The sequence below is a fragment of the Thermobia domestica genome, chromosome 1 (assembly GCF_964235325.1).
Source record: "Thermobia domestica chromosome 1, izTheDome1.hap1.1, whole genome shotgun sequence".
Classification (NCBI taxonomy): Eukaryota; Metazoa; Arthropoda; class Insecta; order Zygentoma; family Lepismatidae; genus Thermobia; species Thermobia domestica.
Window position 1 is genome coordinate 191,294,039 of NC_137454.1, and position 144,179 is coordinate 191,438,217.

The 144,179-nt window shown below is 39.0% G+C and overlaps 1 protein-coding gene across 3 annotated transcripts; it reads left to right on the plus strand.

The window, feature by feature from the left end:
* Nucleotides 1–2,659: 2,659 nt before the first annotated feature.
* LOC145692278 (palmitoyltransferase ZDHHC16B) lies at nucleotides 2,660–59,896 on the plus strand. Of its 3 annotated transcripts, XM_081767577.1 has the most exons (10): nucleotides 2,662–2,954; nucleotides 16,440–16,605; nucleotides 21,214–21,361; nucleotides 23,258–23,449; nucleotides 27,793–27,910; nucleotides 37,408–37,610; nucleotides 42,526–42,631; nucleotides 45,834–45,955; nucleotides 47,824–47,894; nucleotides 57,893–59,896. In XM_081767577.1, exons 2-10 carry the CDS (start codon nucleotides 16,559–16,561, stop codon nucleotides 58,038–58,040), a joined length of 1,155 nt encoding a protein of 384 aa, XP_081623703.1. In that variant the 5' UTR covers nucleotides 2,662–2,954; nucleotides 16,440–16,558; the 3' UTR covers nucleotides 58,041–59,896. The 3 variants fall into 3 exon arrangements, with proteins under 3 accessions (XP_081623712.1, XP_081623703.1, XP_081623706.1); XM_081767586.1 differs by lacking the exon at nucleotides 37,408–37,610 and having other exon boundaries at nucleotides 2,660–2,954; nucleotides 27,793–27,936; XM_081767580.1 differs by lacking the exon at nucleotides 16,440–16,605.
* The last annotated feature ends 84,283 nt before the right edge of the window (nucleotides 59,897–144,179 follow it).

Below are 144,179 nucleotides of genomic sequence, written 5' to 3' on the forward strand. Positions count from 1 at the left end.
CAGCTAAATTTAATAAAGAATTATTTGAGTTCAACAATATTTCAAGAACGATTAAAAGGACTAGTTTTGATGGCCATTGAAAATGACATAGTCAATGAAATGGATATGGATGGAATAGCAAGAGATTTTGATAAATTGAAAGCCAGAAAAGTGTCTTTATAACATGAATTTTCAGTAACAAAGTAAACAAAAAATTAAGCTAATTACCATAAACGAATCACTTGAAAATACTATATAAATATGCTTATAACGAAGCATAAGAGCATAACTCCTTGTCAAAATCAAATCTGTGTTAATGTTAGACTTGAAACTCATTAGTTCTATTCTGTTTGGACGTATATGTTTCAATTACACTTGTCAGAAAACATCTTAGCTATATATCTTAACTGTGTTTTGTGCTTCTTTAATAAAAGAAAAATGCTGTTAATTATTGAAATTGGAACTTTGTTTAGTATTCATCTACAGTCAATTAGTTATAATTTCGCCACTTTCGTTAGTATTCACGAGGAGACTCCAGATATTGAAGAAATTTGCAATTGTAATAATTATTTGAGGGACTTTTGTCCATTACAACTTTCTACTCTTTTATCACCATTTATATAGGTGGGGCGCCGAAATTTTGTTTGTTTACACTTAAGAACTGTCTAGAACCGGCCCTGATTGATACCTGCATGATCTATTTGCACACAGTCATTCTGTACTTCTTCAAATCTACTCTACCCTCTCTAATGAAAAGTAGTTATAGAGGATACTTCAGTGGGTACACATTACGTGGCAGCAGAGTAACAGTTTTTGTCTAAATGTCAATTCGTTTCTTATTTTGAACAGAGTATAGCTCCTTTAGTGAGGGTAAAATGTGTCCTATACTCCAAATAGGAGTAGATTTGAAGAAGTGCAGAATGACCGTGTGGATATAGATCATGTAGATGTTGATGTCTGATGTGACACCTGCCGCGATGTGTGAATCACCGAGAATGTAACACAAGATTCAGATTTTGGACAGTAATATTCTCTCAAATTTTTGAGACACATTCTGTACCTAAGAGAGGTTGTATCATATGTCTATCATTTAATGGAGCAGGAGACGTAAGACGATGTAAAAATTGTGAATCCTGGCGGGCGAGTGGGGATCTAATGATGCGAGATGGCAACTGTCTATACAATATCTATGAAATGACAGGTATTGATGAGAGTTTCTTGGAGAGAAAGGTGCCTGAAAACTTCGTCTGTACATTCTGGGATGCTATAGGATTATATGATGACGTATAGTCGAGGATGGTTGGGTACGAGCATTGGGCGTGGTCAAAAAAAAAAAAAAAAAAAAAGAAGACATGTGTATTTAATAAGGGGAAATTTATCGTTGCTACTGGTATATCCATATAACTCCAACTATGGTTTATGTAAAGACCAAAACTGATTATGGTGATGTCAAGTGCACTAGGATGTCCATTTATGTTTGGAAGTCGAGTGCAGTGGAATATTTGGTGGTGAGAATATTTGTATTTTTCATCGGAGCGAGGTTTCTGGCAGTTCGTTGGTGTAACGATTGACCCATCGTATACTTTTACAATTTGTATATCCTCCAATAATCCAGGAACCTTGGATATTGACGTACGTAAATCCAGCATATAGCTCCCAGCATTAATATTTTTGATGAACCAGTTTGTGAAAGTGTAGAAAGGACACGAGTTGGTAGTTAAATGCGGATATCTAAGGTAATTTCACCATATTTATCCGAGGGCGGTGATAAATTCTGTATCCAGGAAATCGTAAAGTGTCTTCAAGACAATTTCAATTTTCTTTAATAGTATGTTAGCCGGAGTATAGAAATAGCACAGTTGTGAGAAAAACATTTTGCTAGAAATGCTACTTTGTTAATGAGTTACAAGAAGGAAGAACAGATGCTAAAAAGAAAATGCATACAGTGCAGAGCTGACTAACTACAGGAAACACAATCGACGAACAAAATGAAAGCGATTATGTTGTAAAATTTTCCAATAATAAATATTCCTTATTCTTAGATACCTTATAAACGGCATTTTATTTTAGAGTTGTTTGTTCTTTCAGAAACCGGAAATGACGTCGTCATACGCTAGTTGGCGTAACTATGTATTGGGACGTTCATTTTAAACTTCATTTACGTGTTTTTAGTGCTTGCAAGCATATTCATATTATTTTTCTTATTTAAATGTACAGAAAGAGCTCCTTCGTGGCTAAGCGGTTAGCGTACGTGCCTTTGGCGTGGGAGGCCCGGGTTCGATTCCCGGCGGGAGCTCATGTGGTTCGAATTCCACGTTAATCAGTAGGTCCACGTGTCATATAGCCTCGTTGCTGAACGGAACGTTAAACTCAAAATCAACTCAACTCAAATGTACAGAAATAAAATGAGATCAGTAACGGCCCCCACTATTGGTATGTAATAACGAAAAAATAGCATTGGTACGCGACTGTTAAGAGTTAGTATCAACGTAATGCAAAAGTATATCTTCGCTTGCAATAAGAAACATAGTACTTGTTTATTTCAACTTTTATGTTGCAGTGCGGTCACAAAATTTTACTAAGACTGGTATGAAATGTGGCCCCGGTACAGCACGAGGTCCACGATTTAATTCCGAACAGCAACAAAGAATGTTATAAATAAAAGCCTCTGAGCAGAATGTATGCAATTCTTTTGGAGTTTTGCATGTACTCCTTTTAGCTGTCAATTTCAGATGTTACGTGCAGTTTACGGCAGCGTTTATAATGGTAGCAATTTTAGTGTTGAGGAGACACGTTACTATGTACTAATTACGAAAGTTTAACCTATTATGATGAGTTTATAGTCTTAAACTTTGTTTAAGTGAGACAAGTTAGTATGGATGCAACGAAGACGTTAAGCGATGTTTATAATTTGATATTCAAGATTAGTACTGGGTGATTTCACGCAACATTGGATTTAATGACTGAGAGTGAAGGTTTGTGCATGCAATAAGTTATTTAGAAGAAAAAAAGGCATTTATTCCGAAGTTGGGCGTCCGCTTTCGCCACGTTTTTTCGCTGTTATCTCCTTTCCACACTTACTGCAATTTGTTATTAGGTTAATTAATCCGTGCTCTTCACAAACTTTTAAAATATTTTGCTCGTTATCAACGTATTGCTTCACAAATGTTAAAACTGTTAGTTCATTGCCCTTGTACATTCGCCATGTTGATAACATAAATGTTCGTTTCTTTCCCACAATGCAACTGTTCGGTTACCTTGCGCCAAGTAGTTCCCTCCGCTCGCCGTATAGTCCCATGTTTCTAACCGCTTATATATAACAAATAAACAGATTTTTCGACACTCTTATATATTATCAAACACACAAATGATCAAATTATCCATATCTTTCCTGTAAATTTTAAAAATTTTGCTGAAAACGGACGCCCAAATTTGGAACTTAACCCGAAAAAAAGAGTGCAGTTTTACTATACAGATCCACAGATTGTAAAATGTAAGGGAAAAATTGGGAAAGTCTTTAATTTGGTTACTTGGTGGCTTTTAACCCGTTCCTCCTACAACTATGGATCCGTATAGTAAAAATGTATGGGTAAGAGTGCAGCTGAATAATACATGAGCAAAAATTTGTAAAATTTATACGAGAAAATTATTGTTAATACACATGTGTTCGATACAATTATATGCTAGCAATTTTATTTTCAAGTTGAACTTGAAAATAATAAAATGACGGGATATTTAGCTACCCTGATTAGAAAGGATTTTCGCCGGCCGTGTAAGGACGAAAGACATATTGCAGGAAGTATCAGGTGTGAAAAATGACGGTTATAGCCACTTAGTATACAATACGCTTAAGGAATCCATACGCAAATGTAGAGTGTCAGTGCAATAAAGTAAGTGTTCAGACATCTATAATTTTCGGCTGCAATAAAAGGAAGCATAATTTTTTATGACGATTGAGAGAGATCGTTTCTCGTCATTTATCTTCATTTCTTTCTGTCGATAAAGGCTGAAGCCGGAAATGCATTATTTCCACTACTTCCTTTTCAATAGAAAATTACTTAACGGAGATGGAACTCATTCTTTCGAGACTGGAGCTATGAAAAAAAAAAAAATGCTTCTCAAAATCTATTACTGTGTTGGTCAATAATCACATTGAAAGTTCAAGTATCCTGTAAACTTTTTCCAGCCTTTGTGCCGTAGAGTAGGTCCAGGATTTTCCGGTTGAAAAACGTGAAATTCTATCTCATTACGTTAGAAAGTATGGTGCTGGTCAAGTTTTGCCATACCACATTCTAGAATATTAGGCCTACATGTAAAATTTAATACCTTGCATGAAAAGACCAATTTTTAAGGAACAAATTCGGTTCTGCAGACGTATTATAGGTTTACGAGTGTAGGGTTATTAGTGTGAAATCATTGCAAATATGACAGAAGTGAGTACACATGAAAGATGACTGTTTTAGTCAGGATCCACTATTTTCCACCGGCGGAGTATTTCTGCACAGTGCACAGAAGCTGTAGGCCTATTTTATGTTTACAAGTGGAGCTTTTCCGGTACTAGAATCATACAATGACAAGTGCTGTTCAAACTATTATCATTGCCAAAACACACTTGTTTTCACTACTCTCGCTTACGCATATATCCAGTGTCGCTAACACATCTGCTCCCTTGTGACTAAACCCGCACCATGCTACGGCCACCCCCGCTTCGTCCTGCGCAGACTCTGTTAGATAAGCATGTGTGCTTTTTAGCACAAGTTAGTTTGTGTTTTTGGACTATTTTTTTGTGCCATACATCCGGACGCCATATTTATACGCAAATCAGAAAAGACGTATCTTTCAACGATTACTTCTGGTGGCCCCCTTGAATTTTATCAATGCTAAGTGGGGTAATGTCATGTCTCCCAGCGCAAATCTTACGGAGAACAGTAAGATGGAAATAAGAAAGGACCATACCTATTCAACAGTTATTTCAAATGGTGCAACAAAACTTGACTCGCCGCATATATGGTGCGACGCGTAAAGTTATCGAGTGACGTCATGGCAGAGTGAGGAGCATGAATGACTAACATGCAAAAGGTCTCGGATTCGATTCTCGCTCGAGGCATTTTTTCTTTTCTTCTTTTTTTGCTTCAACCAATAAAGTTGGCATTTGTAACTATAAGTAAAATATTAATTCACCGTATGTTTATAATGAATAAAACAATAGAAATTTTCAAATCACTTGTAAAATCTTTCAGTGTTGCATGTTAACTAGCAAACAGAATTTAACCTATTCCGTAAATATACTGATATCACCAGTTATATTATGGTTACAATCAGTTGCGTGTTTACGATTTTATTTCGGGGAGGCTTTGCCAATTTTAGTCCTGGAAATGCGAAAATTCCCCAAGATATTTAAATTACTTTAATATAGTAAATAACATTTGGTAGGGGGCTTAAGTCCGGAAACGTCCCCCTTAAATACGCCACTGGTTACGACAGTCGTGTGGTAATAAATGTTCTTGACGCTTCGTGTCTACATTTGTTGAGTTTGCGAATTACAGAGGAGTTGGGAGGGAAATCTCCTTTGCTAATACTGGATGTTGCTATAATCAAAGGAGATTTCATCCTCATTCTCCTTGTAATTCGCACACTGTCTACAGATGTAGACACGAAGCGTCAAGAACATTTTTTACACGACTGCGGTAACAATAATATTTACGGAATAGATTAAATTTTGTTTCCACCGTAGTTAACATGGAACATTGAAGGATTTTACAAGTGATTTGAAAATTTGTATTGTTTTATTCATTATAAACATAGTGAATTAATATTTTACTAATATTTACAAATGGCTACTTTATTGAAGCAAAAGAAAAAAGATGTAGAACTCAAACAGGAATTGAACCCGGAACCCTTTGCTCATGAGTCAAAGATTTTCCTCACTTTACCACGCCGACACTTGGTAAATTTGTGCGTCGTACAATATATGCAGCGAGTAGAAAACTTTAAGACTGTTTTTCTCCGTTATTTTTGTCCATTGGGCTCTCCTAGTTTGCAAAATTATTTCTTTAAATGTGCATTACTAACTCGCAAAAAGTTTCCCCGAAGTTCATTTACCAAAGTCTGCTTTCTCCTTGTCAGTGATACTGATTTCTATGACAAAAAAACCCTCCAACGTTTGTCAAATATCCTTAATTCTCCAAAAATATATCTGCATGTAATAAAAATGAAAAAAAGACTGATCTTATCGTAAATTCCAATCAGTGTTGGGCAAATTTCAATTGAATTAACAATTAACAATTAATCTGTAAATTTAATTGTTAATTGCAATTAACAATTGAAGTAAGTAATGGTTAATTGTTAATTGCAGTTGGCCATTAATAATGGAGAATCAATTGATTGAAAGTAATTGCAGTGAAAAGTAATTGCAATTGAATATAATCATTCAATTGCAATTGAAATTAATTGGCTATTAATTCAATTGCAATTGGTTTAAACAGCAATTACTTTCAATTGATTCATCAATTGCAATTTATTTTTACTGATTAATTTTCAACACTGTAGTTCAGAGAGGGCGTGGGACAATGAAAACTATAGCCACGACCAATTGACACCACCCATCGTGACCCACGACCCACCGTGACCCACTCTGAGCCATCACCCACCATGAACCACTCTCACTCACTGTGACCCACCGAAACCCATTGTCATCAACTCTGACCCATGATTCACACCCTCTTCTCTACTGACTAAAGAGTTTAAACTTGTAATAAAACAAGCCTATGAAATTATCACTCATCGGAGTTTGAATTTCTACGATCAATCGCTCAAGCACCGCTCTATTACAACAAGGGCGGATCTGACCTTTCTAATATAAATAAAATAAAGAGTTAGTTTGTGTCTATCTATCTATCTTTGTGCGGCCTATGGACCAGACGAGTCGACGGAAACTGTTCAAAATTTGTTCACGGGTAGCTTGGTCTAGGCCCCAGATCAAGACGAAAAGTTTTTTTTTTTAATTTAGAACTAAGGGAGTCTCAGGGGGACGTTTTCCGGGACCGGGCTGGGGACCAGACAAGTTGACCGAGAGTAACCAAATTTTGGTTACGGGTACCCTGGTCCAGGTCCCATACCAGGGAAAAGCGTCTTTGACAAAATTCGAACCAGAGGGTCTCAGGGGGGCGTTTACCGGGACATGTAAAAGTAGTAGAAAATGACCGATATTAGTGTCGATTTCATAGTTTTCGCGGTCGCTGAGATCAATGGTGAAACTCCGATCGTATTAACTTCCAAATTCACCCTATTCGGCTGAGGGCCGGGGAGTCAACGGGGAGGGGGGAGGGATACCGAAACGTAAAAGTAATCCAAAATGACCGATATTAGTGTCAAATCCATAGTTTTCGCGGTCGCTAAGATCAATGGTGACACTACCATTAGTGATGACTTTCAAATTCATTCACCGTTGTATGCGAGCCTTAGGTCACCAGAGGGGGGAATTCCGAGACATGTGAAATAATCGAAAATGACCGGTATTAATGTCAAATTCATAGTTTTCGGGGTTGCTGAGCTCAATGGTGAAACTCAAGACCGCATTTACTTTCACATTTAGCTCCCATTAGCTATGGAACGGAGGCATTATAAAGGGGATCAAGAGACATGTAAAAATAATCCACAATGACCGATATTAGTGTCAAATCCGTAGTTTTCGCGGTCGCTGAGATCAATGGTGATACTTTCATTAGCGATGATTTTCAAATTTAGCCACCATTGTATGCGGGCCAGGAGTCACCGGGAGTGGAGAATTGCGAGACATGTAAAAAAATGGAAAATGACCGATATTAGTGTCAAATCCATAGTTTTCGCTGTCGCTGAGATGAATGGTGATACTTCAACAGGCGTTCACTTCTAAATGCAGCCCCCATCGGCTGCGGGCCAAATGCGTTGTATTTTGAAAGTTGGAATCAGAGGATCATAGGAGCTTTTACCGGGATATGTATAAAGAAGTAGAAAATGGCAGATGTTAGTGTCACATTCATAGTTTTCGCGGTATCGGCTGGGAGCCAGAGGAGATTTTTTTTCACAATTCGAACCAAGGGGGCCTCAGGGGGCGTTCACCGGGACATGTGAAAATAGTAGAAAATGACCAATATTTGTGTCGAATCCATATTTATCGGGGTTGCTTAGATGTATAGTGACACCTCCGTTAATGTTTACGTTCAAATTCAGCCCCCATCAGCCTTCCCAATGAAAACACATGTACGTTGTTGGATATATATTCACATAAAATATATATCCAATTTTAGAAATGTTTCTTAATTGTTTTCCCGTTGTTCAGTTTGTTTACATTGATATTTTATCTGATCCGTGCGAAGAACGGGCATAACAGCTAGTACGAAATGGTAAAGTGTTTGTCATGGACCAAATTACAATGAATTCAATTATATAGATAATTATTATAATTATCATTGATAATTATTTCCTTGTTGAATTATAGATACTTTTCAGTTGAAAAGGGGCCGCGGTGGCTCAGCGGTAGAGCGTTCACCTCTGGTGCTAGGGGTCCCGGGTTCGATCCCAGCCCCCGCCAAGTGAACTTTGTGGTGGACAAACACCGTGTGCGTGGGTTTTCTCGGGGTTCTCCCGTTTCCTCCCACTTTCTTCATTCCACCATTTCATTCATTACTCATCATCACCGTCTCCTTTAGCCTAACCGGCATAATCGTGGGACGTAAACCTCAAATATTTCATTTCATTTCATTTTCAGTTGAAAAAAGAATAAAATTTGAAAGTCCCAAATCAAAGTAAAGCAGACCAACGTAAAGTAAAAATGTATAAAATTTTTCATATAATTAAGCTTATTTCCACGTTTTGTGCGTCACCGGAAATGGGTCAATGTTATCCTACAAATATGGCGGAACAAGTTAATGCTGTTCCGTCAGGAACGATTTCGATGCCGTTTCCTTCACATCGTCTTGTCGTGTTTTCTACCGTTTTCTAAACCTATTTCCACGTTTTGTGAATCGATGGTACTGGGTCAAAATGGGCATTCAATGTGGGAAGAAAAATGACCCACTCTCCCACCAGTATCGAATTTTGAGGTCGCTTTTTTGGCATTGTTTAGTGCATGTTTTGTACCGTTTCTGCGCATATTTTCACGTTTTGTGCGCCACCGAAAGTTGGTCAAAGAAGACCTACAAATATGGTAGAAAAATACATATTCATCCCACATTCAAGGGGGGCGCGGTGGCTCAGTGGTTGAGCGTTCACCTCCGGTGCTTGGGGTCCCTGGATCGATCCCAGCTCACACCGTGTGGACTTTGTGGTGGACAAACACCGTGCTCGTGGGTTTTCTCGGGGTTCTCCCGTTTCCTCCCACTTTCTTCATTCCACCCTTTCATTCATCTCTCATCATCACCGTCTCCTTTAGCCTAACCGGCATAATCGTGGGACGTAAAACTTAAAGATTTCATTTCATTTTTTTCATCACACATTCAAGGACCATTTTAATCCACTTCCACTGATGCACAAAGCGACACAAATCATGCATAAAAAATGTGAAGGAAACGACATCGACATTCGATGGTGACGGAACAGCATTAAGTTATTCCGCTATACTTGTAGGCCATTTTGACCCATTTTTGTTGTCGCACTAAAGTGGAAATAAGAGCACAAAACGGTACATAACAGGCACTATACGATGCGAAAGAAATGACCTCCAAATTCGATAGTAGCGGAACAATGGCTCTTTTTCCTCACACCTTGATGGACCATTTTGACACATTTCTGGTGATGCTCAAAACGTGGAAGTTGGTGAACAGAACGGTGCAAAATACTAAACGATGTGAAGGAATCGTCCTCCAAATTCGTTGGTGGAGGAACAGCATTAACTTGTTTCGTTATATTCATAGGTCCATTTTGACTCACTTCCGGTATCGCACAAAACGTACAAAACAGACACTAAACGATGCGAAATAAACGACCCCGAAATTCGATAGTGGCGGAACAGTGAGCCATTTAACTCACACTTTAAACGCCCGTTTAACTCACCTTGGGTGATGCAGAAGACGAGAAATAGATGCAGAAAACTTTTTTTTTTTTAATTTACTAAGCGATGCGAAAGAAGCGATCTAGAAATTCGATAGTGGCGGAACTCTTGGTCATTTTCGTCACACTTTGGAGGCCCATTTTGACACACTTCTGGTGACGCACAAAACGTGGAAACAGGGGCACGAAACGGCACGAAACATTCACTAGTCGATGCGAAAAGAAGGACCTCGAAATTCGGTAGTGGCGGAGCAGTGGGCCATTTTCGTCCTACCTTCGATGCCCATTTTGACCCACTTCCGGTGACGCACAAAACGTGGAAGTAGACACACAAAACGACATACAACGATGTGAAGGCAACGACCTCGAAATTCATTGGTGGCGGAACAGAATAACTTGTTCCGCCATATTGGTAGGCCCATTTTGACCCACTTTCGCTGACGCACAAAATGTGGGAATAGGCTCACAAAGCGACACAGAACACGCAGAAAAGATGCAAAACAAAGTACCTCGAAATTCGTTGGTGGCGGACAAAGTTAATGACGCCGTGTGCACCAATATAAGTATATACTGTAGTTCTTACCATCAAGGCTGAGAACTGCACGGTCTAATTTTTTTAGCCGAAGTAGAAGCCCAACCGGGATAGTGATGTCAACCGGCTCGGCTCGGTTCAACTGACCGAACAGCTTGAGCTGTCTTGGTTAGGATGACCCATCGACTGGGCTCAATTGAGCCGATGGCTTGAGTCGGCTCGGTAGGGACGAGTCATCGACTCGGCTCGATTGGAGCCAATGGCTCGAACCTGCTCCGTTGAAACTAGTCCATAGGCTGGGTTCGAGTCAGTTCAACTGAGCCGATGGTTCGAACCGGCACGGTTGGGGTAAGCAATCAGCTCGTGTGAGCCACCGGCTCGAGCTGGCTCGGTTGGATGAGTTATTGGCTCGGCTCGATAAGTTAATGAGCTGTGAGAGAGCCGCTTGAGTTGTTAACCCTAAACCCTGGTCGAGCAGTTTTGAACATGTTTGGCTGGAGTCCTATAACTTTTGACAATTTTTGGCTCGAGCCCGAATACTTGCTCCTCCTCAACTCAAACCTAGAACCTCGTGACCGATATCCTTGCCTCCTGAAGATTTCTTGACGACCGAGATCGACAGTCAACTAATTTCTAGTATTCAGATACAAACCACCTATATTCCATGTTTATACTCGGTGTTATAATAATTATTAGTTATAGTAGTAGTAGTAGTAGTAGTAGTATCATGGATAATTATATTGTCTATGTAGGATACTTGAAGAGAGTAGTACTTGGAACTACACAAAGTATTTAGCTCGAATTGGCTCGTTTTGCCTCGATTCGAATTGAGTCGAGTTGGGGGAAATTTTTCGAGCCGAGCTCTCGAGTCGAGCTCAAAGATGTCTGCTTTGAGTCGAGTCGAGTTTTAAAGAAAACTTGCTCGAACTCGCTCGTGTCCATCCCTATTGTATGATGACGGGCACATAAGAGTTCTTTCGAGGGGGATAGAATCATAAACATAATATATTAAAAAAATTCTTAGTTTCACGGCTTTCTTCCCAGGGGGGCAAAGGGATGGTAGTTATAGGTACCTTTTTTGAAATATGTAAAACAGTAACAAGTGGACAACACAATATACACATATCTCTTATCTTCAGTTTTAATTGCTGATTTCAATTGCAATTAACAATTACAAGTTTCAATTGTCAATTGCAATTAACAATTAAATGTTTCAATTGCATTCTTTGCGATTGACAATTAAAAGTTTCAATTGCCTGGTGACCAATTAACAATTAACAATTGACGAAAAATTAATTAAATTTTACGATTGAATTCAATTGCAATTGAAATTGTCAATTACAAATTGAAATCAATTACAATTGAAATCAATTGTAATTGATTTTCAGAGCAATTACTTTCAATTGATTGATCAATCGCAATTGATTTCAATTGATTTTGCCCAACACTGATTCCAATAATGATTTCAGGAGGTGTCCCGGTGGGAAACTCTCCCAGGATCATCTCTCTCATCGTGCTGGCTGTAGGTTACCAGTATTTTCGCAGTACTACTTTAATCTTTCATGTATTTAAGGATGATCTAAAGGGACAAGTTTTGGCGATAGATGTCACTACAGTCTTCGTATCTCTGTAATGTATTTTTACCTTTCACGAAAATTTACAATTTCTCTTACGAATTTCAACCTAGAGACTTGAAACTTTTAGGGGGCGCGGTGACTCAGTGGTAGAACGTTCACATCCGGTGCTTCTGGTCCCTGGTTCGATACCAGCTCGCGCCGTGTGGACTTTGTGGTGGAGAAACACCGTGCTCGTGGGTTTTCTCGGGGTTCTCCCGTTTCCTCCTACTTTCTTCATTCCACCATTTCACTAATCTCTCATCATCACCGTCTCCTTTGGCAGAACCGTGGGACGTAAAACTTAGATTTCATTTCATTTCATTTCAAATTTTTAGAGAAGGAACTTCATAACCTATCAAATGCAACAATCCGTGCCCATTTTTTTATTTAGAATTTTCTTCATTGTTGAAACTTCCATTGTTAAAAGTTTGGATATCCATTCGAACAATCAAATCATTTCAACAATGATGGAAATTCTAAATAAAAAATCGGCACGGATTGTTGCCTTAAATAGATAATCAAGTTCCTTCTCTAAATATTTGAAGTCTGTAGTGTGAAATTTGTTTAAAAAATCGTGAATTTTCGTGAAAGATAAAGGTAAAAAATACATTAGAGAGATACGAAGACAGTAGTGACATCTGTCTGCAAAACTTGTCCCTTTAAACTAACAAGCTAACCTTAAAGTCTTCCCCAGATGTGGTGAAAACATTTTCCACAAATATGAAAGAAAAAAAAGGGACTTCAGATATCTTTGCGGGAGAAGAGAAAAAGAGATAAAAGCGGAGGTTTCAATTAATCTATTCAAAAAGAATCGATGCCTTCAAATCTTTTTATAGAAGGGCAAGTATTTCTAAGAAGAAAGGTTCCAAATAACCTCGCTGCCAATACCGGCAGATGTGGGCAGAAAATATGGATTAAATATACGTTTACATAACCAATAAAAGCTATATTTTCATGTTCACAAGAGTCAGAAATGTCTTTGCATTCAAGTAGTCATGTAACAAGATGCCAGGATAAAAAATGACATGTAACCGAGCCTTAGCAATTATATTTTTCGTTCGTTCTCTTATATGAAAATAGTATTCCTAAATGATTACAAATATGGTATATCTGTCGCAATATAACATTAATATTAAACTTTTAAGCGGTTTTAAAATTGCTAAAAAATCTGGATTAAATATATTGCCAAAATTAGTGTTGTAGTTTATCGTTAGACATCAATCACTCGTATTTATCAAATCGTATATCTCCAGAGAATGTTCCATCTCATGTTCATGTGATAAACTTTTACCCTCATTTTATGCTGGTGCAGGTGTGTAAGTAGTCATGTTATTTCTTAGGTCGGATGTAGGAAAATAAATAGGAATGAGTTAAAAATATTTGTTCCCACCTCATTACGGACAACAAATGCAACCATATTTAGAGTGTGTATTGCTTCATAGATATAACATACATCTAATGACATATTCATATAGCTGTTAATTTATAATGTGTGTGATTTCTGTTTAAAAAATTTAGCATTTTTAATATCGCTTCCTAGTACCTGGTAGGAAAAGAATGGATTTATATAATAAGACTGCAAAATATGAGCTGGTAGAAGTCTGAATCGAACGTAATATTATAAAGCAAAAATTGGGCTGCTAAAAATTAATTTAAGAAATAACGATTCAGTTACTCAGCAGTCAAAATAAGAATAACTAGCTAAGTTTTCTGAATTTATCGATATATAGCTTAATCACATATATGAACTCGGACAGAACCGGTTTGGTTTTCTCGAAAAAAAAAACTGTTCGGTTTTCACCGAACACACAAAGCTATTGCTGTAGAAATGTAATGGGTTTCCGGAAAACAACGAAACACTATTCTGGACAGAAATAGAACCAGTTAAGGAAAAACTGAAACCGATTTCGATAAAAAAAAACAATCGGTTTTGTAGAAAATCGGAACCGGGTTTGAAAAAACAACCAGTTTCGGTGAAAACCGAACCAGTTTTAGAGAAAACCGAAACCAGTTTCGGCAAAAACCCTATTTTTTTTTGAAAATTTTCAAAAACAATTTTCGGTTTTCCTTTAAAAAAAAAAATGTTTTTATTCCCAACACTAATATGACCGTAACTGAGTTTGAGTTTTTGGATTCTGATTTTTTACGTAATAGCGAAGGTATGAAGACCTGGACCTACTATTAACGTATGCTTGAATCCGGTGAATTTTGCGAGTACACAGACCAACCTTCAAGATAACTCTCACAGTATAGACCGTTCCCTACTTCACGATTTCTCCTCCAAAAGAGTTTGATTACGGGACCAATATGAACATAATATTTTGGACAGTATGAACATCACAAGTTAACATGTTCGGTCTTATTAAATTAATAAAGTGAATATGAAACATTAATGTATTCATTTTTGCTTACATAGTTGTATATTACTATATAAAAGTAAAGCAAAAATACAATATTTACCTTAGTACGTCTTCTATTTCTCGTTAACTATTGACCATTACCTTGAATGAGAGACAAAATTTCGATGAAATAAAAGATTCTACTACGTACATTCCTGTTGTTTTCTTAGTGATATTTCCTAAATTCCTAGATCTAGATTTTTGTTTAGATTTTTTTCCTTTGGTATGCCATCGAATCTTTTCCCGTTATAATATTAGATTGAAATAATGATCAGCTGAATATGATAAACTTCAGCACGAAATACAACTAAGGACTCGGTAGTCTTGCGCTCATAAGGAGTTAGTATAACATGGGTCCGCTATTCGCCATGATAACAACATCGACCATTCTTGGAAGACTTTGGGTAAGTTTGCGATAGACCTTTGCAGGTATTATCCTCCATTTTTCTTGCAAAACGACAAACAGTAAGGTTGTAGTTCTGGGGCGTTGTGGTCGGGCCCTTAACCGGTGCTTCAACTAATCCCAAATGTGTTAAATAGGGTTGAAGTGGGGACTTTGGGCCGAACAATCGAGTACTTTCATTTTGGTCATTAATGTGGAATTGGGGATGTATGTATTGGATATAACAGTAGCAAACAGTATCTTCTTAAGCCAAGAGAATTATTTATTAACAATGATACATCGTCATATTACATAGAATTTCAGAACAAGTTAATGATTTGGTAACGCTTAATGCAGCTTCGACTTACCACTATATCGTTTAATAGTGACAGTTTATCAGATCGTCTTATAAGAAATATCGTTTTTAGACATTATGCAAGAAACAGTAGAAGAAATGCCATGAAAGCAATCGTCAGATATACAAGGGTGAATTATAAGTCTTGGAATATTCTAGTATAAAATTTATTAGAGTACAATGAAAGCATGTTAACATTCATCTTGTTGGACTGTCTGCTACCACATTCCGCTAATTCTTTGATATCACATCTTGTCCTTAGAGGCAAGGAAGTCATTCACTGCTGGTTGGTGAAGCATCGTGATTTCAGGAAGTGCGCCATGGAGCTAAACAGCTAGTAATCCGAAGGGGTAAGGTCAGGACTATATGTCGGTTGTGGCATCAGTTCGATGCCATCAAGTTCCTGAACTGTTTGTTGCACTTTTTGAGCCTAGTGTTGTTTTCGTTATCCTGTTATAACAGGGCGCGCTTTCGGTTCATCGATGCAGGATACTTTAGGCATGGTGCAGCATACACTCACTCTAGCTGTTCGGAATGAAGGTCGGTATTGATGGTACAAACTTTAGGAATGTACTTGAAGTGAACTACCTCCTCGTAGTTCCAACACACAGAGCATGACTTTATGCTCGAAACCGCCTTGTTCGACGACCGGTTTCTTACCCCTTGTTTTTGTCCTTTTTTGTTAATGAACAATCGCAATGAAACTCATACATAATTTACATGTCGTGTCTTCTATCAATGCCATGTTCTAATGTGCCTGCTACCGTAGGAACTGTCGTATCCAGCGATATAAAAGCAACCTCCGAGTACTTCGTTATTTGCCCGTAATAGGGCGCGCTGTCAGAAAGCGACATTTCTTAATCGGATGGCCCGGAGTTTCTTCCTTGCTAAGTTTCAGATTATATTTATATACATTAATAAACTAAATAACCTCAAACTAAACTACTTTTGAAATTCAGATTAGGTGAGTTTATTCTGGTAGTCGCAATTTCGGTGCAACTCAGAATGAAAAGGACTCATTTGGTAAATTACAAAACTAACCATGCATTTTATTACTATAAACTGAAGAAAAATTGTTACCGAACATCTTTGACGCATATTATTGAATTGGTTCTGAATCTAATTTTATCTTTATTTCTTTAAATAGAAAGTATCATGATTGCCATGTTCCCAGTGGAAAGCACTGCTGTGGTTTTAGGAATATTAAGGAGGATATGCTTAGGCAGTATTATTAAGACGTAGAAACAATCAAAAGGACTTATCAGAATGGTTCACATACATTGGAAGATTAGTTCCATCTTTGTGACTATCCGGTAAGTGTTCATTTTAATACCGCTTGTATTTTTTAAATAATGGTTTTGACATTTTCAAAACCATAAGATTCTTTTTTCCAATGAACATAGAGTACCCATTGTGTGCCAGTCAATTTCCGCTCCACTTACTGTTAGCGGTATGTAAGATGTGGATTTACAAACATCTTATAATCGCCCTCATAATGAGAGTTCATCTGAAGGCAGTGGTGCAAAACAATGACTTAAACGTTTTGAAGAGCCTAGCATCTAGTATTTGTTTGTATTCTCTGTCTTAAAGCATGGAACCTATTACTTATTAGCAACACAGGTTCTCTAAACACATAAAAAGACAGGAAACGACATTTGGTCTCAGGGAGAGTCAGAGAAGCATATAAATGGTTAGGGAAATCCACCAAATATATATATCCTACGAGCAAATAAACTGAAAATAGGCTACAGCAGGTTACTAGTGGATAGAAAATGCATATTTAAAACAAATTGAGATGGACTGGCTTGTAGCTCAGTCAGTAGAGAGTTCGACTGTCAATCCAGTGATCTGTATTCGATTCCCGGTGGAGTAGGAGTTTTCACCTAGGTCTTACAACCTAGGTGACTAAACCTCAGAAAACGAGTGCCGTGGTCAACCTTCGGCCAAACTGGTTAAAGAAAAAAAATTTTTTTTTAAGGCGATACCATCAATAAAGAAACCTAGGCCCGTGTAGGGCTACTGTGCTAAAAGATTTTATATATATATATATATATATATATATATATATATATATATATATAGATAGATAGATAGATAGATAGATAACCTGAGTGTGCTTTTTCAAATATTGCTAAGAGGCTGAAAGAGGTGGCGTTTTTTGCCTACTAGAGCTAACTATTACCCTGTGTGTACGATTGTTACATTATGTAGATATGTTTTTGAGTAATTCAGTGTTTTCTTCCAGTTTCTATGTTGATGGATTAGAATGTTTTGATACTGTTATAGATTATTGTAAGTAGTTGATTCAGAACTCTGGCGTTGGTGTGTATGCATATCATTTAATTTTATTATAGTATTGTTTGGGTATGTGTATGACTTAACTTTAAAAAAAAAAAAAAAAAAAAAAGTTCTTGCTTGAAGTTCGATCATCAGTGGTTAAACAATATACTGTATACTTAATTTGCATTATGGTGAAGTGTGAGTTTAAAGGTGATAATTTGAAAAGCATATTACAAAAAGTTTGTCACAAAACATTCAAATTAATTAACGTAAAGAAACAAATAATAATTTCACACACTCGAAGTCCAATCCACATTAGAAACTTGAAAACTCGAGCAAGTCAACATTCACTAACAAGTTTTCGTCAGATCAGTTACAAGTGACCGTTTAGCTTAGCTAGCAGCAGTTGTGAGTGATTTAGAAAAGTCCTAGGCCCCATAGCAGAACATGCCGCGATCTGCTATGTGATCGCAGAAAATTTGCCGTGCCTGTCCAGAAAAATTGCCAGAGGAGAAAAAAATAGCCAACAGAAAGGTATAAAAACATGCCTGCTATGTGTAGATGTCTTAAATGGATGGACTACTCGCATAATATAATTTGAATTGTTTTTTACGTCGCGTAAAGTGTATTTTCAAGAATCACAAGTGTTTCCTGCAGAAAAGTTTTGCAGAATTCCTGCAGAAAACTTTTGATTTACAAAAGCTCATCGCAGAAAGACAAAGAAAGTTCTGCCATCGGGGTCCTAGGAAGAATTTCTCAAGAAGTTCAAATGAATACTGAAGGTAATGTATAAGACAGTGAAGTGTGTGAAAATCTCAGACTTGTGTATTATGAAACATAAAATAACTAAAGCTGTGATCTTTTGATCTTAACTGGTGGTAAACCAGAAATTGTCGAACAATTGTTACAGTAGCATTGGTGACATCTTTAAGTAAATTCATATTTCCAGACAATCAAATAGCCAGTGGATTTTTCTAGGGGAAAGGACAAAGTTGCATATTTCGTTTGTTACTGTTTAGTTTCGTAATTCGAGAAGCAGTTACTCAGTCGTCGGTAATGTTTTGACGAGTTTTTTTAAAAAGTTGTGGAACAAGGACAATGGGTCTCGTTGTAAGGTTGGGGTTGAAAAAAACACGATAGTACCTAGATATTTAAACTGTGCTTCTAAATTACCCTTTTTTATATTTTGCTCGATAAATTTCTGGAAGGGGGATTGGATCGTTGTCTATTGATAAACTATCACAAGGGTCCATTAATGAGCCAAATGTGAACTTCTAAGTAAGTTTCTAAGTAAACTGAAAGAATTTTTGAGTGAATCTAAAGATGAGACGGGCAAGGAATGCTTGATTGATGTAGAAACATGTGGTGTAAACCCTTATCTACAGGTGGGAATCGCACTTTTGTTCCCTGAGTCTAAGGTTATGAGTCACAAGAGGAAGCAAACGTGTGGTGATTTCAAATTTGGGATTCATTAAAAATATAGACAAACTTTAGAGAATATACTAGATGTTCCCATGGTTTATCGTACCCAGTTAAGTAGTAAATAACTGGAAATTCGTGGTAGCTATAATTATTTAGTTATAAAATACTAACCTTGAACTCAAGCACCTTGCTATTGATTTGTTCTTGTATTCTTCAGTGACTACTGGTTGTCATCCTCGGTACATGTCTATTAAGGAATAAAATATCTTATTGCTCGTTGATTACAAAAGTTTATTAGATTAGCGCATACAAAAACTTTTGATTGGCATACAAAAACTTTTTATTAAAAAAATGTTTGATAAAACTAATTTCAGACTTCAGAAAGTGAGGATAGATCACACGGCAAAACACTTCGATTATCAATAGGTTTTAAAAACTTCCGATGGCCCTTCGTTCCTTGACTGTAAACAAGAAAAGGAAATTCTAAGAACATAACGAACTAAGAACTGCTTTGAAAGCAGTGGTTTAGTTTGAATCTTTACTTCCGTTAAAACAGAATGCATAACGTTTCGTAAGAAGAAATGTTTTTCAAAGCTTAACAGTTAATATTGAAATTTGATGTGAGTGCATGTTTGATTTTTAGAAATCAGTTTTACCTTATCTGATAACGAACATTAAAGACAGATAACATACAACATGGAGTAATGTCTAATATTCTGATATTTCGAAAATTCTAGCTCCGGTAACTCAGATTATGGACCCAGATTTAAAATAAGTTGATTCTTCATCCACGAAATCTTGCACGGTTACAACAGTCGTTATGTAAAAAAATGTTCTTGACGCTTCGTGTTTGTATCTGTGGACAGTCTGCGAATTGCAAAGAGAATGAGGGGAAAATCCCATTTGGGAATAGTGGATGTATGCTATAGCCCTCTCATCCCCCTTGCAATTCGCACACTTTCCACAGATATAGACACAAAGCATGAAGAACATTTTTACACAACGACTGTGGTAACAATAATATAACTCGTGATATCACTATATTTACATATTTACGGACTAGGTTACATTCCGTTGCTAGTTAACATGGAACATTGAAAGGTTTTACAACTGATCTGAACATTTCTATTGTTTTATGCATTAATATTTTACTTGTAGTTACAAATGACTACTTTATTGGTAAAAGAAAGAAAAAACTGCCTCGAAGCGGGAATCGAACCCGAGACCTTTTGCATGTTAGTCATTGATGCTCCTCACTCTGCCATGTCGTCACTCGATAACTTTACGCGTCGCATCATATATGCGGCGAAAAATTTAAGACGCTATTTCTGGCTGCTGCGCTCTCCCAGTTTGTAATGTTAAACACTTTAAATGTGCACTACTCCCTCGCGAAAGATGGTCCCAAAGTCTGCTTTCTTCTTGTTAGACACATACCGGGGACTGCGATAAGCAGTCGTTGAAATGTATACAAAATAGTTAGTAGTACGGGTGTTTAGGTGAGTTCAGGATCAGTGTTTTATTATTAAAAATGCATTCTATCAGTCTATTAGAGAAATTCTTTATTTACTTGATTTAATAAAATGCATATTTAATATTCATTAAAAAAAAACTAACCTCTAAAACACCAGAATTATTTATTTGTCAATGTTCGTCACTTCCCATTTTTCACACTTTTTGCGAGCTGTATCTCTAAAACAAAGCGATTTCGACGAAATATGTACTTATTTTTTTTTTTTTCTATGGGAGAATTACCTGCCCAAGCGTTGTAAACTTTATAAATACCTTGTATAAAGATGTGTTAAGATACTTTAAAAGAAGTAGAAAATGTAAAGAACCAGTTGTAAGGAACTTGAGACACAGCATTTCCATTATTAATTATTATTATTATTATTATTATTATTATTATTATTATTATTATTATTATTATTATTATTATTATAATATTTGTATGTATTTTGGCGTAATGTTTATGGAGAAATTGTAGAATATCCTTGAAAAGCGGTGGTACTGTCCTGAAAAAAATATGATTTTGTGTACGAACTTTAATTACATTACACGTTCTTAACGTAGGACTAAAATATACTTACTATATAATATCGAATAATGTGCATATTTACCTGTGTATGTGTGTTTCGAAGTATGCTCTTTTAAATGAAACCTTATTTCTTGAGTAAATCAGATGTGTAGCTTTTTCTAACCTTTCTATATATTTCTTTCAGAGATAGCGTGAGATGGAACTGGAATCTGTTCAAACTTACCATTAATTCCCTTTTTTATAATTACTTTATTGATCAGGGTTATATTATAGACACGTTGCTGGAACCAATGTTTTGGTTCGTGGATAACTTCACAAAATTTTTGGGACCAGTGAGTATGGTTTGTAATGGCTTGCGTTTAAATTGTAGAATATATATTCTGATTTTACGGTATTTGAATTTGAAAATTACATTTTGAATCTTGTTTATAGTAAAACTGATCACATTTGTTAAAGGTGACAATTGAAAAAGATGACAAGTAAGGTTACGTAACAATTGAAAAACAAGAATCTTAGGAATGATCCAAAAATGGATCAAAAGATTGCAATCTCGGCCAATAATTAGTTTTTGGATCAGGAGGCACAAAACTTTTGAACGACTCCTAAATCAAGTTTTCGTTTTTTAATAAGCACATCATACTGAGTTAAGTGATAGTTTGGGTTTGGCTACACTATATGTAGTTCTCCAGATATAATGCATATAAGAAAATTTTTGATTGAATAAATTATATTGGATTTTTTTGGATCAGGGACCACAAAATTTTTGAACGGCCCTCAAATCGAGTTTTCATATTTTTTACGGAATAAGAATATCATATTGAGTTAAGTGATAGTTTGGGTTTGGCTACACTATAGGTAGTTCTCCAGATATGGGGCGTACTAGAAAGTGTTTGATTGGATGTTATAATATTGGATTTCTTGGATCAGAGGACATAAAATTTCTGAACGGACCCGAAATCGAGTTTTTTAATAAGTACATCATATTGAGTTAAGTAATAGTTTGGATTTGGCTACATTATATGTAGTTCTCCATATATATGGGGCATGCAAGAAAATGTTTGATTGAATGAAATATATGGATTTTTTTTTTTTTTTTTTTTTTGGATCAGGGATCACAAAAATTTTGAACGGTCCATAAATCAAGTTTTCGTATTTTTACGGAATAAGCACATCATACTGAGTATAATGATAGTTTGGGTTTAGCTGCACTATATGTAGTTCTCCATATATGGGGCGTACAAGAAAATGTTTGACTGAATGAAATATTAATTTTTTGGATCAGGGGCCACAAAACATTGGAACGACCTCTAAATCGAATTTTCATATTTTTTACGGAATAAGAACATCATATTGAGTTAAGTGATAGAGTTTGGGTTTGGCTATACTATAGGTAGTTCTTCATATATGGGGCGCACAAGAAAATGTTTGCTTGAATGAAATATATTGAAATTTTTGGATCTGGAGCCACAAAAATTTTTAATAGCCCCTAAATCGAGTTTTCGTAGTTTTTACGGAATAAGCGTAAGATACTGAGTTAAGTGGTAGTTTGGGTTTGGCTGCACTATATGTAGTTCTCGAAATATAAGGCCTAAAAGAAAATTTTTGCGTGAAATATATTAGATCTTTTGATCCAATAACTGAAAGGACCAAGGTAAAAACCTATGATGCTGTTCATAAAGGTTAACGCTCCAGTACTAAGTCACCCTAGTTAGCTCCAATTTGGTCAGTTCCAGGTATGAGATTTTCATTTGTACACACAACCATTGCAAACAGAATTGAATTATGCTCAAATAATCAAAGGGAAGGAACCAAGGATATCTTGGGAAAGTCAATGTATAAATACAAATCGAGATTCAAGCTCACGTTGGTAAGATTTGGGGTCAAACTTGGGATCCTCGTTCAAGAACTGAACACTATATTATTAATCAATCGCAGTTCTCCATGAATATAATAATGTAACGTAATGTAATTAAACTGCTGAACAAGAACAAATTAAATTTGTGTGCTACAGAAAGATCTTGAAATATTGATGACAAATTTTAATGCGAGACTTTTGATAAGTAATTTATATGCACAAATATGCACAGCGAAAATATATTTCTTTAAGAATTGGATTGGAATATAGCACTTATTGGCTTAAAGGACGTAGATTTTTTTTTTTTTTTTTTTTTTTTTTTTAATGCTTACAAATACAGGATTTTTTAATGTATTCAACTTTCTGGTTTCAGTTCTTTGTAGTATGCGTGTGTGGATTGACAGCATCTATAGTGCTCATTGCCTATTGGATTGGTTTACCATATTGGTGGAACAGGAATCCTGTTACGGCTTGCATATTAGTAATAATTGGCAACTGGATATTAATTAATGTAGTATTTCACTATTATATGGCTGCAGCGACTTCTCCAGGGTACCCTCCTCAGGTAAATATTGGTATATTATTTTTACTTACTTCTTTTAATGAGAAACCAGTTACTTTAATGTGATTTAGCAACTAGTTTTCCGTTGCTTGCAAGTTACGGGACATTTCTATTATTATTTTACATGTACTTAAAGAAATTAGACTTTTCTTGAAAAACACACCAACTATTAAAAATGACATTTTCAAACATAGAGTACGGATATAGTATAAGAGCTTTCAGTTGCACTTTCCGCTGAAACTAAGTTCCGTGATTGGAGACTGTGGCGCAGCCATTCACAGGAGTTGGGTATCACGAACTACTAAAAGCAAGAACGGATCAAATCATTCAGAGCGCGTGAGTCTGATAGAATTAGCCAATGATACAATTAGCTACTGCCAGTAGCAGACGATACAGTTAGTTAATGACTTTAGCCGGTGTCACAGGGATTTTTTACCCCTGGAAACTTTTACCCCCTGGAAATCTTTACCCCCTTGTCGGTTTCTGGTAACTTCAAAGGAAAAGTCAAAAGTCGCATTAAAAATTCATATAATTGAAATTGATCTCTCAGTGTCGGCACTCACTTTGGTCAAGATGGCTTTAAATCCGAAGATTTGGTAGGGGGGTAAAAATTTCCTAGGAAATTATTACCTCCCTTTCGGTTATTGGTTACTTCAAAGACAAGCTCAAATGTTATATTATAAATTGATACCACTCCATAGTATCTCTTAACAGATACAGTTACTTTGGGCAAGATGGCTTTAAATCCGAAGATTTAGTAGGGGGGTAAAAATTTCCTAGGAAATTATTACCTCCCTGTCGGTTATTGGTTACTTCAAAGACAAGCTCAAATGTTACATTATAAATGTATACCACTCCGTAGTATCTCTTAACAGATACAGTTACTTTGGGCAAGATAGCTTTAAATCCGAAGATTTGATAGGAGGGTATTATTTCCCTGGGAAATTTTTACCCGCGGTCGGGTTTGGTTACATCAAGACCAATTGCAATGTTACATTATAAATTTATATTATTTCGTGTTATGTCTTAACAGACGCACTCATTTTGGCCAAGATTGTTCTGTATCCGAAAAATTGAGAGGGGGTAATCCCCTTGTCCGTTCTTTATTTCAAAGAAAAAAATCTATTGTTATTTTATAAATTGATATTATACCCTGTTATTTCTTAACTGTCGGTATGATGTCTTTATATCAGGAATTTTATATGGGTGCTTTTTCCCTAGGGAATTTATTCTCTTGTATTGGTTCTGTGTTACTTCAAGGATAAGGTCAATTTTTTACATTATAAACTGATGTTATACTATTTTATGTCTTAACAGACGCACTCACTTTGGAAACGATAAAGGATGGTTTTATTTTCGGAAAGTTCATAGGGAGATAATATATAAAGAAACTTAAAACTTGTTTTTATTTTAAATGAGATGTTGAAATACTAAATTTTATGACTGGAGTTTAATAGAGTACGAAAATGTACTCGTTTTTATAAGATAATTTTCTCCCGTATTCTTCGCTTCCACTTCGAAATTCCAAAAATCGTTTCTATGTGGTATCTTACGTCTTAGATCCTATGTACTGACCAAGCTTTAAGTTTCCAACTCAGCGATTGTACATACGACTTTAGAATCTTCTTTTTACAAGCCTTGTACGTTGTTCTGGTGGCTAGCTCGCGCTAGCTAGCTACGCCGTTTTGAACAGTGTTGACAACTTTATCAATGTTTATTATATCTCCGGTACGGTTTCAGATATCGAAGTGCTATAAACGGTAAAATAATTTGTACGTTCATTGCAAACCATGCATGTAACTAGATATAATATTTACCTAAGATTTTTTTAAATAAAGATTTTCAAAAAATTTAAAATTTTCAACCCCTGTAACTTCGTTTCTATTTATTCGAAAAACATCATTCAATGACCATGGTATTCAGCGCTAAAGTTCTTTCGATGTACATTATCCTGTGCATCTCTGTTGTGCTGTGTCTGCGTTAGAAGCTTCCAAACTTCGGATGTTTGTGATACCATAATATGTTTAGCTTGTAACACTGATTAATAAAAGTGGTATTTTAAGTTTACATTTGACATGTTGGTTTGAAATATGAAATAAACTGACGTAGTGCCATTTGAAAAAAATATAAACTTATATTTGGTTGGCAACACTGGTAAACTTATATTTGGTCACAATTCAACTGTTGTGAATTTCTGTCTAAGCCCGTTATAGCGGCTGATCATGATAATTTGTCTACCATGTATATAAAAGGAGAGAGAGAGGAATAAATTGCAATAACTTTGTTCGTAATTGAAAGATGTGTTTTGTTTTGAATCATTTATGTTATAAACTGTGTAATAACAGTTATCAAGATTATAAGGCAACTAATATCTAATATTTTACACTGCAAACTAGGTAATATTTTGGAATCAAATTCTGCTTTCACAGTTGCAAATAACATAATTTAAAGTTAGATTTATTTACCTTTGTTTCAAAAGATTGTTTATTCTCAATATATTTTCTTCCCGTGTTCCACATTGTCAAAAGAATCAAGTCGAGTTTCAAAACAAATATTTTCCTTTCGACGCAACTGAATCCTTAAATCTCGACCACTAGTAGAACAAGTCAGAAGCTGTTTTCACGAACGAAACTATGAAATAATTTTTAACAGTGCAGTGTTTCGGAGGAAAATTTCTTCCTCCTTTTATACTAGGCCGCTAAGGTGTAAGATTTGAATTGTTCCCCTTGAAGAGCAGCTTATACAAATTTCATTGAGATAATAAGAAAACAATTAATAGAAATTACCACTTTCACACTGCAACCCTCTTAAGACACCTACGGGGTGCAGTGGCTCAGTGGTTCACTCGCGTGTTAGCTGCCCAAGAGGTAACACGTCTTTCGCTGGTCGTCCGTCCAGTGTCGTATCGTGAGAGAGGCATTGAATGCGCCCAGTGTACTTTGTGTTTGCTTGGAATTTACGCTGACTTGATTCTAATATATTTCAGTTTAGTGGTGACTAGTGAGTTTATTTAGAATTATAAAATGTCTATCAAACGTGTCAATACATTAAAATTAGGATTTCGTGCGATTCCTAACCGTCCGTCCACAATAAAAATCCATGAGTTTATTCAAAATAAGTTTAAGTTAAAGGAAGAACAAATACTAAGTATTGAGTTGGATATTTATCGTAAATGTGTGTATATTAAGTTATTGTCTAACTTGTTGTGTGACAAATTGTTAAGAGATCATGGTGATAGTGTTAAATTTCAAGATGATAGTGAAACATACCCAGTGACTTTAGAATTAGCTGATCAACCTTTAATCTATGTGCGAATACATGCCATTCCCACGGAATATAGTGATAATGATGTCACGCGTGCCTTGTCTATCTATGGAGAGTGTAAAAGTATAAAAGACGAAATTTATGACGATACTCATATTTATAAAGTTAGATCTGGACGAAAGATCGTGACTATGTATTTGTTTAAACCTATACCGTCCTTCCTGGATATTCGTAACCAGAAGTTCCTAGTAACTTATTTCGGTCAGGACCGTACTTGTTATTCCTGCCAATCTAGAGGTCATTTACAAGATTAATGTTTTCAGCGTCAAAAACGGGCCTTTGTTTCAACAACAACCATAGAACATACTGAAAGTGATAAGGAACGCTCTCGGGTTTCGCCAACCCCAGAAATTAATATGGTTAAACCTGCTAATTTGACTACTTTAACGTCAGATGTTGACTTTCCAAAGTTAATGACTGAGCTTACTACCCCTGTGATACAGGGCCGTTCTCTAAACACTACTCCGATAGTGCCAAAAGACAGTGTTTCTAGCCGACCATGTTCCGGAAAAATTAAGGAAAACGTTTCTCCCAAGGATATTAGTGATAGTCAGGACAGGACCTCATCTGCAGCCCCTCCAGCTTTACATGGTACTTCTTCACTGGCTAAGTCAGATTTTCCACGGGAACATCAAGTTGTCATTGAACAAGATACAAAGAAGCTTTTGATAGACAGTGATTCCTCCTCCACTAGTGTTGTTGTTGATCAGAAGCTAGTCAGAAAAATAATGTATCACCTTTTTTTTTTTTTTTTTTTTATATGATACTCGGACTCTAAATAGAGCAAGTAAAGCGAGAAATTAAAAAAATCAAGAAAAAAAAATTTGGAAAATATGGGTTAATAGGAAAGATGATTCAACAGAATCGTAAGAAATGAATTTATTAATCTGTCTTCCCTATTCTTTGTGTTTTGATTTTTTGTGTGTGAAAATTGATAAAAAGAAAGAACAAATGATTATAAATAGTACTTACATTTAATGGTTATGATCCTTAGTAAAAAGACATATTTTTTCCTATTCTAGGGAGCTCTGATTCCAGAAGCTGTCAGCATATGCAAAAAATGTATAGCACCAAAACCTCCGAGAACTCATCATTGTTCTGTATGTAATCGCTGCATTCTAAAAATGGATCATCACTGCCGTATCCTTTGCACCATACTTGTTGAAGTAAAGTAATATAATCGATATTTTGCTTGTAAACTAAATATATTTCATTTAAATTCGTTCTTCGAAATGGTACACCGAACTAGCCAGCACTGTTTAATCATTACTTTAAAAAAATGTAATGAAAGCTTGAATTTAACGTCCCATGGATATGCTTTTTAGTCTAAAGAAAATTGGTAATTAATGAAAATGTGTCAAATGTAATTTTTGTACTCCCACCGGGAATCCAACCCTGGACCACATGTACCCATGCACACTAACCACTGGACTAACAAGGAGGGCATTTATTATTTCTTGTTGTGTACGTTCAAGATAACCTTTAGAGGACGGCTGTCTCTGATACTGAGACAGCAGTTAAACCTCTGTAGCTCCGCTCCTAGTTAACCTAGAGAGATGATTTAGATGTCAATCTCTTCAGAAAGGATGAAATTTTCCAATGATGTACATTTTATCCAATAGAGGGTACCGCGGAGGAGGGGAATTGGGTGAAAGTTGGGTATTTTTAGTTTCCCCGCCCCTACTCTGCATTTGGAGGTCACTCCCCCTCAAAGGAGCTACAAGCATAAAAATTGATATCAATAGAGATAAACGAACATACTAATTAGTAATACTCTATATATGGTTCTTGGGCTTGCGAGGGGTTGAATGAGGTGGTATTGAATTTACCCTTTCTTCAGTGTATTTTTTCTAAACAAAGGAAACCCATATATTTGACCTTGTTGGGCCTCTAGCAACTCTGTCGTACCAGGAAAAAAAATAATCTGACATGTAGGCCAGACATTGGGTGAAATCATATAAAAAAAGAAAGGGCGTAGGTCCAATAGCAAGGCAGATAAAAATTCGGAACCTTAAACCTAGTATAGTCACCCTGTATATTCTTTGGTAGGAACTGTGGTCTAGTCTCATGTTGGCAGCCCTAGCGACGCACCTAAATGCCCCAGGGACATGAACGAATCTGTGTTCCATACGCTTTCCAACAAGATGTAGTTCATGTCCCTGGGACAAAGAAGAAAAAACTAATATATATGAGGAATGATCAGAAAGTGAGTGGTTATCTCTACGAGCCGCAGACATTCGACACTATTCTGTAACATGCTGACGAGACATTACAGTCTCTCCGTAAACCTCTATCAGCTGCCAGTGAATTTCAGCCGCGGTTACATGTTTCGTCCACAGAAATAGAATAACTGAGCGAACTTCTTCGCGAGACCAATTTTCCAAACGAACTACTTCCACTATATTGTGTTCACCTACAACGAGCGCCGTAGGTGGCGGGTGGCTGAAACTCTGCACAATAGCAAACTCCTTGTATTAAAATTACCCCACACTCCTCATTCCTCTATAACAGACAGTACCTTAATTTCTAATCCTTCCTCATATATTGCTTTACTTCTTTGCTCTGTTGTTTTTAAATTAACATCCAAATTGCAGATTTCCAGCCGAAAAATGGCAATTTATGTCTTTAATCGCGACATCATTATTATTATTATTATTATTATTATTATTATTATCATTATTATTATTATTATTATTATTATTATTATTATTATTATTATTATTATCATTATTATTATTATCATCATTATTATTATTATCATTATTATTATTATTATTATTATTATTATAAATCTACACATGGAGGCTTATGATGCCAAGTGAGTTGTTGAAATTTTAAAAAGAGTAAGGAGAAAATTAGATGGATCTAATGAAATTTTTTAAAACATATAATTTATACCAGGTGTATCAAAAGTCCGGGGCCATAGGCCATCTCCATTATGAGTAAAGATACGAAAAAATGGAAGAGGAGAGTTGTTCGAAATCGGTACTTTTCGATCTAAAATGGTGGAATGTTTCCAATCGCACCAGGTGTTTGAGCTCTACGCTGTTAATTTGCCCAGTGTTAAGGACAAAGCAACATTGCCAGTTCAACAGGATGTTGGAACAGAACGTAAGGGCACGCAAAATAACATAGGAAATATGCATACTATTATATGAGGGAACCTAGAAGACCTCGAATGCTGTATTGTTGGTATGGTTTTTATAGCATGTACAAGATAAATGAAAGTGATCGAAAAGTGAAAAGTACGGCCCTTACACAGTATCCTTTTCCATTAAATGCTGTCAATATAATTCACTTACATGGTGTGTTCTGTAGCTATTTACAGGTCCGCCTAAGAATGCCGGGCTTATGAGTGAGTTCATAGCGAAAGCATGGAAATGATTCACGGTAACGGAATTTTATCCAAAGAAGAGTGTGTAGGGGGCTTAGTTTTCACTTTTCGATTACTTCCTTTTGTTTTGCACATACTGTATTAAGAAGAATCGTAAAATTAGAGGTAGGTAGTTCCATTTCATTAGTAAGAATCACCATACCATGCGTACAAGCTTAATAGAAACACAGTTTACCATTAATATTTACAATTTTGGTAGCTTTTAACTCATTGTTAAAAGTAGATGATGTTGTATAAACGGAGTGACTTTCAAATTTGTTTTTTTTTTTAATTTATATTTTATTTATTTATTTATTTATTTATTTATTTTTATTTATTTATTTATTTATGTCTGTCTGTCTGTCTGTCTGTCTGTGTATATGTTCAGTGATGATTTCAGACGATTTCCCCCGAGGAGGAATTCGAATAAATGGAGGTGATAGTAATACTGCAGAAAATATTGGTAGTCCACGTCGTGCCGGACCACCTCCTAGAATCATCACTGTGTATATTTATTTTTCTGCAAAAAATAAAAAGAAAGTACTTATGGAAAAGAGTTATTTGTTTTGTAATGTAGTCTCCCCTTCATACATAATAATTATTCTCTTTTTGTGCTTGATTGATATACGATAGGGATTTTTACGTGGACTTAAGGAATATGACATGTACTAGATGAGAAAATAACTCATATTCGCATATTACAACTCCCAGCGATACTTTTGTTTATTTACAGAGAGGATATTTTCCTAGTAATTTGAACACGAAGTACATTATCCTGATATTAGACATCTGCATACAGTTACCGCATTAGCTGTAAGATATCTAAAATTGATTAGCCTCTCTTTAACGGACCCTCTTATTTACGAATAAATAGTAGGGTGGGCCGATTTTTTTTTTTTTTTTTTTTTTTTTAATTTCGATTGGCCGGGTTGCGGAAAAGTTGCCTCGTGTTAGTGGTAATCTACACAAAAAATGTGGGTATTTTTGGTCAACCCCTTCCTTTGCCTCACCGGACTTAAATATTTTATAGCTGCTACTACGCAACCGGCAAGGATATAGCTGTGCAGACAATTTCTTTTAGACCTGTTTATTTTGTAAAGAAAATTTTAAACAAGAAAATTGTGCTGCACAGCTATATCCTTTGGTTCTTTTTCACACTGAAGCATTCTGAGGCTGAATATAAAACCTAAGATAAAAGTGAGATGCAATATTGTTCCTATGTGATTAAAAATTATAATCAATTAGATGAAAAATTGTATTTTTATGTTTCAATTCATGTTCTTCATATACAGCGTGAAAAATATGTTGTCAACCTTACATTGCAGCTTTTTTCACGTAGGCCTATATTGTGAACAATTTCTTTTAGACCTGTTTATTTTGTAAAGAAAATTTTAAACAAGTAATCTGATATCAAGTAATTTTGAAATCGGCTGTGCTATAATAGAAAATATATTACCTACAACGTTGTACACGACTATAATAATAATACGTAAAGCATTGTTTTATAATAAGTCTTAAACGTTATAATTTTATACACAGTCCAGCGGCCTGTGTGTTTCGGCGCTGGCCTGACCTGACAAATAGTGTTAAAAGATTTGAGTAATGATCAGCAATACCTTTTGGACATTTGTCGAGCCGTTTCAGAAGGTTTGTGTCCGCCAGACCTTCTGAAGGAAAAGCCTGGACCAATTGTCATGTCCCGATGGTTGATGACAGCCTCTCGCATTCTCCGATCATATATTTGCACCGAAGATCCCGAAGAAGCATTTCGTTGGCTTGCACACTGTCAGCAAAGTATTTGCACAAGTTTGGTTTGAAATAAAGCGAAATTATTCTCTCTTTCACCAACGGGACGTGACACTTGTGGCTACTCGCTCGATCTGCATCCTTTCTTCCAGAGGAATTAAGAAGAATTCTGTATATTGTGATTAGCTGCAGCGCTTACTTTGCCCATCCGGAAAATTTGTTGTTGATAAATGATCACCGACAGGAATCAGAACCTCCAAGTTTTAGGATGGAGAAGAATAAAAAAAGTATCGACAAAGAAAGATATCAAGTCTACGTGAATTTGTTCCGAAAGTAAACTAGCGGAAGTAAATATCGTGAGATGATCGATTGTTTCTCAACGGATATTACCAAGCCACCATTAACAAGAGAATTTTCTTCGAGCCAGATGAAGAAAATATTATAACGGTGGCTACAGCTTCTGAGGAAATTAGATGTTTTCCGTGCCATACGCAAGAGGAGGAGAGGGTGATAAAACTAGTTACAGAAGCATCAGCAATGGCTTTCTTATGGCACAATTAGTCTCGAAGAAAATAAAAAATGAAAAAATAGAACTCCCAACAGGACTATCAAATGTGAATGAGCCGAAAAACGGAAGCAAGTGGAACTCAATTTGCAGCCACCTCTTCGTTGTGGGTTCTGGGGAGTTTCGGAGTGTATGTGCCAAGACGAGCTAAGAGATACAAGGAAAGGTTTATCAACAATTTTTCTTGACCTATATTCATAATGTGTTTTGAAAACATCAATACACTTTCTTCGTCTAATTGATTATAATTTTTAACCACACAGGAACAATATTGCATCTCATTTTTATCTTGCATTTTATATTCAGCCTCAGAATGCTGCAGTGTGAAAAAGAACCAAAGGTTATAGCTGTGCAGCAATTTTCTTCGTAGTGTCATGCGGGTTGCATAGCTAATTATAAAATATTCAAGTCCCATGAGGCAAAGGAAGGGGATGACCAAAAAAATCCAAATTTTCTGTGCACACTACCACTAACACGAGGCAACTTTTCCGCTACCCGGTCAATCAAAATCCCCCCCCCCCCAAAAAAAAAATCGGCCCACCCTAACAAATAGTCTTGTTAGTCGGGAGGCAGAACACGTCGTTATTAAGTTTCGTTTAACTCGAGGGAGTAAAAGCAACTGGTGGTCCTAAATCATCAAGTTTACTATCCTGATCATTTCTAGACCGCTGGTCGCTAGATGCGAGCGGAAGGTCCTTCCGTACATCCCCTCCCTCCTCTACTGAAGCTAAAAAATGAGCGTTTCAAATAAAAGGCCATATCTCCGAAACTAATCAAGATATTAATGAATTTCTTTTTCCGTTTGTATCTCTGAGGTATTCTTTACGCTTTTGTCTATTCACCTTTGGATAGACCCAATGGGTTTTCGGAAAATTTAACTTAAACATTAAAAACTGACATTTTGTCCTTAATATTTTCTTTTTTGCTCTGTATCTCACCAGTGAGTTGAGATATGGAAAAAACATCCCGAATTAAGTTTGTAGAGCATTAAAATTATCTTTCCAACGGTACCAATATTATTAGGTTTACTTCCAAAAAATAGCCGTACAGCGAGGTAAGTTTGAAGGAAAGTGCACTTTGATTCGAATGCTGATGCTCCGAATGGCACCACTGAATTTCAGCTCAAGTCAGTCAGTCAAAGGTTTTGTTTCCGAGATAAAAGCTGATTTTTTCCTACAATATCTGAAGAACAATTCTCACCCTTCTCCTTTGAGCTCTCCAGCACTGTCATGATCATTTCTAGATCTCCCGTCTCTTGATACGACCGTGTGTTAATTATCACAAAATTTTGAGATAAGTAGAGAGATCTTTTATAGTGTTAAAATCCATTTACAGTTCATATTCAGGTTGATTCAGATTTTTCGACTCTTATTTGTGTGCAGTATTTCCACCGGTCGTTGAAAATAATTCCTTATTTCTTTAACAAAAATGTTTATTTTACCATAATGAAAAAGCAGAAAATATAAATAAGGTAAGAAGATATGTAAAGTGAGAGCAAACACCATTTACAGGTGATATATAGGTTGATTGATAACATCGTTGTACACCTGAAGGGTATTTCTAAAATCAAGAATGGTCTGTATTTTCTCAATGGTCACTTTAAAAAATGTTTTTGCAAAACCTCAATAACTCTATTTGTATGTAATTTATGAGAATATTACTTCGAACTTCATTAAATACTAATTACTGGAAACAAGCAAAACTATAATAATATTCTACATTATCATATCAAATCTGCGCAAAATTGCATGTTCCTTTAGTCTTTTAAATCCTCATCAGAAGAATCATTTTCTGGTAGTAAGTGTTTATAAGTAAGTTATAACATTTGTTACCATTACAACTACAGGTTTTCATGCACTCCACTGAAGCCTGCACACACTTACAATTGTTTGTGTCCCACGTATGTTTGCATGCACAAGACTTTAACTGTGGGCAACTTTTAGCCATAGACTCCTGAGTGGTCCATTTGGGCACCAATTTTCCATTCGTAGTTTGCCAACCAAAATGTTCGAGTTAAAGGAAGTCAATATTCGAGTCGCTGGCGTGCCGCTAAATGTATGTTTGAAGGTGTGCTCACTTGTTGGCATTAGAGCATCATTCGTTGGTGGAACTTGGTCTGAGTTTTTGTGACCGACCAAATCAGCACAGACAGCACTGATCGAGATTTTTTGTGAGTCGGTGTAGATTCATCGCAAATTCTTCTGCATGTGCTATTGTCTCATCATCCACATTACCAGATCCTATGTTACTTACCAAGTGTGATCTTGTGATTAGTTTCGGAGATATGGCCTTTTATTTGGAACGCTCATTTTTTAGCTTGAGTAGAGAGGGGGGGGGGGGTACGGTGGACCTTCCGCTCGCATCAAGCGACCGGCGGTCTAGAAATGATCAGGATAGCAGCGAACTTGATGATTTAGGACCACCGGTTGCTTTTACTCTCTCGGGTTGATCAAACTTCTTATTTTGAAGACTTTTCCAGATTCTGCTTCCCAACTATGTCCCATAGGTGTTCGTTGTGTATAGGCTTCACTGTAATTACTAATTTTTGGTTGCTGCAAGAGCAAGTTCATATGTGAAAGCTTCCTCTTTTCAGTAACTATTCTAGAGACAAAGTAAGCGGTTATTATGTTCGTTTACAATTTTGACGCAGAAACTAAAACTATCGATATTAATTGTTCGGCTCCCATCGTGCTTTTGTTTAAATACGGCAACAAACATCTAGAACAGACAGAACTATGAAGTGTTTCCTTTAGTCTTATTGATCTGACTTATTCATGCAAGGCTAACGAAAAATGTTGTATGCACAAGCCTATAGAAGTATTTTCGGTAATTGGCGTTATCATGGCAAAAAAGAAGTTCATTAGCGAAATAAATAGATGAAAACCGAAGAGTTTTCAATAATCTGAAGAACCTGTAGAATAATGTTAATTTCTTAGAGAAAGCAAATTTATTTTATGGGCGGCAGGATGTCAGTATGGCGAAGTTCAAATGAAGAATTCTTCGGAAAATTGAACTAAAACTCACCATCAGCTATGATGGTGGGAGTACGATGACGTGATGTGGACGTGTACAACGCTAGAAACTTGGCGACTATGTACATATTTCGGCATAATTTATTGATTACTATACAAAATTTGGGTTGAGAAAACACAACTTTCATTAAGACGACCTTCCCAAGTTGATTACCACTCCTTAGTCCCCATATCTGAGTTTTACAGGGTGTCCCACAAAAAACCAGGAAATTTATTGTAGATTCTGTAATATGAGGTGGACACACACATTTTCATTAATATTTTACTGACACTGTCACTTGAATGTTCATAATCAATGCAAGTGCTCAAAATGATTTCCTTTGGCTTCCACACAGCGGCGTAGACATTGTAACCAATTTCCGGTGGCATTCTGGATAGTTTGAAGTGTAACGTTATTCCAGGCGTCTGTCAGTACAGCTTTCAGGCCATCAATGTTTGTGATGTCTCTCCTGTGTTCTTGAACCTTCTGTAGCAGTATACCCCAAATGCAATAATCCATCACGTTGAAATCTGGACTTTTAGGCGGCCAGTCGTTAGGTTCGATGAAGTCAGGAGTATGGATAAGAATCCTGATTCTTATCCATGTCACAGTATCGATTGCTGTATGGGCCTTCGCACAGTCTTGTTGCCATGTCCATTCGTGATCACTCATAACTGTGTTTATGTCTTGGAACATCTGGGTGCACATACGTAATATACACAATGGAACAGCACAAAACTATACAACTGCACATAACACACATTATTGCACATATAATCGCTCTTATTGTAGAAAATCCAAATTTCCTGCTTTTTTGTGGGGCACGCTGTATTAAGAATGTGTGCTATATCTTGTGAACAGTAGAGTGAGAAAACGCTGAATATCCACTAAGGCATATATTGAAAATACAGGGTTTTCATAAAGTATGGACGAATTTAATTCGCTTATAATTTACATAAAAATGCTCATATTGAAATCAAATAAAGTGCAAACGGTAGCGAAAGGATTAAATTTTTACCTGTAATCTGCACCAGCTCAGTTCATTCACCGCCACACCTCCAACTGGGCGCCATTTACGTCCACACATTCGCGTAGGACCGTCTAGGAATCGACTTCTGTGGGCTGTTGATGATGCTTTCCCTTACCCTGCTCACTGTTGCAGGCGATGTTGGCGGCCTCCCACTTCGAGGACGGTCCAGGACGCTTCCTGTCTCCAAGAACTTAGCATGCCACTTTCGGATTGCACTCTCAGTCGGTGCAGGCTTTTTGAACTCTTTGGTGAACTTTCGACACACCAGAATTGGCCTTGCCCTCCCTCTCCCTCTCTCAACGTGTTCAGACTTGCCGCTTATCTAACAGTGTTGCCAACTAAAAATGTAATCCTTCCGCTACGTTTGCACTTTATTTGATTTCATTATGAGCATTTTTATAAAAATTATAAGCAAATTAAATCCGTCCAGACTTTATGAAAACCCTGTATTAGTAAAGAAAAAATCCATCGGTAATGGCACAACGTTTCGTATCAATACCACAATGACTAAAAATAGTTACTAACTATAACGAACTTTATACGGTCATAACAAAACAACACTTGTTTTGTTATGACCACTTGTTTTGTTATGACCGAGTAACCTCATTACCCTGTTTCACAACTTTCTCTTTATTTGTTTCTGTGAAAAAGAATACGAAACATTTTTATTTTTCTGAATTGTATGACTGCAGCGTGCGAAAGTTGTCTTAATTTTTGTAGAGGCGTAGCGTATCAACAATTCGTCTTAATTTTTGTAGAGATACAGCATATTAACAATTCTGCTAACATTACTATTTTCATCAGTCATTTAAAATAGTTAAGCCGGTACTATAAATTTCAGTATCCTATATTAGGGGAGTTAAGATGTGCAAATAATCTTCAGAAATGCTATTTTCCTTAACTCAAAACAGCATGGTTAAATAATTGTGTTGGACATTACAATCATCGATACTTTTATATGTATATGGTATATGTGTGCCTTGGTATGATTTTCTTAATGGTTTTCGGATTTGATTTAGCCTACACGGAAGTATGGTTAGAGGAATCAGATTTGGAAGATGAAGAAATTGAGGGACATCCAGTGAAGATAAATAACTCTGTGATCATTCCAATAGTAAGTTCTTTTTTTTTTTTTTTTTTTTTTTTAAGTGTTATTATATTAATGAAATAATAACGACATATGCACACTTCAATAGGCAGATTGAGACATCTATTGATTGTCCTGATATGGTAGCTTATTGTAGTTGCATTCATTTGGAGATCGGGTAAATCGAAAGGATTCTAAATGTGCTCAGACTGACAATCCTGACTGAGATTTTCAGAACGATACTCATAACCAGTAATCAGAATGCCTAACAGTCCTTAGAATAGACATGAAATTGTAAATAAATAACTTTAAAGTCTGTCTTACGGGCACTGCTATTTTAAACTTTTCGAGTATTATTTGCATTCCAGTAAAAGTGACAATAAAGTGCACCCAAGTTTGCATAAATCCATGAGAGACCACGAAATTGCTGAATTTAACAGGTTTTTGTTACTTGTTCAAACACAAGCGGTTTTCAACTTGACGTAAATTTTACCACTAATATGATGGATTGCAATGGGGATACAGAACTTAAGGAAATAAATAATTTATGGATGATTCATCTTAGTAAAATAACACTTCTCATTTGCAAAGTTTTAAGAATAAAATTAATTATAACATGATATTTATGTTTAAAAAAAAAAGAAAGAAATTAAAATTGTTCCACATTTGTGTGGTAAATTATATTATAGGCTCTACATAATATTAGGCATGGTACTAAAGTTCCGTCGAACTTCGATTCTACAAGTAGAAAGACGATGGTATGAAGTAGTGACTACGCCAGATATTTCTTGGGGGAGGGAAGGGGGGCAAGTGGAGGAACAGAAAATTTTCTTTTGGAGGGAATAGTTTTTTTTTTTTTTTTATGCCGAAAATAATAGTTTTATATTACTTGACCTACCTTACAAACAACACATTTGGGAAAGCAGATGGGGCCATAATGAGGCACCCGCGCCCCTTCTGGTGTCGTCACTCATATTAAGTAAAACATACTTAGTTAATTAGAATTATCAACAGTAATACGTCACGGCATCGTATGTTTCGCCATGGTCTCCACAGCCTTAATAGCCTCTTTGAATGTCTCGTTGTCTGTGACTTTTGGGCGTCGTGGAGAGACTCACCGGTGTTCCTAAGTTCGTTAAACCATCGTTGTACTGTCTGCTCATAGCAGTAGTTTTCAGTTTAAACTCATAAAGCATATATGCTCTCTCGCTGTTTTGGCATCTATTGTTTCATTTGAATCACTGATGTCCCCGTTCAATTGTACTGACCACAACCAACAGTCAACAATTGAAAACTAACTAATTTTTTTTTTTTTTTTTTTTTTTTTTTTTTAACACGGAAATCCGATAGAACTTGAATGGAGAAGACGTCGATTCCAAGTGTACAACAGTGCAAAACAAAATTGTAGCTCTAGCAGATAAATATGTAAGTTTAAAAAAATCCAAATCATTCATGATAGGCGAAAACGAAGCAATGGCGAAAAGAAAAAGGAACACAAAATAGCAAATCATCAGGAAGAATACAGAACATACAGATTCTAAATTTACAGAGATCGCAAGAGAAAGTGGGTAACTAATAGGTGTTAAGAAATAGGGGAACACGTACCCAAAGGCGGCATGCCTATAGAGGTTGAACATATAGGGAGATAATAAGGAAGTGGTTACGAGAAATAAGGAAATGTCTTAACATAATCAGGAATAAAGATGAAATTGTAGTGGTAAAAGAAGCATAAATGAAATGAAATAAAGAGCTCCGTCGTGATTCTATGGTTAGCTACACACCGTTTCCTGGCTAAAACTCATGTGGTTCGGATTACATGTTAAGCTGTAGGTTGCCCTTTCCGCTGATCTAGTGGCTAGCACGTGTGTCTTCGGTGGGCGTTATCCATGGTTTGTTCCCGGTGAGAGCACAAAAATTTATAATTCATTAATCATTCGTCTCCTTTAAGGTTAGTGTAAAGGGACAAGTTTTGCCGATAGATGTCACTACAGTCTTCCTATCTCTCCCATGTATTTTTTTACCTTTTATGAAAATTTACAATTTCTTTTATAAATTTCAACCTAGAGACTTCAAATTTTTAGAAAAGGAACTTCATAACCTATTAAAGGGAACAATCCGTGCCGATTTTTTATTTAGAATTTTCTTCATTGTTGAAACAGCTTCATTGTTAAAGATTTGGATATCCATTTCAACAATCAAGCCATTTCAACAATGAAGAAAATTCTAAATAGATATTCATAAAGATTGTGAAGCTGAGATTAATGATTGTATCTCCCAGGGGACATCGTGAGGCGGACTTGCTCTACCTGATCTTGATAAGAGAAGTTTACAATCTTCATGGTACGCTTCTCTTATAAACTCCAGATATTCTTCTCTTCTTCAGTCCTCCACCAATCCTGAGGATAAGGCACGGCTTCTTGTTACTTCATCCCCTGAAGCAGGCTATTCCATCTCTATCCCTAGGGTTGCATCTTCCCGACGAAAGTTTTCGAATCGCTTGTGCGTTACGTTTGGGAGCAGATGTCTGCAAACAACACCGGTGCCTTGCTTTCGGAAGTTTAGTGGATAAGAAAGGTATACATGGCCTATCATGTCTTCACAGTGCTGGCAGATACTCTCGCCACTCCGATGTTAATGACCTCATCATGAGAGCCTTCATCTCTTCTGGAACGCCTTCCGTGAGAGAGCCAATGGGGTGTTTATATATATATGCCTCCACTTCCCCCTGCCTTGGCCGATTACTTTCGGACTTATTTATGGCAGACGCAACTGCCTCTTGCCTTTATTCTCTCTCTTATACTTTGATGTTTATTATCTCCCTGTCTTTTCGGCTGTCAAACCTCAGCAGATTGAGGTGAGACACATTTCTTTTCAGCATGGCACCTAATATTTAAAACCATGCCCTTATATTTCTCTCTCTTTTTTTTTTTGTTTGTTTTATTTTCCTTTATTTATCTTTTTAATGCAGAAAATAACCTAAAAGAAGAAAGAAAATAATTGATTAGTACATAATATAAATGATTGGGAAGCAGCGCATTCACCACCCTGAAAAGTAAAAATTTAAAAAGAAAAAATAAACAAAACACAGTGTAGTCGTTCTGACGGCAAGAGACCTGACGGAATGTCTTTGGTGCCATGGAAACAAGGGAAGGCTTTAATATGGGATTTCACTTGTGCCGATACTCTAGCCCCCTCTAATCTTCCTACTTCTTCCACAAAAGCTGGAATAGTCTCAACTCGTAGAGAATCTGAAAAGAGACGAAAATATTACAACCTCTTGGACAAATACCACTTCGTCACCATCGCCATCGAAACTTGTGGCTCCTGGGGTCATGAAGGACTAAATTTTATTAAAGAAGTTGGACGCCGAATAACTCTTAACACAGGCGACACTCGAGCTTCAGCCTTTCTTATACAAAGACTGAAGTATGGCTTTGCAAAGAGGGAACGTAGCAGCGATGCTAGGAACGCTTCCACCGGGAAAAGCATTGGAAGAAATCTTCCGTCTGTAACCACCCTCCTCTCACCAAACTCTCACAATTTCTGCTAATTAATAATATATAAAATGTATTTTTGAAACCTATGTTGCAATTTTTATAATAATGAAGTAATTTTCATTTTCGGTGAAATGTGATTCTAAATTCTGCTATTGAATCCTCACGCAGTGTTATCAGGCAGTTTTAGAACAGATCGCCTTAGCAAATCAGATATTCTCAGAGCATGATTTAAAATGTAACATTGTATGTGTTTAAACAAGTATTGTTGTAAAATCTAATCTGTAAGAAATGAATTACCTAAATGCTGTATCCGTCGTCTCTATTCTTATTCTCATTTGGCTGGGCTGGAATAGCAAGATCGAAGTTTGATAAACGATCAAGTAAGAGTTAGAATAGAAGAAGAAATAACAGAGGAAACTGAAATCGGACGGAAAGTTATACATTTCCTCTTACCAATATTATTTAATATCCATCAAGAAGAGATATTAAAGAAGGATCTACAGAGAGAAAACGGATCCCGGTAGGGGATTGAAGAATTTAGGTGGTTTGTTCGGTTTCTACTGGCTCTTGTCTCGAAATCTGAATAGTAAATTATTATTTTCTCAGAAAACTTAAGGAATAGCTGTGAAGAGCTTAGAAGGAAAATAGAGAGATGAAAGCTGTGGTCATTGGAACGAAGCAATCTGTACCGAATATAGAAGGGGAAAAGGAAAAATATGTGACTGATTTTCACTACCTAGGTAGAATTAGTACTAAAGATGAAATAACAGTAAAAGCATGAAGTAAAGAGTATAAAACGAAACACCCGTAAAAGATGTCTCCGAAAAAGAAAAGTGAATAATGTTCTAAGTAAGGAATTTTTGTAAGTGATTAAGTTTTAAAGTGTTTGGGATACAGTAGAAGGAACGACAGGAAGCGGTCAAAATGTATGTGTCTAGAAAATAGTGGAGAAAATAATTGAGTGGAAGAGTAAGTAATGAGAAAATGCTGGAAAGAAACGAACATTAGTGAAAATGATTTTTAAAAGGGAGAAGAAATTGCTTATAACATTTTGAATAAATTGTCCTATTAGAGAAGTAGATGACATTGTGTCTGGGGGTTTTGTTACGGTCCTGTAGCATTCTCATTCCACCAATTCTTCCATCATATATCATTAGTCTCCTTCCGCCTAAAGGGCATGACAATGGGACGTTAATTATTTTTTTTTTAATTAGACGTTATAGTAGAAGGTAAAAGATGAAGAAATCTGAGTTGATGGACGATATTAATGATGGTAATTCTTACGTCAAATTGAAGAAGAAATTAGTAACAAGTGGTCTGTCAATGCTTTTAGTATTGATGATAAAATGTTTGCAGGTATCAGTTGTAAAAGTGTATCTTGTAAGGTTTTGCAAAACTTTAAGTTAACAAATTTATAAATACACGTAATTATTTCGTATTTTCAGACAGAATACATGCCACCTAACGTTTCACATACTGGACCTTCAAATACTGGTTCGAAGACCAAATGGCGCAGGGGAGCATTGATATACATGGCCCTTATAACAACAGGTGGGAAATCTCTGTGCACCTACGTCATGTATTATGTGATGTTCATTGTTATTACAAATTATTTTGCTATGGAATGGGAATATTTGATTTTGATCTGTTTATTCCGCTAGAAAGTTATGTATTAATAATGTGTGTAATAAAAATGTATACTGCATTTACCATATTTTACGTATTGTATTACAATGTTCTTCCTAAATATAGAAAAGGATAAAATTATAACACTCAAATAACATACACATAATTTTCATTTTTATTATACACTTGCTGAAGTGTCCGTTATCCGCACGGGGAGAATACGTTTGTGAAAAATATTTGAACCTTCGTTTTATGCATACGCATTTCATTGAAAGTGTAATGATAGAAACTTATCAGGTATTCTCTTTTTGGCAGAAATTATGAGCCTTTAGGATATTTTCTTTAATCAAACTGACTTGGTGAAAACGCAGCTTGAGTAAGCACTATCTATGTTCCAAAATTAATTTCAGACGGGTATCTGTTTTCCCGTGATGCGATCAGAAACCACAGACAACGTCGATTTCAATGCGGCGAAAACTATCGAAGTTGTTCCCACATTAGAATTGTAATTTTGGAAACGATAGGACACGTGTCTGCTTATTTTTATGCGGAATTAATGTTCCAAGTATCTTTGACCTAACTTGAAGGGCTCGGAGATACACTATTTTCTGCTGAAATCTTGATTCTTGGGATATGCATTTTAATCAAACTAACATGATAAAAAAATCCAGTTCGAGGTAGGTGATATTTAATTCAAAAATTCATTTCAAACTGTTCTGTGGTTTTCCCATGATTCGATCACTTACAAGGTCATTTTTTTCAAATACTAGACTAGCTGCAATGCGTGTTCTTCGCATGGGGAAAATAGCTTTATGGAAAGTATGAAAGGTGTATGTGAATCCTTGTCCTCATAGGATGGATATTTTAATTAAAATGGGATGGTGAGAACCCACTTTACCCAAATGCGAAATATGTTCAATGTTTCTCTCGTTTCTAACCATTTACACTCCCTCTGGTGTTGTAAGTCTGTCGTCGGATAAAGCATGCTTAGGGTTGTATTGTATTCGGCTAAACTTTGGCTTAAGTCTCATTGGGACTGTTGCTGATCAGCTTTAACGACCCGAAAATTATGGATTTGACACAGACCTTGGTCATTTTGAACATTTTATTTTTCACCTCTTCTAACCCTCACATGCCAATGAAGGCCAAAATTACACGGCATTAGGAGTGTTACTGTTCATCTCAGCGACCCTGAAAACAGTGGATTCGACACTAATTTCGGTCGTTTTCGATTACTTTTACGTGTCATCCCTTCCCACTCCCCTAGAGGTGCTAGGGGTCCTATCTCCACAGTCCTACCCTTTTCTCGGTTTGTAGGTCATATATGTACCAAGTTTGGTTGAATCTGCTTCAGGAGTTCCAGAACTATGCTGACCTTCCTACCGATATATATATATAATGTATGAATGCTTACAAGCAATATGAAAACCTAAACATCTTATGAAAATGTAGATATTCGCAGAATGGCAATTTTAATGCACCTTATAAAGTCATAAAAGGTGTTACATATTTACAATAAGTATTCTTAGCATTAATCCATGACTGTATACATATGAAACGTCAAAAATATGTTTCATATTTTGAAATACTTACAATGTATATGTACTGTATGCATAGTAAGCTGGAGACCTAGGTTCGATTCTCGATCCAGTTGTGCATTTTTTCATCTCAGTATACCATTGAGTTCGTACCTACCGAGAAATTGATGTGATATAAAATCGGTCATTTCATCCATTTATGTTCATACCTAGGTAATCCTGTATTGGGTACCGATATTATGTCATATACTTGTTTTCATGTATTTTTGCTTGCATTTCATCTAATAAGAAGCTTACAGGATAATGGTACAGTTTAAAGGAAAGTAATTATTAGACGCCAGTCTTGTCCATCAATTCAATAGAGAAGGAAAATTAGATTTGTGCCAATTGTTCTGAATATTGTCTTGTGTGTTCATTATTGTAATCTAACATCTAGTTTGGATTTGAATTACAAGTTACAAAATGTTCATTATTGTGATTTTGTGAGAAACATTCATATTGTTCTATGCTTTACCCTTTTTCTGCTAAGTTTTCATTTTGGTAGTCTAGAAGAATAAGCAGTTATTCGATTGGAGTCAAACAGATTTTCAAAAGGGTTAGCATTAACATATGTTCGTAAAGTATCTGTGGCATCACATTTCGTACTTGCTGAGCTCAAAGGTCAGAAATATACAGTATATAGTTAAAAAACATAGACGTAATTATATTCTAATAGATCTAGGGTTAATCCCTGGCGCCAACCCGCCCGATTCCAAGTTATCGCCGCTTCAGTAAGTACGTACACAAATCGGCCAGTCCATGGTGTCTAATGGCGTCCTATCACCCGCCTTCGGCGACTCGCATCAACAACTACTGATTCGTTAACGAATATAATCCTTCAGCAAATGTAAAGCTACAATTTCCGCAGTTCAAGTATAATTATGACAAGAAGCTTTTGAATGAAGTGTGTTCAATCTAATTTAAGTTAATCTTTTTTCTTTCAATTCACTGATTTAAATTGCAACAATCTTCTAAATAATTTTTCGTTTGCCGTCGATTGACAGTAGTGGCACCATACGGTGCTCTAAACGACCTTGCTGCTGTTTCGCAAGTAGTTAGTTTGTAGGTATGTAGATGAAGGGATGTCCTAACACTTACAGAGCCGTCACGGCAAGCTTAGAACTATGTGCGAAGTCCACGGCGACTAGGCGGAATTCTTATTCGATTGACCCTGTAATTATCACAGACAATGAGCAAAGCATTTTTACAATCGTGTAACGATAAACGTAATTCTAAATAAGAACTTATCAAAACCGTATACCCTTTTAAAAGAAAGAAAAAATAAACGCATTTCATTCATGTCTAATTGCGACCAATTTCCAGAAATAGCCACTCAACTATATGCCTAATATGATACTCAGGTTTTATACATAGAAATGTTTGGTGTGTTAAAAATTCCTAGAAATCATGTAACTTTTATATATATATATTTCTTGTGACATTTTAATCAAAACATGAGTAATTCGTAAGGAACAGTCTTGTAATTTACTATGTTAAAGTGAATCAGTAAGTTGTAATAATTAGTCTAGTTAAGTATTGTATTTTTATAGGTGTTTTATTTGCTTTGGGAAGTCTGGCAGTGTGGCATGCAAGGTTGATAGGCAAAGGAGAAACAAGCATTGAAGCTCATATCAACAAAGCGGAAACAAAGAGACTAGCTTTGGAAAGAAAGGTAGCAATACATATTATTAATTCATCTTGTTAAAATCCATTCAGAAAATTAAATTAAATGTTTATTCTAGCGTCTCACTAATACAGAAGATCGTTTCAGCTTTTCAGTTACAAATTGGGTACTGCTTAAGCTTAAGAAATTCCACACGAACACTAGCGGTTGTGCACCATGTGTAATTCCTGTCTGTTGGCTATCGCCCTCCATGTTAGTTTTCACTGAAGGAGACTGTTTTGAAGCACGGTTAGATCAAGTCTGTTGCATTCTTCGTGATAGACTTTCCAAACACGTTAAGTGTCCGCAACTGTCGATGATCCAGTGTTTGTTCCAACAATGGAAATCCACAAAATTACATGGGGAATGCATAAGATTTCACAAGAACATTTGTAAACGGTGTTGCATGAATTTCCAACCATTGACTTCGTCGTATTACTGAATGTCTTCTCATGGTGAAGAACAACCCGGGATGTATCGCTGTCATATAGGTATGGAATCATGGCAGTATATTGGCTCCAAAATGTTTGATAATAAACTTCATTGATGTTAGCCTTTTTGTCCGTAAATTTGCCATTATAGCATTAACCACCAAGAAATTAAGCTTGGATAACTTTTCCTCATTCACGTATCAGGGAAATCAGAACGATCTCTGGAAACATGGGAACGGTAGAAGATGATTTTTTTTTTCTTCACATTCCGATAAACATACCCCTGCTTCATACAGTCACTTTAAACTCCTATCGATCCCCTGTAAAATAGGGTTCTTACAACTTCCACCTGAACTTCTCTGCATGAAATGTAAGGGATCATATAAATCTGAACCTTATGCTGCTTTACCAGATAAATCTTGTGCAATTATGCGATTTACGATGGCGGCAGAACGTTGCATTACATATGCTGTTCTTCGAGTCAATAGTTTCTCATGTCGTACCAAGGAAAGCATCCTTTGTACCATATTTTGGGTACGCCTGGACCTCTGGTATACAAGATGCTCAATATTGGAGAGCCAAGCAACAGTAAGAGTGATCAATTTGTTGAGACTTAACACAGCGTTAATCCCTTTCTTTAACACACGGAAATCTTTTGTCATATACCGTTTACTTCTTTAGGTATAATTACAACCAACCTTGGGAAGGGTATAAATTTACCCCTCTCAAAAAATCTAATTTTTCAGAGTTATAACACTACTCATACAATAGCTGTCCTCCGTGCAGGTCAACACACAGCACTTTTGAACTGCTTCCAAAAACTTCTAGGGCGTGTTCATGTGTGCTGCTACCTAGCAGTTGAATTTACCACAAATTTGAAACGCTCTTCTGTATGATCTTTAGCTAAAGGAGGTGGATAGTAAATTAATTCTTTTTTTACTGATCTTGTCTTTTATAATGATTTCAGTTATACATATTGCCTTTGAAAATAATATTTTATTAAGCAGTATTCATAGTAATGTGAGAAATGTACAATAACAATTGAATGAACACGTTAAATTATTGTAATATTTTGTTCTGGAAATCAATATTAATCGCTTTACATATATATATATATATATATATATATATATATATATATATATAAAATATATATATTTCACCTTGAAACGAAATAAATACTGCATACCATGTTATTTGTTGTGCATACAGAATTACGTAGTTAGGATTTGTATTCTTAAATTACTCAGAGATTTCTAATCTCGAAAAGACAAACTCTTGTCTGTTAACGCATTGCGGATAAAATTGTAGCAGTATCAAATCACATCTAAAGAAATGCCTAATGACTAAGGCTTGAAACGGTATATTTTTGCTGAGATTTGGGCATATACTTGCTTAAGTATTAAAGTGCATTCTCATAATATTTGTACTGCTATTTTTTTCTAGGTTTACGTGAATCCGTATGACTTTAAACCAAGAAAGAACTGGAGATTGTTTCTTGGTTTAGTTCGAGGAAGGTAAGACTTTTACAAGTACTTTCTGTGTAAGATAATTCCTCTTTATTTGACATTAAATATATAACTTCACTTTAATTTATTTTTAAATAATTAAGGTACACATTATAGAAATATTTAATAATTAGCAAGTTCATTGCGTGTTGATCTAAAAATAATCTTGACATAATATCACCTTATTTTATGTTGGTTTTTAACCATAATCTGTGATTGACTCGTAACTGAAAAATTCTAATCTAGTTTTCTTTTATAATGAGTACATTTTCTAACGTGTTTGAGATTGACAAATTTAAATTATTCAGAATTTTTCACTAAATAAAATCTTGTTTAACGTAGTAAGTGAAAATATAACTCTGTAAAAGAGAAATTAGGTTAATAAAAATTGTCGTGACAATTTTCATAATAAAATTTTACTTTGAAAATTAACACTGAATGATTTGAAGAAGAGAATGTGGAAAAAATTAAGTTCGGATTTTAGAATCAGCAATTTTGGACGAGAGAAAAGATGAAACTACGATTTCAAATTCAATGATAGGCCTTTCCTTTAAAAAAACCGAGATAATATAAAGTAGCAAAAATGGTTTAGAGAAATTGTTTGAGTGTTTTCACATCTTTCACAATTGATACAATAAGCTTTTATTTAAATGAAACATGGATAAATAGATTTGGTATCACATTTGCGGCTATTTGTATTGTATAGTACAAAAATAACTTCTAATGTTCGTAATCGACAAAAACAGATCAAAGTGGTTTATTACCTACTATAGGAGATATTTTGGAAATGTAATTGACTTATTTAGTGGATGGAACCGATATTTAGTGGTTTAAAAGAGTTATGGATATGATGTAAATTATAGTGGAAAGTTATACTTTGCGTTATGTTTAGAGTGCTATTTTATTGTATGTTTCTTTGCTGACTCGAGCCTCTGATGTAATTCAAAGAATTAGTTCGTTAATTGATTTGGAGTTTAGCGTCCCGTGACTATATAAGACGTGGACCTACAGCTTAACGTGGGATCCGAATTACGTAACTTCCCACCTGAAATTGAACCCAGGTTCCATATAGCTATGAGTGAGTTCTCAAAGAAGTTAGTTATCTGATAATTCAGATTAGAGAAAATAACTATTATATGAAACTGATAATTTTAAGGAAAATTGTCCGAGTTCTTTTTCCTATTCTGAAATTCATTCAAGAATAATTGTTCTAAAACCTGAAATGATATAGTATATTTTATTATTATACTAGCATCAATTACTCGCTTCGCTGGGTTAAATTAAGAAAAAAAAAATAGTAATATGTTCCGTTAATCAGTCATTGTTTACTATTACTAAAGCGCCCTTTGATATCGGTCATTTTCGATTTTTATATATCCCTCTCCTCTCTCCATGTTGCAGGGCACGGTATCCGAGGTGTCATTGTTCATCTTAGCGACCCCGAAAACTATGGATTCGACACTAATATCGGTAATTTTCGATCACTTTTAAATGTCTCTCCCCCTTCCCCACCTTCAAGTTACACCGTCAAAGTGATATGACATAAACCATCTCAAGTTTAAACTTCACCTAGGTTGTAAATTTGATCGAGATCAGTCCGATGGTTCAAGAGTTATTAAGTTTTATTTATTTTTATGTATCTCCCCTCATATCCCCCCCTAAATTCTACCGTCAAAGTGAAATAATAAAAAAAATAAAAAAAATCTCAGGCCCGAACCTCATCTATGTTAAAAACCTTGATGGATATTGATCGTTTGGTTCAAGAGTTATTAAGTTTTATTTATTGTTTAACTCCTCCCTCCCCTCCCATAAGTTCTATCGTCAAAGTGAATAGGTAAATACAATCCCAGGCCCGAACCTCATGTATGTTGAAAATTTGATCGAGATCGGTCGGGTGATTCAAGAGTGATGAAGTCACAAAGACAGTAACTTTCATTTTTATTCTTTACATATACCTCCCCCTCCCCTACGTTGCACCGTCAAAGTTAAATGACAAAAATTATTCCAGGCCCAAACTTCATCTATCTTGAAAATTTGATCAAGATGGTTGGGTGGTTCAAGAGTTAAGATATATTTATTTTTATATATAAATCTCCCTCTCTCCTAGGTTCTACCGTCAAAGTGAAAATATAAAAAACGCTTTCCAAGCCCGAACCTCATCTATGTTGAAAATTTGATCGAAAAAAAAAATAAAATCTTTCAGTTTTACGTCCCACGGTTATGCCGGTTAGGCTAAAGGAGATGGTGATGATGAGTAATGAATGAAATGGTGGAATGAAGAAAGTGGGAGGAAACGGGAGAACCCCGAGAAAACCCACGAGCACGGTGTTTGTCCACCACAAAGTCCACACGGCGCGAGCTGGGATCGAACCAGGGACCTCAAGCACCGGAGGTGAACGCTCTACCACTGAGCAACCGCGCCCTCCGAAAATTTGATCGAGATCGGTCGGGTGGTTCAAGAGTTATTAACTCACGAACATAGTCACTTTTATTTTTATATATATTAATTTTTGTACATCTCCCCCTCTCCAGCGTTATTCGTCCAAGTGAAATGATAAAAAAAAAAAACATCTCAGGCCCGAACTTCATTCATGTTGAAAGTTTGATCGAGATCGGCCGTACGGTTCAAGAGTTATTAAGTTTTATTTATTTTTTTATAATTCCTCCTCCTCCTCCCCTAAGGTCTACCATCAAAACGAATAGCTAAAAACACTCCCAGACCAGAAACGCATCTACGTAAACAATTTGATCGAGATTGGTTGGGCGGATCAAGACATTAAGAGCCACAAACATAGTCACTTTCGATTTTATAATATAGATTGAAATTCAATAGTTTATAATCGTAAAAATTTATATTAAATTTCTAGTTAAAAAAAAAAAAGAGACAAAAGTAAGCTTGTATTTCAGCTTCGCAGTATCTTATCTCACACTTTTATTTTTAACAGACTGATGATTATGTTTGCAGATTATAACTATGGTAAAGATAACATGCAACTTGTATTTATAAGTAAAGACATATGACGTAATTTTTCAGCACTGTTCTCCCTGATTCCCGATCACATACTTTGTGAATTTCATGTGTCATATACTTTAAAGATAGCCTCTCTTCTTCTTGGCAGCGACTGCGAATTTTACACATTGTTATTTATTATTACATTTTGATACAGTGAAAATCCTTAAAAATGTGTATTTTTTTTTTTTTTTTTTTTTTTTTTCAAATTTCAGAAAAACTAATGATCTGAAAGAATATTAGTGTTTTAACTGAACAGAAATCTATAGGATAATCACACAGGTTTGATATATAACCGACAATTTAGGGTATTAATCTCAAATTATAGATATGCCCAAGTAAATAATACATTTTCATATAGCAGAAATTACTTTATATGTACAAAACCCTTTGATTAAAAGTTGTTATTGTTACGATTATATGTCAGTTTTACTGTTACTGAGCTGTTTAAAAATTAATAACGTATAAAAAGGATCTTCCTTGAGCATTGGCGAGTACTTAAATCATTTTAATCTGTTTTCGTTGATCGCAGATATTAAAAAAAAAAAAAAAAGAAAAAAAATGATCCAAGTCTATTTATGCATGTTTTGTTTGAATAAAATCCGACTCTATCCATTCAGAAAGATATCAAAACATTTAAATATTTTTTTCTGAACTGTCTTTTTATTATCCGCTATTCCTTGGTTTTGTAAGAAAAGATTCACTAATATATACTAAATTATAAATTCCTCCTTCTCTCTTGGCTCAAGTAAAACTTCATTCTGTTTCTAATATATGCATATAATTTTTTTTTTTCATTTTCTTCTTTAAATATTAATTTTCAAAGCAAAATTTTGTTACGGCAATTGAAAAAAGAAATAAAATTTCTAGTTTGAAGTCCAAAGTTGTGCCCTTTAAGCTAAAGGAGGCGGATAATTAATCGAAGCAAATGATTGTGAAAATAAACTTTAATGCTCTCCCACTGTGAATTGAACCGGGGATCATTTATTATGGCAATTGTTGTGACATTTTTTCTTTAACTTTTTTGAATCCTTATTAATGAATATGTATATTTTGTTATTTATTACGTTATAAAGTTTATTTTATTTGAAATATAATATCTATGATGCTCGCCATATTTATATTTTCATTTAAGAATTCTGTCTGAATGCTGCTCATTCTAGCTTTGAAATACGTATAACTTAGATAAAAATAAAATATGACCAAAGCACACTTATTATTAATGTTATTGAACTCGAACCGATATGTATATTGCCGAAACTAACACAGATTAATAATAATAAGTGTTTACTTTGGTCACAGTTTATTTTTATTTAATTAAAATATTCTATATAAACTGTTCGTTCTCAAACAGGACATATAGGCTTCAATATGCTAAAAGACATTGAACAGAACAGTCAGTATAATTGAAAAAAATTGATGACCAAGGGAACCTAAATCAAATGTTCTGCTTCATTTCTTTTAAATATATGAGCAAGATTGATCCCATACGCAGATGAAATTATTGGAGATTATCAGTGCGGATTTAGACGACATCGATCAACTATAGACCAAATATTTACCATTTGCCAAAGACTCGAAAAAAAGTGGGAATACAATACCCCGGTACATCAACTATTTATTGATTTTAGAAAGGCATGCGACTTGGTTAGGAGAGAAACATTATACAACGTTCGTACAGAACTTGGAAAACCGAGAAAGCTAATTAGATTAATTAAGATATGTTTAAATGAATCCCAAAGTAAAGTCCGGGTAGGAAAATTTTTGTCCCCGACCGTTTAAGTCGAGAATGGCCTGAAACAAGGAGATGCGTTGTCGCCACTATTATTTAACTTTGTTCTGGAATAGGCTACAAGGAAAATCAAAGATAGCAACCAGGGCCTAGAGTTGAACGGTATTCACCAGGTTATGGCATATGCTGATGATGTAAATTTAATAGGGAATGATAGGAGAACAAGAAAGAAATGCAGAGATCTTATTAAACGCTTGCAGGGACATGGGTTTAGAAGTAAACGCAGAGAAAACTAAATACATGGAAGTACGTCGGGACCGTAATACGGCAAATTATGGATGAGTTAAAATATTAAATAATACTTTTGATAAAGTGGATAGTTTCAAATATCTAGGATCAGTATTAACAGAGGAAAATCATATTCACGAATAAATTAAATGTCGACTAAAAGCAGGGAATTCGTGTTACTACCCGGTTCAAAATCTCTTGTTGTTGCAAATTCTATCGAGGATTTTGAAGCTTAAAATATACAAAACGATAATCATGCTTGTTGTTCTGTATGGTTACGAAACATAGTCGCTTACTCTGAGGGAAGAACATAGACTGAAAGTATTTAAGAACAAGATCCTGAGACGAATATTCGGACCCAAGAGGAACAAGAATGGAGAATGGCGGAAACTTCATAACGAGGAACTACATAATTTATACGGTTTACCCAACATTGTTAGGGTCGTCAAGTCTAGGAGGCTTAGGTGGGCGGTCATGTAGCTAGAAATGCTTTCAAAGTCTTGACTGGAAGACCAATCGGAAAACGACCATTAGGAAGACCCAGAGGCAGATGGGAGGACAATATTAAGATGGATCTCGCAGAGATTGGAATACAAAGTAGAAACTGGATGCAGTTAGCTAAGGATAGAAGTCAGTGGAGAGCTTTTGTGAACTCGGCATTGAACCTCCGGATTCCAGAGACCATAGAGTTAGTTTAGTTAGTTATATATTCATTCTTTTAAAATTATGCGTATGGTCATATTTAAAGTGCGCTAACATGTTCCCCACAATCATCTTTGTTCTCCCTTCAAAGTCGTAAATACACGTTCTATTTACAGCAATATAATGAGAACTTAACAATTACTATTCTATATAGGGAAAATCATACAGTTATTGACATTTTAAGGATTTGCTTTCATTCATATCTTCATAACAGACTTATTTTGTAATATATATTCGTAATTTATATATATATATATATATATATATATATATATATATATATATATATATATATATATATATATATATATATATATATATATATATATATAATATACACTTATGGGAATAGAAATATATTTTATAATGTGACAATGATCTTACAGTTACAGGCACTAAAAAATAGTTATTGGCACCCAATGAGGACGGTTATTAGCTCTTATTATAAAACATACAATAGGGGATAAGATTGCCGAAAATACACGAATGTAGGCCTAACTGAAAGTAATACCAATTATTCTGTTTATGAATATACAAAAAATAGACATTTTAATCCTTGGACGTTATGTAGTAAAAACAAATTGAAACTGAAGAATGCATATTTTTTAAAAAGTAAAAAATAGGAATGCACAGTCACAATTGTATGTTTTAACGATTTCTTTCAATTCGTTTCATTAATCTCGTCCTCATCTGTGATACACTCCTGTCATCCTGTAGAACGTAGCACACGTGACACACACCTCCATTTTCTATATCTTCCGTTATATACTCCTTATGGCACTTCAGAATGCAGCAATTGTGGTATTTGTTGTGGCACAATCCGCATTCAAGCTCCGTCCTTCTCGAAAAGAATGGCTTAAGACAGCGTTTGTAGGATATTACATTGCTTCGTGCAGTTGATGATGAATCGAAGTTCAGCCTCCTTGCGAGCATTCCATGTTGTAATGGTTCGGTCAGTCCTTTGTCTTATTCAGGGTAATAAGTTGAAAGACCACTTACGTCCATTGAACAATCGAGGTGGGCCCTATGGTATGATTTCTTCGCAGGTGCTTATCCTCTGCTTTTTAACTCTTCTTTCTTTCTCTCAGACATCTTCCTTGTTCACATTTTGATCTTTCTTGGCTCAGCTAATTGCTTTTTTGTGCAAAATAGCTTGGTATTTATGAGACGTTATTACAAACGGCATTCGTTCTACGTTCTTTTCTTCTTTCCCTCAGGAATTTCTGGCCATACTGAAACATCTTGCAGCAATGGGTTTTCGGTGGTTAACTTCCTTGGAGTAGAGCCGGAACCTTTTTGTAAATCATTTGCATCTGTAGTACTGCCATTGGTGGATGTACTAGGGTTTAATTCACAAAGTGTATGAGCATCACTATCAGCAGCTGAGTAGTTGAAATCATTTGGCTGAATACCTGCAGAGGATACGGGTGAACCTTGCTGGTTGTTTGCCTGCACCGACTGAAGAGTAACACATCTTTCTACCGACGACTTCGACCTGCTTTTATCCACAAAATATTCCCATAAGCGATACAGTACATGAAATTCTTCGTTCTTATTTACAAGTTCTTGTTCATTATCAACTTCCTAAAGTCTTCTTATTACATCAGTTCCTACTGTACTTTCAAACTCAGTTCTGGTTAATACTACATCCTTAGTTTGCTGATTACTACAGGTATTTCTTGAATTTGAACTGTTTTTCGTGGTTTTGCAACGCATTTAGTGTAATCTATGTTATTTGGATCAAATGGATGTAAACCGCATGCCCTAAATTCATTTTGTAGTAGGTTTCGAAATGTAAGTGTCAGCAGCATGTTTTAACAGAGGAGCAGATGTAGCTTTCGTTAGAGACTGTAATTGATTCTGAAATTACCACTCTCCTACCACTTGCTTCCACCCATCCTTCAATGGTTTAAAGACGGCAACGTCAGCTGGTTGCAATATTCTTGTAAAATTGGGTTCAGAATAATGAGTTCAATTTGAAGCCTGCAGCCAAGTTCGCTAAGTTTGTAAGTAAAATGAGTTTTATGATCGTCCACAAAATATATAACCGGGAACTTGACATTTTTTCGATTTCAGATACGGGTACAACACATTACCTACATATTCATTAAATACTCCGGCTTTCATCCATCCGTTCTCACTGCGACCGATACTCCACCCTGTAGGCACAAATTAAGCCACATCATTAAGCTGACGAACATAAGGGAAAACCATGATGTTGAGGTACGTTAACCTGCCGCATTGCAACATCACAGATAAAGACTCCTTTGCATTTCCCTTATCTACATCGTACACGCAAGTTACTACTTTCTCTGCTAACATCTTTCCAGTTTTCGAGCAAAGCAAAAAATTTTGTCACCACGTGTAAACACGTGTTATATCCTGCAAAACATCTGTAAGATTATTGGCCTCAAAATATTAGGCATACGGCGGTCCAATGGGGTGTGTGAGACCACCGTCATGTTGATACCACGTATGCCTATGTTTGTAGAGAGGAATAGACGTTGCCGTCTTTAAACCATTGAAGGATGGGTGGAAGCAAGTGGTAGGAGAGTGGTAATTTCAGAATCAATTACAGTCTTCTAACAACTGTAGTAACATATCACTGACAAATGCGGCACACGTATTATCAGTAAAAGTTCCATCAAAGTAATGTGGCCTAAAGACATGGTAATCCAAGATGCCACACCTTATATTGAGAGATCACCAATGCTGATACGGAAGTAGTCGCTGCCGTAGTGGATTGTCTCTAATCCAACAAAGAATACTATGTAGATTTATATATTCGTAAATGTAGCTTCATGGCTAAACAATATGGTGGATACGAAGTTTCGCTCTCTGTTTTCCGTACCTTCCAGCCATACACAAAATTGCATTCTAGCATGGAAATCATTTATTGATAGTTCTTGATGTAATATGAGATGTTATAGATGTAACTTGTTCTGGTGTAAAATACGCACTGCAGATCTTTGACTCAGTCCACTGTCCTGAGCCAGCATTCTAGTACATACATGGAGGTTTACATTTACTACTGCTAAAAGTGCTGTTGCGTGTTCTGCATTTGCTACAGAAGGGTAACACAACCGGAATAACCCCTTTTCGGATGATACCACTATTTGCCACAGACGTCTCTCCAAGTGCAGAAATGCCATATGAGTAGGTTGTAGGTGTTGTGGGTAGCGTGTTCCATACATCCGTGCTGCGTCTCGAGACATACCGACACAACAATCAAACCTAGCCATTGTCCTATTCGTACGTTGCTCATACTAATACTAATAGCAAACACGAAATTGCTTTGCAATATCGATGCAATCGTGATCTGTTTCCTTGCAATACTCTTCACCACAGTAGTTGCAGAAATCCCGTGCTGCTTGCTACTGCATTAGACTTTTCCACATGCAGTGTATTTAAATACAGTATGTACACGCCATTTCACTGGATACATTCTCACTTTGACCTCTACTTTAAGTCATCACAACTTTTCACAAACAGCTGGGCAATGGGACAGCCACGATGATGTAGCCGTTGAACAACAACACTCAAAGGAAATAAATTATTGATTGTATACTGCATTTACTACTTTTTGGTATAACAAATCACGATCATGCATCGTGGCACAACACCATGCTCCCAAAATCTGATCACAGGTTATAACAACAGTGATTAGATAAAATGTTCATTAGAAGTTACACCTTTTCACATTTTATAAGGGAGGGGATTCAACTTAACATTCCTCAACCCCTCTGATGGTGGACTTGTTGACACTTGATCCAAGCGGCGTTTATTACGTTCGTAGAGCATGATATTTTCTTACTACAGACCACACAAGTTCATCTAAAATCTTACTACGGACCACACAAGTTCATCTAAAACGATCTATTTTTGGTTGCCATTTTGAAAACTGTTTTCCAATATCAATACTTGTTTCTTACCAAAGTTGGTTTGTTTTCCAAGGTATATCGAACGAAGTATCACTCGGCCCATGTTGCCATTTGAAATTTTCAAGTTGATCCCAGGAGCTCTTTGGTGGGAGCACTTAGATCTCAGACTTTTATCAGCCTCTCTGCGCTTTTCATTTCATATACGTGACGAGAAATTGGCTTGTAACATTAAATTTGGCTCACCCTGTATACTTTGTATATAATTGAATTCACACATATGAAGGAATTGGTCTATTTCATCTGTTTTTCATATACAAATTCCGTGAGTCCTGTTGCATAAGATTTTACAGCTACTAATTTACTGGAATAAGAATATGATCCTTCTTTTTTCCAGGACGTGGAGGCATGTTCTATTGCCTTCTGCCCACAAGCCACTTGGTGATGCGTTAACTTGGAAAACTATTCATTCTAAAGACGAGGACAGCGGTGACGACGAGGAGGATTATGTCGATAGTTGGGTGAAGTGTTCAAAGGAACCGTGATGAAGGGTCTTCTTTAAGTTATTTTTGATTTGATTTATTTCGAAACGAAGTATTTTGTATGAATAAGTGAGCGAATGAATGTTGCTTTTGCAAAAAATATGACAGAAACATTTTCGTATTTTCATGTCTCTTTTGTAAATGATTATTTAATATTTGAAATATTATTATTTGTTACACATATTTTTGCTCAAATTTTAGTATATTTGTATATTTTGCTATATTTGTTAAAATATAATTTATAATTATTATTGTATGAGACATCCCTCAAATATGATAGAATCTTTAGTTTTTTATTATTGTTATTTAATATAGTAAGGTTTTATGTATAGTGTAATTTTCTTTCATTGCATGCAATAGCTTAAAGAATGTTTTTTTTTTTTAAAAAAAAAATCTTTATCGAACGCGTAAAACTTCTATTGTCATTTGAGAGTCGATTTCTTTTATGAGTTCCTGTTCTTACTTTCATGCAGCACGAAATGTCTAACGAAATGAGACGATTCCGATTCCAAACACAATGAGCTTCTTAAAACATTTGCAAACGCAGTACGTCTTGTTAATAGGGGAGCTCTGCCCTACATAATAAAGTAGCAATGATTGTGTTGAAATCTACGTGCAGCTTTAGATATTTTTCGAGCACTTTTGTGGAGGGGAGGATGTTCCGACAGATAAATCGTAGGTTCCACGTCCCCCGAAATAATCAAACTTCATTACACAGCTACCAAAATTATTCCTGTGAATAAAAGGACTTAAAACTAAGATAGGGCACAGAAGTAGCAACTAGATTGCAGGGTTGGACAATGACGAATTGATAGAGCATACCAAGGAACTTCAATTGTAAATAAATAAATAAATAAATAAACACAATAATGACGAAAGATAATATTTGTTGACAGGAAAAAGTTTCAATATAGATCAATAAGTGTACAATTTATATTGTAAATAGAGCGTGATTTGCCAAAATTAAATGTATGCCTTCCCAAACAATAAACTTGAAGTAGTAGTGTAACTAGATTACTGTAACGCAATGTAGTTTTTAAAAGACTATTCACAAAAATCAGATAGTCAGAACTCTTATTTATCGAACTAGTCCTCATTACAGACATTTTTAAGTGTCGGAATATATTGAGAATATAATTTTTTCGAGAGAAGATTGGAAATGGTTTTGTTACTCAAATAACTTAGGACTATAGGTAGCACATGTATAATAATCTGGATAATTAAAAACAAACGAGTAATATTTTGTCATTTTTCAATCACGGAAGGCTAACTTAGAAAGTCGACAAAATGGAATAAAAGTAGCAATATTGTATTCTTCCAAGAAAATAAACATTTAGTAGATGAAGTTACCATACGCACAAATATATTTTCTCTGAAATATTGAGAAACTCTCCTTACCTTATTTATCCGTTATATTAGTATTTCGAAAATGATGGACTACTATGTTGACAGTAAAGTCCTTGTAAATTAACTTGTTTGTCATAAATTTTACAATCTCGAACTTTGAAGATACAAGAGTTGTCAACATGTTTCAGAATGTATTATAAGGTCTTCAGTTCAAAGCCAATAACACAATTTGACATGATCAAAAAGGTATAAGCATATGAGCCTTGAGCTACCTAATGTAGATACACGACAGTACGAAACTGAATCAGCTGATTTGCGAGGTTAAATCAACCAAAGAATATTTTTTTTTTTTTAACAAAACTTACGTGGGAGCTATCAAAATTCCATGTACATTCACAATGCAGGTGACTTGGCTCTAGCACTTATCACGAGTATACATATGTGCATAAGGAAATAGACAACATCGCATACATAAATAACACATATTTACGACGACGGTTAATAACAGTAAATCTGGAATATCGAGCGAGCAAACATTATTTGCAATACAGTAGAACGAAATATTTTTATAAAAAGGCCTTCTGTCCATCTTAAACATAAATTAAACATAACTTTCTTACAAGGCTGTCTGTATTCTTTATCATAAATTAACGAGAAATGTAACAGACAGCCTTGTAAGAAAGTTATGTTTAATTTACAGTGGAACGAGTACTCGTACAATTCGTAAGACGTATCATTATAGTTTGCACATAAACTAACACTTTCACACAAAAAGAGCTAACAAAATAACTTTTATCAGACATTTTACATACGATACTAGTCAGAAAACGCTCACTGAAAAATGCACATATTATACCTGAACTTACTACGGCTGAAAATAGATAGTCAGAACTGATCATCAGTTGTTGCTGAATATGTAATGAAATATGTGCAGTATGTCAGAAAAGTAACGGAACTTTTTAAATTAAACAAAATGAATTAGATATTTTACCAACTGTAATTCTTTTTATTCAAAATACATCCCTTCCGCATCAATACACCGCTGGGCGTGTTCAACTAATGTTAGCATAGAGTTTTTAATGTCCTTTTTCGGAATCGCCTCAATGACCCTCGTCACTGCCGACTGGACGTGCGTAACATTGTTATAAAATGTTTCTTTCAAGGCCAGTTTTAATTTTGGGAATAGGAAATAGTCACACTGCGATAAATCAGGCGAATACGGATGATGTGGAAGCACACAGATTTGTTTTTTAACCAAAAAGTTACGAACTGCAACGGTTCTATGGTACATTGTCGTGCAATAAAGACCAACTTCGTGGCACTCGATACTCAAGCCTTACGCAAACGATTCGCTTCCACAAACGCTCCATAATACCCAGATAATATTTACTATTAACACTTTGACCGTGTGCAACGAATTCCCGAAGTATAATACCTTTGGGATCATAAAAACAAATCAACATTGTCTTCTCATGTTACTTTTGAAAACGCATTTTTTTTGGCTTTCGGAGAACCAGGGGACTTCCACATAGCATTTTGGCGTTTTGTTTGCGGATTGTACTTGAAGCATCAAGTCTCATCACCAGTTACAATCGATTCTAGGAATGTTCTGTTCCGTCTGGTGGTTTTAATCAGGCCCTTGCGATGTTCAACGCGAGAAGGTTTTTGGTCGTCAGTTAAGGTGTACGGAACAAATCGAGCACAGACTTTCCGTTTCTTTAGATTCTTTGTCAAAATTTCGTGAATCATGTCTTTCGTCGTATTTAATTCCTCCGCCATCGATCCCACAATCGAATTCGGATCGTGGGTGATCATTTCACGCACTTGTTCCACCAACTCATCGTGATTTTTGTTTTTCGGTCTTCCTGGCTTTCGGTCGTCTTCCAAGGAGTCTCGACCGTTCCGGAATCCCATATACCACTCGAACACATATATACGAGATAAGCACTGATCACCATACACTTATTTAGCTTGAAACAAAATTTAACATTGGCTCTTTGCTCCATCGTGTTTTTTTACTCGAGGTGACACCAGATACTCACTTTTCTTGCTATAACTTGACACTCCGTTAATCGATCCTCATAATTGTCGTCTCGTTTTGTTGAGCAGATATCCAGCTTTCCGATATTATGTTGCTTCAATAGATGGAGCTAGTGGTTATCTGTAAAGAAAGTAAGTTCCGTTACTTTTCCGACATACTGTGTAAATGGGCAGAAAGTCAACTCAAAATTTATATTCGAAATTCAATATAGAAGGAGGTAAACTGAAGATTTCGTTCTAGATTCTCGACGACATGGCAGAATCACGGGAAAATGTTAAGTAAGAACGGATACGTAGTTTCAATTTAAACGGAATTTCCGGCAACTAGGGATCGTATTCGGTTTACCAAAATAACTTAAATTCCAGCATGACATTCCGAAAACCCTCACCATCTAAAGTCAGGGTGGCCATAAACTATGTACCGACATATCTAAAGAACTCATGAATAAACAAAACACATACAACAACATACAAGTTAACTGAGGTAAATTTAGACTACACAAATGACGAGAATATAAGGGATACTCTCGACAGATTATGAAAAAGCTTACGATATGTGAATAACAATGTCATTGTATGACAGAACTCTTGTTCCTCTTATGACTGTTCCCCATAGAAATCCAAATAATGATGAAAATAAATCTTTGAATCCTGTAATGCTTCGTCTTCCCAGATAAGATTTGTGCTTTCGAGTTCAGAAAAGGTTAAGAGGAAATGGACGCTGCGTATCTAGAAGCACCTAAGATCTCCTGACTGAAATCCAAGGCTTCGAATCCCAAGTAATAGCAAAGGAAAATGAACACTGCTTCCTGTTACAAACAAGCGCTGGCTACTGTTTGTTATAAAAACTTTCGTAGTCCAAATGATTCCTAGGATCTTCACAGACTATGTTGGAAATTAATCCTGAATATACCTAACACTGACTGGTGCTTATATTTCATTTACGTATAATCATGTAGAAAAGCCACTTATACCGACGTAAATGAGAACTATTAGAATAGCCACAATCCGATGTATTGTCACTGGAACTTCGAAACGGTTGCTTCCAAAATTTTAGGTGCTATTTCATATCCTCACAAACTGATGAGATTTTTTTTTTTTTTTTTCACTTTGTCCATTTACTGCTATTGGCTGCCAAGTGCTTCGTAAGTTTAACATTTGCTACTCAAAAAAGCTACGTTGCCTTATTTCAGGTCTAATTCTAAGTTACTTCAGCAAATAACGGCGGCTTAGAAACAAGAAAATTATTCCATATAATAAAATGAGGAAAAGAACTAGGATGCTGTCTGCCAGTGATACGAAATCTTGTATAAGTGATCACTAGATAACTAATTTGTTTCTACATGCATTCAATAAATGTTCAGGACGGTACCAATCCAATCGTTCAATTAAAAGTGAACTTGGACCGGTGATAAGTATATATTTCTTTTTGATTGTTAGGAGATGCGTCATTTGCACACTTTAATAAATGTTCACATAATGTGCATCCTTTAATAAATTAAAACAGATTTCGAAAAAGAAAGTACTGGAAAGATAATTTTTTATTTACAACTCAATGTGTAACTTCTGTTTTTTAAAGCATCAAGAATAATTTACAAGAAGATGCTTTCCGTCTCTTCAGAAACTCATCGATGCTAGGAAAGATTACTTTTAACATTCATGAAGTTTGTTTTTAGCTTTCATACCTTAGTTCCCTTGTGTTTAAAGATTAGCTTTCGCGTTTTGGGCGCAGAAGACTTTGATTTGTTTACCGTCAGAAGTCACATTAAGCTATAGATAGGGATGTGAAGTTTTCGTTTTATTTTATCTCTGAAATCTGTTATTTTTTGCTCAAAATCGGTGTTTTTTGCGATTTAATACAATCAAATAGGGTTTATTTGCTGTATATTGTAATGGTTTTGAAAAGCAAGTATATTGTAAACATAGAGAAAATGGTCTGTGAAAGCTAATTAAAATAAAATATAATTTTAAAATTAAATTAATAGTTTTAAATTTTGATATCTTAAATTTAAAAGAATAAATTTTATTTTTGGACTTACATCTGGGAAAAGATGGTTCGATATCCCTCCTAAACTTGGATTTATTTAATGTATGATTTGAATACATATATCGACTAAAAACCACACTGCCTTATTTCTTAACATTTTCTTCACTTAAAAAAAAAAATTCAATTCACAATATACTTATTTAAAACGCAAAACGCATTACCAACACACATTTTCACTTAATGGCGAATTTGTACGTTCTTCAATGTTTCTTATTTTGCAAAGGACAAAATTGGCAATATTTCCATATTTTCTTCTTTAAGGTTTTGCCTCCTTACCGTAACTACGGAGTTGTATTCTGAAAAATACTTTCAGAATCAACGTTTGGAAGCTGGCAGAGATATTGCTTCAAGAGCACAGGCAGCAAAATCTGTGTGTTCACTTTGCAGTAGAAGCGGTTTCCTGGAGATTCACTTCTTTCCCGTTATCTACCAATCTTCTCATGCTATCTTTCAAGGATAAGTAGGATTTAGTCACCTCGGAGGTGACAATTTAGCCAAGCTTTTTATGTGTTTCAGCTGCTTTAAAAATTCAGGCGTCACACTATTTTCAAGAGTACACTGAGGGTTGAACACTTGGTGTTGCAACTGGAACGCGTCTTTAGAAGGGCCAGTTTCCATGAGATCTTCCAGTTTCTTCACTAACACCAGATCCACACTCGTGAACATTCTTGGAAGATTCTCTTTCACATTGTGGCAAATTCAAATGCTGCAGTCGTTAAATCGGAGAAGATTCCATCTTTAACAGAGCGGAAGTCATATTTAAGGTATTGAAGCTTACTGACCAGAAGGTGGTTAGTGGCGTACGTCGATTCTTGCAGAAATTCAATGGTCTGAACTAGATCCGAGTCATTATGCTGAACAAAAATTGTTGAAGCTTTCACTGCACTCACTGCTTCCGGGCTCAGAATGAAAAGAAAATCCATTGCAGCATTTAAAATGCATCTCATGTCCTCCCTTTAGAAGAATTCCACATCTATGTAAGTAGCTAAATAAAAAAAAAAAAATAAATAAATAAAAAAAAATTAAAAAAAGAAAAAGCACGAAACCACGAACTCTATCTTCTCCGGACGGGGCTAGGAAATAACAAAGGAGCTTTTTATTCATACGGGTATTTTTTCCTGGAGAACTGAAAATACAAATGCTTCCTTTTCGATGTATTAAAAAATGCGGAATTCATTTTCACCACAACTTCATTCAGTTTGTCCATTTCTTTTCCTCAAAGATTGACAACTAAATTTAGTCTATGGCAACTAAATTAGCAACTAACTTGTATTATTTTATTAGTATTACCGACCAACGCGGCGATTTCGCGAATCTATCGCTTTATGCAGTGCATTTCGGTGTTATTTTGAAAAAAGTACCATATTCGCGTTATTTCGCGATTTAAAAACACCAAAAACTGTTATATTGTATATTAGGTATATCTAGATACTTTGCTTTGCCTTTTTCAAGTTTTGGATGTTACCGATAAAACGAAAACTTCACGTTCCTAGCTATAGATTTACGTCTCACATAGGCTCGATACCGAAAAGAAAAATGTTAAACTCAAAACCAGTTCATACAGTCTTCCCTATTTTAATAGTTTCAAAGTGATCTCCATATGCAGTATATATATAGTATTCTGCAAAATAATAATAATAATAATAATAATAATAATAATAATAATAATAATAATAATAATAATAATAAATCAATTTTAAAACTTTATCGAATATCCACCGAGAATTTATAAAACTAACCTGAGAGAGAAGCTTTATGTCTGTGTCCTCTTACTCAATTTTGCAAAGATTAATCTGTGGATTTTATCCTAAAGATTCTGTAATGTATTTGAGGCATGCCATATATTTTTGAATGTATTAATCTGTGATCATTGAAGTATAGTTTAAGTACTTTAATATTGTGATACAAATTAACTTTATTAAAAGAATTCTCATGTATGGGTTGTGTTTGGTGAAAAGATTTTATTGAAGTATAGCTTGGAAAGTGTGACCGTCCAAATGTTAATAACTTATGATATCTAAAATAACATACACTAGTGAACTTTTTCGTTATTCTTTCTAATCAGTGTCGGTTATAGGTGTGTTTTTATATGTACAAACTTAATGTCTTGTAAATAATTGATAGTTGATTAGGTGTGTTGGTAGTAGAAAATCTTAAGTATTACTGTAAACAAGTATTCTGCAATGTATTCAGTCTTGTAATGTATTATTTATTACTTATGTGATAAAGCTAAGTTAATTTATATTGAGTTGTTTATATTGGATATTCAGTTATTTATATCGTATTAAGGCCTTTTATTTTAAGAAAAGAAATACAAAAAGTTCGATGTGGACAGTATTCTTTAAATCTTGTATTACATTCTACTATTCCTCTTATGTTTTTTGTTTCCTAAGTTTAGAAAAAAAAGAATGATGAGATGCAGTTTTTTGAAAAAAACGTTTCTCTAGTTAAAACGCACTCAGTGTATCGGCAGCGAAAACATGAGGAGAGGAAAAACTTGAACAATATGTTCATCATATACTATTTTTTCGTCTTAGCACTTTTACCATCACTGATTACGATCATAAAGCAACGTTATTGTTGAAAGTTTATAAAAGAGGACTAAAATTGAGCTATTGAAGGCTTAGTTCGAAAGTAATGATATAATTAAAATTTTGGATTATAAAAAGGTGTTATATCTTAAGTTTGCATATGAGAATGATTATATTGAGCATAGAATGGACATTGTAAATATCTTTTAAGTGAAAGCAAGAAATAAAGTTTAAAAAAAAAAATGTACATACATCGATTAACTTGTAGATTTTTTTTTTCAATAAATTGTGAATTTTGAGAAAGGTTAGTAAAACTCATTCTCCTATTCAGCGACAGATCGAAGAATAATAACCTATGTTGTGTAGTTGTTCTAAGCAGTTCGTCTACTAAAAATGTAAGATGATACAAAAATGGGCATAAACTGTAGTCTAGAGGATAATAGTAATGATGATTGATATAATTATATGAGATGGCTAAAAGGTAGTGAGCCTTTTGCGCACGAGATGGCGTTAATGTCCCAAATCTCAAGATATATATATATGAGTCGCATCGGGTCAGATCTAACGTTATTCGACAGTTGACAGTTGAAGCTAGTAGATGTGCTTGGAATTCTTATAATCAAACATAAAGTATTGCGCCGTAAGATGAATGAACTTTCATTAGTTCAAATGCATAGTTCATAATCGCGAAAATCTATATTAAATTTCTGGTAAATTGAGCTCGTATGTTCAGCTTCGTGTTATCTTAATTTCCGTATATTTTTATTTTTAACAGATTTATTATGTTTTCAAATTATAACTATGACACAGACAACATGCAACTAGTATGGCCTAGTGTCATTTGATAGCTGACAGTTGAAGCTAGTACATGTGTTGAGAATTCTTAGAATCAGGCGTTAGGGAAGGATGCCGTGAAGATTAGTGAACTTTTCGTAAAACTGCGCTATATTTTACAATTTTATTGTGATGCAAGCGCATATGCTTCACAGGCCGTTGAAGAAATTTGTGCTCTTTACAAGCAAGATGCGTTATCAAAAGCAACAGCCAAAAGATAGTTCAGTCGCTTGAAATGTACAACATGCTCGTCGCAGTGGATGATCAATCACAACAAAAGTGAATTATTCTGACAAAAGTCGAGCAAAAAAGCAATCATGGCATTGCCAATAACCTAAACATCTGCTGCCAAACAGTGTTAAATCATTTTGAGAAAGCTGGCTACAGAAAGAACCTCGACGATTGGGTGCCATATGATCTGACTCAAAAACATTTACTCGATCGACTTTATCTGAAAATCTCTACTGAAGTGTGACGAACTCGAGCTACTTTTGAAGCGGTTTATCATAAGTGGTGAAAAATGGATAGCCTATGAGAACAATACACAAAGATTGTGATCAAAGCGAAGAGAAACCCCACAGTCTGTGGCAAAGCCCATATATACCAAGAAAGATTATCCTTTGCATTTGATGCGATTGCTGGGATGCTGACAACGCCAGACCGCATATATTGTCTCTTTAACGACCCGTCACAAATTGAGAGAACTTGGTTTTAATACATTTACCGTCAGACTATCATTTGTCTCAGTCTCTGCAAAACTCCCTGAATAGTGTTGAGTTAATTTTAAAAACTGCCTGTGAAAATCACATGCCAATTTTTTGACCGAAACCACATTAATTCTAAAGCAACGGAATTATGGTGGTGTTGAAAAATGGCAGAAGGTCATTTAACAAAATAGTATATATGTGGTTTCATAATAATTTGAAATCACAATAAGTATATTTTCAATTTTGAACTCCAAAGACTCAATACTTTTTAGACAACCTGATGATTAAAAATGGTACTTAAGTGTGAATATGTTCCAAAAATACGCGTGTCAAGTTAGACCAACCACCACCACCAAAACGACCGGAACATATCTCAGAATTATGGGCTAATTAGTTGCTCTAATCCCGATTTTTGGGCTCCTACTGTTTAGCGGGAAATCGGATTCAAAGTGGGCGAGTCCAGCTTGATATCAAGCTAGAACCCCCCATATGGTTAGAATGGTCCGATCGAAAAAATTCAAACGCCAGAATTATGGGCTATTTATGGGCTAATTAGTTGCTCTAATCCCAATTTTTGGGCTCGTACTGTTTAGTGGGAAATCGGATTCAAAGTGGGCGAGTCCAGCTTGATATCAAGCTAGAACCCCCCATATGGTTAGAATGGTCCGATCGGAAAAATTCAAACGCCAGAATTATGGGCTAATTAGTTGCTCTAATCCCAATTTTTGGGCTCCTACTGTTTAGCGGGAAATCGGATTCAAAGTGGGCGAGTCCAGCTTGATATCAAGCTAGAACCCCCCATATGGTTAGAATGGTCCGATCGAAAAATTCAAACGCCAGAATTATGGGCTATTTATGGGCTAATTAGTTGCTCTAATCCCAATTTTTGGGCTCCTACTGTTTAGCGGGAAATCGGATTCAAAGTGGGCGAGTCCAGCTTGATATCAAGCTAGAACCCCCCATACGGTTAGAATGGTCCGATCGAAAAAATTCAAACGCCAGAATTATGGGCTATTTATGGGCTAATTAGTTCCTCTAATCCCAATTTTTGGGCTCCTACTGTTTAGCGGGAAATCGGATTCAAAGTGGGCGAGTCCAGCTTGATATCAAGCTAGAACCCCCCATATGGTTAGAATGGTCCGATCGAAAAAATTCAAACGCCAGAATTATGGGCTATTTATGGGCTAATTAGTTGCTCTAATCCCAATTTTTGGGCTCGTACTGGTTAGCGGGAAATCGGATTCAAAGTGGGCGAGTCCAGCTTGATATCAAGCTAGAAGCCCCCATATGGTTAGAATGGTCCGATCGAAAAAATTCAAACGCCAGAATTATGGGCTATTTATGGGCTAATTAGTTGCTCTAATCCCAATTTTTGGGCTCTTACTGTTTAGCGGGAAATCGGATTCAAAGTGGGCGAGTCCAGCTAGATATCAAGCTAGAACCCCCCATATGGTTAGAATGGTCCGATCGAAAAAATTCAAACGCCAGAATTATGGGCTAATTATGGGCTAATTAGTAGCTCTAATCCCAATTTTTGGGCTCGTACTGTTTAGCGGGAAATCGGATTCAAAGTGGGCGAGTCCAGCTTGATATCAAGCTAGAACCCCCCATATGGTTAGAATGGTCCGATCGAAAAAATTCAAACGCCAGAATTATAAGCTATTTATGGGCTAATTAGTTGCTCTAATCCCAATTTTTGGGCTCGTACTGTTTAGCGGGAAATCGGATTCAAAGTGGGCGAGTCCAGCTTGATATCAAGCTAGAACCCCCCATATGGTTAGAATGGTCCGATCGGAAAAATTCAAACGCCAGAATTATGGGCTATTTATGGGCTAATTAGTAGCTCTAATCCCAATTTTTGGGCTCCTACTGTTTAGCGGGAAATCGGATTCAAAGTGGGCGAGTCCAGCTTGATATCAAGCTAGAACCCCCCATATGGTTAGAATGGTCCGATCGAAAAATTCAAACGCCAGAATTATGGGCTATTTATGGGCTAATTAGTTGCTCTAATCCCAATTTTTGGGCTCGTACTGTTTAGCGGGAAATCGGATTCAAAGTGGGCGAGTCCAGCTTGATATCAAGCTAGAACCCCCCATACGGTTAGAATGGTCCGATCGAAAAAATTCAAACGCCAGAATTATGGGCTAATTAGTAGCTCTAATCCCAATTTTTGGGCTCCTACTGTTTAGCGGGAAATCGGATTCAAAGTGGGCGAGTCCAGCTTGATATCAAGCTAGAACCCCCCATATGGTTAGAATGGTCCGATCGAAAAAATTCAAACGCCAGAATTATGGGCTATTTATGGGCTAATTAGTTGCTGTAATCCCAATTTTTGGGCTCCTACTGTTTAGCGGGAAATCGGATTCAAAGTGGGCGAGTCCGACTTGATATCAAGCTAGAATCCCCAATACGGCTAAAATGGTCCAATCGAAAAAATTCAAAGGGCAGAATTATGGGCTATTTATGGGCTAATTAGTTGTTTTGATCCCAATTTTTGGACTCCTACTGTTTTATCGGGAGATCGGATTCAAAATGGGCGAGTGCAGCTTGATATCAAGCTAGAACCCTCCATACGGTTAAAATCGTCCGATCGAAAAAAGTCAAACGCCTGAATTATGAACTATTTATGGGCTAAATAGTTGCTCTTATCTCAATTTTTGGCCTCCTACTGTTTAACGTGAGATCGGATTCAAAATGGGCGAGTCTAACTTGATATCAAGCTAGAATCCATCATATGGTTACGGTTAGAATGGTCCGATCGAAAACGTTTAAGTGCCAGAATTATGGGCTAATTAATTGCTCTAATCCCAATTTTTGGGCTCCTACTGTTTAGCGGGAAATCGGATTCAAAGTGGTCGAGTGCAGCTTGATATCAAGCTAGAACTCCCCATACGGTTAAAATGGTCCGATCGAAGAAATTCAAGCGCTAGAATTATGGGCTATGTATGGGCTAATTAGTTGCTCTAATCCCAATTTTTGGGCTCCTACCTTTTAGTGCAAAATCGAAATCAAATTCTGCGAGTCTAGCTTGACATCAAGTAAAAACTCTGCATAAGGTTAGACATCTCGAATCGAAGAAAATCAAACGTCAGAAATATGGGCTATTTATGTTCTAATTGATGCTGCAATTCCTAGTTTGGGGCTGCTACGTTTTAGCAGGAATTCCTTATCACATTATGAGATTTAGCTTAACTTCTTGCTATAAACCTAGGGCTATAACACTCCGATCAAAAGAATTAAAACGTCGGAATTATGGGTTATTTGTATTCTAAATTGTTGCTCTAATGTCGAGTTTTTTCTTCTATCGTTAGCAAGAAATCTCAAGCAAGATTGGTATTGATTTTTAGATAAGTTGGGATGATACTTTCAAAGTTGCAGTGAGAAAACATCGATGTTTATTAACTGAAAATTGATTTATTTGCACTCTCCGCAAATGTACATCTTCATCTCTACAAGTAAATCCATGAATTCTTTTTTCACGTGTTTATGTTCATTATGTTTTTAAGTAAATAGTGTATATATAGAATTTATATAGTGAAATATCATTATTTTTTAAATCAATTTTTTTTCTAAGGAAAAGCCTCTTTGCCGTTGCTGGGGGCCGCAGTCAGTGGCACAGTGGTAGAGCGTTTGCCTCTTGTGCGTGTGATTCCTGGTTCGATCCCAGACGTGCCAATTGATCATTGTGGTTGACAAACACCATGTACTTGGGTTTTATCGGCATTCTACCGCTGTGCCATTGCGGGCCCCAGCAACGATGAAGAGGCATTTCCTATAAACTAAAAAAATATTAAAAAAAACAATATGATATTTCACCATATAAATTCTATATATACACTACTTGCTTCCAGACATACTGAACATATAAACGTGAAAAGACATTTCATAAATTTACTAGTAGAGATATATATTTGCATTCGCGGAGAATGCAAAAAAATCAATTTTCAGTTAATAGATATCGACGTTTTCTCACTGCAACTTTGCAACTATCATCCCACGTTATCTAGAAATCAATACCAATCTTGCATGAGATTTCTTGCGAACGATAGAAGAACTAAAATCGACATTAGAGGAACTAATTAGAAAACAAATAAACCATAATTCCGGCATTTTAATTATTTGATTATTTATAGCACTAGATTTATAGCTAGAAGTTATGCCAAATCCCACAATTTGATGAAGAACTCCTGCTAAACGGTAGCAGCCCCAAACTCGGAATTAGAGCACCAATTAACCCAAAAATAGCCCATAATTCCGGCGTTTGAGCTTTTTTTTTTGGATCGGACCATTGTTACCGAATCGGATGTTCTAGCTTGATGTCAAGCTAGACTCGCCTGTTTTGTTTCCCAATTCCCGCTAAACATTAGGATCCAAGAAATAGAATAACAGCAACACATTAACCCATAATTCTGGCGTTTGAATTTTTTCGATCGGACCATTATAACCATAACTACATGAGGTTCTGGCTTGATATCAACTTAGACTCGCCATTTTGAATCCGATTTCCCGCTAAACAGTAGGAACCCAAAAATTGGGATTAAAGCAACTAATTAGCCCATAAATAGTCCATAATTCTGGCGTTTGAATTTTTTCGATCGGACCATTCTAACCGTAACCGAATGCGAGGTTCTAGCTTGATATCAAGCTAGGCTTGCCCATTTTGAATCTGATTTCCCGCTAAACAATAGGAGCCCAAAAATTGGGATTAAAGCAACTAATTAGCCCATAAATAGTTCATAATTCTGGCGTTTGAATTTTTTCAATCGGATCATTTTAACCCTATGCGGGGTTCTAGTTTGGTATCAAGCTAGACTCGCCCAATTTTGAATCCGATTTCCCGCTAAACAGTAGGAGCCCAAAAATTGGGATTAGAGCATTTAATTAGCCTATAAATAGCCCATAATTCTGAAGTTTGAATTTTTTCGATCGGACCATTCTAACCATATGGAGGGTTCTAGCTTGATATCAAGCTGGACTCGCCCACTTGGAATCTCATTTCCCGCTAAACAGTAGGAGCCCAAAAATTGGGATTAGAGCAACTAATTAGCCCATAAATAGCCCATAATTCTGGCGTTTGAATTTTTTCGATCGGACCATTCTGTCCGTAACCGTATGGAAGGTTCTAGGTTGATATCAAGCTAGACTCGCCCATTTTAAATCCGATTCCCCACTAAACAATACGAGCCCAAAAATTGGGATCAGAGCAAACAAGTAGACCATAAACAGGCCATAATTCTGGAGTTTGAATTTTTTCGATCGGACCATTCTAACCATATGGGGGGTTCTAGCTTGATATCAAGCTGGACTCGCCCACTTGGAATCTCATTTCCCGCTAAACAGTAGGAGCCCAAAAATTGGGATTAGAGCAACTAATTAGCCCATAAATAGCCCATAATTCTGGCGTTTGAATTTTTTCGATCGGACCATTCTAACCATATGGGGGGTTCTAGCTTGATGTCAAGCTGGACTCGCCCACTTTAAATCCGATTTCCAGCTAAACAGTAGGAGCCCAAAAATTGGGATTAGAGCAACTAATTAGCGCATAAATAGCCTATAATTTTGGCGTTTGAATTTTTTCGATCGGACCATTCTAACCATATGGGGGGTTCTAGCTTAATATCAAGCTGGACTCGCCCAATTTGAATCCGATTTCCCGCTAAACAGTAGGAGCCCAAAAATTGGGATTAGAGCTACTAATTAGCCCATAAATAGCCCATAATTCTGGCACTTAAACGTTTTCGATCGGACCATTCCAACCATATGGGGGATTCCTGCTTGATATCAAGCTGGACTCGCCCATTTTGAATCTCATTTCTCGCTAAACAGTAGGAGCCCAAAAATTGGGATTAGAGCAACTAATTAGCCCATAAATAGCCCATAATTCTGGCGTTTGAATTTTTTCGATCGGACCATTCTAACCATATGGGGGGTTCTAGCTTGATATCAAGCTGGACTCGCCCACTTTGAATCCGATTTCCCGCAAAACAGTAGGAGCCCAAAAATTGGGATTAGAGCTACTAATTAGCCCATAATTAGCCCATAATTCTGGCGTTTGAATTTTTTCGATCGGACCATTCTAACCATATGGGGGGTTCTAGCTTGATATCAAGCTGGACTCGCCCACTTTGAATCCGATTTCCCGCAAAACAGTAGGAGCCCAAAAATTGGGATTAGAGCTACTAATTAGCCCATAATTCTGGCGTTTGAATTTTTTCGATCGGACCATTCTAACCATATGGGGGGTTCTAGCTTGATATCAAGCTGGACTCGCCCACTTTGAATCCGATTTCCCGCAAAACAGTAGGAGCCCAAAAATTGGGATTAGAGCTACTAATTAGCCCATAATTAGCCCATAATTCTGGCGTTTGAATTTTTTCGATCGGACCATTCTAACCATATGGGGGGTTCTAGCTTGATATCAAGCTGGACTCGCCCACTTTGAATCCGATTTCCCGCTAAACAGTAGGAGCCCAAAAATTGGGATTAGAGCAACTAATTAGCTCATAAATAGCCCATAATTCTGGCGTTTGAATTTTTTCGATCGGACCATTCTAACCATGTGGGGGGTTCTAGCTTAATATCAAGCTGGACTCGCCCACTTTAAATCCGATTTCCCGCTAAACAGTAGGAGCCCAAAAATTGGGATTAGAACTACTAATTAGCCCATAAATAGCCCATAATTCTGGCGTTTGAATTTTTTCGATCGGACCGTTCTAACCGTAACCGAATGGAAGGTTCTAGCTTGATATCAAGCTAGACTCGCCCATTTTGAATCCGATTTCCCGCTAAACAGTAGGAGCCCAAAAATTGGGATTAGAGCTACTAATTAGCCCATAAATAGCCCATAATTCTGGCGTTTGAATTTTTTCGACCGGACCATTCTAACCATATGGGGGGTTCTAGCTTGATATCAAACTGGACTCGCCCAATTTTAATCCGATTTCCCGCTAAACAGTACGAGCCCAAAAATTGGGATTAGAACTACTAATTAGCCCATAAATAGCCCATAATTCTGGCGTTTGATTTTTTCGATCGGACCATTCTAACCATATGGGGGGTTCTAGCTTGATATCAAGCTGGACTCGCCCATTTTGAATCCGATTTCCCGCTAAACAGTAGGAGCCCAAAAATTGGGATTAGAGGAACTAATTAGCCCATAAATAGCCCATAATTCTGGCGTTTGAATTTTTTCGAGCGGACCATTCTAACCATATAAAGGGTTCTAGCTTGATATCAAGCTGGACTCGCCCACTTTGAATCCGATTTCCCGCTAAACAGTAGGAGCCCAAAAATTGAGATTAGAGCAACTAATTAGCCCATAATTCTGGCGTTTGAATTTTTTCGATCGGACCATTCTAACCATATGGGGGGTTCTAGCTTGATACCAAGCTGGACTCGCCCACTTTGAATCCGATTTCCCGCTAAACAGTAGGAGCCCAAAAATTGGGATTAGAGCAACTAATTAGCCCATAAATATCCCATAATTCTGGCGTTTGAATTTTTTCGATCAGACCATTCTAACCATATGGGGGGTTCTAGCTTAATATCAAGCTGGACTCGCCCACTTTGAATCCGATTTCCCGCTAAACAGTAGGAGCCCAAAAATTGGGATTAGAGCTACTAATTAGCCCATAATTAGCCCATAATTCTGGCGTTTGAATTTTTTCGATCGGACCATTCTAACCATATGGGGGGTTCTAGCTTGATATCAAGCTGGACTCGCCCACTTTGAATCCGATTTCCCGCAAAACAGTAGGAGCCCAAAAATTGGGATTAGAGCTACTAATTAGCCCATAATTAGCCCATAATTCTGGCGTTTGAATTTTTTTGATCGGACCATTCTAACCATATGGGGGGTTCTAGCTTGATATCAAGATGGACTCGCCCACTTTGAATCCGATTTCCCGCTAAACAGTAGGAGCCCAAAAATTGGGATTAGAGCTACTAATTAGCTTATAATTAGCCCATAATTCTGGCGTTTGAATTTTTTCGATCGGACCATTCTAACCATGTGGGGGGTTCTAGCTTAATATCAAGCTGGACTCGCCCACTTTGAATCCGATTTCCCGCTAAACAGTAGGAGCCCAAAAATTGGGATTAGAGCTACTAATTAGCTTATAATTAGCCCATAATTCTGGCGTTTGAATTTTTTCGATCGGACCATTCTAACCATATGGGGGGTTCTAGCTTGATATCAAGCTGGACTCGCCCACTTTGAATCCGATTTCCCGCTAAACAGTAGGAGCCCAAAAATTGGGATTAGAGCAACTAATTAGCCCATAAATATCCCATAATTCTGGCGTTTGAATTTTTTCGATCAGACCATTCTAACCATATGGGGGGTTCTAGCTTAATATCAAGCTGGACTCGCCCACTTTGAATCCGATTTCCCGCTAAACAGTAGGAGCCCAAAAATTGAGATTAGAGCAACTAATTAGCCCATAAATAGCCCATAATTCTGGCGTTTGAATTTTTTCGATCAGACCGTTCTAACCATATGGGGGGTTCTAGCTTGATATCAAGCTAGACTCGCCCATTTTGAATCCGATTTCCCGCTAAACAGTAGGAGCCCAAAAATTGGGATTAGAGCTACTAATTAGCCCATAAATAGCCCATAATTCTGGCGTTTGAATTTTTTCGACCGGACCATTCTAACCATATGGGGGGTTCTAGCTTGATATCAAACTGGACTCGCCCAATTTTAATCCGATTTCCCGCTAAACAGTACGAGCCCAAAAATTGGGATTAGAACTACTAATTAGCCCATAAATAGCCCATAATTCTGGCGTTTGAATTTTTTCGATCGGACCATTCTAACCATATGGGGGGTTCTAGCTTGATATCAAGCTGGACTCGCCCACTTTGAATCCGATTTCCCGCTAAACAGTAGGAGCCCAAAAATTGGGATTAGAGGAACTAATTAGCCCATAAATAGCCCATAATTCTGGCGTTTGAATTTTTTCGAGCGGACCATTCTAACCATATAGGGGGTTCTAGCTTGATATCAAGCTGGACTCGCCCACTTTGAATCCGATTTCCCGCTAAACAGTAGGAGCCCAAAAATTGAGATTAGAGCAACTAATTAGCCCATAATTCTGGCGTTTGAATTTTTTCGATCGGACCATTCTAACCATATGGGGGGTTCTAGCTTGATACCAAGCTGGACTCGCCCACTTTGAATCCGATTTCCCGCTAAACAGTAGGAGCCCAAAAATTGGGATTAGAGCAACTAATTAGCCCATAAATATCCCATAATTCTGGCGTTTGAGTTTTTTCGATCAGACCATTCTAACCATATGGGGGGTTCTAGCTTAATATCAAGCTGGACTCGCCCACTTTGAATCCGATTTCCCGCTAAACAGTAGGAGCCCAAAAATTGAGATTAGAGCAACTAATTAGCCCATAAATAGCCCATAATTCTGGCGTTTGAATTTTTTCGATCAGACCATTCTAACCATATGGGGGGTTCTAGCTTAATATCAAGCTGGACTCGCCCACTTTGAATCCGATTTCCCGCTAAACAGTAGGAGCCCAAAAATTGAGATCAGAGCAACTAATTAGCCCATAAATAGCCCATAATTTTGGCGTTTGAATTTTTTCGAGCGGACCATTCTAACCATATAGGGGGTTCTAGCTTGATATCAAGCTGGACTCGCCCACTTTGAATCCGATTTCCCGCTAAACAGTAGGAGCCCAAAAATTGGGATTAGAGCTACTAATTAGCCCATAATTAGCCCATAATTCTGGCGTTTGAATTTTTTCGATCGGACCATTCTAACCATATGGGGGGTTCTAGCTTGATATCAAGCTGGACTCGCCCACTTTGAATCCGATTTCCCGCAAAACAGTAGGAGCCCAAAAATTGGGATTAGAGCTACTAATTAGCCCATAATTAGCCCATAATTCTGGCGTTTGAATTTTTTCGATCGGACCATTCTAACCATATGGGGGGTTCTAGCTTGATATCAAGATGGACTCGCCCACTTTGAATCCGATTTCCCGCTAAACAGTAGGAGCCCAAAAATTGGGATTAGAGCAACTAATTAGCCCATAAATAGCCCATAATTCTGGCGTTTGAATTTTTTCGATCGGACCATTCTAACCATGTGGGGGGTTCTAGCTTAATATCAAGCTGGACTCGCCCACTTTGTATCCGATTTCCCGCTAAACAGTAGGAGCCCAAAAATTGGGATTAGAGCTACTAATTAGCTTATAATTAGCCCATAATTCTGGCGTTTGAATTTTTTCGATCGGACCATTCTAACCATATGGGGGTTCTAGCTTGATATCAAGCTGGACTCGCCCACTTTGAATCCGATTTCCAGCTAAACAGTAGGAGCCCAAAAATTGGGATTAGAGCTACTAATTAGCCCATAAATAGCCCATAATTCTGGCGTTTGAATTCTTTCGACCGGACCATTCTAACCATATGGGGGGTTCTAGCTTGATATCAAACTGGACTCGCCCAATTTTAATCCGATTTCCCGCTAAACAGTACGAGCCCAAAAATTAGGATTAGAACTACTAATTAGCCCATAAATAGCCCATAATTCTGGCGTTTGAATTTTTTCGATCGGACCATTCTAACCATATGGGGGGTTCTAGCTTGATATCATGCTGGACTCGCCCACTTTGAATCCGATTTCCCGCTAAACAGTAGGAGCCCAAAAATTGGGATTAGAGGAACTAATTAGCCCATAAATAGCCCATAATTCTGGCGTTTGAATTTTTTCGAGCGGACCATTCTAACCATATAGGGGGTTCTAGCTTGATATCAAGCTGGACTCGCCCACTTTGAATCCGATTTCCCGCTAAACAGTAGGAGCCCAAAAATTGAGATTAGAGCAACTAATTAGCCCATAATTCTCGCGTTTGAATTTTTTCGATCGGACCATTCTAACCATATGGGGGGTTCTAGCTTGATATCAAGCTGGACTCGCCCACTTTGAATCCGATTTCCCGCTAAACAGTAGGAGCCCAAAAATTGGGATTAGAGCAACTAATTAGCCCATAAATATCCCATAATTCTGGCGTTTGAATTTTTTCGATCAGACCATTCTAACCATATGGGGGGTTCTAGCTTAATATCAAGCTGGACTCGCCCACTTTGAATCCGATTTCCCGCTAAACAGTAGGAGCCCAAAAATTGAGATTAGAGCAACTAATTAGCCCATAAATAGCCCATAATTCTGGCGTTTGAATTTTTTCGATCAGACCGTTCTAACCATATGGGGGGTTCTAGCTTAATATCAAGTTGGACTCGCCCACTTTGAATCCGATTTCCCGCTAAACAGTAGGAGCCCAAAAATTGAGATTAGAGCAACTAATTAGCCCATAAATAGCCCATGATTTTGGCGTTTGAATTTTTTCGATCGGACCATTCTAACCATATAGGGGGTTCTAGCTTGATATCAAGCTGGACTCGCCCACTTTGAATCCGATTTCCCGCTAAACAGTAGGAGCCCAAAAATTGGGATTAGAGCTACTAATTAGCCCATAAATAGCCCATAATTCTGGCGTTTGAATTTTTTCGATCGGACCATTCTAAACATATGGGGGGTTCTAGCTTGATATCAAGCTGGACTCGCCCACTTTGAATCCGATTTCCCGCTAAACAGTAGGAGCCCAAAAATTGGGATTAGAGCTACTAATTAGCCCATAAATAGCCTATAATTCTGGCGTTTGAATTTTTTCGATCGGAACATTCTAACCATATGGGGGGTTCCTGCTTGATATCAAGCTGGTCTCGCCCACTTTGAATCTTATTTCCCGCTAAACACTACGAGCCCAAAAATTGGGATTAGAGCAACTAATTAGCCCATAAATAGCCCATGATTCTGGCGTTTGAATTTTTTCGATCGGACCATTCTAACCATATGGGGGGTTCTAGCTTGATATCAAGCTGGACTCGCCCACTTTGAATCCGATTTCCCGCTAAACAGTAGGAGCCCAAAAATTGGGATTAGAGCTACTAATTAGCCCATAAATAGCCCATAATTCTGGCGTTTGAATTTTTTCGATCGGACCATTCTAAACATATGGGGGGTTCTAGCTTGATATCAAGCTGGACTCGCCCACTTTGAATCCGATTTCCCGCTAAACAGTAGGAGCCCAAAAATTGGGATTAGTGCTACTAATTAGCTTATAATTAGCCCATAATTCTGGCGTTTGAATTTTTTCGATCGGACCATTCTAACCATATGGGGGTTCTAGCTTGATATCAAGCTGGACTCGCCCACTTTGAATCCGATTTCCAGCTAAACAGTAGGAGCCCAAAAATTGGGATTAGAGCAACTAATTAGCCCATAAATTGCCCATAATTCTGGCGTTTGAATTTTTTTCAATCGGACCATTCTAACTATATGGGGGGTTCTAGCTTGAAATCAAGCTGGACTCGCCCACTTTGAATCCGATTTCCCGCTAAACAGTAGGAGCCCAAAAATTGGGATTAGAGCAACTAATTAGGCCATAAATAGCCCATAATTCTGGCGTTTGAATTTTTTCGATCGGACCATTCTAACCATATGGTAGATTCCTGCTTGATATCAAGCTGGACTCGCCCACTTTGAATCTCATTTCCCGCTAAACAGCAGGAGCCCAAAAATTGGGATTAGAGCAACTAATTAGCCCATAAATAGCCCATAATTCTGGCGTTTGAATTTTTTCGATCGGACCATTCTAACCATATGGGGGTTCTAGCTTGATATCAAGCTGGACTCGCCCACTTTGAATCCGATTTCCAGCTAAACAGTAGGAGCCCAAAAATTGGGATTAGAGCTACTAATTAGCCCATAAATAGCCCATAATTCTGGCGTTTGAATTTTTTCGACCGGACCATTCTAACCATATTGGGGGTTCTAGCTTCATATCAAACTGGACTCGCCCAATTTTAATCCGATTTCCCGCTAAACAGTACGAGCCCAAAAATTAGGATTAGAACTACTAATTAGCCCATAAATAGCTCATAATTCTGGCGTTTGAATTTTTTCGATCGGACCATTCTAACCATATGGGGGGTTCTAGCTTGATATCATGCTGGACTCGCCCACTTTGAATCCGATTTCCCGCTAAACAGTAGGAGCCCAAAAATTGGGATTAGAGGAACTAATTAGCCCATAAATAGCCCATAATTCTGGCGTTTGAATTTTTTCGAGCGGACCATTCTAACCATATAGGGGGTTCTAGCTTGATATCAAGCTGGACTCGCCCACTTTGAATCCGATTTCCCGCTAAACAGTAGGAGCCCAAAAATTGAGATTAGAGCAACTAATTAGCCCATAATTCTGGCGTTTGAATTTTTTCGATCGGACCATTCTAACCATATGGGGGGTTCTAGCTTGATATCAAGCTGGACTCGCCCACTTTGAATCCGATTTCCCGCTAAACAGTAGGAGCCCAAAAATTGGGATTAGAGCAACTAATTAGCCCATAAATATCCCATAATTCTGGCGTTTGAATTTTTTCGATCAGACCATTCTAACCATATGGGGGGTTCTAGCTTAATATCAAGCTGGACTCGCCCACTTTGAATCCGATTTCCCGCTAAACAGTAGGAGCCCAAAAATTGAGATTAGAGCAACTAATTAGCCCATAAATAGCCCATAATTCTGGCGTTTGAATTTTTTCGATCAGACCGTTCTAACCATATGGGGGGTTCTAGCTTAATATGAAGTTGGACTCGCCCACTTTGAATCCGATTTCCCGCTAAACAGTAGGAGCCCAAAAATTGAGATTAGAGCAACTAATTAGCCCATAAATAGCCCATGATTTTGGCGTTTGAATTTTTTCGAGCGGACCATTCTAACCATATGGGGGGTTCTAGCTTGATATCAAGCTGGACTCGCCCACTTTGAATCCGATTTCCCGCTAAACAGTAGGAGCCCAAAAATTGGGATTAGAGCTACTAATTAGCCCATAAATAGTCTATAATTCTGGCGTTTGAATTTTTTCGATCGGAACATTCTAACCATATGGGGGGTTCCTGCTTGATATCAAGCTGGACTCGCCCACTTTGAATCTTATTTCCCGCTAAACACTACGAGCCCAAAAATTGGGATTAGAGCAACTAATTAGCCCATAAATAGCCCATGATTCTGGCGTTTGAATTTTTTCGATCGGACCACTCTAACCATATGGGGGGTTCTAGCTTGATATCAAGCTGGACTCGCCCACTTTGAATCCGATTTCCCGCTAAACAGTAGGAGCCCAAAAATTGGGATTAGAGCTACTAATTAGCCCATAAATAGCCCATAATTCTGGCGTTTGAACTTTTTCGATCGGACCATTCTAAACATATGGGGGTTCTAGCTTGATATCAAGCTGGACTCGCCCACTTTGAATCCGATTTCCCGCTAAACAGTAGGAGCCCAAAAATTGGGATTAGAGCTACTAATTAGCTTATAATTAGCCCATAATTCTGGCGTTTGAATTTTTTCGATCGGACCATTCTAACCATATGGGGGTTCTAGCTTGATATCAAGCTGGACTCGCCCACTTTGAATCCGATTTCCAGCTAAACAGCAGGAGCCCAAAAATTGGGATTAGAGCAACTAATTAGCCCATAAATTGCCCATAATTCTGGCGTTTGAATTTTTTTCAATCGGACCATTCTAACTATATGGGGGGTTCTAGCTTGAAATCAAGCTGGACTCGCCCACTTTGAATCCGATTTCCCGCTAAACAGTAGGAGCCCAAAAATTGGGATTAGAGCAACTAATTAGGCCATAAATAGCCCATAATTCTGGCGTTTGAATTTTTTCGATCGGACCATTGTAACCATATGGTAGATTCCTGCTTGATATCAAGCTGGACTCGCCCACTTTGAATCTCATTTCCCGCTAAACAGCAGGAGCCCAAAAATTGGGATTAGAGCAACTAATTAGCCCATAAATAGCCCATAATTCTGGCGTTTGAATTTTTTCGATCGGACCATTCTAACCATATGGGGGGTTCTAGCTTGATATCAAGCTGGACTCGCCCACTTTGAATCCGATTTCCCGCTAAACAGTAGGAGCCCAAAAATTGGGATTAGAGCTACTAATTAGCCCATAAATGGCCTATAATTCTGGCGTTTGAATTTTTTCGATCGGAACATTCTAACCGTATGGGGGATTCCTGCTTGATATCAAGCTGGACTCGCCCACTTTGAATCTTATTTCCCGCTAAACACTACGAGCCCAAAAATTGGGATTAGAGCAACTAATTAGCCCATAAATAGCCCATAATTCTGGCGTTTGAATTTTTTCGATCGGACCATTCTAACCATATGGGGGGTTCTAGCTTGATATCAAGCTGGACTCGCCCACTTTGAATCCGATTTCCCGCTAAACAGTAGGAGCCCAAAAATTGGCATTAGAGCAACTAATTAGCCCATAAATAGCCCATAATTCTGGCGTTTGAATTTTTTCGACCGGACCATTCTAACCATATGGGGGGGTTCTAGCTTGATATCAAGCTGGACCCGCCCACTTTGAATCCGATTTCCCGCTAAACAGTAGGAGCCCAAAAAATAGGGATTAGAGCAACTAATTAGCCCATAAATAGCCCATAATTCTGGCGTTTGAATTTTTTCGATCGGACCATTCTAACCATATGGGGGGTTCTAGCTTAATATCAAGCTGGACTCGCCCAATTTGAATCCGATTTCCCGGTAAAAAGTAGGAGCCCAAAAATTGGGATTAGAGCAACTAATTACCCCATAAATAGCCCATAATTCTGGCATTTGCATTTTTTCGATCGGACCATTCTAACCATGTGGGGGGTTCTAGCTTAATATCAAGGTGGACTCGCCCACTTTGAATCCGATTTCCCGCTAAACAGTAGGAGCCCAAAAATTGGGATTAGAACTACTAATTAGCCCATAAATAGCCCATAATTCTGGCGTTTGAATTTTTTCGATCGGACCACTCTAACCATATGGGGGGTTCTAGCTTGATATCAAGCTGGACTCGCCCACTTTGAATCCGATTTCCCGCTAAACAGTAGGAGCCCAAAAATTGGGATTAGAGCTACTAATTAGCCCATAAATAGCCTATAATTCTGGCGTTTGAATTTTTTCGATCGGAACATTCTAACCATATGGGGGGTTCCTGCTTGATATCAAGCTGGACTCGCCCACTTTGAATCTTATTTCCCGCTAAACACTACGAGCCCAAAAATTGGGATTAGAGCAACTAATTAGCCCATAAATAGCCCATAATTCTGGCGTTTGAATTTTTTCGATCGGACCATTCTAATCATATGGGGGTTCTAGCTTGATATCAAGCTGAACTCGCCCACTTTGAATCCGATTTCCAGCTAAACAGTAGGAGCCCGAAAATTGGGATTAGAGCAACTAATTAGCCCATAAATTGCCCATAATTCTGGCGTTTGAATTTTTTTCAATCGGACCATTCTAACTATATGGGGGGTTCTAGATTGAAATCAAGCTGGACTCGCCCAGTTTGAATCCGATTTCCCGCTAAACAGTAGGAGCCCAAAAATTGGGATTAGAGCTACTAATTAGCCCATAAATAGCCCATAATTCTGGCGTTTGAATTTTTTCGATCGGACCATTCTAACCATATGGGGGATTCCTACTTGATATCAAGCTGGACTCGCCCACTTTGAATCTCATTTCCCGCTAAACAGCAGGAGCCCAAAAATTGGGATTAGAGCAACTAATTAGCCCATAAATAGCCCATAATTCTGGCGTTTGAATTTTTTCGATCGGACCATTCTAACCATATGGGGGGTTCTAGCTTGATATCAAGCTGGACTCGCCCACTTTGAATCCGATTTCCCGCTAAACAGTAGGAGCCCAAAAATTGGGATTAGAGCTACTAATTAGCCCATAAATAGCCTATAATTCTGGCGTTTGAATTTTTTCGATCGGAACATTCTAACCATATGGGGGGTTCCTGCTTGATATCAAGCTGGACTCGCCCACTTTGAATCTTATTTCCCGCTAAACACTACGAGCCCAAAAATTGGGATTAGAGCAACTAATTAGCCCATAAATTGCCCATAATTCTGGAGTTTGAGTTTTTTCGATCGGACCATTCTAACCATATGGGGGGTTCTAGCTTGATATCAAGCTGGACTCGCCCACTTTGAATCCGATTTCCCGCTAAACAGTAGGAGCCCAAAAATTGGGATTAGAGCAATTAATTAGCCCATAAATAGCCCATAATTCTGGCGTTTGAATTTTTTCGACCGGACCATTCTAACCATATGGGGGGTTCTAGCTTGATATCAAGCTGGACCCGCCCACTTTGAATCCGATTTCCCGCTAAACAGTAGGAGCCCAAAAATTGGGATTAGAGCAACTAATTAGCCCATAAATAGCCCATAATTCTGGCGTTTGAATTTTTTCGATCGGACCATTCTAACCATATGGGGGGTTCTAGCTTAATATCAAGCTGGACTCGCCCAATTTGAATCCGATTTCCCGCTAAACAGTAGGAGCCCAAAAATTGAGATTAGAGCAACTAATTACCCCATAAATAGCCCATAATTCTGGCATTTGAATTTTTTCGATCGGACCATTCTAACCATATGGGGGATTCCTGCTTGATATCAAGCTGGACTCGCCCACTTTGAATCTCATTTCCCGCTAAACAGTAGGAGCCCAAAAATTGGGATTAGAGCAACTAATTAGCCCATAAATAGCCCATAATTCTGGCGTTTGAATTTTTTCGACCGGACCATTCTAACCATATGGGGGGTTCCTGCTTGATATCAAGCTGGACTCGCCCATTTTGAATCTTATTTCCCGCTAAACACTACGAGCCCAAAAATTGGGATTAGAGCAACTAATTAGCCCATAAATAGCCCATAATTCTGGCGTTTGAATTTTTTCGATCGGACCATTCTAACCATATGGGGGGTTCTAGCTTGATATCAAGCTGGACTCGCCCACTTTGAATCCGATTTCCCGCTAAACAGTAGGAGCCCAAAAATTGGGATTAGAGCAACTAATTAGCCCATAAATAGCCCATAATTCTGGCGTTTGAATTTTTTCGACCGGACCATTCTAACCATATGGGGGGGGTTCTAGCTTGATATCAAGCTGGACCCGCCCACTTTGAATCCGATTTCCCGCTAAACAGTAGGAGCCCAAAAAATAGGGATTAGAGCAACTAATTAGCCCATAAATAGCCCATAATTCTGGCGTTTGAATTTTTTCGATCGGACCATTCTAACCATATGGGGGGTTCTAGCTTAATATCAAGCTGGACTCGCCCAATTTGAATCCGATTTCCCGCTAAAAAGTAGGAGCCCAAAAATTGAGATTAGAGCAACTAATTACCCCATAAATAGCCCATAATTTTGGTATTTGCATTTTTTCGATCGGACCATTCTAACCATGTGGGGGGTTCTAGCTTAATATCAAGCTGGACTCGCCCACTTTGAATCCGATTTCCCAGTAAACAGTAGGAGCCCAAAAATTGGGATTAGAACTACTAATTAGCCCATAAATAGCCCATAATTCTGGCGTTTGAATTTTTTCGATCGGACCGTTCTAACCGTAACCGAATGGAAGGTTCTAGCTTGATATCAAGATAGACTCGCCCATTTTGAATCCGATTTCCCGCTAAACAGTAGGAGCCCAAAAATTGGGATTAGAGCTACTAAATAGCCCATAATTCTGGCGTTTGAATTTTTTCGACCGGACAATTCTAACCATATGGGGGGTTCTAGCTTGATATCAAACTGGACTCGCCCAATTTTAATCCGATTTCCCGCTAAACAGTACGATCCCAAAAATTGGGATTAGAACTACTAATTAGCCCATAAATAGCCCATAATTCTGGCGTTTGAATTTTTTCGATCGGACCATTCTAACCATATGGGGGGTTCTAGCTTGATATCAAGCTGGACTCGCCCACTTTGAATCCGATTTCCCGCTAAACAGTAGGAGCCCAAAAATTGGGATTAGAGGAGCTAATTAGCCCATAAATAGCCCATAATTCTGGCGTTTGAATTTTTTCGAGCGGACCAATCTAACCATATAGGGGGTTCTAGCTTGATATCAAGCTGGACTCGCCCACTTTGAATCCGATTTCCCGCTAAACACTAGGAGCCCAAAAATTGAGATTAGAGCAACTAATTAGCCCATAATTCTGGCGTTTGAATTTTTCGATCGGACCATTCTAACCATATGGGGGGTTCTAGCTTGATATCAAGCTGGACTCGCCACTTTGAATCCGATTTCCCGCTAAACAGTAGGAGCCCAAAAATTGAGATTAGAGCAACTAATTAGCCCATAAATATCCCATAATTCTGGCGTTTGAATTTTTTCGATCAGACCATTCTAACCATATGGGGGGTTCTAGCTTAATATCAAGCTGGACTCGCCCACTTTGAATCCGATTTCCCGCTAAACAGTAGGAGCCCAAAAATTGGGATTAGAGCTATTAATTAGCCCATAAATAGCCTATAATTCTGGCGTTTGAATTTTTTCGATCGGAACATTCTAACCATATGGGGGGTTCGTGCTTGATATCAAGCTGGACTCGCCCACTTTGAATCTTATTTCCCGCTAAACACTACGAGCCCAAAAATTGGGATTAGAGCAACTAATTAGCCCATAAATAGCCCATAATTATGGCGTTTGAATTTTTTCGATCGGACCATTCTAATCATATGGGGGGTTCTAGCTTGATATCAAGCTGGACTCGCCCACTTTGAATCCGATTTCCCGCTAAACAGTAGGAGCCCAAAAATTGGGATTAGAGCTACTAATTACCTTATAATTAGCCCATAATTCTGGCGTTTGAATTTTTTCGATCGGACCATTCTAACCATATGGGGGTTCTAGCTTGATATCAAGCTGGACTCGCCCACTTTGAATCCGATTTCCAGCTAAACAGTAGGAGCCCAAAAATTGGGATTAGAGCAACTAATTAGCCCATAAATTGCCCATAATTCTGGCGTTTGAATTTTTTTCAATCGGACCATTCTAACTATATGGGGGGTTCTAGCTTGAAATCAAGCTGGACTCGCCCACTTTGAATCCGATTTCCCTCTAAACAGTAGGAGCCCAAAAATTGGGATTAGAGCTACTAATTAGCCCACAAATAGCCCATAATTCTGGCGTTTGAATTTTTTCGATCGGACCATTCTAACCATATGGGGGATTCCTGCTTGATATCAAGCTGGACTCGCCCACTTTGAATCCGATTTCCCGCTAAACAGTAGGAGCCCAAAAATTGGGATTAGAGCTACTGATTAGCCCATAAATAGCCTATAATTCTGGCGTTTGAATTTTTTCGATCGGAACATTCTAACCATATGGGGGGTTCCTGCTTGATATCAAGCTGGACTCGCCCACTTTGAATCTTATTTCCCGCTAAACACTACGAGCCCAAAAATTGGGATTAGAGCAACTAATTAGCCCATAAATTGCCCATAATTCTGGCGTTTGAATTTTTTCGATCGGACCATTCTAACCATATGGGGGGTTCTAGCTTGATATCAAGCTGGACTCGCCCACTTTGAATCCGATTTCCCGCTAAACAGTAGGAGCCCAAAAATTGGGATTAGAGCAACTAATTAGCCCATAAATAGCCCATAATTCTGGCGTTTGAATTTTTTCGATCGGACCATTCTAACCATATGGGGGGTTCTAGCTTGATATCAAGCTGGACCCGCCCACTTTGAATCCGATTTCCCGCTAAACAGTAGGAGCCCAAAAATTGGGATTAGAGCAACTAATTAGCCCATAAATAGCCCATAATTCTGGCGTTTGAATTTTTTCGATCGGACCGTTCTAACCGTAACCGAATGGAAGGTTCTAGCTTGATATCAAGCTAGACTCGCCCATTTTGAATCCGATTTCCCGCTAAACAGTAGGAGCCCAAAAATTGGGATTAGAGCTACTAAATAGCCCATAATTCTGGCGTTTGAATTTTTTCGACCGGACAATTCTAACCATATGGGGGGTTCTAGCTTGATATCAAACTGGACTCGCCCAATTTTAATCCGATTTCCCGCTAAACAGTACGATCCCAAAAATTGGGATTAGAACTACTAATTAGCCCATAAATAGCCCATAATTCTGGCGTTTGAATTTTTTCGATCGGACCATTCTAACCATATGGGGGGTTCTAGCTTGATATCAAGCTGGACTCGCCCACTTTGAATCCGATTTCCCGCTAAACAGTAGGAGCCCAAAAATTGGGATTAGAGGAACTAATTAGCCCATAAATAGCCCATAATTCTGGCGTTTGAATTTTTTCGAGCGGACCAATCTAACCATATAGGGGGTTCTAGCTTGATATCAAGCTGGACTCGCCCACTTTGAATCCGATTTCCCGCTAAACACTAGGAGCCCAAAAATTGAGATTAGAGCAACTAATTAGCCCATAATTCTGGCGTTTGAATTTTTCGATCGGACCATTCTAACCATATGGGGGGTTCTAGCTTGATATCAAGCTGGACTCGCCACTTTGAATCCGATTTCCCGCTAAACAGTAGGAGCCCAAAAATTGAGATTAGAGCAACTAATTAGCCCATAAATATCCCATAATTCTGGCGTTTGAATTTTTTCGATCAGACCATTCTAACCATATGGGGGGTTCTAGCTTAATATCAAGCTGGACTCGCCCACTTTGAATCCGATTTCCCGCTAAACAGTAGGAGCCCAAAAATTGGGATTAGAGCTATTAATTAGCCCATAAATAGCCTATAATTCTGGCGTTTGAATTTTTTCGATCGGAACATTCTAACCATATGGGGGGTTCCTGCTTGATATCAAGCTGGACTCGCCCACTTTGAATCTTATTTCCCGCTAAACACTACGAGCCCAAAAATTGGGATTAGAGCAACTAATTAGCCCATAAATAGCCCATAATTCTGGCGTTTGAATTTTTTCGATCGGACCATTCTAATCATATGGGGGGTTCTAGCTTGATATCAAGCTGGACTCGCCCACTTTGAATCCGATTTCCCGCTAAACAGTAGGAGCCCAAAAATTGGGATTAGAGCTACTAATTACCTTATAATTAGCCCATAATTCTGGCGTTTGAATTTTTTCGATCGGACCATTCTAACCATATGGGGGTTCTAGCTTGATATCAAGCTGGACTCGCCCACTTTGAATCCGATTTCCAGCTAAACAGTAGGAGCCCAAAAATTGGGATTAGAGCAACTAATTAGCCCATAAATTGCCCATAATTCTGGCGTTTGAATTTTTTTCAATCGGACCATTCTAACTATATGGGGGGTTCTAGCTTGAAATCAAGCTGGACTCGCCCACTTTGAATCCGATTTCCCTCTAAACAGTAGGAGCCCAAAAATTGGGATTAGAGCTACTAAATAGCCCATAAATAGCCCATAATTCTGGCGTTTGAATTTTTTCGATCGGACCATTCTAACCATATGGGGGATTCCTGCTTGATATCAAGCTGGACTCGCCCACTTTGAATCCGATTTCCCGCTAAACAGTAGGAGCCCAAAAATTGGGATTAGAGCTACTGATTAGCCCATAAATAGCCTATAATTCTGGCGTTTGAATTTTTTCGATCGGAACATTCTAACCATATGGGGGGTTCCTGCTTGATATCAAGCTGGACTCGCCCACTTTGAATCTTATTTCCCGCTAAACACTACGAGCCCAAAAATTGGGATTAGAGCAACTAATTAGCCCATAAATTGCCCATAATTCTGGCGTTTGAATTTTTTCGATCGGACCATTCTAACCATATGGGGGGTTCTAGCTTGATATCAAGCTGGACTCGCCCACTTTGAATCCGATTTCCCGCTAAACAGTAGGAGCCCAAAAATTGGGATTAGAGCAACTAATTAGCCCATAAATAGCCCATAATTCTGGCGTTTGAATTTTTTCGATCGGACCATTCTAACCATATGGGGGGTTCTAGCTTGATATCAAGCTGGACCCGCCCACTTTGAATCCGATTTCCCGCTAAACAGTAGGAGCCCAAAAATTGGGATTAGAGCAACTAATTAGCCCATAAATAGCCCATAATTCTGGCGTTTGAATTTTTTCGATCGGACCATTCTAACCATATGGGGGGTTCTAGCTTAATATCAAGCTGGACTCGCCCAATTTGAATCCGATTTCCCGCTAAACAGTAGGAGCCAAAAAATTGAGATTAGAGCAACTAATTACCCCATAAATAGCCCATAATTCTGGCATTTGAATTTTTTCGATCGGACCATTCTAACCATATGGGGGATTCCTGCTTGATATCAAGCTGGACTCGCCCACTTCGAATCTCATTTCCCGCTAAACAGTAGGAGCCCAAAAATTGGAATTAGAGCAACTAATTAGCCCATAAATAGCCCATAATTCTGGCGTTTGAATTTTTTCGACCGCACCATTCTAACCATATGGGGGGTTCTAGCTTGATATCAAACTGGACTCGCCCACTTTGAATCCGATTTCCCGCTAAAGAGTACGAGCCCAAAAATTGGTATTAGAACTACTAATTAGCCCATAAATAGCCCATAATTCTGGCGTTTGAATTTTTTCGATCGGACCATTCTAACCATATGGGGGATTCGAGCTTGATATCAAGCTGGACTCGCCCACTTTGAATCCGATTTCCCGCTAAACAGTAGGAGCCCAAAAATTGGGATTAGAGCAACTAATTAGCCCATAAATAGCCCATAATTCTGGCGTTTGAATTTTTTCGATCGGACCATTCTAACCTTATGGGGGTTCTAGTTTAATATCAAGCTGGACTCGCCCACTTTGAATCCGATTTCCCGCTAAACAGTAGGAGCCAAAAAATTGGGATTAGAGCAACTAATTAGCCCATAATTCTGGCGTTTGAATTTTTCCGATCGGACCATTCTAACCATATGGGGGGTTCTAGCTTGATATCAAGCTGGACTCGCCCACTTTGAATCCGATTTCCCACTAAACAGTACGAGCCCAAAAATTGGGATTAGAGCAACTAATTAGCCCATAAATAGCCCATAATTCTGGCGTTTGAATTTTTTCGATCGGACCATTCTAACCATATGGGGGGTTCTAGCTTGATATCAAGCTGGACTCGCCACTTTGAATCCGATTTCCCGCTAAACAGTAGGAGCCCAAAAATTGAGATTAGAGCAACTAATTAGCCCATAAATATCCCATAATTCTGGCGTTTGAATTTTTTCGATCAGACCATTCTAACCATATGGGGGGTTCTAGCTTAATATCAAGCTGGACTCGCCCACTTTGAATCCGATTTCCCGCTAAACAGTAGGAGCCCAAAAATTGAGATTAGAGCTATTAATTAGCCCATAAATAGCCTATAATTCTGGCGTTTGAATTTTTTCGATCGGAACATTCTAACCATATGGGGGGTTCCTGCTTGATATCAAGCTGGACTCGCCCACTTTGAATCTTATTTCCCGCTAAACACTACGAGCCCAAAAATTGGGATTAGAGCAACTAATTAGCCCATAAATAGCCCATAATTCTGGCGTTTGAATTTTTTCGATCGGACCATTCTAATCATATGGGGGGTTCTAGCTTGATATCAAGCTGGACTCGCCCACTTTGAATCCGATTTCCCGCTAAACAGTAGGAGCCCAAAAATTGGGATTAGAGCTACTAATTACCTTATAATTAGCCCATAATTCTGGCGTTTGAATTTTTTCGATCGGACCATTCTAACCATATGGGGGTTCTAGCTTGATATCAAGCTGGACTCGCCCACTTTGAATCCGATTTCCAGCTAAACAGTAGGAGCCCAAAAATTGGGATTAGAGCAACTAATTAGCCCATAAATTGCCCATAATTCTGGCGTTTGAATTTTTTTCAATCGGACCATTCTAACTATATGGGGGGTTCTAGCTTGAAATCAAGCTGGACTCGCCCACTTTGAATCCGATTTCCCTCTAAACAGTAGGAGCCCAAAAATTGGGATTAGAGCTACTAAATAGCCCATAAATAGCCCATAATTCTGGCGTTTGAATTTTTTCGATCGGACCATTCTAACCATATGGGGGATTCCTGCTTGATATCAAGCTGGACTCGCCCACTTTGAATCCGATTTCCCGCTAAACAGTAGGAGCCCAAAAATTGGGATTAGAGCTACTGATTAGCCCATAAATAGCCTATAATTCTGGCGTTTGAATTTTTTCGATCGGAACATTCTAACCATATGGGGGGTTCCTGCTTGATATCAAGCTGGACTCGCCCACTTTGAATCTTATTTCCCGCTAAACACTACGAGCCCAAAAATTGGGATTAGAGCTACTGATTAGCCCATAAATAGCCCATAATTCTGGCGTTTGAATTTTTTCGAGCGGACCAATCTAACCATATAGGGGGTTCTAGCTTGATATCAAGCTGGACTCGCCCACTTTGAATCCGATTTCCCGCTAAACACTAGGAGCCCAAAAATTGAGATTAGAGCAACTAATTAGCCCATAATTCTGGCGTTTGAATTTTTCGATCGGACCATTCTAACCATATGGGGGGTTCTAGCTTGATATCAAGCTGGACTCGCCACTTTGAATCCGATTTCCCGCTAAACAGTAGGAGCCCAAAAATTGAGATTAGAGCAACTAATTAGCCCATAAATATCCCATAATTCTGGCGTTTGAATTTTTTCGATCAGACCATTCTAACCATATGGGGGGTTCTAGCTTAATATCAAGCTGGACTCGCCCACTTTGAATCCGATTTCCCGCTAAACAGTAGGAGCCCAAAAATTGGGATTAGAGCTATTAATTAGCCCATAAATAGCCTATAATTCTGGCGTTTGAATTTTTTCGATCGGAACATTCTAACCATATGGGGGGTTCCTGCTTGATATCAAGCTGGACTCGCCCACTTTGAATCTTATTTCCCGCTAAACACTACGAGCCCAAAAATTGGGATTAGAGCAACTAATTAGCCCATAAATAGCCCATAATTCTGGCGTTTGAATTTTTTCGATCGGACCATTCTAATCATATGGGGGGTTCTAGCTTGATATCAAGCTGGACTCGCCCACTTTGAATCCGATTTCCCGCTAAACAGTAGGAGCCCAAAAATTGGGATTAGAGCTACTAATTACCTTATAATTAGCCCATAATTCTGGCGTTTGAATTTTTTCGATCGGACCATTCTAACCATATGGGGGTTCTAGCTTGATATCAAGCTGGACTCGCCCACTTTGAATCCGATTTCCAGCTAAACAGTAGGAGCCCAAAAATTGGGATTAGAGCAACTAATTAGCCCATAAATTGCCCATAATTCTGGCGTTTGAATTTTTTTCAATCGGACCATTCTAACTATATGGGGGGTTCTAGCTTGAAATCAAGCTGGACTCGCCCACTTTGAATCCGATTTCCCTCTAAACAGTAGGAGCCCAAAAATTGGGATTAGAGCTACTAAATAGCCCATAAATAGCCCATAATTCTGGCGTTTGAATTTTTTCGATCGGACCATTCTAACCATATGGGGGATTCCTGCTTGATATCAAGCTGGACTCGCCCACTTTGAATCCGATTTCCCGCTAAACAGTAGGAGCCCAAAAATTGGGATTAGAGCTACTGATTAGCCCATAAATAGCCTATAATTCTGGCGTTTGAATTTTTTCGATCGGAACATTCTAACCATATGGGGGGTTCCTGCTTGATATCAAGCTGGACTCGCCCACTTTGAATCTTATTTCCCGCTAAACACTACGAGCCCAAAAATTGGGATTAGAGCAACTAATTAGCCCATAAATTGCCCATAATTCTGGCGTTTGAATTTTTTCGATCGGACCATTCTAACCATATGGGGGGTTCTAGCTTGATATCAAGCTGGACTCGCCCACTTTGAATCCGATTTCCCGCTAAACAGTAGGAGCCCAAAAATTGGGATTAGAGCAACTAATTAGCCCATAAATAGCCCATAATTCTGGCGTTTGAATTTTTTCGATCGGACCATTCTAACCATATGGGGGGTTCTAGCTTGATATCAAGCTGGACCCGCCCACTTTGAATCCGATTTCCCGCTAAACAGTAGGAGCCCAAAAATTGGGATTAGAGCAACTAATTAGCCCATAAATAGCCCATAATTCTGGCGTTTGAATTTTTTCGATCGGACCATTCTAACCATATGGGGGGTTCTAGCTTAATATCAAGCTGGACTCGCCCAATTTGAATCCGATTTCCCGCTAAACAGTAGGAGCCAAAAAATTGAGATTAGAGCAACTAATTACCCCATAAATAGCCCATAATTCTGGCATTTGAATTTTTTCCATCGGACCATTCTAACCATATGGGGGATTCCTGCTTGATATCAAGCTGGACTCGCCCACTTCGAATCTCATTTCCCGCTAAACAGTAGGAGCCCAAAAATTGGAATTAGAGCAACTAATTAGCCCATAAATAGCCCATAATTCTGGCGTTTGAATTTTTTCGACCGCACCATTCTAACCATATGGGGGGTTCTAGCTTGATATCAAACTGGACTCGCCCACTTTGAATCCGATTTCCCGCTAAAGAGTACGAGCCCAAAAATTGGTATTAGAACTACTAATTAGCCCATAAATAGCCCATAATTCTGGCGTTTGAATTTTTTCGATCGGACCATTCTAACCATATGGGGGATTCGAGCTTGATATCAAGCTGGACTCGCCCACTTTGAATCCGATTTCCCGCTAAACAGTAGGAGCCCAAAAATTGGGATTAGAGCAACTAATTAGCCCATAAATAGCCCATAATTCTGGCGTTTGAATTTTTTCGATCGGACCATTCTAACCTTATGGGGGTTCTAGTTTAATATCAAGCTGGACTCGCCCACTTTGAATCCGATTTCCCGCTAAACAGTAGGAGCCAAAAAATTGGGATTAGAGCAACTAATTAGCCCATAATTCTGGCGTTTGAATTTTTCCGATCGGACCATTCTAACCATATGGGGGGTTCTAGCTTGATATCAAGCTGGACTCGCCCACTTTGAATCCGATTTCCCACTAAACAGTACGAGCCCAAAAATTGGGATTAGAGCAACTAATTAGCCCATAAATAGCCCATAATTCTGGCGTTTGAATTTTTTCGATCGGACCATTCTAACCATATGGGGGGTTCTAGCTTGATATCAAGCTGGGCTCGCCCACTTTGAATCCGATTTCCCGCTAAACAGTAGGAGCCCAAAAATTGGGATTAGAGCTACTAATTAGCCCATAATTCTGGCGTTTGAATTTTTTCGATCGGACCATTTCAACCATATGGGGGGTTCTAGCTTGATATCAAGCTGGACTAGCCCAATTTGAATCCGATTTCCCGCTAAACAGTAGGAGCCCAAAAATTGGGATTAGAGCTACTAATTAGCCCATAATTAGCCCATAATTCTGGCGTTTCAATTTTTTCGATCGGACCATTCTAACCATATGGGGGGTTCTAGCTTGATATCAAGCTGGACTCGCCCACTTTGAATCCGATTTCCCGCTAAAAAGTAGGAGCCCAAAAATTGGGACTAGAGCTACTAATTAGCCCATAAATAGTTCATAATTCTGGCGTTTGAATTTTTTCGATCGGACCATTCTAACCATATGGGGGGTTCTAGCTTGATATCATGCTGGACTCGCCCACTTTGAATCCGATTTCCCGCTAAACAGTAGGAGCCCAAAAATTGGGATTAGAGGAACTAATTAGCCCATAAATAGCCCATAATTCTGGCGTTTGAATTTTTTCGAGCGGACCATTCTAACCATATAGGGGGTTCTAGCTTGATATCAAGCTGGACTCGCCCACTTTGAATCCGATTTCCCGCTAAACAGTAGGAGCCCAAAAATTGAGATTAGAGCAACTAATTAGCCCATAATTCTGGCGTTTGAATTTTTTCGATCGGACCATTCTAACCATATGGGGGGTTCTAGCTTGATATCAAGCTGGACTCGCCCACTTTGAATCCGATTTCCCGCTAAACAGTAGGAGCCCAAAAATTGGGATTAGAGCAACTAATTAGCCCATAAATATCCCATAATTCTGGCGTTTGAATTTTTTCGATCAGACCATTCTAACCATATGGGGGGTTCTAGCTTAATATCAAGCTGGACTCGCCCACTTTGAATCCGATTTCCCGCTAAACAGTAGGAGCCCAAAAATTGAGATTAGAGCAACTAATTAGCCCATAAATAGCCCATAATTCTGGCGTTTGAATTTTTTCGATCAGACCGTTCTAACCATATGGGGGGTTCTAGCTTGATATCAAGCTAGACTCGCCCATTTTGAATCCGATTTCCCGCTAAACAGTAGGAGCCCAAAAATTGGGATTAGAGCTACTAATTAGCCCATAAATAGCCCATAATTCTGGCGTTTAAATTTTTTCGACCGGACCATTCTAACCATATGGGGGGTTCTAGCTTGATATCAAACTGGACTCGCCCAATTTTAATCCGATTTCCCGCTAAACAGTACGAGCCCAAAAATTGGGATTAGAACTACTAATTAGCCCATAAATAGCCCATAATTCTGGCGTTTGAATTTTTTCGATCGGACCATTCTAACCATATGGGGGGTTCTAGCTTGATATCAAGCTGGACTCGCCCACTTTGAATCCGATTTCCCGCTAAACAGTAGGAGCCCAAAAATTGGGATTAGAGGAACTAATTAGCCCATAAATAGCCCATAATTCTGGCGTTTGAATTTTTTCGAGCGGACCATTCTAACCATATAGGGGGTTCTAGCTTGATATCAAGCTGGACTCGCCCACTTTGAATCCGATTTCCCGCTAAACAGTAGGAGCCCAAAAATTGAGATTAGAGCAACTAATTAGCCCATAATTCTGGCGTTTGAATTTTTTCGATCGGACCATTCTAACCATATGGGGGGTTCTAGCTTGATACCAAGCTGGACTCGCCCACTTTGAATCCGATTTCCCGCTAAACAGTAGGAGCCCAAAAATTGGGATTAGAGCAACTAATTAGCCCATAAATATCCCATAATTCTGGCGTTTGAATTTTTTCGATCAGACCATTCTAACCATATGGGGGGTTCTAGCTTAATATCAAGCTGGACTCGCCCACTTTGAATCCGATTTCCCGCTAAACAGTAGGAGCCCAAAAATTGAGATTAGAGCTACTAATTAGCCCATAAATAGCCCATAATTCTGGCGTTTGAATTTTTTCGATCAGACCATTCTAACCATATGGGGGGTTCTAGCTTAATATCAAGCTGGACTCGCCCACTTTGAATCCGATTTCCCGCTAAACAGTAGGAGCCCAAAAATTGAGATCAGAGCAACTAATTAGCCCATAAATAGCCCATAATTTTGGCGTTTGAATTTTTTCGAGCGGACCATTCTAACCATATAGGGGGTTCTAGCTTGATATCAAGCTGGACTCGCCCACTTTGAATCCGATTTCCCGCTAAACAGTAGGAGCCCAAAAATTGGGATTAGAGCTACTAATTAGCCCATAATTAGCCCATAATTCTGGCGTTTGAATTTTTTCGATCGGACCATTCTAACCATATGGGGGGTTCTAGCTTGATATCAAGCTGGACTCGCCCACTTTGAATCCGATTTCCCGCAAAACAGTAGGAGCCCAAAAATTGGGATTAGAGCTACTAATTAGCCCATAATTAGCCCATAATTCTGGCGTTTGAATTTTTTCGATCGGACCATTCTAACCATATGGGGGGTTCTAGCTTGATATCAAGATGGACTCGCCCACTTTGAATCCGATTTCCCGCTAAACAGTAGGAGCCCAAAAATTGGGATTAGAGCAACTAATTAGCCCATAAATAGCCCATAATTCTGGCGTTTGAATTTTTTCGATCGGACCATTCTAACCATGTGGGGGGTTCTAGCTTAATATCAAGCTGGACTCGCCCACTTTGAATCCGATTTCCCGCTAAACAGTAGGAGCCCAAAAATTGGGATTAGAGCTACTAATTAGCTTATAATTAGCCCATAATTCTGGCGTTTGAATTTTTTCGATCGGACCATTCTAACCATATGGGGGTTCTAGCTTGATATCAAGCTGGACTCGCCCACTTTGAATCCGATTTCCAGCTAAACAGTAGGAGCCCAAAAATTGGGATTAGAGCTACTAATTAGCCCATAAATAGCCCATAATTCTGGCGTTTGAATTCTTTCGACCGGACCATTCTAACCATATGGGGGGTTCTAGCTTGATATCAAACTGGACTCGCCCAATTTTAATCCGATTTCCCGCTAAACAGTACGAGCCCAAAAATTAGGATTAGAACTACTAATTAGCCCATAAATAGCCCATAATTCTGGCGTTTGAATTTTTTCGATCGGACCATTCTAACCATATGGGGGGTTCTAGCTTGATATCATGCTGGACTCGCCCACTTTGAATCCGATTTCCCGCTAAACAGTAGGAGCCCAAAAATTGGGATTAGAGGAACTAATTAGCCCATAAATAGCCCATAATTCTGGCGTTTGAATTTTTTCGAGCGGACCATTCTAACCATATAGGGGGTTCTAGCTTGATATCAAGCTGGACTCGCCCACTTTGAATCCGATTTCCCGCTAAACAGTAGGAGCCCAAAAATTGGGATTAGAGCAACTAATTAGCCCATAATTCTGGCGTTTCAATTTTTCCGATCGGACCATTCTAACCATATGGGGGGTTCTAGCTTGATATCAAGCTGGACTCGCCCACTTTAAATCCGATTTCCCACTAAACAGTACGAGCCCAAAAATTGGGATTAGAGCAACTAATTAGCCCATAAATAGCCCATAATTCTGGCGTTTGAATTTTTTCGATCGGACCATTCTAACCATATGGGGGGTTCTAGCTTGATATCAAGCTGGGCTCGCCCACTTTGAATCCGATTTCCCGCTAAACAGTAGGAGCCCAAAAATTGGGATTAGAGCTACTAATTAGCCCATAATTCTGGCGTTTGAATTTTTTCGATCGGACCATTTCAACCATATGGGGGGTTCTAGCTTGATATCAAGCTGGACTAGCCCAATTTGAATCCGATTTCCCGCTAAACAGTAGGAGCCCAAAAATTGGGATTAGAGCTACTAATTAGCCCATAATTAGCCCATAATTCTGGCGTTTCAATTTTTTCGATCGGACCATTCTAACCATATGGGGGGTTCTAGCTTGATATCAAGCTGGACTCGCCCACTTTGAATCCGATTTCGCGCTAAAAAGTAGGAGCCCAAAAATTGGGACTAGAGCTACTAATTAGCCCATAAATAGCCCATAATTCTGGCGTTTGAATTTTTTCGATCGGACCATTCTAACCATATGGGGGGTTCTAGCTTGATATCATGCTGGACTCGCCCACTTTGAATCCGATTTCCCGCTAAACAGTAGGAGCCCAAAAATTGGGATTAGAGGAACTAATTAGCCCATAAATAGCCCATAATTCTGGCGTTTGAATTTTTTCGAGCGGACCATTCTAACCATATAGGGGGTTCTAGCTTGATATCAAGCTGGACTCGCCCACTTTGAATCCGATTTCCCGCTAAACAGTAGGAGCCCAAAAATTGAGATTAGAGCAACTAATTAGCCCATAATTCTGGCGTTTGAATTTTTTCGATCGGACCATTCTAACCATATGGGGGGTTCTAGCTTGATATCAAGCTGGACTCGCCCACTTTGAATCCGATTTCCCGCTAAACAGTAGGAGCCCAAAAATTGGGATTAGAGCAACTAATTAGCCCATAAATATCCCATAATTCTGGCGTTTGAATTTTTTCGATCAGACCATTCTAACCATATGGGGGGTTCTAGCTTAATATCAAGCTGGACTCGCCCACTTTGAATCCGATTTCCCGCTAAACAGTAGGAGCCCAAAAATTGAGATTAGAGCAACTAATTAGCCCATAAATAGCCCATAATTCTGGCGTTTGAATTTTTTCGATCAGACCGTTCTAACCATATGGGGGGTTCTAGCTTGATATCAAGCTAGACTCGCCCATTTTGAATCCGATTTCCCGCTAAACAGTAGGAGCCCAAAAATTGGGATTAGAGCTACTAATTAGCCCATAAATAGCCCATAATTCTGGCGTTTGAATTTTTTCGACCGGACCATTCTAACCATATGGGGGGTTATAGCTTGATATCAAACTGGACTCGCCCAATTTTAATCCGATTTCCCGCTAAACAGTACGAGCCCAAAAATTGGGATTAGAACTACTAATTAGCCCATAAATAGCCCATAATTCGGGCGTTTGAATTTTTTCGATCGGACCATTCTAACCATATGGGGGGTTCTAGCTTGATATCAAGCTGGACTCGCCCACTTTGAATCCGATTTCCCGCTAAACAGTAGGAGCCCAAAAATTGGGATTAGAGGAACTAATTAGCCCATAAATAGCCCATAATTCTGGCGTTTGAATTTTTTCGAGCGGACCATTCTAACCATATAGGGGGTTCTAGCTTGATATCAAGCTGGACTCGCCCACTTTGAATCCGATTTCCCGCTAAACAGTAGGAGCCCAAAAATTGAGATTAGAGCAACTAATTAGCCCATAATTCTGGCGTTTGAATTTTTTCGATCGGACCATTCTAACCATATGGTGGGTTCTAGCTTGATACCAAGCTGGACTCGCCCACTTTGAATCCGATTTCCCGCTAAACAGTAGGAGCCCAAAAATTGGGATTAGAGCAACTAATTAGCCCATAAATATCCCATAATTCTGGCGTTTGAATTTTTTCGATCAGACCATTCTAACCATATGGGGGGTTCTAGCTTAATATCAAGCTGGACTCGCCCACTTTGAATCCGATTTCCCGCTAAACAGTAGGAGCCCAAAAATTGAGATTAGAGCAACTAATTAGCCCATAAATAGCCCATAATTCTGGCGTTTGAATTTTTTCGATCAGACCATTCTAACCATATGGGGGGTTCTAGCTTAATATCAAGCTGGACTCGCCCACTTTGAATCCGATTTCCCGCTAAACAGTAGGAGCCCAAAAATTGAGATCAGAGCAACTAATTAGCCCATAAATAGCCCATAATTTTGGCGTTTGAATTTTTTCGAGCGGACCATTCTAACCATATAGGGGGTTCTAGCTTGATATCAAGCTGGACTCGCCCACTTTGAATCCGATTTCCCGCTAAACAGTAGGAGCCCAAAAATTGGGATTAGAGCTACTAATTAGCCCATAATTAGCCCATAATTCTGGCGTTTGAATTTTTTCGATCGGACCATTCTAACCATATGGGGGGTTCTAGCTTGATATCAAGCTGGACTCGCCCACTTTGAATCCGATTTCCCGCTAAACAGTAGGAGCCCAAAAATTGGGATTAGAGCTACTAATTAGCCCATAATTAGCCCATAATTCTGGCGTTTGAATTTTTTCGATCGGACCATTCTAACCATATGGGGGGTTCTAGCTTGATATCAAGATGGACTCGCCCACTTTGAATCCGATTTCCCGCTAAACAGTAGGAGCCCAAAAATTGGGATTAGAGCAACTAATTAGCCCATAAATAGCCCATAATTCTGGCGTTTGAATTTTTTCGATCGGACCATTCTAACCATGTGGGGGGTTCTAGCTTAATATCAAGCTGGACTCGCCCACTTTGAATCCGATTTCCCGCTAAACAGTAGGAGCCCAAAAATTGGGATTAGAGCTACTAATTAGCTTATAATTAGCCCATAATTCTGGCGTTTGAATTTTCTCGATCGGACCATTCTAACCATATGGGGGTTCTAGCTTGATATCAAGCTGGACTCGCCCACTTTGAATCCGATTTCCAGCTAAACAGTAGGAGCCCAAAAATTGGGATTAGAGCTACTAATTAGCCCATAAATAGCCCATAATTCTGGCGTTTGAATTCTTTCGACCGGACCATTCTAACCATATGGGGGGTTCTAGCTTGATATCAAACTGGACTCGCCCAATTTTAATCCGATTTCCCGCTAAACAGTACGAGCCCAAAAATTAGGATTAGAACTACTAATTAGCCCATAAATAGCCCATAATTCTGGCGTTTGAATTTTTTCGATCGGACCATTCTAACCATATGGGGGGTTCTAGCTTGATATCATGCTGGACTCGCCCATTTTGAATCCGATTTCCCGCTAAACAGTAGGAGCCCAAAAATTGGGATTAGAGGAACTAATTAGCCCATAAATAGCCCATAATTCTGGCGTTTGAATTTTTTCGAGCGGACCATTCTAACCATATAGGGGGTTCTAGCTTGATATGAAGCTGGACTCGCCCACTTTGAATCCGATTTCCCGCTAAACAGTAGGAGCCCAAAAATTGAGATTAGAGCAACTAATTAGCCCATAATTCTGGCGTTTGAATTTTTTCGATCGGACCATTCTAACCATATGGGGGGTTCTAGCTTGATATCAAGCTGGACTCGCCCACTTTGAATCCGATTTCCCGCTAAACAGTAGGAGCCCAAAAATTGGGATTAGAGCAACTAATTAGACCATAAATATCCCATAATTCTGGCGTTTGAATTTTTTCGATCAGACCATTCTAACCATATGGGGGGTTCTAGCTTAATATCAAGCTGGACTCGCCCACTTTGAATCCGATTTCCCGCTAAACAGTAGGAGCCCAAAAATTGAGATTAGAGCAACTAGTTAGCCCATAAATAGCCCATAATTCTGGCGTTTGAATTTTTTCGATCAGACCGTTCTAACCATATGGGGGGTTCTAGCTTAATATCAAGTTGGACTCGCCCACTTTGAATCCGATTTCCCGCTAAACAGTAGGAGCCCAAAAATTGAGATTAGAGCAACTAATTAGCCCATAAATAGCCCATGATTTTGGCGTTTGAATTTTTTCGATCGGACCATTCTAACCATATAGGGGGTTCTAGCTTGATATCAAGCTGGACTCGCCCACTTTGAATCCGATTTCCCGCTAAACAGTAGGAGCCCAAAAATTGGGATTAGAGCTACTAATTAGCCCATAAATAGCCCATAATTCTGGCGTTTGAATTTTCTCGATCGGACCATTCTAACCATATGGGGGTTCTAGCTTGATATCAAGCTGGACTCGCCCACTTTGAATCCGATTTCCAGCTAAACAGTAGGAGCCCAAAAATTGGGATTAGAGCTACTAATTAGCCCATAAATAGCCCATAATTCTGGCGTTTGAATTCTTTCGACCGGACCATTCTAACCATATGGGGGGTTCTAGCTTGATATCAAACTGGACTCGCCCAATTTTAATCCGATTTCCCGCTAAACAGTACGAGCCCAAAAATTAGGATTAGAACTACTAATTAGCCCATAAATAGCCCATAATTCTGGCGTTTGAATTTTTTCGATCGGACCATTCTAACCATATGGGGGGTTCTAGCTTGATATCATGCTGGACTCGCCCATTTTGAATCCGATTTCCCGCTAAACAGTAGGAGCCCAAAAATTGGGATTAGAGGAACTAATTAGCCCATAAATAGCCCATAATTCTGGCGTTTGAATTTTTTCGAGCGGACCATTCTAACCATATAGGGGGTTCTAGCTTGATATGAAGCTGGACTCGCCCACTTTGAATCCGATTTCCCGCTAAACAGTAGGAGCCCAAAAATTGAGATTAGAGCAACTAATTAGCCCATAATTCTGGCGTTTGAATTTTTTCGATCGGACCATTCTAACCATATGGGGGGTTCTAGCTTGATATCAAGCTGGACTCGCCCACTTTGAATCCGATTTCCCGCTAAACAGTAGGAGCCCAAAAATTGGGATTAGAGCAACTAATTAGACCATAAATATCCCATAATTCTGGCGTTTGAATTTTTTCGATCAGACCATTCTAACCATATGGGGGGTTCTAGCTTAATATCAAGCTGGACTCGCCCACTTTGAATCCGATTTCCCGCTAAACAGTAGGAGCCCAAAAATTGAGATTAGAGCAACTAGTTAGCCCATAAATAGCCCATAATTCTGGCGTTTGAATTTTTTCGATCAGACCGTTCTAACCATATGGGGGGTTCTAGCTTAATATCAAGTTGGACTCGCCCACTTTGAATCCGATTTCCCGCTAAACAGTAGGAGCCCAAAAATTGAGATTAGAGCAACTAATTAGCCCATAAATAGCCCATGATTTTGGCGTTTGAATTTTTTCGATCGGACCATTCTAACCATATAGGGGGTTCTAGCTTGATATCAAGCTGGACTCGCCCACTTTGAATCCGATTTCCCGCTAAACAGTAGGAGCCCAAAAATTGGGATTAGAGCTACTAATTAGCCCATAAATAGCCCATAATTCTGGCGTTTGAATTTTTTCGATCGGACCATTCTAAACATATGGGGGGTTCTAGCTTGATATCAAGCTGGACTCGCCCACTTTGAATCCGATTTCCCGCTAAACAGTAGGAGCCCAAAAATTGGGATTAGAGCTACTAATTAGCCCATAAATAGCCTATAATTCTGGCGTTTGAATTTTTTCGATCGGAACATTCTAACCATATGGGGGGTTCCTGCCTGATATCAAGCTGGACTCGCCCACTTTGAATCTTATTTCCCGCTAAACACTACGAGCCCAAAAATTGGGATTAGAGCAACTAATTAGCCCATAAATAGCCCATGATTCTGGCGTTTGAATTTTTTCGATCGGACCATTCTAACCATATGGGGGGTTCTAGCTTGATATCAAGCTGGACTCGCCCACTTTGAATCCGATTTCCCGCTAAACAGTAGGAGCCCAAAAATTGGGATTAGAGCTACTAATTAGCCCATAAATAGCCCATAATTCTGGCGTTTGAATTTTTTCGATCGGACCATTCTAAACATATGGGGGGTTCTAGCTTGATATCAAGCTGGACTCGCCCACTTTGAATCCGATTTCCCGCTAAACAGTAGGAGCCCAAAAATTGGGATTAGAGCTACTAATTAGCTTATAATTAGCCCATAATTCTGGCGTTTGAATTTTTTCGATCGGACCATTCTAACCATATGGGGGTTCTAGCTTGATATCAAGCTGGACTCGCCCACTTTGAATCCGATTTCCAGCTAAACAGTAGGAGCCCAAAAATTGGGATTAGAGCAACTAATTAGCCCATAAATTGCCCATAATTCTGGCGTTTGAATTTTTTTCAATCGGACCATTCTAACTATATGGGGGGTTCTAGCTTGAAATCAAGCTGGACTCGCCCACTTTGAATCCGATTTCCCGCTAAACAGTAGGAGCCCAAAAATTGGGATTAGAGCAACTAATTAGGCCATAAATAGCCCATAATTCTGGCGTTTGAATTTTTTCGATCGGACCATTCTAACCATATGGTAGATTCCTGCTTGATATCAAGCTGGACTCGCCCACTTTGAATCTCATTTCCCGCTAAACAGCAGGAGCCCAAAAATTGGGATTAGAGCAACTAATTAGCCCATAAATAGCCCATAATTCTGGCGTTTGAATTTTTTCGATCGGACCATTCTAACCATATGGGGGTTCTAGCTTGATATCAAGCTGGACTCGCCCACTTTGAATCCGATTTCCAGCTAAACAGTAGGAGCCCAAAAATTGGGATTAGAGCTACTAATTAGCCCATAAATAGCCCATAATTCTGGCGTTTGAATTTTTTCGACCGGACCATTCTAACCATATTGGGGGTTCTAGCTTGATATCAAACTGGACTCGCCCAATTTTAATCCGATTTCCCGCTAAACAGTACGAGCCCAAAAATTAGGATTAGAACTACTAATTAGCCCATAAATAGCCCATAATTCTGGCGTTTGAATTTTTTCGATCGGACCATTCTAAACATATGGGGGGTTCTAGCTTGATATCAAGCTGGACTCGCCCACTTTGAATCCGATTTCCCGCTAAACAGTAGGAGCCCAAAAATTGGGATTAGAGCTACTAATTAGCCCATAAATAGCCTATAATTCTGGCGTTTGAATTTTTTCGATCGGAACATTCTAACCATATGGGGGGTTCCTGCCTGATATCAAGCTGGACTCGCCCACTTTGAATCTTATTTCCCGCTAAACACTACGAGCCCAAAAATTGGGATTAGAGCAACTAATTAGCCCATAAATAGCCCATGATTCTGGCGTTTGAATTTTTTCGATCGGACCATTCTAACCATATGGGGGGTTCTAGCTTGATATCAAGCTGGACTCGCCCACTTTGAATCCGATTTCCCGCTAAACAGTAGGAGACCAAAAATTGGGATTAGAGCTACTAATTAGCCCATAAATAGCCCATAATTCTGGCGTTTGAATTTTTTCGATCGGACCATTCTAAACATATGGGGGGTTCTAGCTTGATATCAAGCTGGACTCGCCCACTTTGAATCCGATTTCCCGCTAAACAGTAGGAGCCCAAAAATTGGGATTAGAGCTACTAATTAGCTTATAATTAGCCCATAATTCTGGCGTTTGAATTTTTTCGATCGGACCATTCTAACCATATGGGGGTTCTAGCTTGATATCAAGCTGGACTCGCCCACTTTGAATCCGATTTCCAGCTAAACAGTAGGAGCCCAAATATTGGGATTAGAGCAACTAATTAGCCCATAAATTGCCCATAATTCTGGCGTTTGAATTTTTTTCAATCGGACCATTCTAACTATATGGGGGGTTCTAGCTTGAAATCAAGCTGGACTCGCCCACTTTGAATCCGATTTCCCGCTAAACAGTAGGAGCCCAAAAATTGGGATTAGAGCAACTAATTAGGCCATAAATAGCCCATAATTCTGGCGTTTGAATTTTTTCGATCGGACCATTCTAACCATATGGTAGATTCCTGCTTGATATCAAGCTGGACTCGCCCACTTTGAATCTCATTTCCCGCTAAACAGCAGGAGCCCAAAAATTGGGATTAGAGCAACTAATTAGCCCATAAATAGCCCATAATTCTGGCGTTTGAATTTTTTCGATCGGACCATTCTAACCATATGGGGGTTCTAGCTTGATATCAAGCTGGACTCGCCCACTTTGAATCCGATTTCCAGCTAAACAGTAGGAGCCCAAAAATTGGGATTAGAGCTACTAATTAGCCCATAAATAGCCCATAATTCTGGCGTTTGAATTTTTTCGACCGGACCATTCTAACCATATTGGGGGTTCTAGCATGATATCAAACTGGACTCGCCCAATTTTAATCCGATTTCCCGCTAAACAGTACGAGCCCAAAAATTAGGATTAGAACTACTAATTAGCCCATAAATAGCCCATAATTCTGGCGTTTGAATTTTTTCGATCGGACCATTCTAACCATATGGGGGGTTCTAGCTTGATATCATGCTGGACTCTCCCACTTTGAATCCGATTTCCCGCTAAACAGTAGGAGCCCAAAAATTGGGATTAGAGGAACTAATTAGCCCATAAATAGCCCATAATTCTGGCGTTTGAATTTTTTCGAGCGGACCATTCTAACCATATAGGGGGTTCTAGCTTGATATCAAGCTGGTCTCGCCCACTTTGAATCCGATTTCCCGCTAAACAGTAGGAGCCCAAAAATTGAGATTAGAGCAACTAATTAGCCCATAATTCTGGCGTTTGAATTTTTTCGATCGGACCATTCTAACCATATGGGGGGTTCTAGCTTGATATCAAGCTGGACTCGCCCACTTTGAATCCGATTTCCCGCTAAACAGTAGGAGCCCAAAAATTGGGATTAGAGCAACTAATTAGCCCATAAATATCCCATAATTCTGGCGTTTGAATTTTTTCGATCAGACCATTCTAACCATATGGGGGGTTCTAGCTTAATATCAAGCTGGACTCGCCCACTTTGAATCCGATTTCCCGCTAAACAGTAGGAGCCCAAAAATTGAGATTAGAGCAACTAATTAGCCCATAAATAGCCCATAATTCTGGCGTTTGAATTTTTTCGATCAGACCGTTCTAACCATATGGGGGGTTCTAGCTTAATATCAAGTTGGACTCGCCCACTTTGAATCCGATTTCCCGCTAAACAGTAGGAGCCCAAAAATTGAGATTAGAGCAACTAATTAGCCCATAAATAGCCCATGATTTTGGCGTTTGAATTTTTTCGAGCGGACCATTCTAACCATATGGGGGGTTCTAGCTTGATATCAAGCTGGACTCGCCCACTTTGAATCCGATTTCCCGCTAAACAGTAGGAGCCCAAAAATTGGGATTAGAGCTACTAATTAGCCCATAAATAGCCCATAATTCTGGCGTTTGAATTTTTTCGATCGGACCATTCTAAACATATGGGGGGTTCTAGCTTGATATCAAGCTGGACTCGCCCACTTTGAATCCGATTTCCCGCTAAACAGTAGGAGCCCAAAAATTGGGATTAGAGCTACTAATTAGCCCATAAATAGCCTATAATTCTGGCGTTTGAATTTTTTCGATCGGAACATTCTAACCATATGGGGGGTTCCTGCTTGATATCAAGCTGGACTCGCCCACTTTGAATCTTATTTCCCGCTAAACACTACGAGCCCAAAAATTGGGATTAGAGCAACTAATTAGCCCATAAATAGCCCATGATTCTGGCGTTTGAATTTTTTCGATCGGACCATTCTAACCATATGGTGGGTTCTAGCTTGATATCAAGCTGGACTCGCCCACTTTGAATCCGATTTCCCGCTAAACAGTAGGAGCCCAAAAATTGGGATTAGAGCTACTAATTAGCCCATAAATAGCCCATAATTCTGGCGTTTGAATTTTTTCGATCGGACCATTCTAAACATATGGGGGGTTCTAGCTTGATATCAAGCTGGACTCGCCCACTTTGAATCCGATTTCCCGCTAAACAGTAGGAGCCCAAAAATTGGGATTAGAGCTACTAATTAGCTTATAATTAGCCCATAATTCTGGCGTTTGAATTTTTTCGATCGGACCATTCTAACCATATGGGGGTTCTAGCTTGATATCAAGCTGGACTCGCCCACTTTGAATCCGATTTCCAGCTAAACAGTAGGAGCCCAAAAATTGGGATTAGAGCAACTAATTAGCCCATAAATTGCCCATAATTCTGGCGTTTGAATTTTTTTCAATCGGACCATTCTAACTATATGGGGGGTTCTAGCTTGAAATCAAGCTGGACTCGCCCACTTTGAATCCGATTTCCCGCTAAACAGTAGGAGCCCAAAAATTGGGATTAGAGCAACTAATTAGGCCATAAATAGCCCATAATTCTGGCGTTTGAATTTTTTCGATCGGACCATTGTAACCATATGGTAGATTCCTGCTTGATATCAAGCTGGACTCGCCCACTTTGAATCTCATTTCCCGCTAAACAGCAGGAGCCCAAAAATTGGGATTAGAGCAACTAATTAGCCCATAATTAGCCCATAATTCTGGCGTTTGAATTTTTTCGATCGGACCATTCTAACCATATGGGGGGTTCTAGCTTGATATCAAGCTGGACTCGCCCACTTTGAATCCGATTTCCCGCTAAACAGTAGGAGCCCAAAAATTGGGATTAGAGCTACTAATTAGCCCATAAATGGCCTATAATTCTGGCGTTTGAATTTTTTCGATCGGAACATTCTAACCGTATGGGGGATTCCTGCTTGATATCAAGCTGGACTCGCCCACTTTGAATCTTATTTCCCGCTAAACACTACGAGCCCAAAAATTGGGATTAGAGCAACTAATTAGCCCATAAATAGCCCATAATTCTGGCGTTTGAATTTTTTCGATCGGACCATTCTAACCATATGGGGGGTTCTAGCTTGATATCAAGCTGGACTCGCCCACTTTGAATCCGATTTCCCGCTAAACAGTAGGAGCCCAAAAATTGGCATTAGAGCAACTAATTAGCCCATAAATAGCCCATAATTCTGGCGTTTGAATTTTTTCGACCGGACCATTCTAACCATATGGGGGGGTTCTAGCTTGATATCAAGCTGGACCCGCCCACTTTGAATCCGATTTCCCGCTAAACAGTAGGAGCCCAAAAAATAGGGATTAGAGCAACTAATTAGCCCATAAATAGCCCATAATTCTGGCGTTTGAATTTTTTCGATCGGACCATTCTAACCATATGGGGGGTTCTAGCTTAATATCAAGCTGGACTCGCCCAATTTGAATCCGATTTCCCGCTAAAAAGTAGGAGCCCAAAAATTGAGATTAGAGCAACTAATTACCCCATAAATAGCCCATAATTCTGGCATTTGCATTTTTTCGATCGGACCATTCTAACCATGTGGGGGGTTCTAGCTTAATATCAAGGTGGACTCGCCCACTTTGAATCCGATTTCCCGCTAAACAGTAGGAGCCCAAAAATTGGGATTAGAACTACTAATTAGCCCATAAATAGCCCATAATTCTGGCGTTTGAATTTTTTCGACCGGACCATTCTAACCATATTGGGGGTTCTAGCTTGATATCAAACTGGACTCGCCCAATTTTAATCCGATTTCCCGCTAAACAGTACGAGCCCAAAAATTAGGATTAGAACTACTAATTAGCCCATAAATAGCCCATAATTCTGGCGTTTGAATTTTTTCGATCGGACCATTCTAAACATATGGGGGGTTCTAGCTTGATATCAAGCTGGACTCGCCCACTTTGAATCCGATTTCCCGCTAAAGAGTAGGAGCCCAAAAATTGGGATTAGAGCTACTAATTAGCCCATAAATAGCCTATAATTCTGGCGTTTGAATTTTTTCGATCGGAACATTCTAACCATATGGGGGGTTCCTGCCTGATATCAAGCTGGACTCGCCCACTTTGAATCTTATTTCCCGCTAAACACTACGAGCCCAAAAATTGGGATTAGAGCAACTAATTAGCCCATAAATAGCCCATGATTCTGGCGTTTGAATTTTTTCGATCGGACCATTCTAACCATATGGGGGGTTCTAGCTTGATATCAAGCTGGACTCGCCCACTTTGAATCCGATTTCCCGCTAAACAGTAGGAGCCCAAAAATTGGGATTAGAGCTACTAATTAGCCCATAAATAGCCCATAATTCTGGCGTTTGAATTTTTTCGATCGGACCATTCTAAACATATGGGGGGTTCTAGCTTGATATCAAGCTGGACTCGCCCACTTTGAATCCGATTTCCCGCTAAACAGTAGGAGCCCAAAAATTGGGATTAGAGCTACTAATTAGCTTATAATTAGCCCATAATTCTGGCGTTTGAATTTTTTCGATCGGACCATTCTAACCATATGGGGGTTCTAGCTTGATATCAAGCTGGACTCGCCCACTTTGAATCCGATTTCCAGCTAAACAGTAGGAGCCCAAAAATTGGGATTAGAGCAACTAATTAGCCCATAAATTGCCCATAATTCTGGCGTTTGAATTTTTTTCAATCGGACCATTCTAACTATATGGGGGGTTCTAGCTTGAAATCAAGCTGGACTCGCCCACTTTGAATCCGATTTCCCGCTAAACAGTAGGAGCCCAAAAATTGGGATTAGAGCAACTAATTAGGCCATAAATAGCCCATAATTCTGGCGTTTGAATTTTTTCGATCGGACCATTCTAACCATATGGTAGATTCCTGCTTGATATCAAGCTGGACTCGCCCACTTTGAATCTCATTTCCCGCTAAACAGCAGGAGCCCAAAAATTGGGATTAGAGCAACTAATTAGCCCATAAATAGCCCATAATTCTGGCGTTTGAATTTTTTCGATCGGACCATTCTAACCATATGGGGGTTCTAGCTTGATATCAAGCTGGACTCGCCCACTTTGAATCCGATTTCCAGCTAAACAGTAGGAGCCCAAAAATTGGGATTAGAGCTACTAATTAGCCCATAAATAGCCCATAATTCTGGCGTTTGAATTTTTTCGACCGGACCATTCTAACCATATTGGGGGTTCTAGCTTGATATCAAACTGGACTCGCCCAATTTTAATCCGATTTCCCGCTAAACAGTACGAGCCCAAAAATTAGGATTAGAACTACTAATTAGCCCATAAATAGCCCATAATTCTGGCGTTTGAATTTTTTCGATCGGACCATTCTAACCATATGGGGGGTTCTAGCTTGATATCATGCTGGACTCGCCCACTTTGAATCCGATTTCCCGCTAAACAGTAGGAGCCCAAAAATTGGGATTAGAGGAACTAATTAGCCCATAAATAGCCCATAATTCTGGCGTTTGAATTTTTTCGAGCGGACCATTCTAACCATATAGGGGGTTCTAGCTTGATATCAAGCTGGACTCGCCCACTTTGAATCCGATTTCCCGCTAAACAGTAGGAGCCCAAAAATTGAGATTAGAGCAACTAATTAGCCCATAATTCTGGCGTTTGAATTTTTTCGATCGGACCATTCTAACCATATGGGGGGTTCTAGCTTGATATCAAGCTGGACTCGCCCACTTTGAATCCGATTTCCCGCTAAACAGTAGGAGCCCAAAAATTGGGATTAGAGCAACTAATTAGCCCATAAATATCCCATAATTCTGGCGTTTGAATTTTTTCGATCAGACCATTCTAACCATATGGGGGGTTCTAGCTTAATATCAAGTTGGACTCGCCCACTTTGAATCCGATTTCCCGCTAAACAGTAGGAGCCCAAAAATTGAGATTAGAGCAACTAATTAGCCCATAAATAGCCCATGATTTTGGCGTTTGAATTTTTTCGAGCGGACCATTCTAACCATATGGGGGGTTCTAGCTTGATATCAAGCTGGACTCGCCCACTTTGAATCCGATTTCCCGCTAAACAGTAGGAGCCCAAAAATTGGGATTAGAGCTACTAATTAGCCCATAAATAGCCCATAATTCTGGCGTTTGAATTTTTTCGATCGGACCATTCTAAACATATGGGGGGTTCTAGCTTGATATCAAGCTGGACTCGCCCACTTTGAATCCGATTTCCCGCTAAACAGTAGGAGCCCAAAAATTGGGATTAGAGCTACTAATTAGCCCATAAATAGCCTATAATTCTGGCGTTTGAATTTTTTCGATCGGAACATTCTAACCATATGGGGGGTTCCTGCCTGATATCAAGCTGGACTCGCCCACTTTGAATCTTATTTCCCGCTAAACACTACGAGCCCAAAAATTGGGATTAGAGCAACTAATTAGCCCATAAATAGCCCATGATTCTGGCGTTTGAATTTTTTCGATCGGACCATTCTAACCATATGGGGGGTTCTAGCTTGATATCATGCTGGACTCGCCCACTTTGAATCCGATTTCCCGCTAAACAGTAGGAGCCCAAAAATTGGGATTAGAGGAACTAATTAGCCCATAAATAGCCCATAATTCTGGCGTTTGAATTTTTTCGAGCGGACCATTCTAACCATATAGGGGGTTCTAGCTTGATATCAAGCTGGACTCGCCCACTTTGAATCCGATTTCCCGCTAAACAGTAGGAGCCCAAAAATTGAGATTAGAGCAACTAATTAGCCCATAATTCTGGCGTTTGAATTTTTTCGATCGGACCATTCTAACCATATGGGGGGTTCTAGCTTGATATCAAGCTGGACTCGCCCACTTTGAATCCGATTTCCCGCTAAACAGTAGGAGCCCAAAAATTGGGATTAGAGCAACTAATTAGCCCATAAATATCCCATAATTCTGGCGTTTGAATTTTTTCGATCAGACCATTCTAACCATATGGGGGGTTCTAGCTTAATATCAAGCTGGACTCGCCCACTTTGAATCCGATTTCCCGCTAAACAGTAGGAGCCCAAAAATTGAGATTAGAGCAACTAATTAGCCCATAAATAGCCCATAATTCTGGCGTTTGAATTTTTTCGATCAGACCGTTCTAACCATATGGGGGGTTCTAGCTTAATATCAAGTTGGACTCGCCCACTTTGAATCCGATTTCCCGCTAAACAGTAGGAGCCCAAAAATTGAGATTAGAGCAACTAATTAGCCCATAAATAGCCCATGATTTTGGCGTTTGAATTTTTTCGAGCGGACCATTCTAACCATATGGGGGGTTCTAGCTTGATATCAAGCTGGACTCGCCCACTTTGAATCCGATTTCCCGCTAAACAGTAGGAGCCCAAAAATTGGGATTAGAGCTACTAATTAGCCCATAAATAGCCCATAATTCTGGCGTTTGAATTTTTTCGATCGGACCATTCTAAACATATGGGGGGTTCTAGCTTGATATCAAGCTGGACTCGCCCACTTTGAATCCGATTTCCCGCTAAACAGTAGGAGCCCAAAAATTGGGATTAGAGCTACTAATTAGCCCATAAATAGCCTATAATTCTGGCGTTTGAATTTTTTCGATCGGAACATTCTAACCATATGGGGGGTTCCTGCTTGATATCAAGCTGGACTCGCCCACTTTGAATCTTATTTCCCGCTAAACACTACGAGCCCAAAAATTGGGATTAGAGCAACTAATTAGCCCATAAATAGCCCATGATTCTGGCGTTTGAATTTTTTCGATCGGACCATTCTAACCATATGGGGGGTTCTAGCTTGATATCAAGCTGGACTCGCCCACTTTGAATCCGATTTCCCGCTAAACAGTAGGAGCCCAAAAATTGGGATTAGAGCTACTAATTAGCCCATAAATAGCCCATAATTCTGGCGTTTGAATTTTTTCGATCGGACCATTCTAAACATATGGGGGGTTCTAGCTTGATATCAAGCTGGACTCGCCCACTTTGAATCCGATTTCCCGCTAAACAGTAGGAGCCCAAAAATTGGGATTAGAGCTACTAATTAGCTTATAATTAGCCCATAATTCTGGCGTTTGAATTTTTTCGATCGGACCATTCTAACCATATGGGGGTTCTAGCTTGATATCAAGCTGGACTCGCCCACTTTGAATCCGATTTCCAGCTAAACAGTAGGAGCCCAAAAATTGGGATTAGAGCAACTAATTAGCCCATAAATTGCCCATAATTCTGGCGTTTGAATTTTTTTCAATCGGACCATTCTAACTATATGGGGGGTTCTAGCTTGAAATCAAGCTGGACTCGCCCACTTTGAATCCGATTTCCCGCTAAACAGTAGGAGCCCAAAAATTGGGATTAGAGCAACTAATTAGGCCATAAATAGCCCATAATTCTGGCGTTTGAATTTTTTCGATCGGACCATTGTAACCATATGGTAGATTCCTGCGTGATATCAAGCTGGACTCGCCCACTTTGAATCTCATTTCCCGCTAAACAGCAGGAGCCCAAAAATTGGGATTAGAGCAACTAATTAGCCCATAATTAGCCCATAATTCTGGCGTTTGAATTTTTTCGATCGGACCATTCTAACCATATGGGGGGTTCTAGCTTGATATCAAGCTGGACTCGCCCACTTTGAATCCGATTTCCCGCTAAACAGTAGGAGCCCAAAAATTGGGATTAGAGCTACTAATTAGCCCATAAATGGCCTATAATTCTGGCGTTTTAATTTTTTCGATCGGAACATTCTAACCGTATGGGGGATTCCTGCTTGATATCAAGCTGGACTCGCCCACTTTGAATCTTATTTCCCGCTAAACACTACGAGCCCAAAAATTGGGATTAGAGCAACTAATTAGCCCATAAATAGCCCATAATTCTGGCGTTTGAATTTTTTCGATCGGACCATTCTAACCATATGGGGGGTTCTAGCTTGATATCAAGCTGGACTCGCCCACTTTGAATCCGATTTCCCGCTAAACAGTAGGAGCCCAAAAATTGGCATTAGAGCAACTAATTAGCCCATAAATAGCCCATAATTCTGGCGTTTGAATTTTTTCGACCGGACCATTCTAACCATATGGGGGGGTTCTAGCTTGATATCAAGCTGGACCCGCCCACTTTGAATCCGATTTCCCGCTAAACAGTAGGAGCCCAAAAAATAGGGATTAGAGCAACTAATTAGCCCATAAATAGCCCATAATTCTGGCGTTTGAATTTTTTCGATCGGACCATTCTAACCATATGGGGGGTTCTAGCTTAATATCAAGCTGGACTCGCCCAATTTGAATCCGATTTCCCGCTAAAAAGTAGGAGCCCAAAAATTGAGATTAGAGCAACTAATTACCCCATAAATAGCCCATAATTCTGGCATTTGCATTTTTTCGATCGGACCATTCTAACCATGTGGGGGGTTCTAGCTTAATATCAAGGTGGACTCGCCCACTTTGAATCCGATTTCCCGCTAAACAGTAGGAGCCCAAAAATTGGGATTAGAACTACTAATTAGCCCATAAATAGCCCATAATTCTGGAGTTTGAATTTTTTCGACCGGACCATTCTAACCATATTGGGGGTTCTAGCTTGATATCAAACTGGACTCGCCCAATTTTAATCCGATTTCCCGCTAAACAGTACGAGCCCAAAAATTAGGATTAGAACTACTAATTAGCCCATAAATAGCCCATAATTCTGGCGTTTGAATTTTTTCGATCGGACCATTCTAAACATATGGGGGGTTCTAGCTTGATATCAAGCTGGACTCGCCCACTTTGAATCCGATTTCCCGCTAAACAGTAGGAGCCCAAAAATTGGGATTAGAGCTACTAATTAGCCCATAAATAGCCTATAATTCTGGCGTTTGAATTTTTTCGATCGGAACATTCTAACCATATGGGGGGTTCCTGCCTGATATCAAGCTGGACTCGCCCACTTTGAATCTTATTTCCCGCTAAACACTACGAGCCCAAAAATTGGGATTAGAGCAACTAATTAGCCCATAAATAGCCCATGATTCTGGCGTTTGAATTTTTTCGATCGGACCATTCTAACCATATGGGGGGTTCTAGCTTGATATCAAGCTGGACTCGCCCACTTTGAATCCGATTTCCCGCTAAACAGTAGGAGCCCAAAAATTGGGATTAGAGCTACTAATTAGCCCATAAATAGCCCATAATTCTGGCGTTTGAATTTTTTCGATCGGACCATTCTAAACATATGGGGGGTTCTAGCTTGATATCAAGCTGGACTCGCCCACTTTGAATCCGATTTCCCGCTAAACAGTAGGAGCCCAAAAATTGGGATTAGAGCTACTAATTAGCTTATAATTAGCCCATAATTCTGGCGTTTGAATTTTTTCGATCGGACCATTCTAACCATATGGGGGTTCTAGCTTGATATCAAGCTGGACTCGCCCACTTTGAATCCGATTTCCAGCTAAACAGTAGGAGCCCAAAAATTGGGATTAGAGCAACTAATTAGCCCATAAATTGCCCATAATTCTGGCGTTTGAATTTTTTTCAATCGGACCATTCTAACTATATGGGGGGTTCTAGCTTGAAATCAAGCTGGACTCGCCCACTTTGAATCCGATTTCCCGCTAAACAGTAGGAGCCCAAAAATTGGGATTAGAGCAACTAATTAGGCCATAAATAGCCCATAATTCTGGCGTTTGAATTTTTTCGATGGGACCATTCTAACCATATGGTAGATTCCTGCCTGATATCAAGCTGGACTCGCCCACTTTGAATCTCATTTCCCGCTAAACAGCAGGAGCCCAAAAATTGGGATTAGAGCAACTAATTAGCCCATAAATAGCCCATAATTCTGGCGTTTGAATTTTTTCGATCGGACCATTCTAACCATATGGGGGTTCTAGCTTGATATCAAGCTGGACTCGCCCACTTTGAATCCGATTTCCAGCTAAACAGTAGGAGCCCAAAAATTGGGATTAGAGCTACTAATTAGCCCATAAATAGCCCATAATTCTGGCGTTTGAATTTTTTCGACCGGACCATTCTAACCATATTGGGGGTTCTAGCTTGATATCAAACTGGACTCGCCCAATTTTAATCCGATTTCCCGCTAAACAGTACGAGCCCAAAAATTAGGATTAGAACTACTAATTAGCCCATAAATAGCCCATAATTCTGGCGTTTGAATTTTTTCGATCGGACCATTCTAACCATATGGGGGGTTCTAGCTTGATATCATGCTGGACCCGCCCACTTTGAATCCGATTTCCCGCTAAACAGTAGGAGCCCAAAAATTGGGATTAGAGGAACTAATTAGCCCATAAATAGCCCATAATTCTGGCGTTTGAATTTTTTCGAGCGGACCATTCTAACCATATAGGGGGTTCTAGCTTGATATCAAGCTGGACTCGCCCACTTTGAATCCGATTTCCCGCTAAACAGTAGGAGCCCAAAAATTGAGATTAGAGCAACTAATTAGCCCATAATTCTGGCGTTTGAATTTTTTCGATCGGACCATTCTAACCATATGGGGGGTTCTAGCTTGATATCAAGCTGGACTCGCCCACTTTGAATCCGATTTCCCGCTAAACAGTAGGAGCCCAAAAATTGGGATTAGAGCAACTAATTAGCCCATAAATATCCCATAATTCTGGCGTTTGAATTTTTTCGATCAGACCATTCTAACCATATGGGGGGTTCTAGCTTAATATCAAGCTGGACTCGCCCACTTTGAATCCGATTTCCCGCTAAACAGTAGGAGCCCAAAAATTGAGATTAGAGCAACTAATTAGCCCATAAATAGCCCATAATTCTGGCGTTTGAATTTTTTCGATCAGACCGTTCTAACCATATGGGGGGTTCTAGCTTAATATCAAGTTGGACTCGCCCACTTTGAATCCGATTTCCCGCTAAACAGTAGGAGCCCAAAAATTGAGATTAGAGCAACTAATTAGCCCATAAATAGCCCATGATTTTGGCGTTTGAATTTTTTCGAGCGGACCATTCTAACCATATGGGGGGTTCTAGCTTGATATCAAGCTGGACTCGCCCACTTTGAATCCGATTTCCCGCTAAACAGTAGGAGCCCAAAAATTGGGATTAGAGCTACTAATTAGCCCATAAATAGCCCATAATTCTGGCGTTTGAATTTTTTCGATCGGACCATTCTAAACATATGGGGGGTTCTAGCGTGATATCAAGCTGGACTCGCCCACTTTGAATCCGATTTCCCGCTAAACAGTAGGAGCCCAAAAATTGGGATTAGAGCTACTAATTAGCCCATAAATAGCCTATAATTCTGGCGTTTGAATTTTTTCGATCGGAACATTCTAACCATATGGGGGGTTCCTGCTTGATATCAAGCTGGACTCGCCCACTTTGAATCTTATTTCCCGCTAAACACTACGAGCCCAAAAATTGGGATTAGAGCAACTAATTAGCCCATAAATAGCCCATGATTCTGGCGTTTGAATTTTTTCGATCGGACCATTCTAACCATATGGGGGGTTCTAGCTTGATATCAAGCTGGACTCGCCCACTTTGAATCCGATTTCCCGCTAAACAGTAGGAGCCCAAAAATTGGGATTAGAGCTACTAATTAGCCCATAAATAGCCCATAATTCTGGCGTTTGAATTTTTTCGATCGGACCATTCTAAACATATGGGGGGTTCTAGCTTGATATCAAGCTGGACTCGCCCACTTTGAATCCGATTTCCCGCTAAACAGTAGGAGCCCAAAAATTGGGGTTAGAGCTACTAATTAGCTTATAATTAGCCCATAATTCTGGCGTTTGAATTTTTTCGATCGGACCATTCTAACCATATGGGGGTTCTAGCTTGATATCAAGCTGGACTCGCCCACTTTGAATCCGATTTCCAGCTAAACAGTAGGAGCCCAAAAATTGGGATTAGAGCAACTAATTAGCCCATAAATTGCCCATAATTCTGGCGTTTGAATTTTTTTCAATCGGACCATTCTAACTATATGGGGGGTTCTAGCTTGAAATCAAGCTGGACTCGCCCACTTTGAATCCGATTTCCCGCTAAACAGTAGGAGCCCAAAAATTGGGATTAGAGCAACTAATTAGGCCATAAATAGCCCATAATTCTGGCGTTTGAATTTTTTCGATCGGACCATTGTAACCATATGGTAGATTCCTGCTTTATATCAAGCTGGACTCGCCCACTTTGAATCTCATTTCCCGCTAAACAGCAGGAGCCCAAAAATTGGGATTAGAGCAACTAATTAGCCCATAATTAGCCCATAATTCTGGCGTTTGAATTTTTTCGATCGGACAATTCTAACCATATGGGGGGTTCTAGCTTGATATCAAGCTGGACTCGCCCACTTTGAATCCGATTTCCCGCTAAACAGTAGGAGCCCAAAAATTGGGATTAGAGCTACTAATTAGCCCATAAATGGCCTATAATTCTGGCGTTTGAATTTTTTCGATCGGAACATTCTAACCGTATGGGGGATTCCTGCTTGATATCAAGCTGGACTCGCCCACTTTGAATCTTATTTCCCTCTAAACACTACGAGCCCAAAAATTGGGATTAGAGCAACTAATTAGCCCATAAATAGCCCATAATTCTGGCGTTTGAATTTTTTCGATCGGACCATTCTAACCATATGGGGGGTTCTAGCTTGATATCAAGCTGGACTCGCCCACTTTGAATCCGATTTCCCGCTAAACAGTAGGAGCCCAAAAATTGGGATTAGAACTACTAATTAGCCCATAAATAGCCCATAATTCTGGCGTTTGAATTTTTTCGATCGGACCATTCTAACCATATGGGAAGTTCTAGCTTGATATCAAGCTGGACTCGCCCACTTTGAATCCGATTTCCCGCTAAACAGTAGGAGCCCAAAAATTGGGATTAGAGGAACTAATTAGCCCATAAATAGCCCATAATTCTGGCGTTTGAATTTTTTCGAGCGGACCATTCTAACCATATAGGGGGTTCTAGCTTGATATCAAGCTGGACTCGCCCACTTTGAATCCGATTTCCCGCTAAACAGTAGGAGCCCAAAAATTGAGATTAGAGGAACTAATTAGCCCATAATTCTGGCGTTTGAATTTTTCGATCGGACCATTCTAACCATATGGGGGGTTCTAGCTTGATATCAAGCTGGACTCGCCACTTTGAATCCGATTTCCCGCTAAACAGTAGGAGCCCAAAAATTGAGATTAGAGCAACTAATTAGCCCATAAATATCCCATATTCTGGCGTTTGAATTTTTTCGATCAGACCATTCTAACCATATGGGGGATTCCTACTTGATATCAAGCTGGACTCGCCCACTTTGAATCTCATTTCCCGCTAAACAGCAGGAGCCCAAAAATTGGGATTAGAGCAACTAATTAGCCCATAAATAGCCCATAATTCTGGCGTTTGAATTTTTTCGATCGGACCATTCTAACCATATGGGGGGTTCTAGCTTGATATCAAGCTGGACTCGCCCACTTTGAATCCGATTTCCCGCTAAACAGTAGGAGCCCAAAAATTGGGATTAGAGCTACTAATTAGCCCATAAATAGCCTATAATTCTGGCGTTTGAATTTTTTCGATCGGAACATTCTAACCATATGGGGGGTTCCTGCTTGATATCAAGCTGGACTCGCCCACTTTGAATCTTATTTCCCGCTAAACACTACGAGCCCAAAAATTGGGATTAGAGCAACTAATTAGCCCATAAATTGCCCATAATTCTGGAGTTTGAGTTTTTTCGATCGGACCATTCTAACCATATGGGGGGTTCTAGCTTGATATCAAGCTGGACTCGCCCACTTTGAATCCGATTTCCCGCTAAACAGTAGGAGCCCAAAAATTGGGATTAGAGCAATTAATTAGCCCATAAATAGCCCATAATTCTGGCGTTTGAATTTTTTCGACCGGACCATTCTAACCATATGGGGGGTTCTAGCTTAATATCAAGCTGGACCCGCCCACTTTGAATCCGATTTCCCGCTAAACAGTAGGAGCCCAAAAATTGGGATTAGAGCAACTAATTAGCCCATAAATAGCCCATAATTCTGGCGTTTGAATTTTTTCGATCGGACCATTCTAACCATATGGGGGGTTCTAGCTTAATATCAAGCTGGACTCGCCCAATTTGAATCCGATTTCCCGCTAAACAGTAGGAGCCCAAAAATTGAGATTAGAGCAACTAATTACCCCATAAATAGCCCATAATTCTGGCATTTGAATTTTTTCGATCGGACCATTCTAACCATATGGGGGATTCCTGCTTGATATCAAGCTGGACTCGCCCACTTTGAATCTCATTTCCCGCTAAACAGTAGGAGCCCAAAAATTGGGATTAGAGCAACTAATTAGCCCATAAATAGCCCATAATTCTGGCGTTTGAATTTTTTCGACCGGACCATTCTAACCATATGGGGGGTTCCTGCTTGATATCAAGCTGGACTCGCCCACTTTGAATCTTATTTCCCGCTAAACACTACGAGCCCAAAAATTGGGATTAGAGCAACTAATTAGCCCATAAATAGCCCATAATTCTGGCGTTTGAATTTTTTCGATCGGACCATTCTAACCATATGGGGGGTTCTAGCTTGATATCAAGCTGGACTCGCCCACTTTGAATCCGATTTCCCGCTAAACAGTAGGAGCCCAAAAATTGGGATTAGAGCAACTAATTAGCCCATAAATAGCCCATAATTCTGGCGTTTGAATTTTTTCGACCGGACCATTCTAACCATATGGGGGGGGTTCTAGCTTGATATCAAGCTGGACCCGCCCACTTTGAATCCGATTTCCCGCTAAACAGTAGGAGCCCAAAAAATAGGGATTAGAGCAACTAATTAGCCCATAAATAGCCCATAATTCTGGCGTTTGAATTTTTTCGATCGGACCATTCTAACCATATGGGGGGTTCTAGCTTAATATCAAGCTGGACTCGCCCAATTTGAATCCGATTTCCCGCTAAAAAGTAGGAGCCCAAAAATTGAGATTAGAGCAACTAATTACCCCATAAATAGCCCATAATTCTGGTATTTGCATTTTTTCGATCGGACCATTCTAACCATGTGGGGGGTTCTAGCTTAATATCAAGCTGGACTCGCCCACTTTGAATCCGATTTCCCAGTAAACAGTAGGAGCCCAAAAATTGGGATTAGAACTACTAATTAGCCCATAAATAGCCCATAATTCTGGCGTTTGAATTTTTTCGATCGGACCGTTCTAACCGTAACCGAATGGAAGGTTCTAGCTTGATATCAACCTAGACTCGCCCATTTTGAATCCGATTTCCCGCTAAACAGTAGGAGCCCAAAAATTGGGATTAGAGCTACTAAATAGCCCATAATTCTGGCGTTTGAATTTTTTCGACCGGACAATTCTAACCATATGGGGGGTTCTAGCTTGATATCAAACTGGACTCGCCCAATTTTAATCCGATTTCCCGCTAAACAGTACGATCCCAAAAATTGGGATTAGAACTACTAATTAGCCCATAAATAGCCCATAATTCTGGCGTTTGAATTTTTTCGATCGGACCATTCTAATCTTATGGGGGGTTCTAGCTTGATATCAAGCTGGACTCGCCCACTTTGAATCCGATTTCCCGCTAAACAGTAGGAGCCCAAAAATTGGGATTAGAGGAACTAATTAGCCCATAAATAGCCCATAATTCTGGCGTTTGAATTTTTTCGAGCGGACCAATCTAACCATATAGGGGGTTCTAGCTTGATATCAAGCTGGACTCGCCCACTTTGAATCCGATTTCCCGCTAAACAGTAGGAGCCCAAAAATTGAGATTAGAGCAACTAATTAGCCCATAATTCTGGCGTTTGAATTTTTCGATCGGACCATTCTAACCATATGGGGGGTTCTAGCTTGATATCAAGCTGGACTCGCCACTTTGAATCCGATTTCCCGCTAAACAGTAGGAGCCCAAAAATTGAGATTAGAGCAACTAATTAGCCCATAAATATCCCATAATTCTGGCGTTTGAATTTTTTCGATCAGACCATTCTAACCATATGGGGGGTTCTAGCTTAATATCAAGCTGGACTCGCCCACTTTGAATCCGATTTCCCGCTAAACAGTAGGAGCCCAAAAATTGGGATTAGAGCTATTAATTAGCCCATAAATAGCCTATAATTCTGGCGTTTGAATTTTTTCGATCGGAACATTCTAACCATATGGGGGGTTCCTGCTTGATATCAAGCTGGACTCGCCCACTTTGAATCTTATTTCCCGCTAAACACTACGAGCCCAAAAATTGGGATTAGAGCAACTAATTAGCCCATAAATAGCCCATAATTCTGGCGTTTGAATTTTTTCGATCGGACCATTCTAATCATATGGGAAGTTCTAGCTTGATATCAAGCTGGACTCGCCCACTTTGAATCCGATTTCCCGCTAAACAGTAGGAGCCCAAAAATTGGGATTAGAGCTACTAATTACCTTATAATTAGCCCATAATTCTGGCGTTTGAATTTTTTCGATCGGACCATTCTAACCATATGGGGGTTCTAGCTTGATATCAAGCTGGACTCGCCCACTTTGAATCCGATTTCCAGCTAAACAGTAGGAGCCCAAAAATTGGGATTAGAGCAACTAATTAGCCCATAAATTGCCCATAATTCTGGCGTTTGAATTTTTTTCAATCGGACCATTCTAACTATATGGGGGGTTCTAGCTTGAAATCAAGCTGGACTCGCCCACTTTGAATCCGATTTCCCTCTAAACAGTAGGAGCCCAAAAATTGGGATTAGAGCTACTAATTAGCCCATAAATAGCCCATAATTTTGGCGTTTGAATTTTTTCGATCGGACCATTCTAACCATATGGGGGATTCCTGCTTGATATCAAGCTGGACTCGCCAACTTTGAATCCGATTTCCCGCTAAACAGTAGGAGCCCAAAAATTGGGATTAGAGCTACTGATTAGCCCATAAATAGCCTATAATTCTGGCGTTTGAATTTTTTCGATCGGAACATTCTAACCATATGGGGGGTTCCTGCTTGATATCAAGCTGGACTCGCCCACTTTGAATCCGATTTCCCGCTAAACAGTAGGAGCCCAAAAATTGGGATTAGAGCAACTAATTAGCCCATAAATAGCCCATAATTCTGGCGTTTGAATTTTTTCGATCGGACCATTCTAACCATATGGGGGGTTCTAGCTTGATATCAAGCTGGACCCGCCCACTTTGAATCCGATTTCCCGCTAAACAGTAGGAGCCCAAAAATTGGGATTAGAGCAACTAATTAGCCCATAAATAGCCCATAATTCTGGCGTTTGAATTTTTTCGATCGGACCATTCTAACCATATGGGGGGTTCTAGCTTAATATCAAGCTGGACTCGCCCAATTTGAATCCGATTTCCCGCTAAACAGTAGGAGCCAAAAAATTGAGATTAGAGCAACTAATTAGCCCATAAATAGCCCATAATTCTGGCGTTTGAATTTTTTCGATCGGACCATTCTAACCATATGGAGGATTCGAGCTTGATATCAAGCTGGACTCGCCCACTTTGAATCCGATTTCCCGCTAAACAGTAGGAGCCCAAAAATTGGGATTAGAGCAACTAATTAGCCCATAAATAGCCCATAATTCTGGCGTTTGAATTTTTTCGATCGGACCATTCTAACCTTATGGGGGTTCTAGTTTAATATCAAGCTGGACTCGCCCACTTTGAATCCGATTTCCCGCTAAACAGTAGGAGCCCAAAAATTGGGATTAGAGCAACTAATTAGCCCATAATTCTGGCGTTTGAATTTTTCCGATCGGACCATTCTAACCATATGGGGGGTTCTAGCTTGATATCAAGCTGGACTCGCCCACTTTGAATCCGATTTCCCACTAAACAGTACGAGCCCAAAAATTGGGATTAGAGCAACTAATTAGCCCATAAATAGCCCATAATTCTGGCGTTTGAATTTTTTCGATCGGACCATTCTAACCATATGGGGGGTTCTAGCTTGATATCAAGCTGGGCTCGCCCACTTTGAATCCGATTTCCCGCTAAACAGTAGGAGCCCAAAAATTGGGATTAGAGCTACTAATTAGCCCATAATTCTGGCGTTTGAATTTTTTCGATCGGACCATTTCAACCATATGGGGGGTTTTAGCTTGATATCAAGCTGGACTAGCCCACTTTGAATCCGATTTCCAGCTAAACAGTAGGAGCCCAAAAATTGGGATTAGAGCTACTAATTAGCCCATAATTAGCCCATAATTCTGGCGTTTCAATTTTTTCGATCGGACCATTCTAACCATATGGGGTTTCTAGCTTGATATCAAGCTGGACTCGCCCACTTTGAATCCGATTTCCCGCTAAAAAGTAGGAGCCCAAAAATTGGGACTAGAGCTACTAATTAGCCCATAAATAGCCCATAATTCTGGCGTTTGAATTTTTTCGATCGGACCATTCTAACCATATGGGGGGTTCTAGCTTAATATCAAGCTGGACTCGCGCACTTTGAATCCGATTTCCCGCTAAACAGTACGAGCCCAAGAATTGGGATTAGAGCAACTAATTAGCCCATAAATAGCCCATAATTCTGGCGTTTGAGTTTTTTCGATCGGACCATTCTAACCATATAGGGGGTTCTAGCTTGATATCAAGCTGGACTCGCCCACTTTGAATCCGATTTCCCGCTAAACAGTAGGAGCCCAAAAATTGCGATTAGAGCTACTAATTAGCCCATAAATAGCCCATAATTCTGGCGTTTGAATTTTTTCGACCGGACCATTCTAACCATATGGGGGGTTCTAGCTTGATATCAAGCTGGACTCGCCCACTTTGAATCCCATTTCCCGCTAAACAGTAGGAGCCCAAAAATTGGGATTAGAGCAACTAATTAGCCCATAAATAGCCCATAATTCTGGCGTTTGAATTTTTTCGATCAGACCATTCTAACCATATGGGGAGTTCTAGCTTAATATCAAGCTGGACTCGCCCACTTTGAATCCGATTTCCCGCTAAACAGTAGGAGCCCAAAAATTGGGATTAGAGCTACTAATTAGCCCATAAATAGCCTATAATTCTGGCGTTTGAATTTTTTCGATCGGACCATTCTAACCATATGGGGGGTTCTAGCTTGATATCAAGCTGGACTCGCCCACTTTGAATCCGATTTCCCGCTAAACAGTAGGAGACCAAAAATTGGGATTAGAGCAACTAATTAGCCCATAAATAGCCCATAATTCTGGCGTTTGAATTTTTTCGAGCGGACCATTCTAACCGTATGGGGGGTTCTAGCTTGATATCAAGGTGGACTCGCCCACTTTGAATCCGATTTCCCGCTAAACAGTAGGAGCCCAAAAATTGGGATTACAGCAACTAATTAGCCCATAAATAGCCCATAATTCTGGCGTTTGAATTTTTTCGACCGGACCATTCTAACCATATGGGGAGTTCTAGCTTGATATCAAACTGGACTCGCCCACTTTGAATCCGATTTCCCGCTAAAGAGTACGAGCCCAAAAATTGGGATTAGAACTACTAATTAGCCCATAAATAGCCCATAATTCTGGCGTTTGAATTTTTTCGATCGGACCATTCTAACCATATGGGGGGTTCTAGCTTCATATCAAGCTGGACTCGCCCACTTTGAATCCGATTTCCCGCTAAACAGTAGGAGCCCAAAAATTGGGATTAGAGCAACTAATTAGCCCATAAATAGCCCATAATTCTGGCGTTTGAATTTTTTCGACCGGACCATTTTAACCATATGGGGAGTTCTAGCTTGATATCAAACTGGACTCGCCCACTTTGAATCCGATTTCCCGCTAAAGAGTACGAGCCCAAAAATTGGGATTAGAACTACTAATTAGCCCATAAATAGCCCATAATTCTGGCGTTTGAATTTTTTCGATCGGACCATTCTAACCATATGGGGGGTTCTAGCTTGATATCAAGCTGGACTCGCCCACTTTGAATCCGATTTCCCGCTAAACAGTAAAAGCCCAAAAATTGGGATTAGAGCAACTAATTAGCCCATAAATAGCCCATAATTCTGGCGTTTGAATTTTTTCGATCGGACCATTCTAACCATATGGGGGGTTCTAGCTTAATATCAAGCTGGACTCGCCCAATTTGAATCCGATTTCCCGCTAAACAGTAGGAGCCCAAAAATTGAGATTAGAGCAACTAATTAGCCCATAAATAGCCCATAATTCTGGCATTTGAATTTTTTCGATCGGACCATTCTAACCATATGGGGGATTCCTGCTTGATATCAAGCTGGACTCGCCCACTTTGAATCTCATTTCCCGCTAAACAGTAGGAGCCCAAAAATTGGGATTAGAGCAACTAATTAGCCCATAAATAGCCCATAATTCTGGCGTTTGAATTTTTTCCATCGGACCATTCTAACCATATGGGGGGTTCTAGCTTGATATCAAGCTGGGCTCGCCTACTTTGAATCCGATTTCCCGCTAAACAGTAGGAGCCCAAAAATTGGGATTACAGCTACTAATTAGCCCATAACTCTGGCGTTTGAATTTTTTCGATCGGACCATTCTAACCATATGGGGGTTCTAGCTTGATATCAAGCTGGACTAGCCCACTTTGAATCCGATTTCCCGCTAAACAGTAGGAGCCCAAAAATTGGGATTAGAGCTACTAATTAGCCCATAATTCTGGCGTTTGAATTTTTTCGATCGGACCATTCTAACCGTATGGGGGGTTCTAGCTTGATATCAAGCTGGACTCGCCCACTTTGAATCCGATTTCCCGCTAAACAGTACGAGCCCAAGAATTGGGATTAGAGCAACTAATTAGCCCATAAATAGCCCATAATTCTGGCGTTTGAATTTTTTCGATCGGACCATTCTAACCATATGGGGGATTCTAGCTTAATATCAAGCTGGACTCGCGCACTTTGAATCCGATTTCCCGCTAAACAGTACGAGCCCAAGAATTGGGATTAGAGCAACTAATTAGCCCATAAATAGCCCATAATTCTGGCGTTTGAATTTTTTCGATCGGACCATTCTAACCATATGGAGGGTTCTAGCTTGATATCAAGCTGGACTCGCCCACTTTGAATCCGATTTCCCGCTAAACAGTAAAAGCCCACAAATTGCGATTAGAGCTACTAATTAGCCCATAAATAGCTCATAATTCTGGCGTTTGAATTTTTTCGACCGGACCATTCTAACCATATGGGGGGTTCTAGCTTGATATCAAGCTGGACTCGCCCACTTTGAATCCGATTTCCCGCTAAACATTAGGAGCCCAAAAATTGGGATTAGAGCAACTAATTAGCCCATAAATAGCCCATAATTCTGGCGTTTGAATTTTTTCGATCAGACCATTCTAACCATATGGGAGTTCTAGCTTAATATCAAGCCGGACTCGCCCACTTTGAATCCGATTTTCCGCTAAACAGTAGGAGCCTAAAAATTGGGATTAGAGCTACTAATTAGCCCATAAATAGCCTATAATTCTGGCGTTTGAATTTTTTCGATCGGACCATTCTAACCATATGGGGGGTTCTAGCTTCATATCAAGCTGGACTCGCCCACTTTGAATCCGATTTCCCGCTAAACAGTAGGAGCCCAAAAATTGGGATTAGAGCAACTAATTAGCCCATAAATAGCCCATAATTCTGGCGTTTGAATTTTTTCGAGCGGACCATTGTAACCGTATGGGGGGTTCTAGCTTGATATCAAGCTGGACTCGCCCACTTTGAATCCGATTTCGCGCTAAACAGTAAGAGCCCAAAAATTGGGATTAGAGCAACTAATTAGCCCATAAATAGCCCATAATTCTGGCGTTTGAATTTTTTCGATCGGACCATTCTAACCATATGGGGGGTTCTAGCTTGATATCAAGCTGGACCCGCCCACTTTGAATCCGATTTCCAGCTAAACAGTAGGAGCCCAAAAATTGGGATTAGGGCAACTAATTAGCCCATAATTTTGGCGTTTGAAATTTTTCGATCGGACCATTCTAACCATATGGGGGGTTCTAGCTTAATATCAAGCTGGACTCGCCCAATTTGAATCCGATTTCCCGCTAAACAGTAGGAGCCCAAAAATTGGGATTAGAGCAATTAATTAGCCCATAAATAGCCCATAATTCTGGCACTTAAACGTTTTTGATCGGACTATTCTAACCATATGGGGGATTCCTGCTTGATATCAAGCTAGACTTGCCCACTTTGAATCTCATTTCCCGCTAAACAGTAGGAGCCCAAAAATTGGGATTAGAGCAACTAATTAGCCCATAAATAGCCCATAATTCTGGCGTTTGAATTTTTTCGATCGGACCATTCTAACCATATGAAGGGTTCTAGCTTGATATCAAGCTGGACTCGCCCACTTTGAATCCGATTTCCCGCTAAACAGTAGGAGCCCAAAAATTGGGATTAGAGCAACTAATTAGCCCATAAATAGCCCATAATTCTGGCGTTTGAATTTTTTCGAGCGGACCATTCTAACCGTATGGGGGGTTCTAGCTTGATATCAAGCTGGACTCGCCCACTTTGAATCCGATTTCGCGCTAAACAGTAGGAGCCCAAAAATTGGGATTAGAGCAACTAATTAGCCCATAAATAGCCCATAATTCTGGCGTTTGAATTTTTTCGATCGGACCATTCTAACCATATGGGGGGTTCTAGCTTGATATCAAGCTGGACCCGCCCACTTTGAATCCGATTTCCAGCTAAACAGTAGGAGCCCAAAAATTGGGATTAGAGCAACGAATTAGCCCATAATTTTGGCGTTTGAATTTTTTCGATCGGACCATTCTAACCATATGGGGGGTTCTAGCTTAATATCAAGCTGGACTCGCCCAATTTGAATCCGATTTCCCGCTAAACAGTACGAGCCCAAAAATTGGGATTAGAGCAATTAATTAGCCCATAAATAGCCCATAATTCTGGCACTTAAACGTTTTTGATCGGACTATTCTAACCATATGGGGGAGTCCTGCTTGATATCAAGCTGGACTCGCCCACTTTGAATCTCATTTCCCGCTAAACAGTAGGAGCCCAAAAATTGGGATTATAGCAACTAATTAGCCCATAAATAGCCCATAATTCTGGCGTTTGAATTTTTTCGATCGGACCATTCTAACCATATGGGGGGTTCTAGCTTGATATCAAGCTGGACTCGCCCACTTTGAATCCGATTTCCCGCTAAACAGTAGGAGCCCAAAAATTGGGATTAGAGCTACTAATTAGCCCATAATTCTGGCGTTTGAATTTTTTCGATCGGACCATTCTAACCATATGGAGGGTTCTAGCTTGATATCAAGCTGGACTCGCCCACTTTGAATCCGATTTCCAGCTAAACAGTTGGAGCCCAAAAATTGGGATTAGAGCAACTAATTAGCCCATAAATAGCCCATAATTCTGGCGTTTGAATTTTTTCGATCGGACCATTCTAACCATATGGGGGGTTCTAGCTTGATATCAAGCTGGACTCGCCCAATTTGAATCCGATTTCCCGCTAAACAGTAGGAGCCCAAAAATTGGGATTAGAGCTACTAATTAGCCCATAATTAGCCCATAATTCTGGCGTTTGAATTTTTTCGATCGGACCATTCTAACCATATGGGGGGTTCTAGCTTGATATCAAGCTGGACTCGCCCAATTTGAATCCGATTTCCAGCTAAACAGTAGGAGCCCAAAAATTGGGATTAGAGCAACTAATTAGCCCATAAATTGCCCATAATTCTGGCGTTTGAATTTTTTTCAATCGGACCATTCTAACTATATGGGGGGTATTAGCTTGATATCAAGCTGGACTCGCCCACTTTGAATCCGATTTCCCGCTAAACAGTAGGAGCCCAAAAATTGGGATTAGAGCTACTAATTAGCCCATAAATAGCCCATAATTCTGGCGTTTGAATTTTTTCGATCGGACCATTCTAAACATATGGGGGGTTCTAGCTTGATATCAAGCTGGACTCGCCCACTTTGAATCCGATTTCCCGCTAAACATTAGGAGCCCAAAAATTGGGATTAGAGCAACTAATTAGCCCATAAATAGCCCATAATTCTGGCGTTTGAATTTTTTCGAGCGGACCATTGTAACCGTATAGGTGGTTCTAGCTTGATATCAAGCTGGACTCGCCCACTTTGAATCCGATTTCGCGCTAAACAGTAGGAGCCCAAAAATTGGGATTAGAGCAACTAATTAGCCCATAAATAGCCCATAATTCTGGCGTTTGAATTTTTTCGATCGGACCATTCTAACCATATGGGGGGTTCTAGCTTGATATCAAGCTGGACCCGCCCACTTTGAATCTGATTTCCAGCTAAACAGTAGGAGCCCAAAAATTGGGATTAGGGCAACTAATTAGCCCATAAATTTGGCGTTTGAAATTTTTCGATCGGACCATTCTAACCATATGGGGGGTTCTAGCTTGATATCAAGCTGGACTCGCCCACTTTGAATCCGATTTCCCGCTAAACAGTAGGAGCCCAAAAATTGGGATTAGAGCTACTAATTAGCCCATAAATAGCCCATAATTCTGCCGTTTGAATTTTTTCGATCGGACCATTCTAACCATATGGGGGGTTCTAACTTGCTATCAAGCTGGACTCGCCCACTTTGAATCCGATTTCCCGCTAAACAGTAGGAGCCCAAAAATTGGGATTAAAGCTACTAATTAGCCCATAAATAGCCTATAATTCTGGCGTTTGAATTTTTTCGATCGGACCATTCTAACCATATGGGGGGTTCTAGCTTGATATCAAGCTGGACTCGCCCAATTTGAATCCGATTTCCCGCTAAACAGTAGGAGCCCAAAAATTGGGATTAGAGCAATTAATTAGCCCATAAATAGCCCATAATTCTGGCACTTAAACGTTTTTGATCGGACTATTCTAACCATATGGGGGATTCCTGCTTGATATCAAGCTGGACTCGCCCACTTTGAATCTCATTTCCCGCTAAACAGTAGGAGCCCAAAAATTGGGATTAGAGCAACTAATTAGCCCATAAATAGCCCATAATTCTGGCGTTTGAATTTTTTCGATCGGACCATTCTAACCATATGGGGGGTTCTAGCTTGATATCAAGCTGGACTCGCCCACTTTGAATCCGATTTCCCGCTAAACAGTAGGAGCCCAAAAATTGGGATTAGAGCAACTAATTACCCCATAAATAGCCCATAATTCTGGCGTTTGAATTTTTTCGAGCGGACCATTCTAACCGTATGGGGGGTTCTAGCTTGATATCAAGGTGGACTCGCCCACTTTGAATCCGATTTCGCGCTAAAAAGTAGGAGCCCAAAAATTGGGATTAGAGCAACTAATTAGCCCATAAATAGCCCATAATTATGGCGTTTGAATTTTTTCGATCGGACCATTCTAACCATATGGGGGGTTCTAGCTTGATATCAAGCTGGACTCGCTCACTTTGAATCCGATTTCCAGCTAAACAGTAGGAGCCCAAAAATTGGGATTAGAGCAACTAATTAGCCCATAAATAGCCCATAATTCTGGCGTTTGAATTTTTTCGATCGGACCATTCTAACCATATGGGGGGTTCTAGCTTAATATCAAGCTGGACTCGCCCAATTTGAATCCGATTTCCCGCTAAGCAGTAGGAGCCCAAAAATTGGGATTAGAGCAATTAATTAGCCCATAAATAGAACATAATTCTTGCACTTAAACGTTTTTGATCGGACTATTCTAACCATATGGGGGATTCCTGTTTGATATCAAGCTGGACTCGCCCACTTTGAATCCGATTTCCCGCTAAACAGTAGGAGCCCAAAAATTGGGATTAGAGCAACTAATTAGCCCATAAATAGCCCATATTTCTGGCGTTTGAATTTTTTCGAGCGGACCATTCTAACCATATGGGGGGTTCTAGCTTGATATCAAGCTGGACTCGCCCACTTTGAATCCGATTTCCCGCTAAACAGTAGGAGCCCAAAAATTGGGATTAGAGCTACTAATTAGCCCATAATTCTGGCGTTTGAATTTTTTCGATCGGACCATTCTAACCATATGGGGGGTTCTAGCTTGATATCAAGCTGGACTCGCCCACTTTGAATCCGATTTCCCTCTAAACAGTAGGAGCCCAAAAATTGGAATTAGAGCAACTAATTAGCCCATAAATAGCTGATAATTCTGGCATTTGAATTTTTTCGATCAGACCATTCTAACCATTAGGGGGGTTCTAGCTTAATATCAAGCTGGACTCGCCCACTTTGAATCCGATTTCCCGCTAAACAGTAGGAGCCCAAAAATTGGGATTAAAGCTACTAATTAGCCCATAAATAGCCTATAATTCTGGCGTTTGAATTTTTTCGATCGGACCATTCTAACCATATGGGGGGTTATAACTTGATATCAAGCTGGACTCGCCCAATTTGAATCCGATTTCCCGCTAAACAGTAGGAGCCCAAAAATTGGGATTAGAGCAATTAATTAGCCCATAAATAGCCCATAATTCTGGCACTTAAACGTTTTTGATCGGACTATTCTAACCATATGGGGGATTCCTGCTTGATATCAAGCTGGACTCGCCCACTTTGAATCTCATTTCCCGCTAAACAGTAGGAGCCCAAAAATTGGGATTAGAGCAACTAATTAGCCCATAAATAGCCCATAATTCTGGCGTTTGAATTTTTTCGATCGGACCATTCTAACCATATGGGGGGTTCTAGCTTGATATCAAGCTGGACTCGCCCACTTTGAATCCGATTTCCCGCTAAACAGTAGGAGCCCAAAAATTGGGATTAGAGCAACTAATTACCCCATAAATAGCCCATAATTCTGGCGTTTGAATTTTTTCGAGCGGACCATTCTAACCGTATGGGGGGTTCTAGCTTGATATCAAGCTGGACTCGCCCACTTTGAATCCGATTTCGCGCTAAAAAGTAGGAGCCCAAAAATTGGGATTAGAGCAACTAATTAGCCCATAAATAGCCCATAATTCTGGCGTTTGAATTTTTTCGATCGGACCATTCTAACCATATGGGGGGTTCTAGCTTGATATCAAGCTGGACCCGCCCACTTTGAATCCGATTTCCAGCTAAACAGTAGGAGCCCAAAAATTGGGATTAGAGCAACTAATTAGCCCATAAATAGCCCATAATTCTGGCGTTTGAATTTTTTCGATCGGACCATTCTAACCATAATGGGGGTTCTAGCTTAATATCAAGCTGGACTCGCCCAATTTGAATCCGATTTCCCGCTAAGCAGTAGGAGCCCAAAAATTGGGATTAGAGCAATTAATTAGCCCATAAATAGCCCATAATTCTGGCGTTTGAATTTTTTCGATCGGACCATTCTAACCATATGGGGGGTTCTAGCTTGATATCAAGCTGGACTCGCCCAATTTGAATCCGATTTCCCGCTAAACAGTAGGAGCCCAAAAATTGGGATTAGAGCTACTAATTAGCCCATAATTAGCCCATAATTCTGGCGTTTGAATTTTTTCGATCGGACCATTCTAACCATATGGGGGGTTCTAGCTTGATATCAAGCTGGACTCGCCCAATTTGAATCCGATTTCCAGCTAAACAGTAGGAGCCCAAAAATTGGGATTAGAGCAACTAATTAGCCCATAAATTGCCCATAATTCTGGCGTTTGAATTTTTTTCAATCGGACCATTCTAACCATATGGGGGGTTCTAGCTTGATATCAAGCTGGACTCGCCCACTTTGAATCCGATTTCCCGCTAAACATTAGGAGCCCAAAAATTGGGATTAGAGCAACTAATTAGCCCATAAATAGCCCATAATTCTGGCGTTTGAATTTTTTCGAGCGGACCATTGTAACCGTATGGGGGGTTCTAGCTTGATATCAAGCTGGACTCGCCCACTTTGAATCCGATTTCGCGCTAAACAGTAGGAGCCCAAAAATTGGGATTAGAGCAACTAATTAGCCCATAAATAGCCCATAATTCTGGCGTTTGAATTTTTTCGATCGGACCATTCTAACCATATGGGGGGTTCTAGCTTGATATCAAGCTGGACCCGCCCACTTTGAATCTGATTTCCAGCTAAACAGTAGGAGCCCAAAAATTGGGATTAGGGCAACTAATTAGCCCATAATTTTGGCGTTTGAAATTTTTCGATCGGACCATTCTAACCATATGGGGGGTTCTAGCTTGATATCAAGCTGGACTCGCCCACTTTGAATCCGATTTCCAGCTAAACAGTAGGAGCCCAAAAATTGGGATTAGAGCAACTAATTAGCCCATAAATTGCCCATAATTCTGGCGTTTGAATTTTTTTCAATCAGACCATTCTAACTATATGGGGGGTATTAGCTTGATATCAAGCTGGACTCGCCCACTTTGAATCCGATTTCCCGCTAAACAGTAGGAGCCCAAAAATTGGGATTAGAGCTACTAATTAGCCCATAAATAGCCCATAATTCTGGCGTTTGAATTTTTTCGATCGGACCATTCTAACTATATGGGGGATTCCTGCTTGATATCAAGCTGGACTCGCCCACTTTGAATCTCATTTCCCGCTAAACAGCAGGAGCCCAAAAATTGGGATTAGAGCAACTAATTAGCCCATAAATAGCCCATAATTCTGCCGTTTGAATTTTTTCGATCGGACCATTCTAACCATATGGGGGGTTCTAACTTGATATCAAGCTGGACTCGCCCACTTTGAATCCGATTTCCCGCTAAACAGTAGGAGCCCAAAAATTGGGATTAAAGCTACTAATTAGCCCATAAATAGCCTATAATTCTGGCGTTTGAATTTTTTCGATCGGACCATTCTAACCATATGGGGGGTTCTAGCTTGATATCAAGCTGGACTCGCCCAATTTGAATCCGATTTCCCGCTAAACAGTAGGAGCCCAAAAATTGGGATTAGAGCAATTAATTAGCCCATAAATAGCCCATAATTCTGGCACTTAAACGTTTTTGATCGGACTATTCTAACCATATGGGGGATTCCTGCTTGATATCAAGCTGGACTCGCCCACTTTGAATCTCATTTCCCGCTAAACAGTAGGAGCCCAAAAATTGGGAATAGAGCAACTAATTAGCCCATAAATAGCCCATAATTCTGGCGTTTGAATTTTTTCGATCGGACCATTCTAACCATATGGGGGGTTCTAGCTTGATATCAAGCTGGACTCGCCCACTTTGAATCCGATTTCCCGCTAAACAGTAGGAGCCCAAAAATTGGGATTAGAGCAACTAATTACCCCATAAATAGCCCATAATTCTGGCGTTTGAATTTTTTCGAGCGGACCATTCTAACCGTATGGGGGGTTCTAGCTTGATATCAAGCTGGACTCGCCCACTTTGAATCCGATTTCGCGCTAAAAAGTAGGAGCCCAAAAATTGGGATTAGAGCAACTAATTAGCCCATAAATAGCCCATAATTCTGGCGTTTGAATTTTTTCGATCGGACCATTCTAACCATATGGGGGGTTCTAGCTTGATATCAAGCTGGACCCGCCCACTTTGAATGCGATTTCCAGCTAAACAGTAGGAGCCCAAAATTTGGGATTAGAGCAACTAATTAGCCCATAAATAGCCCATAATTCTGGCGTTTGAGTTTTTTCGATCGGACCATTCTAACCATATGGGGGGTTCTAGCTTAATATCAAGCTGGACTCGCCCAATTTGAATCCGATTTCCCGCTAAGCAGTAGGAGCCCAAAAATTGGGATTAGAGCAATTAATTAGCCCATAAATAGAACATAATTCTTGCACTTAAACGTTTTTGATCGGACTATTCTAACCATATGGGGGATTCCTGCTTGATATCAAGCTGGAGTCGCCCACTTTGAATCCGATTTCCCGCTAAACAGTAGGAGCCCAAAAATTGGGATTAGAGCAACTAATTAGCCCATAAATAGCCCATAATTCTGGCGTTTGAATTTTTTCGAGCGGACCATTCTAACCATATGGGGGGTTCTAGCTTGATATCAAGCTGGACTCGCCCACTTTGAATCCGATTTCCCGCTAAACAGTAGGAGCCCAAAAATTGGGATTAGAGCTACTAATTAGCCCATAATTCTGGCGTTTGAATTTTTTCGATCGGACCATTCTAACCATATGGGGGGTTCTAGCTTGATATCAAGCTGGACTCGCCCACTTTGAATCCGATTTCCCTCTAAACAGTAGGAGCCCAAAAATTGGAATTAGAGCAACTAATTAGCCCATAAATAGCTCATAATTCTGGCATTTGAATTTTTTCGATCAGACCATTCTAACCATTAGGGGGGTTCTAGCTTAATATCAAGCTGGACTCGCCCACTTTGAATCCGATTTCCCGCTAAACAGTAGGAGCCCAAAAATTGGGATTAGAGCTACTAATTAGCCCATAAATAGCCCATAATTCTGGCGTTTGAATTTTTTCGATCGGACCATTCTAACCATATGGGGGGTTCTAGCTTGATATCAAGCTGGACTCGCCCACTTTGAATCCGATTTCCCTCTAAACAGTAGGAGCCCAAAAATTGGAATTAGAGCAACTAATTAGCCCATAAATAGCTCATAATTCTGGCATTTGAATTTTTTCGATCAGACCATTCTAACCATTAGGGGGGTTCTAGCTTGATATCAAGCTAGACTCGCCCATTTTGAATCCGATTTCCCGCTAAACACTAGGAGCCCAAAAATTGAGATTAGAGCTATTAATTAGCCCATAAATAGCCCATAATTCTGGCGTTTGAATTTTTTCGAGCGGACCATTCTAACAATATAGGGGGTTCTAGCTTGATATCAAGCTGGACTCGCCCACTTTGAATCCGATTTCCCGCTAAACAGTAGGAGCCCAAAAATTGGGATTAAAGCTACTAATTAGCCCATAAATAGCCCATAATTCTGGCGTTTGAATTTTTTCGATCGGACCATTCTAACCATATGGGGGGTTCTAGCTTGATATCAAGCTGGACTCGCCCACTTTGAGTCCGATTTCCAGCTAAACAGTAGGAGCCCAAACATTGGGATTAGAGCAACTAATTAGCCCATAAATAGCCCATAATTCTGGCGTTTGAATTTTTTCGATCGGACCATTCTAACCATATTGGGGGGTTCTAGATTGATATCAAGCTGGACTCGCCCAATTTGAATCCGATTTCCCGCTAAACAGTAGGAGCCCAAAAATTGGGATTAGAGCTACTAATTAGCCCATAATTAGCCCATAATTCTGGCGTTTGAATTTTTTCGATCGGACCATTCTAACCATATGGAGGGTTCTAGCTTGATATCAAGCTGAACTCGCCCACTTTGAATCCGATTTCCAGCTAAACAGTAGGAGCCCAAAAATTGGGATTAGAGCAACTAATTAGCCCATAAATTGTCCATAATTCTGGCGTTTGAATTTTTTTCAATCGGACCATTCTAACTATATGGGGGGTTCTAGCTTTATATGAAGCTGGACTCGCCCACTTTGAATCCGATTTCCCGCTAAACAGTAGGAGCCCAAAAATTGGGATTAGAGCTACTAATTAGCCCATAAATAGCCCATAATTCTGGCGTTTGAATTTTTTCTATCGGACCATTCTAACTATATGGGGGATTCCTGCTTGATATCAAGCTGGACTCGCCCACTTTGAATCTCATTTCCCGCTAAACAGCAGGAGCCCAAAAATTGGGATTAGAGCAACTAATTAGCCCATAAATAGCCCATAATTCTGGCGTTTGAATTTTTTCGATCGGACCATTCTAACCATATGGGGGGTTATAACTTGATATCAAGCTGGACTCGCCCACTTTGAATCCGATTTCCCGCTAAACAGTAGGAGCCCAAAAATTGGGATTAAAGCTACTAATTAGCCCATAAATAGCCTATAATTCTGGCGTTTGAATTTTTTCGATCGGACCATTCTAACCATATGGGGGGTTCTAGCTTGATATCAAGCTGGACTCGCCCACTTTGAATCCGATTTCCAGCTAAACAGTAGGAGCCCAAAAATTGGGATTAGAGCAACTAATTAGCCCATAAATAGCCCATAATTCTGGCGTTTGAATTTTTTCGATCGGACCATTCTAACCATATGGGGGGTTCTAGCTTGATATCAAGCTGGACTCGCCCACTTTGAATCCGATTTCCAGCTAAACAGTAGGAGCCCAAAAATTGGGATTAGAGCAACTAATTAGCCCATAAATTGCCCATAATTCTGGCGTTTGAATTTTTTTCAATCGGACCATTCTAACTATATGGGGGGTTCTAGCTTGATATCAAGCTGGACTCGCCCACTTTGAATCCGATTTCCCGCTAAACAGTAGGAGCCCAAAAATTGGGATTAGAGCTACTAATTAGCCCATAATTCTGGCGTTTGAATTTTTTCGATCGGACCATTCTAACCATATGGGGGATTCCTGCTTGATATCAAGCTGGACTCGCCCACTTTGAATCTCATTTCCCGCTAAACAGTAGGAGCTCAATAATTGGGATTAGAGCAACTAATTAGCCCATAAATAGCCCATAATTCTGGCGTTTGAATATTTTCGATCGGACCATTCTAACCATATGGGGGGTTCTAGCTTGATATCAAGCTGGACTCGCCCACTTTGAATCCGATTTCCCGCTAAACAGTAGGAGCCCAAAAATTGCGATTAGAGCTACTAATTAGCCCATAATTAGCCCATAATTCTGGCGTTTGAGTTTTTTCGATCGGACCATTCTAACCATATGGGGGGTTCTAGCTTGATATCAAGCTGGACTCGCCCACTTTGAATCCGATTTCCCGCTAAACAGTAGGAGCCCAAAAATTGGGATTAGAGCAACTAATTAGCCCATAAATAGCCCATAATTCTGGCGTTTGAATTTTCTCGTTCAGACCATTCTAACCATATGGGGGGTTCTAGCTTAATATCAAGCTGGACTCGCCCACTTTGAATCCGATTTCCCGCTAAACAGTAGGAGCCCAAAAATTGAGATTAGAGCTACTAATTAGCCCATAAATAGCCTATATTTCTGGCGTTTGAATTTTTTCGATCGGACCATTCTAACCATATGGGGGGTTCTAGCTTGATATCAAGCTGGACTCGCCCACTTTGAATCCGATTTCCCGCTAAACAATAGGAGCCCAAAAATTGGGATTAGAGCAACTAATTAGCCCATAAATAGCCCATAATTCTGGCGTTTGAATTTTTTCGACCGGACCATTCTAACCATAGGGGGGGGGTTCTAGCTTGATATCAAGCTGGACTCGCCCACTTTGAATCCGATTTCCCGCTAAACAATAGGAGCCCAAAAATTGGGATTAGAGCAACTAATTAGCCCATAAATAGCCCATAATTCTGGCGTTTGAATTTTTTCGACCGGACCATTCTAACCATATGGAGGGTTCTAGCTTGATATCAAGCTGGACCCGCCCACTTTGAATCCGATTTCCAGCTAAACAGTAGGAGCCCATAAGTTGGGATTAGAGCAACTAATTAGCCCATAAATAGCCCATAATTCTGGCGTTTGAATTTTTTCGATCGGACCCTTCTAACCATATGGGGGGTTCTAGCTTAATATCAAGCTGGACTCGCCCAATTTGAATCCGATTTCCCGCTAAACAGTAGGAGCCCAAAAATTGAGATTAGAGCAACTAATTACCCCATAAATAGCCCATAATTCTGGCGTTTGAGTTTTTTCGATCGGACCATTCTAACCATATGGGGGGTTCTAGCTTGATATCAAGCTGGACTCGCCCACTTTGAATCCGATTTCCCGCTAAACAGCAGGAGCCCAAAAATTGGGATTAGAGCAACTAATGAGCCAATAAATAGCCCATAATTCTGGCGTTTGAATTTTTTTCAATCGGACCAATCTAACTATATGGGGGGTTCTAGCTTGATATCAAGCTGGACTCGCCCACTTTGAATCCGATTTCCCGCTAAACAGTAGGAGCCCAAAAATTGGGATTAGAGCTACTAATTGGCCCATAATTCTGGCGTTTGAATTTTTTCGATCGGACCATTCTAACCATATGGGGGATTCCTGCTTGATATCAAGCTGGACTCGCCCACTTTGAATCTCATTTCCCGCTAAACAGTAGGAGCTCAATAATTGGGATTAGAGCAACTAATTAGCCCATAAATAGCCCATAATTCTGGCGTTTGAATATTTTCGATCGGACCATTCTAACCATATGGGGGGTTCTAGCTTGATATCAAGCTGGACTCGCCCACTTTGAATCCGATTTCCCGCTAAACAGTAGGAGCCCAAAAATTGCGATTAGAGCTACTAATTAGCCCATAATTAGCCCATAATTCTGGCGTTTGAGTGTTTTCGATCGGACCATTCTAACCATATGGGGGGTTCTAGCTTGATATCAAGCTGGACTCGCCCACTTTAAATCCGATTTCCCGCTAAACAGCAGGAGCCCAAAAATTGGGATTAGAGCAACTAATGAGCCAATAAATAGCCCATAATTCTGGCGTTTGAATTTTTTCGATCAGACCATTCTAACCATATGGGGGGTTCTAGCTTAATATCAAGCTGGACTCGCCCATTTGAATCCGATTTCACGCTAAACAGTAGGAGCCCAAAAATTGGGATTAGAGCTACTAATTAGCCCATAAATACCCTATAATTCTGGCGTTTGAATTTTTTCGATCGGACCATTCTAACCATATGAAGGATTCCTGCTTGATATCAAGCTGGACTCGCCCACTTTGAATCTCATTTCCCGCTAAACAGTAGGAGCCCAAAAATTGGGATTAGAGCAACTAATTAGCCCATAAATAGCCCATAATTCTGGCGTTTGAATTTTTTCGATCGGACCATTCTAACCATATGAAGGGTTCTAGCTTGATATCAAGCTGGACTCGCCCACTTTGAATCCGATTTCCCGCTAAACAGTAGGAGCCCAAAAATTGCGATTAGAGCTACTAATTAGCCCATAATTCTGGCGTATGAATTTTTTCGATCGGACCATTCTAACCATATGGGGGGTTCTAGCTTGATATCAAGCTGCACTCGCCCACTTTGAATCCGATTTCCCGCTAAACAGTAGGAGCCAAAAAATTGGGATTAGAGCAACTAATTAGCCCATAAATAGCCCATAATTCCGGCGTTTGAATTTTCTCGATCAGACCATTCTAACCATATGGGGGGGTTCTAGCTTAATATCAAGCTGGACTCGCCCACTTTGAATCCGATTTCCCGCTAAACAGTAGGAGCCCAAAAATTGGGATTAGAGCTACTAATTAGCCCATAAATAGCCTATAATTCTGGCGTTTGAATTTTTTCGATCGGACCATTCTAACCATATGGGGGGTTCTAGCTTGATATCAAGCTGGACTCGCCCACTTTGAATCCGATTTCCCGCTAAACAATAGGAGCCCAAAAATTGGGATTAGAGCAACTAATTAGCCCATAAATAGCCCATAATTCTGGCGTTTCAATTTTTTCGACCGGACCATTCTAACCATAGGGGGGGTTCTAGCTTGATATCAAGCTGGACTCGCCCACTTTGAATCCGATTTCCCGCTAAACAATAGGAGCCCAAAAATTGGGATTAGAGCAACTAATTAGCCCATAAATAGCCCATAATTCTGGCGTTTGAATTTTTTCGACCGGACCATTCTAACCATATGGAGGGTTCTAGCTTGATATCAAGCTGGACCCGCCCACTTTGTATCCGATTTCCAGCTAAACAGTAGGAGCCCATAAATTGGGATTAGAGCAACTAATTAGCCCATAAATAGCCCATAATTCTGGCGTTTGAATTTTTTCGATCGGACCCTTCTAACCATATGGGGGGTTCTAGCTTAATATCAAGCTGGACTCGCCCAATTTGAATCCGATTTCCCGCTAAACAGTAGGAGCCCAAAAATTGAGATTAGAGCAACTAATTACCCCATAAATAGCCCATAATTCTGGCATTTGAATTTTTTCGATCGGACCATTCTAACCATATGGGGGATTCCTGCTTGATATCAAGCTGGACTTGCCCATTTTGAATCTCATTTCCCGCTAAACAGTAGGAGCCCAAAAATTGGGATTAGAGCAACTAATTAGCCCATAAATAGCACATAATTCTGGCGTTTGAATTTTTTCGATTTGACCATTCTAACCATATGGGGGGTTCTAGCTTCATATCAAGCTGGACTCGCCCACTTTGAATCCGATTTCCCGCTAAACAGTAGGAGCCCAAAAATTGGGATTAGAGCTACTAATTAGCCCATAATTCTGGCGTTTAAATTTTTTCGATCGGACCATTCTAACCATATGGAGGGTTCTAGCTTGATATCAAGCTGGACTCGCCCACTTTGAATCCGATTTCCCGCTAAACAGTAGGAGCCCAAAAATTGAGATTAGAGCAACTAATTAGCCCATAAATTGCCCATAATTCTGGCGTTTGAATTTTTTCGATCGGACCATTCTAACCATATGGGGGGTTCTAGCTTGATATCAAGCTGGACTCGTCCACTTTGAATCCGATT

Bases quoted from the DNA above. Each gene is read 5' to 3' on its own strand.
- LOC145692278 (XM_081767577.1), top strand. From the start codon at position 16,559: ATGGTTCACATACATTGGAAGATTAGTTCCATCTTTGTGACTATCCG. The intron at 37,611-42,525 runs GTAAGTTCTTTT...TCGTATTTTCAG, and splicing joins ACTCTGTGATCATTCCAATA to ACAGAATACATGCCACCTAA. The intron at 42,632-45,833 runs GTGGGAAATCTC...GTATTTTTATAG, and splicing joins CATGGCCCTTATAACAACAG to GTGTTTTATTTGCTTTGGGA.